This window comes from Oryx dammah, unplaced genomic scaffold (genome assembly GCF_014754425.2).
Source record: "Oryx dammah isolate SB20612 unplaced genomic scaffold, SCBI_Odam_1.1 HiC_scaffold_26, whole genome shotgun sequence".
Taxonomy (NCBI): domain Eukaryota; kingdom Metazoa; phylum Chordata; class Mammalia; order Artiodactyla; family Bovidae; genus Oryx; species Oryx dammah.
This window is the reverse complement of record NW_024070210.1, coordinates 1,452,320-1,573,449: the sequence shown is the minus strand read 5'-3', so window position 1 is coordinate 1,573,449 and position 121,130 is coordinate 1,452,320. Positions and strand designations below refer to the sequence as shown.

Below are 121,130 nucleotides of genomic sequence, written 5' to 3'. Positions count from 1 at the left end.
TGGACACGACTGAGCGACTGAAGTTGGCCAGGACAGAAGGTGAAAGTGTACCTTGTGAGGTGCATGTTTAAGAGAGCACACGTGGGGGAACCCCCGGAGGTCCAGGGGTCAGGACGCGGCGCGTCCACTGCTGCGACCCAGGTTCAATCCCCGGTCGGGAACTGAGATCCCCAAAGCAAGAAAGGCCCAGGAGCACCTTTGGTTAGGTCTGACCAACAGAGCCGCGCCCCTGAGCTCTGACTCCAAGGCCCCCACGCTACACCCAGAGTGCCTCAGGACACATTCAAGCAGCAGACTGTCGCTCTACTGAATTCTCGGGGCTGTAAAACAGAGCTAAAAACAAACACAGACCCTAAAAAACGCATTAATAGCATTGTTTTTGTTAAGTCGTAATAATACAAAGCAAGGTTTCTTAAATCTCCCAGGCGAGCACATGTTGTCATCTCCCATTCCAGTCCACAGCCAGCAGGCTAAGGGTCACTCCCGGGGTGAAGGTGTTATTCCCGGTGTTACAGAGCCAGGCAGCTTCCAGCGGGCGAATCCTGCGGGAGCCAGCGACATCTTTACGGAAGTTCACTACAAATGGGTTCTGCTGTCCATCAAAGATACTCGGTTTGGTGTGTAAGCTTAGAAGATCCAGTAATTTGGGCACACATTTTTGGCACGAATTTTTCAAAAACTAACAGAATAATGTTTATTAAGAAAGCGTGCAGGTTAACCTCCTCGCCTCCCAATTAGTTTCTTACCAGAGTTTTCAGCACCACCAACTGGTTAAAGAGATCAACTACAGTGTCTACCCAGCGCTTGGTTCTCAAGCTGCTCTGTTCATGAAAAGAGGGATCATATATACATAGTTCACGTTTAATTTGTGGTAAAGTAATGTATTCAGTTACTAAATAAAATCAAAAATGCCTTTCCTTGTCAGTCAAATAAAAATAATCCACTTTGGCTTTTTCACTTAAGAAGAAGGCATATTTTACTTAGTAAGTCATTAGGGAAAACTAAATCTACCCACTAAAGCTAATTTGATTTATTTTACCGTAAGCTCACACTCAAAAAGCAATGACTAAAACTACAGTGAAAATCAGAAACTAAGATAGCAAACGAAATGGTATTGAATAGTACGTGAGCCTATAGTGTCTACCCAGGACATTAATTTAAGAAATAAAAACGATTGAGGAGGTAATGTAAATAGCTTGACATTTTAAAAAATTGGGGCTTTTTCTACCAAGATTCCTGACGCAGAGATGAAGGCTGCCATGTGACATGTGAATATCCACTGTCATTCATCTTTGCCTCCTTTGAACCGCATCTAGCGACAGACGGTGTACAGAGAGTACCACTGAAACCTCGGGCTTCGAATCTGATTGCTGAACAATGAATCAGTTTGTGAGAATAAGTATTGCTGAAGAACTAAGTCCAGTTATTTTTTTTACCCCAGAACAACCAATTTGTGGATACAAGTTGTCTATGAAAAGGACATCCAGCCACTTGTTGCCATGACAGATCTGCAACCAGCAGAATGAATGGCCCCACGCTGTAACAAATCGGGTCACTAAAAGTAACTTACCTATTAGACAATGAATGAGAGAGAAAGTTCCATCCAATGTATTAAATTTGACTCTGACAGCAGAGTTCTGTCAAAGGCCTTCTGAGAGTTTAAAACTAGTGCAATAATTTTATGATGATAGCAGTTTAAATCTTCCCACAAACATGTAGTCGGGTTGGTAGTTTTTAAAGCCTCCGACTCTCTGTCTGCAATGCAAGCCCAGTGAAGAAGATGAGGCCGGCACTGCCCTACGCAGCCCGACAGACGCGTCCAGCTCGCTAACTTTCATCTTCACACGACTCCTCTGCTCAGCTATTTACCCATCCACTCGCTCATGAAGCTCTTGAAAATTCTCTCTCCAGCAAACACAGCGAAATTTCTGTAAACAGGGCAACAAGAACAGGACTCTTCCTCTGCGCCCCCTTCTCCCTGGACGAGAGCCTGATTCACGTGCTGTCCCCCGGGCAAAGAGGAGTCCCATTTGAAACCATGAATGGGGTACCAGGAATCTTAACAAGACCGCGACTTAGGTTAAGAAAAGCATTTTGAAACTTTTATTGTTGCTTCTAAATGTGTTCTTTGGCAGATGCAGAGAATGGACGCAGTGGGTTGAGAGGAGGGTGGGACGAACAGGGAGATTAGGGCTGACGTGTGTGCACACCACCACGTGTAAAACAGGTGAGCACAGTGTCGGGAGCTCAACTCCGTGCCCCGCGGCGATCGAGGGGGTGGGGCGGGGGGAGGCCTATGTGGACCCACAGCCTCTGCACGTTGCGGCACAGCAGACGCTTACCCGGCACGGTAGAGCAGATGCACTCTGATAATCAGAGTGTTTTTAAAAGGGACAAGGAGTGAGGAGCGAAACAGCATCTGAACAAGCTATCATAACCACTCAGATATAAAAAATGAACACGTTCTTTAATGCGATCCTTAAATGATAAATGCAAGCATATTTAGACGTTTTAACTGTAAATTCTTTCTACTATTATTGGACAGCAGTATGCTGAAGAAAAAAAAAACAATTTTGAGGTGTAACAAAAACATTAACAAGTACCAGCAACACGACTGCCCTCAATTTAAAAAAAAAAAAATTGATTACGTGTCCATGTCCTGTGACTGTTCTTCTTTAAGCAAAAGACAAAATAATTGAGCAGTCAGTCCAGTTTGGCTTGAGATTAGCAGTAAAGGAGCTCAGCTTTATCTGTAGAATGGATAGGCATAAAGCTGACGCGAGGGATCACTGCAGAGATTCAGTAAGGGAACACTGGCAGGTGTTTAATGAACGGGAATCACCGTCAGGGGCACAAAAGAGGGGTGAGGGAGCGGGCCTCGAGGGGAGAGTCCCCAGGAGGAGGGCTGGACACCCTGGGAGGCTGACAAGAACCGAAACCTGGAAAGGGGGCAGAAGGGCAGCCTGGAGGGACTGTGGTTGGGGGACTGGTTTTCTAGGCGATTCTAATCTAGTAGATTCAGGGAGACTGACCGTATCTGCAGTCAGGGAAAGAAGTTATAAACTAGACAGGGGGTGATTGACGGAGAAAGGTCTTAGAAGAAGGGGAGAGGGTGATACAGGAACAAAGGAGAGGAACTAGAAAAAAGAGGGGAGAAAAAAAGAAAAATTAGAAATAAGAGTTGAAGGAAGATAGAAAACCCTGGAGATGAAGTCGCTCAGTCGTGTCCAACTCTTTGCAACCCCATGGACTGTAGCCTACCAGGCTCCTCCCTCCATGGGATTCTCCAGGCAAGAGTGCTGGAGTGGGGCGCCATTGCCTTCTCCAGGGAATCTTCCCCGCGCAGGGATCGAACCCGGGTCTCCCGCATTCCAGGCGGACGCTTTAACCTCTAAGGCACCAGGGAAGCCCGGGAGGTGAACAGGGAGGCAGAAAGGAAACCCAGAGGCCGTGACCCTGCCCATGAAGCCGGAGGCAAGGTCACCTGCCGCGCACGGCCTCGGGACAGGTTTAGCAGGCAGGGCAGCGAGCAGCTCGCTCTCATGGTGTGTGACGTGCTAACAGACAGGCTCGGGTGTCCCACCAAGAACTCTGCATCTCACCCAAAGAATGACAACGGGCACAGAGACGGGTGGCGGGGGCACACGTGCCAGCTCTCTGCCACCCCTGAACAGGGAGCTGAAGGCAGACGAGCTCAAGCTCTCCCGGGCAGCAACAAGGCACGACGCGCTTGAGTGACAGGCACCCCCAATTTCAGCACAAAGAGGAAACACTTCTGGAATCACGCAGGAGCGGAGCAGGAGAGCTGGGCATAGATGGGTCTGGATGGGCAAGCAGGCACAGCAGCCTCTGCCCGGCCAGGGAGCACCGCTCCATGCTGGGCAGGCCGTCGGAGGGACCATGGCGGGCAGCTGGGGGTCACAGCATGTCCGGGGAGCTGGACACGAGGTTCTGAGGTCACTCGGACACGACGCTTGCTGGGAGAAGGGGAAGGAGGCTACTGAGTGCGGTGTGCGTGTCTGGCGGAGGAGACCAGGGCAGCACAGAGAGGCCGGGGCAGCGCAGAGAGGCCGGGGGCTGGCGGGGGAGGCCGGGGGCTGGCGGGGGAGGCCGGGGCAGCGCAGAGAGGCTGGGGGCTGGCGGAGGAGGCCGGGGGCTGGCGGGGGAGGCCGGGGCAGCGAAGAGAAGACAGCCTGGACTCGCTCCAGCTCTCAGATTGGCCAGGAGCAACTCCGGGGACCGGCGCGCACTCAAGAGCTTGCCGAACAGGACCGGCCCGGGCCAGAACCAGGGGGTGGGGAAGCTCAGCCTAGAGCCTGGGTGCTAAGTGAACACAGGGAGAGGAAGGGGTGCCAGCGCCCGTGGGGCTTCAGTGCGGCTGAAGCGAACAGAGGTGGGGCCGTGGCGGACACAGCGTGGGGGGGGGGGCGGGGGGTGGCGGCGGTGGAGGCGGGGGGCGGTCAGCAGCCACGGTCACCACCAGGAGCCAGTCAGGGGGGCTGAAGTGCCTCCTGACGAAGGCCAAAGAGGAGAGCGAAGACCCCGGCTTCAAGTTCAACACTCAGAAAACGAAGATCAGGGCATCCGGTCCGGTCACTTCATGGCAAACAGTGGAAACGGTGGCAGACTTTAATTACTTGGGCTCCAAAATCACTGCAGACAGTGACTGTAGCCATGAAGGACGTTAAAAGACGTTTGCTCCTTGGATGAAAAACTGTGACAAACCTAGACAGAGTATTAAAATGCAGAGACATCACTTTGCTGAAGTCACATAGTCAAAGCTACGGTTTTTCCAGGAGTCACGTATGGATGTGAGAGTTGAACTATAAAGAAGGCTGGGTGCCAAAGAATTGATGCTTCTCCAACTGTGGTGTTGGAGAAGACTCTTGAGAGTCCCGTGGACTGCAAAGAGATCCAACCAGTCCATCCTGAAGGAAATCAGTCCTGAATATTCATTGGAAGGACTGATGCTGAAGCTCCAATACTCTGGCCACCTGATGTGAAGAGACAGCTCATTTGAAGACGCTGACGCTGGGAAAGATTGAAGGCGGGAGGAGAAGAGGGCAACAGAGGATGAGATGGCTGGATGGCATCACCGACTCAATGGACATGAGTTTGACCAACTCCAAGAGATAGCGCAGGACACGGAAGCCTGGCCTGCTGCAGTCCACAGGGTCGCAAAGAGTCAGACACGACTGAGCGTCTGAGCAGCAACAAAGCTGGTCCTGGGACTGAACCATCCTTCGTCCTGTGGGGAGGAGGGGAAGGTGAGGGACAGGGAGGAAGCGCGGCCAGGAATGGCTAATGGTATCAGCACCTTGCTGCCTCTCCCGGGGTCAGCTCAGGAACACGCAGGGTAAGGAAACGTGCCCTGGGAAGCCTGCAGTGCCTTGAACTCCTAGTTGACCCAGATCTTCTCCAGCAGCAGTTTGCCACCAGGCAGGGAAGATGAGCAGGCAATATGGACAAGTTGGAAATGGGAAGAGATGACGCTAAACGCACAGCAATTGCTCAAAAGCGTCTTGCAAGTGAATCAGTGTGTAATCCTGTCTTATAAAGAGACAAGCAGGAATTCAGTTTAGCACTCCAACCCCAGCTAAGATGATAAAAATTCTGTCATCAGTTTTAAATATTTTTAGCTTTTCCATTTGATTTGGCAAACTCTTTTGCTATTGTGGTGTAATTCCCAAGGCAACATGCAAAACACATGGGTTTCCATCAAAGCAGCCTGGTCTGGAAGGCCAGCAACCACGGCACACGATGAGATGCTGCGTCCGCCCCCTTTTCACACTTTTGTCAACAGTTGTTTTCATTTACGTGCAGATGGGCTTTCCTGGTGGCTCAGTCGGCAAAGAATCTGCCTGCAACGCAGGAGACCAGCTTCAACGCAGGAGACCACCTGCAACGCAGGGGACCAGCTTCAACGCAGGAGACCAGCTTCAACACAGGAGACCGCCTTCAACACAGGAGACCAGCTTCAACGCAGGAGACCAGCTTCAACACAGGAGACCGCCTTCAACGCAGAAGACCAGCTTCAACACAGGAGACCAGCTTCAACGCAGGAGACCAGCTTCAACGCAAGAGACCAGCTTCAACGCAGGAGCCCACCTTCAACTCAGGAGACCAGCTTCAACGCAGGGGACCAGCCTCAACGCAGGAGACCAGCCTTCAACGCAGGAGACCACCTGCAAGGCAGGAGACCACCTGCAAGGCAGGAGACCAGCTTCAACGCAGGAGACCGCCTTCAACACAGGAGACCGCCTTCAACGCAGGAGACCAGCTTCAATGCAGGAGACTGCCTTCAACGCAGCCTTCAACGCAGGAGACCGCCTTCAACACAGGAGACCAGCTTCAACACAGGAGACTGCCTTCAACACAGGAGACCAGCTTCAACGCAGGAGACCACCTTCAACGCAGGAGACCAGCTTCAACGCAGGAGACCGCCTTCAACGCAGGGGACCAGCTTCAACGCAGGGGACTGCCTGCAACGCAGGAGACCAGCTTCAACACAGGAGACCACCTGCAACGCAGGAGACCAGCTTCAACGCAGGAGACGACCTTCAACGCAGGAGACCGCCTTCAACGCAGGAGACCGCCTTCAACGCAGGAGACCGCCTTCAACGCAGGAGACCACCTTCAATGCAGGAGACCAGCTTCAACCCAGGGGACCACCTTCAATGCAGGAGACCAGCTTCAACGCAGGGGACCTGGGTTCGATCCTGGGTCAGGAAGATGCCCTGGAGAAGGAAATGGCACCCCACTCCAGTATTCTTGCCTGGAGAATCCCATGGATGGAGGAGCCTGGCGGGTTACAGTCCATATGGTTGCAAAAGAGTCAGACACGACTTAGTGACTAAACCAGCACCACCAGTCAAATGAAATCTCAGATGTTCCAATCCCAACCAAACCAGTTCATGTGCACAGCGGAAAAGCTATACAATTGCACAACTGGTTTATCAAGAACGCTTCTGGGCAGAGCGAACATGCCTTGCTTTCTCCGGTCTTGGGCAGGCATCACGGGGTTGCAAAGGCAGCCCTGGTCCCTGCTCTCAGGAGGTTTATGCTGTTAGAGGTGAGAAGGGAATAGAACAGTGATTAAGAGCACAAGCAAATCTTGGTTCCCTTACTCACCAGCCATCAGCATCAAGCTCTCCAAGCTATATTTTTCTAATATAGTTTACTTATTTGGCTCTGCTGGGTCCTGGGTGTAGCATGGGAACTCTCAGTTGTGGCACGTGGGACCCAGTGCCCTGACCAGGGATTGAACCAGGGCTCACAGCACTGGGAGGGCAGAGTCTTAGCCTCGGGACCACCAGGAAAGTCTCATCTCCAAGCTTTCAAATGAGGACGGCCAGAGCCTAACTCAGGACGTGCCTCGGAGGATTCCTCCAGTACAGGGTCTGGTACACAGAAAACACTCAACAAACGGCAGCTGCCACTGTGACCTGGTTACTATTACCAGATGCATTACTGGGGCAAGTGTGATAGGAGCTCTAAGGACGAAAACAAAAATCTTGTGGGCTGGGGTGATCGGGGCAGGCTCCACAGAAGAGAGTTCAGCTAAGTCTGTAGGAATGGATGCTGTTCAGACACACAGAGGGGAGGGGAAGATGGAGAGGTCAGAGGAGGAGAGGAGAGAGCAGCAGAGGAGATGAGCCTGGATTGGGATACCATCAGAACCGCGGGACGGAGCCTTTGATTTGGTCACGCCAGGTCTGGGAGGGGGAGGACCCGCATGTCAGGCTGAGGGGTCGGGGGTCACCTGGCAGGTCTGGGAGTGGGAGGACCCGCATGTCAGGCTGAGGGGTCGGGGTGTTACCTGGCAGAGGGTGAAAAGTTACTGAAGTCAGAAGGTAACATTCAACAGTAATGCTAATTTACTCTCATTTCAAAGTGGAATGAGGAGGGTGGACCCAGGATTTTCCAGCATTAACGTGCATATGGATCCCAGAGATCATAGTAAGATAAACACATCTGGCTCAGTGCACCTGGAGTCAGACCTGAGACAGGGCCCTGCCAGCAAGGTGCCTTGCCCTGATGCGGCCGGCCTCTGCGGCTCTGAGTGACAAGGGTGTGTCCCCTCAGGGCGGCCTGGAGGGAGAGGAGGCCTGGGCAGGGTGCGGGTGGACAAGATGGCCAGGCGTCCTCTGTGAGGTCACACGCGCACAGGTCATGCTTACTGTGGCTGAAAACATAGTATTAGAAACCTCTGGTCTTGATTTTTAAGGCTATCTCTAAGGTGGCCTCGGAGAAGGAAGTGGCCGCCCACTCCAGTGCTCTTGCCTGGAGAATCCCAGGGACGGGGGAGCCTGGTGGGCTGCCGTCTCTGGGGTTGCACAGAGTCGGACGCGACTGAAGCGACTCAGCCACAGCAGCTAAGGGGGACAGCTGAAATTCTAATGTGAGACTCTTAATTCTGAGCCTTTTCAGGTGCTGCCATCTTTTTTCACTTATTCACTGGGCTGTGCCGGGTCTCAGCTGCAGCACACGAGATCTTTGAGCGTCACTGTGGCACGTTTGTATTATTTTCTTTAGGGGAGGCATGTGGGATCTAGTTCCCCAACCAGGGATTGAACCCGCCCCCTTGACTGGGAGCACGGAGTGTTAGCCACTGCACCACCAGGGAAGTCCCTTTTGAGGATATCTTAAACAATGTTAATTTAAATATTTCCCGTCAACTGTGGATTTATTAAATACAAGTTCTTGTTATCTTATAAAGGCAACACACAGAATTGTCAAAATTCTCACCCATAAGTTAGCTATTACGAGAGAAAAATGTAAGAGAGGGATTCTTCTTTCTGTGGAGGGAAATAGCGTGGATACATTCACGAGATGCACCTATCACTAACTTCAAGGATGACCGAGAGGGTTAGCAACGTTCAGTCGTAAGAAAGAAACCGTGGCAGCAGTTTTGCGTGTGACAGTTGGATTAAAAGAAAAATAGCCCTCATGCCATTACAGCAAGAACAGTGTATTCAACCATATATGTGGATGAGCAACTGGAAACGTTGACCGTAACACTTGTTACACTGACATCTCAAAAACCAAACCCAGGCTTGGCGAGCTGTCAAGCCCAGTAATTTTCTCTCGAGAGCAGTCTTTGTCACACTGACAGACCCCATCTGTATTCACGCAGTGGTGGACTCTGAATGCTGTCTGGGATATGCAGGGGAAATCAAGGAGATGGCATGCCACCCTCCGTGATGGATAACCCCACTGGCAGGTTCTGGAACGAGAAGAAGAGCTGCCAGGACACTCAGCACAGGCCCCTCCGGGCGGAGACGCAGAGGGAACAGGCCAGAGAGCTTCGGAGACTTGTGGAAGGAGGGGCGAGAGGCAGAGCGGGACGAGACTCGAGTCACCTGCTGCCCTGGCCTGGCACTAACCGCACTTTGCGGTCCGTCCAGGGTCCTGACCCCAGCCCTGGAGCTATCTACAACACGCGGGCTTGATGTAGCGCTAGGGAGGCATTCAGTGCGGAAAACAAAAAAGGCAGAATAAAGAGTGCATTCGCTACATAAACCACTCATTTACATCAAGTCTAGTCACCGGCTTGACGTGCAGGAAACGTGCTCTGCAAGTGTGCGGCTGTGCACCCCACCTGTGCCTGTTCGCATCAAGCTCATTTTCTAAAACTGTGTATAATTGATGCACACAAATACCTATGTGTAAGCATAAAGAAGACATTTATGACAGATCCAGAGTTTCAAGAAGGAGACGCACACGTTAGTGTATTTGTTCTGCTCTGCTCCACTCTGTGTGACAGGCTCTAGGCCCACCCACATCTCTACAAATGACTCAGGTTCACTCCTTTCTATGGCTGAGTAATATCCCACTGTATATCTGTACCACGTCTTCTTTACGCATTCAGCTGTTGATGGACACTTAGGCTATTTGTGCATATTAGCGCATGCGTGTGGAATCGAGAAAGATGGTACAGCTGAAGCTACTTCCTGGGAAGGAATAGAGATGCAGACGTAGAGACACAGGGGTAAGAGGAGGGTGGGATGAACTGGGAGATTAGGTTTGACAGAGATACACTGTGTGTGTGTCAGCCGCTCGGGCGTGTCCGACCCTCTGTGACCCCATGAACTGCAGCAGCCCTCCAGGCCCCTCTGTCCATGAGACTCTTCAGGGAGGAACATTGGATTGAGTTGCCAGTTTCTTCTCCAGGGGATCTTCCCAACCCAGGGATCGAAGCCGGGTCTCCTGTGTTGCAGGCAGACCCTTCACCATGTGAGCCAGGGAAGCAGATGCACGACCTTGTGGAAATCGGATGGCCGAGGAGAACCTGCAGTTTAGCACCTGGAGCTCAGCTTCGCGCTCTGTGAGGACCCAGAGGTACCGGCAGGGTGGGAGGTGCGGTGATGGGGGCAGGTCCGAGCAGGAAGGGATACATGTACAAAGATAACTCAGCTACTTCACTGTGCAGCAGAAAGTAACTCAACGTTATAGAGCTATTATACTCCAATGCAAAAAAGGAGGCCATTTCTTTCCTGGGTTAAGAGGTGATGGGTAGGCCATTGGTGGGGTCAGGCTTCAAGATAGAAATACCTTAACATCTGGGCCTTGAAGGAGGAACAGGATTTGCATCTGGATGGGTTTAACATGAGAGAGGGCTACAAAATCTGGACATCCAGAATGTGAAAGAGATTACATGTTTCTTCCAATGAACCAGTACATCCTTGTAACATGAACCAATTAGCTTAACTGAAGAAACCAAGCCAACACCTTCTACTTGAAAATCTGTGTGATGAAGTCATAGCTCCTTTCTACTGGTTTCCTGGTCCTGTTTCTGGGCATCAATTCCTGCATCACCAGCATCACCAGTTCTCAAAGTTACTGCTAAAAAGAGAGATCTTCAAATGCAAGGGTATAATTTTTGTTCATGAAGCAAAACCAGCCAAGAACCCCCTGGGAAAACTGACATTTTTCTTAAAACAATTAGCATATAAAGACGTCTCTAGCTGGCTTTTGCATTCACTTTAAATTTCATCTATTTATTCTTGGTCGCACTGAGTCTCAGTTTCAGCACAGAGGCTCTTCGCTGCCGTGCACCGGCTCCCAACTGCACAAACTCTGCAGCTTGCGGTTTGCGGACTGAGCTGCACGTGGGGTCTGAGCTCCCTGACCAGGGACGGAGCCCAAAGCCCAGCGTTAGAAGGCAGATTCCTCCCCACCAGGGAAGCCCCCTGGATTTTTAAAGTGCAGTTGTATTTACCGTATTACATGTGAAAGTCCCCAGGGAGAAGAAACTCAGGTCCGTTTGAAAACTTATGCGTATTCATTTCCCCATTCAGTGTCCGAAGACGGAATCTCTGACAGTAAAATTCTGAAACCAAACAAACTGAAAGGAAACCCAAGGCATTATCACCGCAGAGAAGACGCAAAAACTCATGAAATAAAGCCTGGAAATTCAGAAGCCCAGTTATTTGGTCGTCACACTCACACACCAGGGATGGCTGGTGACAGCTGTCTATGTGTAGTTAACGGAGAATGAGCTGCGGTTTCTAGCGCTGTTTACCTTTTCTACACACAAAAGTACGTGGATGCTTCAGATCGACAATCCCATTCATCAAAGCAGGGGATAACTGCTAATACCTGTGATCTTGGGGAAGCCACCTGACCACATTTATAAGTCATGAGAAAACGATACCAACAAGTCAGCTGCCGACAAAAAGGAAGTACAGGAAACGAAAGATCACGGTGAGGGATGATACTTTAGAAGAGGTGCAACGATTTCAAAAAACATATGCAATCTTTTTTTCTCAAATACACGCTATCCTACGTCACTCCCCTCTGAGCTCCTTGGCTCTCTAAGACTCTCCCGTTTGGCCCATTAGCTCACTTCACCCGGCTCAGGAGGCCCCTTTCCCCTCCCACGGCTGTGACCTAAGCCATACACGAGAAGGTACACATCACTCCCTTCGAAAACTGCCTTCTTGGGACTGCCCTGGCACCCAGTGGTTAAGACTTCGCCTTCCAGGGCAGGAGGTGTGGGTTCGACCCCTGGTTGGGGAGTTAAGATCCCACATGCCTTGTGGCCTGTAAGCTAAAATATAACAGAGAGGCATCATTGTAACACAGGCAATAAAGACTCTAAAAACAGCCCACATTTAAAAAAAACAGCTTTAAAAAATAAATAAAAATAAAATGACATTCTTAAGCCCATACTCCACTGACAGACTGCCACTGAAAATACATTATCCAACAGGTCATGATGCTCTTATCCAACCAATGTTTAATACTCCCAAAAGGAGAGCTGGACAGCTATGTTTTTTGACCTTCCCCGCATAGTATGAAGTAAGTCTGAGACCCAGACTACCAGATGCCACTCTAAGGGTCTCCAGCTGTGAGCGCAGAGCACGCTGGTGCCTCGGTATTTCTGCCTGACGTTACTACCTGGCGTCCCCCTGCACTCCAAATCGTGGACGCCGGTGGGCCTTCTGACCAACCACGCTTCACGTCATGGCTGGAAAACAGAAGCTTCCCAGAGCTTTTTGCCAAACGACAGGTGGTGGGAAAGTGCAAATCTCGATGCTTACAGTGAGATGGAGAAGGCTCCTGGGCATGGAGAGGCAGAGATACCCACAGAGAAACACACCAGCCGGAAACACCACAGGCATCGGTGGGGGGTAAAGTCGAGAGAGAACATTAAGCCAGCTCCCTGTTAACAGCTGGGGCTAAATCAGGAACTGAAAATGCCTCTCAAAAAACAGCAGAGAGAGGCCATCCAAGGTTAATTCATAAAAGTCACACGTAGAATGAGAAAAATGGAAGGCAAAGCCATATGTGGTTATAAAGCTCCTGACTACACTTGGAAGGACTCTTTGCTAGATTATAAGAAATAAACCATAAAGAAAATGGCAAGTGAGGATTTTTCTGTTAGTGGATATTTGGAGTAAGTGGCAACAAACCAACAATTATTAAGTAACTAGAAGGCACAAGGCAGGCAACATACTGAGAACAGTGGAAGTTATAGATAAATTTGCAAACCCAAAGAGCTTCACGGAGATAACTGTAAACACTGTATTTTTATCAAGTGATCAAAAAAATTACACAACTGTCTATCAAAATTCAAAGAAAGGAGAGAAGACTATTCAATGTAAACAAAAAAAAAGGCTTTTTCTGGGTGTGTGTATTTACTGAGCAGGACCTTGAAAGACGGGTCTAATTTGGACAGGTGAGAAGTAGAGAAAGGTATTGCCAGCAAGGGCAACAGAATGAAGTATGAACACACATCACACATTGAAAGGAACACGTGTTATGCCAAGAGAAACAGAGGAATTTGGGATGATGGATGAAAGATGAGTTGGGAAAGGGGACCAGATGTTGGAGAGCCAGGTTCAACAGTTTCAACTTTACCCTTTAGAGTCACTAAAGGGCTTTGAATGTGCTTTTATTTTTTTAAAAAAAGCACTACAAAGTTTTCATTAAGGTCTATTAGTATTAAGGAAGAAAGATTTTTTTTTTCTTGTTTTAAACATGCAGTGCTAGAAACAGCCTATTATCTCAGATTCTTTTCACTGGACAAATAGTACTACTCAGTTCATGGCAAATAGATGGGGAAAAGTGGCAAGAGTGGCAGATTTTATTTTGGGGGGCTGCGAACAGTGACTGCAGCCATGAAATTAAAAGACACTTGCTCCTTGGAAGAAAAGCTATGACAAACCTCAACAAAGTCTGTCTAGTCAAAGCTATGGTTTTTTTAGTAATCATGTATGAATGTGAGAGTTGGACCATAAAGGACAGCAAAAAAGACACAGATGTGTATAGCAGACTTTTGGACTCAGTGGGAGAGGGAGAGGGTGAGATGATTTGGGAGAATGGCATTGAAACATGTATAATATCATGTAAGAATCGAATTGCCAGTCTATGTCCGATACAGGATATGGCACGCTTGGGGCTGGTACACGGGGATGACCCAGACAGATGCTGTGGGGAGGGGGGTGGGAGGGGGGTTCATGTTTGGGAACGCATGTACACCCGTGGTGGATTCATGTCAATGTATGCCAAAACCAATACAGAATTGTAAAGTAAAATAAAAAATAAATTTAAAAATAAAAAATAAAAATAAATTTTAAAAAAAGGCTGAGAGTTGAAGAATTGATGCTTTTGAACTGTGGTGTTGGAAAAGACTCCTGAGGGTTCTTTGGACAGCAAGGAGATCAAACCAGTTAATCTTAAGGAAACCAACCCTGAATCTTCATTGGAAGGGCTGATGCTAAAGCTGAAACTCCAATACTTTGGCCACCTGATGTGAAGAACTGACTCCTTAGAAAAGACCCTGATGCTGGGAGGGATTGAGGGCAGGAGGAGAAGGGGATAACAGAGGATGAGACAGTTGGATGGCATCACTGACTCAATGGACATGAGTTTGAGTTAGCCCCCGGAGTTGGTGAAGGACAGGGAGGCCTGGCGTGCTGCAGCCCACGGGTTGCAAAGAGTCAGACACAGCTTACCAACTGAACAACAAGAGGTCTCATGCCCCTTAAACTTGTGCCATTTGTAGTGGGCATGGGGAAAAAACGAGCTCTTCAAGGATAGAATTTCCTAAGAATTTCTTAATAGTAATAATAATGAAATATCACCTATGATATAGCCTTAGCTATTTTAGTACACAGGTATACAAGTCATGATTATCAGCTCTAAGTGAAAAGCAAAGTTGTAAGATTCAAACACTGAAAGGAACCTCAAGCTTTTTTTTTTTCTTTTCTGCACTAGGTCTTAGCTATGGCCGGGGGGATCTTTAGCTACAGCGGGCAAACTCCTAGTTGTAGCATGTGGGATCTAGTTCCCTGACCAGGGATCAAACCCAGGTCCCCTGCACTGGGAGGGTGGAGTCTCAGCCACTGCACCACCAAGCAAGTCCCCTTAAAATTTGAAATCCAAATAGTAAGCATTTCATGATATCTTTAGAGGTAATGTAAAGAAGCACCTTTTGTGTGTATGTGTTTTTACACAAGATATCACCTCTTGGTTTAAGACAGAAATACAACTCAAAATCTTTCCCTTGGTAGAAAACTTCCCTTCTTAATTTATAAGAAAAAAGCTATAATTTAGCAGCCCCCAAGCAATCAACCATTAAAAGTAAAACCTCAAAACTGCTTCCCTCAATAAAAGCCAAAATTCCATAAAACAAGAGATGAAAGCAGATACAGAAAAGCTTAGGAGAGATACTATAAAATAACAAGATATAGCAAAATAACAAAATGAAACGAAACTTCAGCAGGTATATAGCCCAAGAAAGAAGCGTAATGGGAAAATAAAACCCCAACAGAAAAAAAAAAAAAACACAATGGACACAGGACAAAGGAGAAGAGATGCTTGAAAATATGCTGAGATGGGGTAAAGCACGAAGCCAAGGAAAACAGATACTGGCTTCTCTCATGAAGTGAGTGCCATGGGGGCCAGCACTTCTGAGAGAGGCTCCTCCTGGGGAAGCCTCCTGGGAAGAATTTGGCAATCGAAGAGCTGAAGGTTGTGGAATCTTCCTTCGTCCTTCAAACCACAGGCGGCTGGTCTAACCGGAAGCCCCCTCTCAGGCTGCCTCCCTATGGTGGTCTTCAGACATCCGCCCTGCCCTGCCTAACTGGGAACCTGGGCACTCACGTGGGGGCACCCGAGTCAGAGCCGTTCAGGCTTCTCACAGCGTCCAGCCCTAGAAACGTGACGTCTCTCGCACCACGGACACCCCGGCAGCTGCTCTTCTTTTCCCTTCTTTTGAAAACTATTTGCCTCCCTGCAGCAGAGACGTGTGGAAGTCAGCAGCTCTGTTCCTCCAGCCAACTTCAGCTTACACGCCCAGGAAACGTCTCTCTCTCTTTTGCTGTCATGATTTTATTTGATTCTTATCGTGCATCGATTATCCTGCTTCAGGGCTGTGGTGCTATAAGCAACATTACAAACGAGACTTTAGGCGGCTGGGTTCGGTTACCTAGAAGGCCTTGTTCGGTCGTTAACTGCAGTGGGCTCTAAACTCTGACCGTCGTCCTAGGAAGTACAGGATTTGTGGGCATGCGAATACATTTATGCATAGATGACGTGGACATGTGCTACAATATTCATACGTTATGTTCATTATAAAATACAGAAATTTGTAAAAAAAATCGAAGATAAAAATATTTCACGTATTCATGGCAAATGAGTTTTTGCCATCACTCAAAATTACTAAGAACATTTAACAAGAACAATGTGATTTTCACATAATTTATGATTTCTGAACATCTTGGTTGAATTTTTTGTGACTGAGTGATTCCAATTTTTTTTTAATACTTTATTCATTATTTATTCGGCTGTGTTGGGTCTTTTGAGGCACACACCGTCTCTAGTTGCGGCTCAGAGGCTCAGTGGTTGAGGAGCACAGGCTAAGTTGTTCCATGGCATACGGGACGTCAGCTCCCCAGCGAGGGATCAAACCTGTGGCCCCTGCACCGCAAGGCGGATTCTTAACTACGGAACCACCAGGGAAATCCCAAGTTCAACTTGTTTTAATTCTAGGTCTTCTGTAGACAGCTCTAAACAGGAAATGGGCATTGTGACCCTGAATCTCTCAGGTTTTAATTCTATTCTCTGATTATAAAAAAGCTTACGGGGTTTGCTTAACCCCTTAACCACTTATTTTGTTAACCACTTTGTTGGTATTTGAGCTAATTGAGATTCAGCTAATAAATATTCATCTCTCCTGATATCAATTAGTTCGTTGCTCCTAACTTATCAAAGCTATTAAATTTTTACATTGATACTTTAAAAAAATTGTGCTGTCCAATCACAATGCTTCCTTTTTTCTGCAGATTAGAACACTCTGTTCCCGACTTATTGAGCATGCAAATATAAAGGTTTTAGAGGGTGACACATATTTTTAAAGACAGAATCACATTTCCAAACACCCATTCTCAAAAATGTTCTCCCTATAGCACAGGTGTCTTTAGAGAAGCAGTTACTTTCCCACTCACTGTTAAAACACGGCTTCTACCTTGAAAGGCTGTACTTAAGTGGATTTTTCAAAATTACATTTGTGACACAAGGGGACAGCTCCTAAAACCGTTTAACACCCAAAGGTCAGCAAATGTGGACACCTTTCTGTAAAAGTAAAATGAAGTAATTCTTCATTTTTTGTGAAAAGCCACCACCGTGTGGCAGAAATACACTGACTCTCACCCCTCATCCCAGAACACACACAGAGATACCACGGCATCTGAAAGGCCGTGATATTCTGGAGTAAACTCCGTCATACTGTCTTGGGGTACCTTGGCTGCACCTGGCTTGAACTCCTTTGCTCTTCCATACCTTGCTCAATAGTCTGCTTGCAAATGACGCAGCAAGGGAATTTCATATGTCACTATTGATGACAGTGAGTGAAGATTCTTATTTCAAATAACCTGCTTGATAATTACTACTGAGGACTGGCTTCTGGTCAGATTTCATGAAATCACTTTAATCCAAATGGTAAAACCTGCCAGATGGCCATCGATGTCTCTTCTCTCCTTCTTCCTCATAGCAGAAATTCCATTTGAGCACACACGACTGCCCAAAGCAGAGACTACATTTTCCAGACCCACTTCTGCCTTATAGCTACTCAAGGCCTTGGAACTAAGCTTCGGTCACAGGGATGTGTGAAGAAACAATGGATAGCCTTAAAAAGAGGGGCCTATCTTTCTGCCTAACTATTTGGAACTCAGGTGTGATGGCTGGAACTTTGGCAGCCATCTGGAAGCAGGAGGGAGAAGCCAGGTGCTGAGGCAGCCAGAATAAAAGGGCAGGAATCTGCGTTCTTCACAACTGTGCTGCCCTCAGATCAGCCCTGGACTCCCCCGTGTTTGTGGCTCTTTTGCCAGCGTTGTTATTTTGGGTTTTCAGTGCTGGACTGAACCCTAACTAACACCCTTGGCAACAGGGTTGACGAGGAACTCGAGTTAGCAGTCAGAGCAGAGGCGGCCCTGTCATTTCTCACGGCAGCGTGTGCTGACACGGCTCACACTACTTTCCGTCTGCAGTCTCCTGACAGAAACTGCTTTTAACCACCTGCCCATTCTGTCAGGATTAGTTTGCAGAGACAGCGTGAGTGCGGTCTTTACGTCTCCTTTCTCGGGTGTGCGTGAACTGCAGCCTGGGTCTGCCGCTTTGAAAGCAAATGAAGGAGGGGCCACCACCGATTAGCCCAGCTCTGCTCTCCACATGGCGCACACAACCTGCGTCACGCCAGCATCCACGTTAAGATTAACAGCGGGCGGTGTGGCCGACACGTCACCTCACAAAGAAGCTCTACTTTCTCTCTGCTTCTCTCCACCCCTACGAACAAATGATTTTTGCACCTTCCTGGTATGTAAGCACTCCACCCACTTCAGGGCCCACTGTCCAGGCTGTGGATGGGCTAACAGCTAACTATAAAATTCTCCCCTGGACCACGACAATATCCTGCGAGATGAAAACGTCCACTAGTGAAAAATAAGCATCAATGAGTATTCTCTGTAAAACCGAAAACTTGCACAAGCCGATGGTAAAACAAGGGCGTGTATGCATAAGGACTCTGAGGCCTTACCTGAATACCTCGAGGATAATCCTTTCTGATAACTTGGGAGCCACCTGCTTAAATGCTTTCTTGAAATCTTCCAGAGTTAAATATCCACGATCTATTTGAAAGCAGAATACGTCACATTCATGTACTACTAAAAGCCGTGTGAACTGCTATTTCAGCCAGAATATTTGCATGAGACTTTAATATATAACCAGGAGAAAAGCAGTAATCTACAGTTGATTTTACATGTAAGGTAATCTGAGACTGCCTCACTGGATTACTGGATTACTCTAGTCTTACTCTAGTGATACAGTACAGCCCCAGATGCTCCCGAAGCTTTCTTCCAGCCCCGTCCCTTGCCGACTCCCTGAGTCCCAGGGACAGCACCAAGAGGCAACGCCGCAATAACGGCAGCGGGCTCCGCTCGCTATGAATTGCAAAATAATTCATTCTGCAAAACGCAGATTTTTTTCTTCTTGCTTGGTTTTAGGACTACATTCTTATTTAGAGGAAAACTATTTCAGAAGCCAAAATACTGAACCTGGACCCCACGAGTCTTTCGACCCTGCATTCCTTGAGGAGTGGGTCCAAAGCCACTCTTCTTGACCACCCCAGCGTGGGAAAACAATTCCTCCATCACATGTGGCTCCAAGGAGGAGTCAGAGAAAAAGGCCCCGTGGTCTCCCAAGCTTCCGTAAGTCGCTCTGCACCTATATTCCCATGTGGCCAGCCCTTCTGATGTCCCCATTAAAATGTAAGCAAATCGTAAGTACAATCAGATTAGTGCTGATGCTATTTCATCCATTGTAAAAGTCAAGAGTTAAGGCTGTGACGGAGGTAAAAAAAATGAACACCAACATCTACCATAACAGCTAATGAATATAGGAAAGTAGTCTTCCAAGTATATCATTTTATTGGGTTGGCCAAAAAGTTAGTTTGGGTTCTGTAAGATGTTATGGAAAAACTCGAATGAACTTCTTGACCAGCCCAATACATACTGAGTATATGTTCCCATCCACAGTTCCTTAATAACAATTTTTTCTATCCAAACACTTTAAAGATACTTACAGTGCCTGTCAAAAGCTGTGAAGATGTGTCTTACTTCACTGCGATACAGTTGAGCTTCCTTCTTTTTCCTTACGATGTCTAAAAACTCCTTAAGTTGTATCCCTAAAAATTGGAAAAAAACAAGTTTACCAAAAATGACCGTCTTCCTCTTTAAGAAAAAAGTGAAAGTGAAAGCAGCTCAGCCGCGTCCCACTCTTTGTGACCCCATGGAATTCTCCAGGCCAGAATACTGGAGTGCGTGGCCTTTCCCTTCTCCAGGGGATCTTCTCAACCCAGGGATCGAACCAGGTCTCCCGCACTGCAGGCGGACTCTGGGCCAGCTGAGTCACCCGGGAAGCCCAAGAATCCTGGAGTGGGCGGCCCGTCCCTTCTCCAGGGGGATCTTCCCGACCCGGGAATCGAGCCCGGGTCTTCCCACACTGCAGGCAGATTCTCTACCAGCTGAGCTGTAAACTTCAATGGAAAGCGATACTGTCGCCCTCAGACGTTATCTTGATTTTGGTAAGCAGTACTCATACATACAGATCTCTAAAGCTGAAGAGGCACTTTGTTAAAAGCCCAGTCGGCTCCACATTAGCGACCGGCAGCAAACACGGTGGACACTTCAGGAGCTCCCTGAGCTGCTTCTGGGAGCAGAGATGACGGCCGTGAAAAGGCGTGACAGTCTTCCCTCCGATAGATCTGATGGACAGGGCTAAAACCACCTATTACACAAGGTCTCCTAACTCTTCTTCCCACGGCTGTCTGTGATCCCATTTTTCCTAGCCGGATGTCATTACGACAGGTTTTTCTCCAGCTGGGAGAGCGGGCGAAGAAGTAGTTTCTCAAAAGTCAACACCAATCGCACACCGCAGGTAGAGGTGGAGCGAACATTCCATAAACAATAGAGCTGGCAGTGTCCCCAGCCTTAGGGACACCCCATGACTGTTCTGCAGCCTCGGGCTCTGCTTCCTGCGATTCTCATAATAAAAGAGCCCAGCGTGATCACAGGAGATTGGATACTGCGCTCATGATGTCTATTAAAATGAATTCTAATGTGATCTTTGTAGTAGGCTTAAAGAGTGAAGCCAAGAACTTAAACGTTTCAGTGAACTGAGCCCTAACCATATAAAAACAGCAGCTTGTTTTTGTAAGTCAGGACTTCCATTTCAAAATGTGTTGCTCTTTTAAAAATAGCCCCAAATCACACAGTAACCGCACGCTAATTTTCAAGGACTTGCACCCTTTTCCTTTCAGTGAGGGATACTGAGCTATATACAGTTCCCAAAATAGTTTCAATTTTTTTTTTAAGTAGAAAATAGTTTTCTAAATTTTCCATAGTTTTCTTATTTGCAGTTAAAGATGCAGGAATTTGAAAAGGTCTGTCTTGGGGGCTTCCGTGGTGGTCCGACGGTCAGGACTTCACCTTCCAGTGTAAGGGGGGCAGGTTTGATCCCTGGCCATGAGCCAAGACCCCACGTTCCTCGAGGCCAAAAAGCCAACACGTAAAACAGAAGCAAAACTGTAGCAAATTCAATAAAGACTTAAAACATGGTCCATATCAAACTAAAAAAAAAAACCAATCCACGTGTTTAAATGATCCTTTTATAGGACTGACGATACTAGGACTGACTGTGTGCCGGGCACTGTGTTAAGCTCTGGAAATAGAAGGGGAAAGAGAAAAATACAGATTTCCTGAGCCAAGGGAGTCACTGGTCTATTGGGGGAGACAGAGACTGTGCAGGTTCAATTACAAATGTGTAAGTAATTGCAGACCATGACTTGTGCAATGAGGGGAATATCAGGAGGCCGTGGGCACACCACAGAAGCCCTCCTGTCGGGCAGGGTCAAGGCTGGGGACAGGCAGGCTCCAGGGGCAGGGGCCGGAGGCGCACTGGGAGCTGGTTCACTGGCACAGCAGGAGCCAGCTCGACGTTGTGAAGCAGCTTCGCCCCAGTAAAGAGAGAGTGAATCAACACAGGAAAGTCAGTTTCCTCCCTTACCTAAGTGTGTGTGTGTGTGTGTGTGTGTGTGTGTGTGTGTGTGCGTGTCAGCCCCTCAGGCATGTCTGACTCTTTGTGACCCATGGACTGTAGCCTGCCAGACCCCTCTGTCCATGGGATTCTCCAGGCAAGAATACTGGAGTGGGCTGCCATTAAAAGCCTTTAAACTGTATACCCAATGATACAACAGGAACTGAAATAACTAATATCAATAAATTACTATTACCATGAAAACAAACAAACAAAAAGAAATCCTCCTGTAGAGTGGACTCTGGTGAAGAAGAGATCTCTCAGAGGAGGCAACACTGAGGCAAACGAAGCTCCAGCCAGTCCTCTGGCCACCACATGCGAAGAGCTGACTCACTGGAAAAGACCCTGACGCTGGGAGGGACTGGGGGCAGGAGGAGAAGGGGACGACCCAGGATGGGATGGCTGGATGGCATCACGGACTCGATGGACATGAGTCTGAGTGAACTCTGGGAGATGGTGATGGACAGGGAGGCCTGGCGTGCTGCAGTCCATGGCGTCGCAAAGAGTCGGACACGACCGAGGGACTGAACTGAACTGAACTGAATACCTAAATGGTAAGAAGGTACCAACTGGATAAAGCATCAGAAGGGCACTCTGTGTGGTGCAACTAGCACGTGCCGAAGTGGTGGAAAGGAAGAGGGCCCTGCGGCGTGGCAGTGGTGAAGACAGGGCTGGGAACGCAGGGAGGGGCTGGAACAGGAAATAATGTGGTTTTTACTTCGGTTGCAATAGGAAGTCAAGTAAGAAGTCTGGATTGATAAGTGACAAGATCTGATTTAGAAAGATCGTGGAACGATCTCTCTGGCTATTGTTTTGAAAAAGGACCAGGGAGAAAGCGAGACAGAGAAAAGGAGGCTCCTCAGCCTCCTCCTGGCCCGACGGTGGTCAGGAGGGCGCTGGCAGCAGGACCGGGAGCGACGGGAGGCTCCAGACACACTGCAGAGAACACGGAGGGTTAGACGCGGAGCACGCGAAAGAGGAAAGGGCGAGCCCCGGGTTCCGGCTCGAATGGAGGTCTGCGGAGTCATTTAAAGAGACGGGAGAGACAGCGGGAAGCAGGATGGGGGCAGCACAGAGACGCATGGCGATTTGGAAGCGCTAGCGGTTTGATGCTTTGGGGACGACCAAGAGTGAAAGGCCAGAACGAGCGGCAGCCGACGCTTCGGGCAAGCAGGCGTGTCTCCTCGCCCCTGCCAGCGGGCTCGGCCTGTGCGCAGGCAGTACGCACTGTAGGGAACGCGCGTCCGGGCCGCGCTGCTCCACGGCACTCAGCCGCGCGCGACGCAGCTCATTTCATCGGCCCCTGGGAATTACCTGCCGCGCCTCCACCCGAGACTCACTGAGAGAGGCACTGTCGTCAAATTTATCCCCAGTGTTTAGGGAGATATTTTGCTTGTCGAAGCACTCCTCACATGCTGAATAAGTAAATAAAATCATGCGTGCATACTAAGTCTCTTCTGTCATGCCCAACTCTTTGCGACCCCATGGACTATAACTCGCCAGGCTCCTCTGTCCAGGGGATTCTCCAGGCAAGAATACTGGAGTGGGTTGCTATGCCCCCCTCCACGAGATCTTCCCGACCCAGGGATTGAACCCGCATCTCTTTCGTCTACTGCATTGGCAGGTGGGATTTTTTATCACTAGTGCCACCAGAAGACATTTTTTTCTATTCGAATTTTCAGCAAAAAGCATTAAAATGTGTGTTTTAAATGCTCTTATAACTCTGGACACTAATGCCGAAAAGTAGGTCACTATTTAATCACACGGCCAGCAAAATCATCACTTTAGAAACCCCAATTTCTTAATACCTGTGACACAGTAAAAACCAAAATGCAGAGGGAAAGGGAGCACATGCATAATATTTGCTCTTCACTTCGTGCAGCTGACTTGGGGAAATGATGAGAAAAAGCAGCACAACTGCAAAGTTCAATGTGTGACGCAGATTCACAAGGGAAAAAGGTCCGTGAGCGGGAATACCTTTAAAATTACACATTCAGAAGGCTCATCGCTACTTGAAGCTGTATAGTCAGGTCTTTATTTCATAATCTTGGGGATAAAAAGCAAATGTTCTTTACTATTTTCTAGGAGAAAATATATGTGGGTTTCAACTGCAATGCTTATTACCACTTAAAAAGAAGAAACAGGAACCTCTCTGGCAGTTCCGTAGTTAAGACTCCGAGCTTCTAACGCAGGGGGCCTGGGTTGGATCCCTGATCGGGGAACTAAGACCCCACAAGCCTCATGGCATGGCCGAAAAAGAAGAAAGAACCTAAAGATACAAATAACCCCAGATATGTAATCAGTTCATTCATACTATTTTCCCACAGGATCATATACCTTGTGTTTTTAAGTCAACATCAAACCACCTAAACATACCCTATAGCCTCACGCCCACCCCGCCTTTAACCTGTCTTAATCTTCAATGGCAACATGCAAACGTGTTCAACGCCAAAGCAAGTTTCTTTTCCAGAGAGGGTAGGGCAGTTTCCACTCAGCTGAGTGCTGCAGGGGCATGCTCAGTTTCCAAGGCCAACGTATAAAGGCTGGTTACTCCTACAGCTCTGTGATGCAAACACCTTAATGGAAGTTTTAAACGTCTTACTGCTCTTTAAATGGCCTAGAAATACAGTTTCTACGGCGAGCTCCACCTGCTGTCACAGTACTCGAACCTGAGATTGCCACTTCACAAAGGCTCGCCATAACCCTAAATGCATCACCTGTGTCCACCCCTGGAGGGAAAGAGAATGTTCAGAACCTTCTAATTCCAAATACAAGGTTGAGTCTTCGCAGTAGACTTTTCTGATGATAAAAGGTACACACACCCACCTTGTGTAGTTCCATGTTAAGGCCACACCAACAGGGATCAGGTAGGCCTGTGTGTTCTGTGTTTATTACTAATCTCCAGAAGGTGTTCGACAATTGCCTAGGTCAGGTAATCGAGACTCGGAGAACAGACTTAGGGACACAGCGGGGGCAGGAGGGGGTGAGACGAACCGAGAGAGCAGCACTGAGACATACGCGCGACGGTGAGTGGAGCAAGGACGAAGGGGAAGGCTCCGTGCCACACAGGGAGCTCAGCCTGGCGCCCTGAGTACCCAGAGGCGCAGGACCGGGCGGGGCGAGAGAGGAGGGTCAAGACGCAGGGCGCTGTGTGAACCTACGGCTGGTTCATGTTAGTGCACGGGGGAAACCCACACAACACTCCGAAGCAATTATCCTCCGATTAAAAACGAATTTTAAAAAACTGGGCAAATGGACTCTATCAGTGGTTCTCAGACTCTTTTTTTTTTTTTTTTTAGCTGTGGGAAAGGTTCTTCTTTATAAAAATAGGAAATCCCACTGTATAAAGATGAAGGCAAGGCATCCTGGTTGCAAAGAGGTGGGCTCCCCAGGCTTCCCTCTCCAGCAGCCCCTGGAAGTTCCCCAACAGGAAGGACCCAGGATGGCGGATCCTGCCGTAAAGCCCACTGGGGCCAATGATCCTCACGGATCCTTCCAGACTCTGCAGCTCTGTGCATCTTCCACACCACGGAGAGCACTCCTTTCCATCTGATAAACGGCTCTGGGCAAAAGGACCCTTTCTGTTCTATACTGAATATATACATTCCTCTCCAAGCTTCTTTGTACACGTCACAGAGATATATCAGATAGAGAAACACCATCTTTTCTCCTTTTCTCTTTTTAAGCAATTTCCTAGGAGGGTAATCATCTTTCACCACAGGGGTGGATATATTCAAAAAGTACAATAAAACCATATGCATTTTTCCTTGGCAGTTTTTTTTTCTTTTCTTTTCTTTTCTTTTCTTTTCTTTCTTTCTTTTCTTTTTTTTTTTTTTTTTTTTGTGGCTCACAGTTCTAAGTTTCAGGGTCAGCATGCAGAAAGAAACCCTCTTAAAAAAGGATTCATCTCGTTTTTGGCTATCACAGCAAGCTTACACCCAGGAGAGGAAGGAGAGAATGACAGAAATGCCAAGTTACTTAGACTGGAGGTCTGGTCCGAGATTTAGTAGAAAGGGTAGGGCTCCCGTTCATTGGGCCATATATTAATTTTTTCCGGGGAATGAAAATGCCTAAAAATGAGGGCTTAAAAGGATTAAGTGGACTTTTAAAAGGTATAATGCAAGCCTTTTTAGTTTGAGAAATAAAATTCAGATTATGATTTTTGGCGGACGTGCAGGGGGGAAAAAAAGGATAAACTGTGTTCACATAAAAACACTGTAAGGGCAGAAGGGCTTTCGTGGCATCAGCAGCGGCGAGCTGCCACAGTGAGATGGGAGAGGAAATCCATAGGATTAATATTTTCTTCCCTCCACCTGCTTAAGAGTAGGGGAATGAAGAGAAAAGAGTCTATCTTAATGGAAGAAGTCAAGTTTTACTATATCACTGGGAGGAAAACGAAGAGGAAGAGTGAAAACCGCTTACAGCAGAACAGAGAAATCTGAACCAATAAGACCTTATTTCTATCAGACGTGGACAGGAATCACTACGTGTTTTATTAAGTACATCTCCTGCTCATAAACCTTCAAAGGTTCCTCAGCATTAATAGTGCCAAGTCCTGATACCTTATTCTGGAATGTAAAGCTTCATTATTCCTTCCAGGCAAACCGTCCTTACACCTCCCCCTTCCCACCTCCCAGCTTCCACCAGGGTCACCTCACTCTGAACACCATTCATTCACAGGTGCGCACCGTACTCCATGCTGGTGTGGCATGTTAAATGCTTCAAGGAGGGTGGATTCTGTTTCCAGCGGGACTTGATTTCAACAGAATGACAGCCGAGAACGTACTGTTGGTGCTCCTGTTCAGTCGCCAAGTCCTTTCCAACTCTGTGACCCCATGAATCGCAGCACGCCAGGCCTCCCTGTCCATCACCAGCTCCCAGAGTTTACTCAAACTCAGGCCCACTAAGTCAGTGATGCCATCCAGCCATCTCATCCTCTGTCGTCCCCTTCTCCTCCTGCCCCCAATCCCTCCCAGAATCTTTTCCAATCAGTCAGTTCTTCGCATCAGGTAGCCAAAGTACTGGAGTTTCAGTTTTAGCATCAGTCCTTCCAATGAATATTCAGGACTGATTTCCTTTAGAATGGACTGGTTGGATCTCTTCGCAGTCCAAGGGACTCTCAAGAGTCTTCTCCAACACCACAGTTCAAAAGCATCAATTCTTCGGTGTTCAGCTTTATGGCCAAACTCTCACATCTGTACATGACTACTGGAAAAACCATAGCTTTGACTCTACAGACCTTGGGTATGAAACTGGAAAGGAGCGCAGGGAAGAGGGGTGCTGTAAAATGAGGGGCAGGGATCTGAAAGAAGAGGGACACATGGGGTAGGGGGTCTGTGGGAGAAACTCCACAGGGCTAGCAAGCAGAAAGGGCCCCTCCAGAGGAGGGAGTGTGGACCTGGCTTTTCCACTGCTAGCAATGGAGAGTGAGTGACAAAGCCCCGCCTCCCCACCACTAACGAACACCTGGGCACCGGGCAGAGACAAGACAGGCCACGTGGGTGCGGAACGGGCGGTGCAGGCCTCAGTCTATGCTGACCCCGAGGTCTGCACGCAGCTGGCACAGCAGAGCACAGGGCCACCGGGAGCTGGAGGACAAGCTGGACGCCGCCATCTGCCATCGTGCAAGCCACCTGATCTCCATGCTTCTCCACCTTCTCAAACTGCACCAGCCTTCCACATCCAGCTCAGGCCGACTCCTCGGGCAGGAAGCGAGGGCCGCTCTCTTCCAAGAGACCTCGCGAATGACCTCTTGTTCTCTTAGAGGTCTTCTTGTCTGTAGTGCTCATGTGACATCTGGCCGTCACGAAACTGACAGTACTACTTTCATCTTCCCTATGACATATGACTTGGAAGAAAAGCTATGACCATCCTAGACAGCGTATTAGAAAGCAGAGACGTTACTTTGCCAACAAAGCTCCGTCTAGTCATGTATGGATGTGAGAGTTGGACAATAAAGAAGGCTGAGTGCTGAAGAAGTGATGCTTTTGAGCTGCGGTGTTGGAGAAGACTCTTGAGAGTCCCTTGGACCGCAAAGAGATCCAACCAGTCAACTCTAAAGGAAATCAGTCCTAATATTCATTGGAAGGACTGATGCTGAAGCTGAAACTCCAATACTTTGGCCACCTGATGTGAAGAACTCACTCACTGAAAAAGACCCTGGTGCTGGGAAAGACTGAGGCATAAGGAGAAGGGGACGACAAAGGACGAGATGGTTGGATGGCATCACCGATTCAGTGGACATGAACTTGGGCAAACTCTGGGAGATGGTGAGGGACGGGGAAGCCTGAAGTGCTGCAGTCTATGGGGTCGCAAAGAGTCAGACACAACTGAGCGACTTAACAACAACAACCAGTGGTTAGGACCCCACACTTCCAATGCAGGGGGTGTGGGTTCAGTTCCTGATTCAGAAAGGGAGATCCCACATGCCTCGAGGCTAGCCAAAAAGCAAACAAACAACAACAACCAACCGGTCCTAGGATTTCAAGGTAAGTATAATGTCCGTAGCTCCGTCCGTAAAGAATCTGCTGCAATGCAGGAGACCCAGGTTTGAGTCCTAGGTTGGGAAGATCCCTGAAGAAGGAAATGGCAACCCACACCAGTGTTCTGGCCTGGAGAATTCCACAGACAGAGGAGCGTGTCTGGGTCACAAAGAACTGGACACGGCTCAGCGACTAAACCACCACCATAATTCGAACGTGTTTCCTAATGACAGAAAAGAACAGAGTGAATTAAATCCGAAGTCAAACACCAGCTGCATCTGCTATGCTGTGGCCTCAGTTCCTCAGGGAGAAGCCCAAAACAACAAAATATACACAAAACAGACACACAAACGTGCCTTCAACATCATAGAAAAGACTAGAAAATGGACATTTAAATTTAGGAAAAGAATACCTTTCATCGTCAATGATCTTGCTCAAAACAATTCAGGTGAGACAGCAACAAACAAAGGTCATTAGCCTCACCAGACACAAATTATTTTTCGATTAACCTGATCCTGGATAGCACGACTGAGCCAAACAGTCCACAACCACCATCGTGATGAATCGATTTCTTCGATTTTTCCATCACTGACGATTAAAAGTAAGCTCCTAGAAAGCTTTTTTTCCTGTTAAGTATGAAAGTAAAATGTGTTCTTTGTTTTGAAAGGGAAACCATGTAACAAAACAGAAAGAAAGGGGGTGGGTGGGAAAAAAGCACGATCTAATCATCCAGTGGAAACAAAATTCTGATGTTCTTTGTTTTGATTTTCCTCTCCGAGCACAGGTTATGATCTGGGATTAAAAATGCACAGACAGCTGTTTGTGGATTCAGTGGGGGCAACGTGCGCCGGGCAGATTAAGCCGAAGTCTCACAGTCTTGGCTGTTGTTCTTCAGTTAGGATGCTCTACAATCGTCCCACAGTGAAGCCAAACCCCCTGAGATCACCCGTGGCCTTGCCCTTCCCCAAACTGCCCAGACACACGCGGCATTAAACCACTGGCCTACTCTGAAGAGGGGCTTCCCGGGGGGCACTCGTGGTAAAGAACCCGCCTGCCAACGCAGGAGACACAAGGGGCATGGGACGGATCCCTGGGTCGGGAAGATCCCCTGGGGGAGGGCATGGAAACCCACCCCAGTGTTCTCGCCTGGAGAGTCCCTCGAACAGTGGAGCCTGGTGGGCCATTGTCCATAGGGTCGCAAAGAGCTGGACTCAACTGAAGCGGTTGAGCATACGTACAATGAGTTCAGGAAACTTTACACACCTTACTACTGTATCTCGCGAACTGCGTGCAGACATCAGTGTCCGCTCATCAGCCTCTTCTGAGACGTCGTGGGGGACACGCCCTACGCCAGGGAAGACCACGTCTCTCTGGAGAAGTAGCTTCTGTGCTGTGGCTACTGATCGCGGACTTGGCTGTGACTCGCTTTTTGCTCTGGACCCTCAGGAGCAGATCTGACATCAACCTCTAGCGACGGCACCGAACCTCGTGGCCTGTCTTTTGTGTACTGACCCACCCGATGTCGGCTCATTCATTCACTGAGTTCCCAGGACACTGAAGACTGGCCTCAGCTCCATCACATGGCACTATTCACATCACCCCGGCTGTGAGGGTGAGCTCAGAGGTTACACCACTTCGGCCTGCGACGTGCTAGCTAGCTGTACCACCTGCGCAGATTACCTAACCTCTGCAAGCTTCAGGACGGCTTTAACTTATAAAACAAGATAATCCCGATATGAAAGTGCAAGTGGCTCCATCATATCCCACTCTTTGCGACCCCGTGGTCCGTACAGTCTGTGGGATTCTCCAGGCCAGAATACCGGAGTGGGTAGCCTTTTCCTTCTCCAGGGGATCTTCCCAATACAGGGATCAAACCCAGGTCTCCAGCATTGCAGGCGGATTCTTTACCAGCTGCGCCACAAGGGAAGCCCGACATAGAGCTGTGTTAACGTTAACAATCGCTGCGTAACAGTCATCACAGCATCTGCACAGGGTAAGTGTTCAAGGAATCAAGCGATAATTATTACCTGTAACAACAATAAATACTGTAACGCGTGGAAAAGAATTTTATAATCAATAAAGAACCACCAAATGCCAGGATTAAGATTTTTTATTACTCCCTGGAGTTCAGTCTACTCATTTGAAAAAAGGGAACATATGACCATTTTCTAGGCTCTTCTAGATGCAAACTTCTTTCATTTTCTATAGTTAGAGAAGATATGACATGTTCTGTACTCTCAGGGAACAGAAATAAGACCCTCTAAAATGAGGCTGCAATACCAGGTGGCTCAGTGGTAACAGAATCCACCCGCCAATGCAGGAGACACCAGAGTCGCGTGTTTGACGCCTGGGTCAGGAAGACCCCCTGGAGGAGGAAATGGCAACCCTCTCCCCGGTTCTTGCTGGGAGGATCCCACGGACGGAGGAGCCTGGCGAGCTAGTCCACGGGGCCACAAAGAGTCAGACACGACTGAAGTGAGTGAGCACACACGTGCAGTGTGCGCCAGAACCAGCACCAACACTCACCTGTTGCTTCCTTAAACACGTGGTTGATTTTTCCCTCCTGTTACTATTATACAGCTTCTTGTTCCTGGGGCCTAAACAGTTGTTCCTGACACTCACTTGCTTTGTTAGGTTATAAGCATTAAAAACGTCATTAGCGCCTTTTTGCTGTTCATTCTGGCTGCCTGCCCTCAAATCCTCCCAGTGTTACTTTCCTTGAGATAGCCTACTCTTCTAACGGCTTTGTCTAAACTTTTCACTCATCCTAATTTTCACAAGGAGCCTCTACAGAGATGGCCCACCTTTTATAAAACAGAGAGCCAGGGACGCAGAGTTTGGGCGTGAAGGTTTAGGACTGTTGGCAGCATGTACATCGTCAGGGCTCTGCCCGGCTGGGTTCAACCCAGGGCGTGACTCTGGACCTCCCCCAGGAAGCTGGGCAGCAACAGGCCCTTGCGTGGGGTGGCGTGTTGGAGATCTGGCACGGCCTTTTCTAGACGTTAGAAGAGCTACATCTAGTGGGAGAATGCCCAAGTCACAGCTATCCAGAAGGACTTAGCGGGTAGGGAATCCACCGCAATGCAGGAGACACAGCCGTGGGGTCAATCCCCGGGTCAGGAGGATCCCCTGCAGAGGGAATGGCAACCCACTTCAGTATCCTTGCCTGGGGAGATCCCACAGACAGAAGAGCCTGGTGGGCTGTAGTCCACGGGGTCGCAAAGAGTTGGACACAACTTACTAACTAGCAGCAGCAGAGAACAACTTTGGAAAGTTGATTATCTGCATAAATAGCTCCCAGAAAACCAAAGTCAACATTTCAGTTTTTTAAGATCAAAACATTAAGGAGAGAGAGAATAATTTTGGTAAAAGAATCTGTGTATAAGCTTTTCCTGTAAAAAAAGAAGTTAGGGGCCTCCCTGGTGGCCAGTGGCTATGGCGGCATGCTCCCAATGTAGCGTGGCCGTGTTCGACCCCTTGTCAGGGAACCAGACCCCAAGCGCTGCAACCAAAGACCTCAGATGCCGCAACTTAAAAATAGCCTGCGCGTCACAACGAAGATCAGAGATCCTGTATGCCGGGACTAAGATCCAGCATAGTCAAAGAAATATTTTTAAAAAATAAATAACATAAAATGTGACTCAAGTCACTGAAAGGGAGAAAAGAAGGGGTTGATGGTCTGGAATTGGTTCAGGACCGAACAGGTCTCATGAAAAACCGCTGTCAGCAGCACTCAGAGTTCAGCAGTGACTTCTTGCAAGGCTGGCTGTTTTACTTTCGCAAGGATGTCTGTGCTCTGGAGTGTCCCCTTTCAAGGGGACATGAACTGCAGCTGGTTGGAAAGTTAGTATCCTGGCTGTAAGCCTACTCCTCTACTCATGAAGAAAGCGGTGCTTTGAGAAGGTTAATTTGCTGTTGACATCAGAACCTGAGAGGAAGGGGGAGCCAGGAAGCCTGCGGACGAAGGAGAGGCCTCCACAGCGATTCCGGAGCGAGGCACTGAGCACCTACACTCAGACTGAGCTCACTCCTCCAGCCCTGCCTTCCCCTGAATTTCTCCGATGGCTAATTTACTTTGCAACCTTCTGTCCAGTTCAGTTCAGGCGCTCAGTCGTGTCCGACCCTCTGCGACCCCATGGACTGCAGCACACCAGGCCTCCCTGTCCACCACCAACTCCCGGAGTCCACCCAAACCCATGTCCATTGAATCGGTGAAGCCATCCATCCATCTCATCCTCTGTCATCCCCTTCTCCTCCTGCCCTCAATCTTTCCCAGCATCAGGGTCTTTTCTGATGAGTCAGCTCTTCACATCAGGTGGCCACAGTATTGGGAGTTTCAGCTTCAACATCAGTCCTTCCAATGAACACCCAGGACCAATCTCCTTTATTATGGACTGGCTGGATCTCCTTGCAGTCCAAGGGACTCTCAAGAGTCTTCTCCAGCACCTCAGTTCAAAAGTGTCAATTCTTTGGCGCTCAGCTTTCTTTATGGTCCAACTCTCACATCCATACATGACTACTGGAAAAACCATAGCCTTGTAACTTTCTGAAATATATTTAAAAAGTGATTCTTCGGAAAAGATGCTGCAACAGGAAGCATGGTAACGATCTGATGGAGAAGTGGCTGTGAGAGCAGCTGTAATATCCCTGATAATGAACGCGAGGGCCATGCACATGAGACCAGCTCTGGGGGCACATCACCGAAGTCGGGAAGTCCTCACAGGGAAGCCTGCTCTCAGGATGAGAGCCTCTGGTTCTGCAGCAACCCTCAGGCCACTATGGATTTGAGAAAATCTTCCAGAGTAAGGTGCTCTTCATTGTACATAAGCGAACTAGGCTTCAGAGAGGCCATGGGAAGGTAGTACCTGCAGAGAACTCCTGTCCAAACCTTAAAGCTTTAATGTACATCAGACCTAATATCAAAAGGAAGCTCCATGACTGCGAACATGTGAGAACTGTCTCTGCAGGAGGTGCAAAGCCAAGCATTAGAGAACTTGGGTGGGGGGCGGCTTCCCTGGTGGCTCAAACGGTAAAGAATCTTCCTGCAAAGCCGGAGACCTGGGTTCAATTCCTGGGTGCGGAAGAGCCCCTGGAGAGGGCATGGCAACCCACTCCCGTGTCCTTGCCTGGACAATCCCCACGGACAGAGGAGCCTGGCAGGCCAGGACTGTACAACTAAGCACAGAGAACTTGGGGAGGAGAGAAAACGTTCATGAAATTTACAGAGTCTCCAGCCACATGTCAATGCTCTCTCGAACATCAGAAAAAGAGAAAGTACAGCGGAGGAGACTTCTAATAGCATGCCTGGAAGCTCCTCTGCCACAGACCAATCCTCACATCATATCGGAGCACTCACCCTCAAGAGAAGCCTCCAGGGGCCTCCCCGGTGGTCCAGGGGCTAAGACTGCATGGTCACAGTGGGAGAGGCCAGGGTTCGATCCCTGAGGAGGGAACTAGATCCCGTGGGTGGCAACTAAAGATCCCGCAGGCCGCCACCGAAGACTGAAGATCCTCCCTTGCTGCAGCTAAAACCCGGGGCAGCCAAATAAATAGACATTTTTTTAAAAAAGAGAGAAACCTTTAGAACGCAGTAAAGGTGGAAAAATCTTCTGCCAGAATTTACACTTCAAGGTACAGCACATCACCATAGAGAAACCCTGTAACACATGTGCATAAGACGTGTCTCACCAAACGTGAGATGATACACACGGGAGGATGTTAGGATACGGACCGCGGGAGGAGCTTTCAGAGGTCAACCTTTACGTCAGAGAGCTCGCCTCGCCTGGAAAGAACACGGGCCACCTTTCTTCCAGAATAATACCTATTTGTACATCAGATAACTGGTTAACGAAAGAAAACCTCCTTTGTGAGGTCAAATCTCTAATTAGGAATCAAAAGACCCACACGAGGGAGAAGCTGTATGGGAACAGTGATTGTGAGAGTGCCTTTGGCAAGCCGCGTGTATTTATGCAGAAACACTATATAAACAAGAGCAGAGGAAGGCCTGCACCCAGAGAACCACTCACTAACTCCCAGAGGACTCCCAGAGCAGAGAAACCCGAACAATGCAAAAACTGCAAACAATCCTTCTGCCAGAAGACAGAAATCTTTCTAGACTAGAAGGTTCACATAGAAACCCAGAAAAAAATACATGCAGAAGGTCTCACCAAGAACTTACAATCTAAATTGAAGAGCAAAGAAACAATATTTGAATGTTTTGACAGTGTGAAAAATTTTAATAAGAAATTTAAAACCTGGGGAAATTCCATCAAGTTAGGGAGTTAAAAAAAAAAAAAACGAAACAGTGAAGAGTGGGCTATCTCCTCAAAAATATCAATGTTGCAAAAAGGCAAAAACACCTTCTCCTAGAGGCAATATTGTTCACAAAGTCATGTTCAATGTGTGATACCAAAGTGAAAAGTGGAAATGTTATTTGCTCAGTTGTGCCCAACTCTTTGCAATCGCAAGGACTGTAGCCCACCAGGCTCCTCAGTCCACAGGATTCTCCAGGCAAGAACATTGGAGAGGGTTGCCATGCCCTCCCCTAGGGGATCTTCCTGACCCAGGGATTGAACACAAGTCTCCCGCATTTACAGGCAGATTCTTTACTGCCTGAGGCACCAGGGAAGCCCATGGGATAGCAAGCTTGTATCCAAAACTAATCTACCACACTCTTCTGTATATCCAAGATTTATAAACAGAAATATTTTTAAAAAGAAAGAAAAATATAGTCAAAAGGACACAGGAGCCAACTCAAGGAGGCATGCAATGGCCAGTCTCCGACAAGCTGAGCGCTAAAATAATCCAGCATACTTTGCTCAGCCACTCAGTCGTGTCCGACTCTGAGACACCACAGACTGTAGCCCACCAGGCTCCTCTGCGCTCGGGAGTCTGCGGGCAAGAACACTGGAGTGGGTTGCCATCTCCTCCTCCAGGGGATCTTCCCGCCCCAGGGATCAAATCTGCCTCTCTTGTGTCCCCTGGGCTTGGCAGGCAGATTCTTTACCAGTAGCAGCACCTGGAAAGCCCAGTTAAGTATAGGAATTAATTATAAATCATCGAAAGCATACGAATTCATGAGTCCACAGTGATAAAGGAGCTAGACTGATCAATCAGGAAGACGGGAAGTCTCTTGCTTGTAGTAAAAATGCCAGGGGCTAACTGAAAGAAGGCCTGGGATTAGAAAACCATTACTTTGCAACCATATGGCAAAAGCTGGATCAGACAAGAATCATAAATGGATACCAGATCCAGGGGGAGATGATGATGAGAAGTACAATATTTGTAACTTCAAACATGTCTCTCCACAGGCTGCTGATGAGTGGCAAGGGAAGAAAATATCAAGAGAAATAATACAATGGAGAAACCGGACAACATCTTGACCGGTGAGAAAATTAACATCAGCTACAAGAGACAGACAGACAGACATCTGCTGTGTCAAGACGTGGTGCCCTGAGAAGGACAGATCGCCCGAACACGATGCTGTCTGAGGACGCAACAGCTCGACCGAACGACAGAGGAATGCGAGGCAAGCACAGGAGGGCTATTCCTAAGAAGCAAAACAACGAAGAGTGGGCTATTTCCTCAAAAAAATCAATGCTGTAAAAAGGCACCAAAAAAAAAAAAAAGTCTACAGAAATGTCCTGGCTTAAAAGAGGCTAAAGAGACATGGTACCCACAACTAACTCCTGGATGAGATGAGGGAAGACGCTCTGAAGGACATAATTAGAGCAAGTGACAGCCCTGGATTGCAGCCGGTTGCTGTCGTTCGGTCTCCCAGTCACGTCCGACTCCGCTACACAGACTGTAAAGACAGTCGACATGAACTCCCGGCAAGCGTGCCAAGGCTATGCAGGCTCGAGAAGAGGCAGGAAGTGCTGATGAGAGGGGAGACGGCGTGAAGTGCGAACGGCAAGTGAATCTGGGCACACGCCTATGCTTTGCACTATTTTTATTCTGCAACTTTTCGTAAGTCTTAAATTGTAATTGAAAAGCCAACTCCGCGTGCTGTGGACCCGACCGCCGCAAACAACAGGGTCATCTCTTTTCTCCTCTGCCTTTTCCTCTTCACTCAGTCACCCGGCTGAGCTGAGAAACAGCTTCATGTTGCAAACAAAGGCAAATGGTGCAAAGCAAAGGGCTCTTGACCCCCAGCTGCTGGACCTCCTGGAGGCCGGGCCTACCCACACTGGCGCTTTCTCACTTCCTGTTTATCTTCCAACCACTGCGGCCCGGCCTCCGTCCCCGGCACGCGCTGACACGGCCCTTGCTAAAGTCACCCAGCGCCCTCGGGGTGCCAGCTCCACGGGTCCCTTCAGTTCTTTTGCTACTGGACCTTTCAACAGCACTGAAGAGTGCTGACCACACCTCCTCCTTGAAACACCCGCTTCTGCTGGTTTCTGATCACTCTTGATCTTCCTCTGGGCCCTCTGCCCCTCCTAAGCCGCCTTTGCCATCTCTTCATCCCCTACCTGACTTCTGGTGGTTAATCATTCCTATTGGCTCTCAGTCCACACTCTCCCGCAGGGGGTCTCATTCATTACCACGGCTTTAAAACCACCCACTCGCTGAAGACTCCCAAACATCTCTGCAGCCTAGAGCTCTGCTCTGGATTCTAAACTCAAACAGCCCAACTGCCTTGATGTCCTTGAGCAAAACCTTTCAAACTCAAAATTGAACTCTTGCTGTCTCCAAACCTTAAATCTTTTCCCCTAGTCTTGCCATTTCAGTAAGTGCCACTTCTGTTCACTCAGCTGCTCAGAAAACCCAGATCATCCGTGGGATGTTCCAATTAGAAGTACCACTCTGTCTTCAGGCTTTTAAATGGTTGAAAATTCTCTGGTAATAAACATACTTATGAATACATTGATTCATCAAAACTAAAAGAACCAAACCTCTTGTTTTGGGGGTAGTGGAAACAAAGCAAAGATTTGCTTTAACATAACACTTTAGAGTCTCTATATTTGTTTTAGTTTCATGAGTGTCTAAATAAGGTAGGTAGTAAAAATTAACTTTCACATTACCAGAAGTGTTTGGATCTACTGAAGACATCACAGAATCAGCTTCTATCTAGAAAAGAAAAAAAAAATAGAATATACAATTTCATCAAATGTTTTCACAGTATAAGTTCTTAATTCCTGGGATGCAAGAAAGGAATGTATATTATGAGAAACCATCTTTGTTGAATCCAACAGACAAACCACAATCGTTTTACTGTTCTGTCAGTAAGACACCAGAAGCTAATCTACTACAGATGCTAATGGCCCCCAAAGCTTTGATCTATTGATCAAAACAGTTAAATCACATAAAATCGACTTGGCTGCCATATATACAGCATACGCTATAAGGTAACCTTTCTGTCTTACACAAGTACAAGCAACTGTTACAATGGGCTCTTTGGCTTCATTTAAAATATTTTCTTCCTGACTGTAATAGTAACAATGTAGAAAACATAAAAAACATTTTTACATTATGAAGAGAAACAATGAAAAAAACAAGCCATCCAGTGAAAACCACCGTCCATATTTCCGCCGGGTATGCCTTCCTTTTCCCCCTGCGTTTTTTTAAAATTGGAGTACAGCTGTTTCACAGCGTTGTGTTAGTTTATGCCGTGCAGCAAAGTGACCTGGTCACACACATCCATAGGGCCGCTCTGGTTTGGGCTTTCCTTCTAGAGCAAAGTGACCCGGTCACACACATCCATAGGGCTGCTCTGGTTTGGGATTTCCTTCTAGAGCAAAGTGAACCGGTCACACACATCCACACGGCCCCTCTGGTTTGGGCTTTCCTCCTACAGCAAAGTGACCCGGTCACACACATCCATAGGGCCCCTCTGGTTTGGGATTTCCTCCTACAGCAAAGTGACCCGGTCACACACATCCATATGGCTGCCCCATCATCACCTTTGGCTTTCCTTCCCATTCAGGTCACTGCAGGGCACCAGGCAGAGCCCCTGTGCTGTGAGGTCAGCTCCCATCAGCTATCTGCTTTACACACTGCAGTCTGTGTACATCAATCCCAGTCTCAGTCCATCCGACCTCCTCCTTTCCTACCCACACGTTTGCAAACATATTCGAGAACACAGTGTGTATTAAGTTTGTGGACCCGCCTTCACTAAGTATTAAAACACCACCATTTTCCCACATTGCTGCAAGACTTTTACAAACATCATGGAATTAGGATCTTGGCAACATGCGACATAGCTTCTCCACCTTGGATTCCATGCCCTGCACTTTCCTGGTTCTTCCTGACCCTTCCAGAAGACTAGCTCCCGGTAAGCCTTCCTCTTGGGGTCCCCACTGACCTTTAAATGTGCAGACGCCCCCAGGCTCTCCCCTCGGGAGAGCGGACAGTGTGCCGCCCTTCACACTCTGCACACCCTTCCTGGCCGGTGCCACCCACTCGCACACCTGTGAGGAACCCCAAACCTATCTCCGCCCTCCCCTCTCCACCCGATTTCAGATTCCTCATGAGGGAGGCAGCACAGCCTGAGAGCTGCTCGGCAGCACTATCGGCACCTCATCATCCAGCACGGGACTCAAACAGCGAGTGCACACGGCTGCATTTAACATGGAGAAGCAACGAGGACCTGCTGCAGAGCACAGGAAGCGCCGCTCAGCGTCAGGCGGCAGCCGGGATGGCAGGGGCCCTGGGGGAGAATGGGTGCACACGTGTGTACGGCTGAGTCCATTCCCTGTTCTGAAACTGTCTCAACATCACTGCTCAGCTGTATCCCAACACAAAATAGAAAGTGTAAGAAACAAGAAACACAGTGAGTGCACCTAGGGTGCTTGCATCTCCTCGGAATTAACGCACCACTCTGTGAACTCACTGCCCTTCCCCCAAACCCCCTCCTTCGGAACTTCCCTCTTTTCTTATCCTTTCAGTCCTGTGGCCGCATCGCTCCGGTACCGTCACCAGGTCCAATCACTGGGACATAGCTTCTCCCACCACCACGGGGCGCCCCCAGACCCTTCATACCAGTGGAGTCTATCTCCGCTGGTCTAAACAGGCCCAACCTCCTATTACAGTTACCACTAGAATTCCTTGCCTTCTTCTCTTTCTGTTCTTAATCTCTGTCTCAGTATTTATCAGAGTTTATAAGTCTCTCTAAACTGGGAACTGCTTCAAAGCATGTGTGCACTCAGTTGCTCAGCTGTGTCTGTCGCTTTGTGGCCCCACAGGCGATAGCCCGGCAGGCTCCTCTGTCCGTGGAATTTTCCAGGCAAGAATGCTGGAGTGGGTTGCTGTTTCCCATTCCAGGGGATCTTCCTGACCCACGTCTCTTGTGGCTCCAGGACTGGCAGGTGGATTCTTCACCACTGATGCCCCCTGGGAAGCCCTGCTTCAAAGTAGCATCTATGGTTTATTCATCTTTATATTTCTAGCCACTTGGAACTGCTCCTCTTACTATATGAGAATATAATAAATTTCATTCTGTAAACATTTTCATGAATGTAGAGTGATTTATTACATAAAAGTGACTTACAGCTTCATGACCTGCATTCAGGAGTTATTTCATTTGCTCAAAAGCAATATTTAAAAACAAAACCCCAAACCTCAACCTAATATAAGAGTAAAAACCTGTTAGGTTTCAGAGGGAATACATTTTCACTTAAATGTTAATGATGGTTACAAATGATTCTTAAGTGTATAGGTGATTTGTTACATCAGTATTTCACTATTTAGCAGCCTGTAGTCAACAAGCATTTGCTTTGATTAAAAAGTAAACTCCAAAACCTCAACCGAAAGTAACAACCTGTTAAATTTGATGGTGTGTAGTATGTACGTTACCCTATCACTGTACATGTCATTAAATTCTTCACTTATGCCCTAAAATTAAAACTAAGTGAGTAGATCCAAAAGTAATAAAGGCAGAACGAGACCAGATATCTTTCCAGCTGAACCTGGGTTAAACGCAGTGTTTCACAGGCTGGGTCCACGTGGCTGACCTGCTCTGGAATTCCAGCTGAAATGACTGCAGGTTAACAGGAGAGCTGCAGTTTCTAGGAGGTAGCCCTGACTAGCCCTCAGGACTTCTCTGAGCTCCAGAATCAACCTCACAGTAACTAAGCAACCCCCTGGCAGTTGAACCACTCGGAACCTACCCGACCTGCTCATGGGACCCAGCTGAATCAACAGAACACACTAACAGTGAGTTATGATACACTTAAGCATGATGGAGAAGTGGATGCTATGTGGTCCCCAGCTTCGTGGGGTCTGTAATCTGAGACGAGTAGAGCTTGATCATAAGGCAGAGCTGAGCCCAAGTGGCCGCCGAATCCCTTGGTCCAAAGAGGGCAGGAGGGAGGGCATTCCAGAGACAGCCCCGAGTGCTCCCTTGGGTTGATGCCTGCCACGGAATTTCTTACACCTGGCCAAGACCTCGCCTCTGATTTATCCCAATTCGGCAGCTTAGCAAGAGGAACCTGGGACTAGAATGGGAGTAAGAGACAAGGGGAGCACGCAAGGACGCGGAGCCCCAGGCAGCCTGTCCCGCTGAGGCAGGAGGCTCCCTAGGGTTCAGCGCAGCCTCCTTAGCTAGTGCAGCCTTTTCTGGAGAAGCAATGCCCAATAAAATTTCAAGTGTATCTCGCATTTATACTTCTAGGAATTAATTCCACAGAGATGCATTCACAAACAGAGATACAGTTGTAAAAGAATGCTCATTGTAGCAATATTAGCAGGAATGAAAAATAATGGAAGCAACTGAAATGACCAAAACAAGAAAACTAGCTAGAGACGACTAGGCAACTACCTTTTCTTAAATGTAGTGTGTGTGCTTTTATGTTCTTCTACTGTCAAGTGAAAAAAGCAAGTTAAAATAAAATAGGCATACTCTGCACCTTCCTATGCTTTCAATAGCATGCCAGGCGTGTTCGTCATGCATAGGAAATTTGGGATGACACACAAGAAAATGGTTAATAATGGTAACTCCTGAGGAGTAGGGAGGGAAGAGATTTACATCCAACTTCATATTTTTCTGGTCAGTTTTAAAGGTTTGACTATACAAATGCATTATTTTCATAATTTAAATGGGGCAACTTTTTTTTTTTTTAGTTTAAAAAAAAAAAAGAAAATCCTGCACGTCCCTTCCTCTGTGAATTCCTCCTGTTACCGACATCCCCCTCCCAGGCTTCTGTCTTGAAACCATGCTAGTATCTCACATTTAACATAATTATTGCCAGCCTTGTGGTAACTTAGTTTTATAGATTCTAATTCATCCCTAATTTGGGTTAAGAAGAAAGTAAAAGTCAGCACTGGACACATCTCTAAAATTGCTCAAAAGGAAATGGTTTGTTTTATAAACATCCTAAGCTAGCCCTCTGCACTTAGAATCCATCCACTACTGTACTGGGCTTCCCTCGTAGCTCAGTTGGCAAAGAATCTGCCTGGAATGCAGGAGACCCTGGTTCAATCCCTGGGTCGGGAAGATCCCCTGGAGAAGGGAATGGCAACCCACTCCAGGATTCTTGCCTGGAGAATCCCATGGACAGAGGAGCTTGGCAGGCTACAGTCCACGGGGTCACAAGAGTCGGACACAACTTGACAACTAACCCACCACCACCACTGTGTTCTCTGCGCTGTCCCCAAATACAAAAGAAATTTCTACCTTGGATGGCTTGTAACCAAACAGCATTACAACAGCAACTTTAAAGTCCTCTCTGCTTAGATAGCCTTTGTTATCTTCATCACATGCTCTAAATACCTAAAGAACATTAAAAATCTTCAGTTAATAAAACAGAAACCATTTGTTCTACTATTTTTATTACTAACATATATTAAGTTTAGACCTGTCAAATCTAAAACTTAGCTGAAAAGTTGGGCTGGGAAGTGAGTTTCATTATCTTAATTATTCTCAAAACGCCTTAATGATGTGCTAAACTTTACTCCCCACCCCCCACCCCCCCCAAGTGCAAAGGACTTAATCGGTAGGTTAATTCTTTTAAACCATCGGGATAAATTCTACCCAAAATTCATGCTAGAATGAGGAAGGCGAGGCAGCGAGGACGGCTTTGAAAAGCGGGAGGAGAGGTGCAGGTTACAGCTTATTATAAAGAGACTCTGTCGCAGAGAGCAGAAGGGGGTTGGAAGTAGGCAGAACACTGGACGGGGATCCAGAAGCTTGGAAGCCCCAGGCTGGGTCATTAGCCATCACACCTCGGGGCTGAACGAGACCGGGCCAGGGGATGGCGTGAGAGCCCCGGGTCAAACCGAAGTCCGAGACCCAGCCCTCTGGACACCTACTTCCACCCACTTCTTGTGCTCTGGGGGACTAGCCTCCCACGTTCGAGGCCGGGCGCCGGCCTGGGAGGAGAACATCGCGATCGCCCCACGCGAGTCCAGACCGCAGAACCCGCGAGCTCTGCGGCCAAAGCCCCCGGGACCGCCAGCCCCGCTCGGCGCAGTCCCGGAAGCTGAACTTCGCCAGGCACCTTCAACGTCTCCTCTCATTGGACCACCTGCGAGCCACTGGCGTTGATCCCGCAGCTCTATTGGCCAGAGACTTTGTTTGGCTACGTTTCCTTGGAACAGCCTATGGCAGAGAGGCCCTCAGGCCCGCCCCCAGCCCTGGCTCCGCCCCTCTAGTTTTATTAACTCTTGGCACAGCCTACGGCAGAGAAGCCCTTCAGGCCCGCCCCCAACTTTGGCTCCGCCCCCTAGCTTTATTAACTCTTGGAACAGCCTATGGCAGAGAGGCCCTCAGGCCTGCCCCAAGTCCTGGCTCCGCCCCTCTAGTTTCTCCCCCTGGGCTGGGACACGTGCTCGCCCAGGCAGTTTCACTGTGTACTGCGTGATTGTTCTCATTTTCTGTTCCCACACCTTGCAGTATTTACTTTTGATAATTTCGATCAATGACACTATGCTAGGCATAGGCATCATAAGAGACACAAAAAGAGCGTGAACAAAGCATAAAAGGAACCAATCAAGCCCAGGACTCACGTCGGGGTCAGCAGGTCCCAGGTAATTACTGTGTCTGTCCCATCCTCCCGATAAGCCTAGCACTGAGCCCGGTGCCTAGTACAAATCAGACGTTCAATAAACAAACCAAGTGAGCCCTTAGAACGTTTCCATCAAGTTATTTAATCCAGCTTTCTGGGAGGGGTGGAAATTCCAAGAACGGTATCAAGAGCACTGAGTCCAAACTCCATGGCAAACATCCTTACTAAATGCAAGGAATAGGGCAAGGGTTCCATTTGGCAAGAGTTTATCTCAGACCCGTCTCCTGGCAAATCAGTAAGATTCAAAAGGCAACACATACACAGAGGCACACGCACCTACTTTAACTAAGAAACCAATATTCGAGGTTGAGTCTGAGGGAGCTTATTTAACCTTTGGTCTTAGAACAAGGCTTACAGTCTGCGCCCCAGGAGAACCCGGAACACGTCTCAGACTTCAGCTTCCTCTAACCTCTCAGCTGACCCTCTCCCTCTTTGAAAAGAACCCCACCCCGCTGCCTCGAGCTCCGGGAGCCTGAAATTAGGTGATCCCCCGCAAAGAGGATGCGTTTTGCTGATCAGCTAGGAGGAAAGAGGGAAACTTCTCTTCCTCTCTCCCGCTTTTGGCAGCCGTGGCCAGGCGGCGAGAGGACAGCTAAAGGCGGCCGGGACTCTGCGCCGCCCCTCTGTGGAGGGGTCCGCGGCGGTCCCCGGTGCGCTGGCGGGCTTTAGGACCCAGCGGCGCGCGCCCCGGGAGGGGCGGGGGCGGGGCCACGCAGCGCGCGCCGGGCCGGCGGGTTTGAATCGCGCGCATGCGCGAGCGCGGGGGGCGGGGCGGGGTCCCGGGCGGCCGCACGCTCGGGGGTTTCGAGCCCTAAGCGCGTGGAGGCCGCGGAGGCAACGCTGAGTCTCTCCTCGTCCCGGCCCGGTGCTCGGGAAGCCCGGGTCCGGCGCGTCCCCACGGGCCAGCGGGCTCGGGGGCGGGTCCGGAGGGCGGCGGAGCGCCCATAGGGCCCTCCTGGGCCTCGGCGGCCTGCCCTGAGGGGACCGGTGCCCGCCAGGCGCTCTCCGCCGCGGGTTCGTGCTCCGGCCTCTCGGTGGGCGGGCGGCCTCGAGAATCCGCGAGCTCGCCGGGCGCTCACTCGGTGCTGTTCCCGGTCCGAGGGAGCCGTCGTGCTGCTTCCAGCGGTGAGACTTGCGAGCGTGAGGTGAGGGGGCGCGCGGCAGAGCTGTGCCCGGCCCGAGGCAAACGCCGGGGAAAGTTAGCGGCCGTTCTTTCTTCTTCCGTGTACCTGCGCCTCAGCGCCCTTCGCTGCCTCCCCTCCGCCTTCTCCAGCCCCCGGGGTCCCCGCAGGAGCCGCCGCCTTCCCCGCCTGTCTCCCTCCAGACCATTCTCCGGACAGAGCTGCTGTGCTTCAGCCTCTCGGTCGCGTCCATCTCTTTGAGATCCATGGCCAGCAGCAGCCGGGCTTCCCCGTCCTTCACCATCTCCCAGAGTTTGCTCAAATCAGGTCCATTGAGTCGGTGATGCCATCCAACCATCTCATCCTCTGTCGTCCCCTTCTCCTACCAGAGGATGTTGGGATGCAGAGTTGTAGGGAGCCGAATATTTTAGAAGTAAACCGGACAAGGTTCTCCCCTGCTTATTAAAAGGTACTCCCTCTCAGTGTAGCCCTGCTGTTCTTAGACTCCAGGAGCGTAGCCCTGCTTTTCTTAAAGTCCAGGATCTATAACTTGACTCCTTACTCTTGCCATCCCCCTTCATCTTGGACCACCTCCCTGTCTTCCTTCCCCAGGTCCGGGTCTGTTTTCTGGAGTTAACTGCAGCCTTCTTCTGGCCTGGCCTTTGCAGCTTGGGTTCTTTCACTTGGAATACTCTTCTTTCCCGCCTCCACTTTATTTGGCTGTTTCCTTTCTTCTTTCGGCGCTCAGTTAAATGTTAAGTTCAGGATATTATAAGGTAAAGGCATCTGTGTTACTTTCTCATACCTATGATATAAGAAAAATATAATGAATATTTGTAAAGATATCTTGGTCTTCTTGGCTGTTTTTGTTCCTGTCAGTCTCTTTCTCCCTGAAGTATAAGCTTTCCTAAGGCGGAAGCTGTTTCTATGCTATTAATTTCTTATTCCCAGAGCTTGACACATAGAAACTGCTCAATAAATATTTTCTGGACAGACAAACTCTGGGAGGTAGATCTGATACCCATTTTCAGAGGAGAAAAGTGAGGCTGAGCAGTTAGGTAACCTGCCCAAGTGCATATTTACCACCTAGTAATGACCGGATTTGATATTGGAGTCCAGACCTGCCCACTACTGGCCACACCTGGCCTCAAGTGAGATTGATTCCCATGCCCTCCTGATGGTTTGCAGGCTCTATGAGAAGCAGCTGGAAGTGTAAAACAAGTAGCCCAGCTGGGGCTGGGATGGTAGGGGGAGAGGAGGAGCTAGCAGCTTTAAGAGGAGTATACCTTTGCATTCACAATTTTTTTTTAGTATCTAATAGACACTGAGGTTCCCTGGTGGCTCAGACGGTAAAGCGTCTGGTCTACAATGCAGGAGACCTGGGTTTGATCCCTGGGTCAGGAAGATCCGCTGGAGAAGGAAATGGCAATCCACTCCAGTACTGTTGCCTGGAAAATCCCATGGACAGATGAGCCTGATAAGTTACAGTCCACGGGGTCGCAAAGAGTCGGACACGACTGAGCGACTTCACTTCACAATAGACACTGATGCAAGCTGGCATTTGGTGGTAGAGTTTCTTTAGGTTTCTGCCCTCCTTGGCACAGTAGCTTAATGCAGTGTTTGCCAAATTTCATTAATGTGGTTGGTTACTTCCCCAGTTTTGTCTTACTCTCAACAGCTATACTACTATTTGCTTAAATGTTTTTATTTGAACCCACTTTTACAGAAACACTGTCTTTAAGAAGTAAACTTTAGTTACTGTAAATGTCATGGAGCCATTAGATACCTCCTGCTCACGTTAAACCAAAGTGTTACTGGTGCCTGCAGAAGAGCCCAAAGCCTGTTGTGTTTTCAAAAGCAAGATTAAAGACATTTCTACAAACAGCCTCCTCGATTAAGCTGAGGGATTGGATAGGAATGGAGAAGAGAGGCAGTTTCATAATGAGAGGTTAATGTAAGGCCCAGTCATCTCCACTTTGGGAAACGCTGTACTTTGATGACCCAAATGATGTCAGATCTTAGAGTCAGTGCACGTGGGTTGCAGTTCTGATCCTAGTACCTTCAGTTACCCAGAGAGTGATGTTAGACCTGCGCTGTGCCAGACACCACCCAGGCGTTTAAGATCAAGATCCAGGTGGAGAGACGGAAGGAGAGAAGAAGGTGAGCGGGGTCTCCGCTCTCCCCTTACTTGCCAGGTTCTCGTGGCAGGTTCTGCTCGTGTGCCCTGAACACCCACCCAGCAGCTGATGTTAGTGCAAACAGCTCAGCTTGTGGTACGTGTCGGTGTGCTGTACGCGTGTCCTAAAAGCTCCGGACACGGAATTTGAGAGCAAGAGAGTGAGTGTGCCAGGGTCTGTGCGACCCTATGGGCTGGGGCCTGCCAGTCTCCTCTGTCCGTGGAACCCTCCAGGGGAGAATACTGCAGAGCGTTGCCCTGCCCTCCAGGGGGTCTTCCCGACCCAGGGATCCAGTCCCACTTTTTTCTCTCATGTCTCCTGCGTTGGCAGGCGTGTCCTTTACCATTAGCGCCACCTGGGAACTGGTGAATGGGAAATGACAAGATTTCTGCCTTTCTTTTCCAGAAGCGTGATGTCCCAGGAAGGCAGTTATGGGAAGTGGACGATATCCAGTAGTGATGAAAGTGAGGAGGAGAAGCCGCAGCTGGACAAGCCACCTGCCTCTCCCCTCCCCGACGCCGGGCAGGGGGCTGCCGGGCAGCCGAGGTACACCTGCTCCGAGGCTCGGAAAGCCGCCCACAGGAGGAAGCTGGAGCCCATGAAATTCAGCAGCACAGACTCAGCTTCAGAAGCTTCACCTTGCAAAAGACAGAAGAGCGGGTCCCAGGAGGACCTGGGCTGGTGTCTGTCCAGCAGTGAGGACGAGCTGCCTCGAGAGCGGCAGCAGGAGCAGGCAGAGGACTCGCGGGTCAAAGAGGAGAAAGGCCCCCCTTCTCCCAGGGACCGCTCGGCTCGGGGAGCTGGGCCTCACGGCCGCCCCGCCAGCTGTGGGCTTCCGGAGGAGGAGGGTGAGCAGGAAGTGTCAGGGGAAGGCCAGGACGTCTGGGACTTGCTGGATAAAGGGAACCCCTTCCAGTTCTACCTCACGAGAGTCTCCGGGATTAAGCCCAAGTATAACACGGGAGCCCTCCACATCAAGGGTGAGTGAAGCTGGGGAACGGGAGCCCTCACACCGCGTTTAGGGGGCTCCCCCATGGTCAAACAGGAGGACCGCCTAGGAAGGACCTCCAAGAACACTTCCGAACCACTCTTAGGGGAATATAGCCATTTTGACGGGCAGATGGATTTGTTTGACAGCAAACTGTTTCCTTAGGTCAGGAAACCAGTGGCTGCTTCCCACAGCTCAGTAGATGAGGGGTCCCCAGCCTCCAGGGTCTAGTGGCTGATGATCTGAGGTGGAGCTGATGTCGTGACAGTAGAGACGAAGTGCGCGGTGGATGCCGTGCGCCTGGCTCGTCTGGAAACTCTCCCCCACTCCAGTCTGTGGAAAGATTGTCTTCCGCAGACTCAGTCCCTGATGCCAAGAGGGTTAGGGACCACAGCTGTGCACCACCCTAGTGGAAGCCTTCAGACAGCGCTTAGGGTTGCTTCACTTGTAATGTAAAGGTTAAACTTGATCCAGTAACACTTTATCAAGAAAGTAGCCAGTAATTGACAGCAGTAGTTCCCTTGGACCAGAGCGTCAGCATCCCCTGGAGCTTAAAGTGCCAGTTCTCAGCCTCCCCTCCAGATCCCTTGTATCAGACTCTGGGAGCCCGGCCCTGCAATCTGCTTTCACGAGCCCTTCGGGGGATTCTGTTGCCTGAGCAAGTTTGAGGACCACTGTGTGAAAGCCTGGGTTTGGTTCTGGGTGAAAACGAGAGTGCCCTGGTCTTTGGTTTCTGTCTCCAGGGAACATCTGTGTGATATTGTGATATATATAGACATTTGGTCTTCCCACTGGTTATAGTTGGGTGTTTTTTTTCCCCCCGCCCCAGGTTCCTGAAATAGCTCCAAAGTAATTACAGGTGAAAGGAGTATATTTTGTTATTCATAAGGAGCCCCTTTCAACCACACCTGTTTATTTTAGTGCAGAGACTTTTGGAATGCCCCTAGGAATGGTGGAGGGTAAGGGGCTGGTTGCCTGGGGAACCAACCTTGTGGTTAAAGCTGGAACTTTCAGCCCCAACCCCCACCTCTGGGGAGAGGTCCAGTCAATCACTAGTGGCCAGTGATTGAGTTAGTCTTGGCTGTGCAGTGAAGCCTCCATCAAAAAAAAACAAAAAGCAAACCCCAAACCTCCCTTTAGAGGTCCGCAGAGCTTCCAGGTTAGCGTATACAGGAGGCGCTGAGCCTGGTGCTCCTGGAAGGGGCGTGGCGAGCCCCTCCCCCATGCCTTGCCCTGCGCACGTCTTCCTCTGGCTGTTCCCAAGTTGCATCCTTTTATAAAAAACTGGTGATCTGGTGAATAAAGGGCCTTCCTGAGTTCTGTGAGACACTGCACAAATGATCAAACCCAAGGGGAGGGGTGGTGGGTGAGGCTTAGCCGTGCAGGGATCTGGCCTTGTGAGTGGCCTCTGAGCCTGAGATGGGGGCAGCCCTTCACCTGTGGGGTCTGATGCCAGCTCCAGGTGGATGCTGTCAGAGCTGAGTTGAGTTGTAGGACAGGCAGCTGGCGTCTGGAGCACGGGTCTGTGAGGGAATGCCCCACGCTGCCTGCTGCGCTTGTGGCCACAGGTACTGGCTGCAGAGAGGAAACAAGGCTTGGCTTTGAGAGACCAGCAGGAGCTCCAGAATCCTGGACACACGGCTGGAACCCGGCCCCAGCTTCTGCCTGCTGTGTGGGTGACTGACCAAGGAGCTTTGCTGCTGTTCTGACCCTCTGCGACCCCATGGACTGCAGCACCCCAGGCCTCCCTGTCCATCACCAATCCCAGAATGCACTCAGACTCATGTCCATTGAGTTGGTGATGCCATCCAGCCATCTCATCCTTGGTCGTCCCCTTCTCCTCCTGCCCCCAATCCCTCCCAGCATCAGGGTCTTTCCCAATAAGTCGGTTCTTCAAGTCATGTGGCCAAAATATTGGAGCTTCAGCAAACAAAGGACCTAATATTCTTCAAAATTTTAGTTTACTCATCTTTAAACTGGGGATTCAGAAAAAAGAAATGAAAATGGGGTCGGGGGGAAACACACGAAGAGCCCAGCGCAGCGTATTCACAAGGCCACACAGCAGGCACCCAGAGGAGACACGGCACCCGTGCTGCCCAGTGCCTGCCTCGCCCACAGGCAAGAGCAGGTTGTGTTCACTGTGAACAGTATTGTAATCATATATCAAACGTGTAACTGACCAAAAATTCCCTTCAGGGTTTTCTGTAACACCCTGTGGAATCCCTGAACAAACTTTTTGGCCAAGCCAATACATCTTGTGTGTGATGTATAAATGTTGGTGTATTTAATTCCATACTGTAAGGAGTTTGATTGTACAAGGTGTTTATTTTTCCTTTTTGCAAATGTCTACCTGCTCTGAGGAAATGGAAGATAGATGTCAGTATCATACTGAGAGAGATTGAAACAGGAACTAGAGAGCTATGCAAGACTTTGCTATATATAATAAACTAATGACACTAGCTGTTAGCACCAAGATACGAAGGAAGGGGAGGTAACATTTATGATAGGAACTTTTATGTGGGTTATGTAGGTGATCTCCTTTAATTCTCATAGCGGTCTTGTGAATAGATGTTAACAGTTGTCCTCCTTGAATCTGTGACTGGTCTGCAGAGAAGTTGAATAAACCTGCCCAAGGTCACAGGAATATGGTTTAACTGGGATTTGAATGCAGGCATTCTGGCATCACGGCTACCCTTGTGGGTCAGCTGGTAAAGAATACACCTGCAAAGTGGGAGACCGGGGTTCTATCCCTGGGTTGGGAATATTCCCTGGAGAAGGGTGGGTGCTGCCCTCCCCAGTATTCTGGCCTAGAGAATTCTGGCCTGGGTTGCAAAGAGTTGGACACAACTGAGTGACTTGCGCTTTCATTCTGGCATGAAATGCATGCTCCTATGGTATCCCACACCAGCAAAGGCCATAATTTAGGTTGTTTAGAAGATCTCGTGGAGGAAGAGGAACTTCAGATAATTCAGAAAGGTAGAAAGAGGGGCTGCAGTGGGCGAAAGTGGGGAATCGACATATCGTGATTTCTTTTGATTGTTCAGCTCTCCATAAGACAGGAGCTTCCAGAGCTTCCCTTCGCTGCTGGTCCAGTGGTTAAGACCCTCTGCCTCCACTGCAGGGGCAAGGCTTCAGTCCCTGGTCAGGGAACTAAGATTCCACAAGTCACATGCAGCCCAAAAATAGAAGAAGAAAAGTTGTTTTAATTAATGAGAGATTTGGAGAAAGGAAGGATGTGTATCGTTATCGTTCTCATGGACAGTTTCTAAAATTGACTAGTCATCCAGTTCTAATGTTGTAGATCTTGATTTTTTCCCATTATGTTCAGTTAAATAATAGTGATTCCTAATAAATATTATCAGCCCGGGGAAATTTTCTCTTGAATTTTCTGGAACATTAAAGTCTAGCCTCATAGTAACTCTTCAGCGCACCTTTTTCTAAGCCAAATTCTGCTCATCAGTGACTGTTTAATAAGTCAGTTGTGATCATTATTAGGTAATTTTTAGCAAAAATATGAATTTGATTTTTGTCTCCTCAGATATTTTATCTCCTCTCTTTGGGACACTTGTTTCTTCAGCTCAGGTGAGTTTCCAGTTTGGTCTTTGAATGGGAGGGGGACACAGAAACCACTCTGGAGGAAAATGAGCAGGGGGCCCCGTGGGTCAGCCGCGTGCAGGGTCCCTGAGATGGCACCTTCTTGGAGGCCAGCGCCGAGCACCATGGGTGTGGGATCCCTCAGCCTGGAACGTGGATGCACACTCACCAGGGCTTCCAACTCTCGGTTTGCTGACTGGCCAGGAGGTCATCCTGGAAATTCCACCGCGGGGGACTTCTCTCTGACACACTGACAATATCACAGGACTCTGGTGCAGCTCCTCGGGAGGTGTGGGTAGAGAGGTGAGGGCCACATCAAGTTTGATTTGAGTTAGAGAAATAAACGAGAAGTTTCCTAAACCCTTCAAAGAGAAGCGAGGACAAGTAATGGATGTAGGTGTGTCTGCATGTTTCATTGTGCCTTCCTGACAGGCCTGGCCCCTTCGTGTTGATGAGTCACCTTACGGTGCCAGGCCCTCCAGCAGATGAGCAAAGCCTTGGCCCTAAAGAAGCAGGGCATCCTGTGTGCTTCACATTCTCCTCGGCAGCAGAAATCCTGGTCTCTAGCTGGAACATGGGGTGAATTTGTGTGTGTTCTCCCGGCTAGGATGAGTCGTTAGGTTCAGGAGAGGGGCCAGGGATTACCCAGGCATGGGGAGGACACCCACAGGTAAGTCTGGTCCAGAACTTGTAGTCTGATGTATGTCGTAAGCCTGTAGTGAATGTCCACTTCCAGACACTTGTTTACAAACCTAACTCAATAGATTGCACACATTGCAACTGAGAGATTGCCCTTCTCCAGGGGATCTTCTCAGCCCAGGGTCTCTGGCATTGCAGGCAGATTCTTTACTGTCTGAGCCACTAGTGAAGCCCCTTCATTACATTATGGAAAAACCAAAAGTAACTTTTTGACCAGCCAGATACAAATGCTGCCAAAGTGCAGAGAGAATCTTGTGTTTCTCAGGCACTCCCCCGCTGACTCAGAACCTCTAAGGCATGCATTCCCCTCCACATGTATTTTAGGCTTGTGAGTATTGCAGCACAATGGTCCAGGTTTACACATAACACTGTGTGTGGTTCCTGGTTAAACCAGCTGAGAGTCTCTTCCAGTCAGTAACTAGGCGGTTCTCCTTAGGAGCTGCTTTTCTGAGTTGCCCATGGTGTCTCTTCTTTCCTTCCATCTAGTTTAACTACTGCTTTGATGTGAACTGGCTCGTGAGACAGTATCCACCAGAGTTCAGGTGAGTTCTGCAGAACGATGGATGATGTCAAAACTCTAATTAATGGAGCTTGAAAACACAAGATCTGTGTTTCTCAGGCACCTGCTGTCCATCTTTCTTTGAATATTTCTATTGAAACTATTGAAATCTTTATGACATTATTATAATGGGAAAGCAGCCTCTTTTTTTGTTAATCTATTCTAAACTAATCACAAGCCTTAATACAGATTTTAGCATGTCCCTCTGTTCTGTCCAGAAGTAGGGTAGGACAGATTTCAACCTGAATAAAAGACTTTTAGGTCCAGTGCTCAGAGGAAGGAAAAGGTTATTGCCACCTGTGTTCTTGACCAGTGAGCCTGCACTTCACCTAGCCCTTTGATGCTGGGGTGTTTTTTTGTATTTTTGTTTGAGTCTTCCTCGTTTCACAGGTGATTGTTCCTGTAGCTCAGAAGTTAATGCAGGAGTCATAGGGCCTTCCATGATGCAGATATGGAGGTGGTAGGCAGTGCAAACCAAATAATCCCATTGCATGGTGACGTGCCCCGTGTCCCATTTCCAGTACATCCACTTGGCAGAATCCCGCAGCAGCAAGTAAAGTGGAGGGATACACACGCAGGAGAATGGTCGTCAGGATCACATCGGACTGTGTGAACTTTCATTGTTAATTGTGTGTGTGTGTGTGTCACTCAGTCGTGTCCGACCCTGTGTGACCCCATGGGCTGTAGCCCACCAGGCTCCTCTGCTCATGTTATTCTCCAGGCAAGAACAGTGGAGTGGGTTATGCAGTGTGTGTCTGTGTGTGTGTGTGTCTCCAGGCAAGAACAGTGGAGTGGGTTATGCAATGTGTGTCTGTGTGTGTGTGTGTCTCCAGGCAAGAACAGTGGAGTGGGTTATGCAGTGTGTGTCTCTGTGTGTGTGTGTCTCCAGGCAAGAACAGTGGAGTGGGTTATGCAGTGTGTGTCTCTGTGTGTGTGTGTGTCTCCAGGCAAGAACAGTGGAGTGGGTTATGCAGTGTGTGTGTGTGTGTGTGTCCAGGCAAGAACAGTGGAGTGGGTTATCATGCACTTCTCCAGGGGATCCCCACCCAGGGACTGAACCCTGGTCTCCTGCGTTACAGACAGATTCTTCACCATCTGAGCCACCGGGGAAGATCTGTAGACAGAAATGCAGGAATTTCCCAAGCAGCTTTGACACTCAAAGCGGTAAAATGTAAGATGAGTTGTAGCTGCATGTAACGGAAAACCAAAAATGAGTGACTTGGACCGGGGCTTCCCAGGTGGCTCAGTGGTAGCGGATCCACCTGCAGGGCAGGAGACTCGGGGTCAATCCTTGGTCAGGAAGAGGCCCTGGAGAAGGAAGTGGCTACCGACTGCAGTATTCTTGCCTGGAAAATTCCATGGACAGAGGAGCCTGGCGGGCTGCAGTCCACGAGGTTGCAAAGAGTTGGACACAACCGAGCATACGTGCCCACAGATCTGAGAGAAAATCTCTCCAGCCTGCTCAGAGGACGGGATGACGCCTGTTCACACTAGGGAGGGTGGCCTGCTTTTCCTGAGCCACCAGGTCAAAGGCGCATCGTATCCAGAGACGCCCTTGCAGACACACCCAGAAATAATGTTTTATCTGGGCACCCTTTGCCCCGTGAAGTTGGCACGCAAAATTAACCATCATGCAGCTTTTTTTGTGACAGTTTTTGAAACACTAATAGATTTGAAGTGAGGCTTCCCTGGTGGTTCAGTGAAAGAATCTGCCTGCCAATGCAGGGGAAGCCAGTTCAATCCCTGGGTCAGGAAGGTCCCCTGGAGGAGGAAATGGCAACCCACTCCAGTATTCTTGCCTGGAGAATCCCATCGACAGAGGTTCCTGGCAGGCTACAGTCCATGGGGTCGCAAAGAGTCAGACTCAACTGAGCACGCACATGCCAATTTGAAATAATTAATGAAGACTACCATTTTTGTCAGTAATGTTTAATCTTTTTTAAAAAAAAAAAAACAAACTGATCTGATAACACAGTTTCTGGACGGTAGAGGCATGATTATCTATTCCATTATTCTCTGTACTCTCTTTCCCGTTGCAGAACAGAAAATTTGTTCCAGATAGAAAGCACCTGAGAAGATGTGTTTCTTTGTTTTCCTGAACGTGCCGGCATGAAGCTGTTGGGGTTAGGTTTAGTCCCAGACGAGTGCTTCCTGTCACGTTCTGTTTAGTTGAGCGTGGTCCCTTCGTGCATGACAGAGCATCATTCTGCTCATAACTGATGACTGTGGAAGTTGCTCATCTTACTTGCTTGCTTGTTGGAAAAAAATCCAATTTTTGTTTTGTTGGGCGAGCTTTTAAAAATATATTGAAGGATTATCTCACTTCAAATTAACCAGAGTAGATCATGGTTGTCTTAAAAGCCTTGTTAATCTATTACTGCAGGTTTTTTTTTTTTCAAACTTTAAACTTCTTTTGTATTGGGGTATAGCCAACTAATAATGTCGTGGTGGTTTCAGGTGAGCAGTGAAGGGACTCAGCCAGACATATACCTGTATCCGTTCTCCCCCAAACCGGCGTCCCAGCCAGGCTGACACATAGCGTTGCTATACAGTCGGTCCTTGTTGTCCGTGTTGGATATTGCAGTGTGCTCATGACCTTGCCAAACTCCCTAACGGTCCCTTCCCTGCCTCCGGCAACTGTTAGTTCCTTCTCTAAGTCTGAGAGTCTCTTTCTGTCTTGTGAGTGAGTCCCTCTGTGTCATTTCCTTTTGGAGTCCACATATAAGGATGTCGTACTCTGTTCCTTCTCTGACTCTCTCACTCAGCGTGACTCTCTAGGTCCATCCGTGTTGCTGCCAGTGACACTATTTCGCCCTTTTTCATGGCTGAGTAATATTCCACTGTCTACGTGTACCACACCTCCTTTATCCATTCCTCTATCGATGGACATGTAGGTTGCTCCCACATCTCGGCTACTGTAAACAGTACTCCTGCAGAATATTTTTATATTGTCCTTTTGAATGGAAAAAACAGGGCACTTTTGATTCACATTGGGCTCTGTTTCACTGAAATATAACTACCTCCTAGTGAATCTGCGTGCGTGGACCTGGGCCCTTTCACTCCCGTATCCTGTGGGTGTGGTGCAGGCCTCACTCACAGTAGGTGTTCAATGAAGGGATGGCTAGTGAGGAAGTGACCTATTGTTTGGTCCAAAACAAGAGAAAGAAAAGAGCATCACGCTTAACAACACTAGGTGTGTATCTCTTAATCTAATAACAGTCGATGATGCGTCCTTTTGTACCAAAGAAGATAATTACTCAAGGACCTAGGATAGTCCCAGCCCCCCTGGGTCACTGCAGAGATTCAGGATCAGGCCACGGGGCCCCCTTATGAAGGTAGCCACTTAGCAAAGGTTAACTGATCACTTGCCTTGTGCTGGCCCTGTATTCCGTCACCACACAGGCCGGACACCCGTGTCGGTGGCCGGCGTTCCTTCACGGGGCACCAGACCAGCTTCGTGAATGAGGGATTTCAAATACCTGTGATCTCCTTTCAGGAAGAAACCAGTCCTGCTTGTGCATGGCGACAAACGGGAAGCAAAGGCTCACCTCCTGGCCGAGGCGAAGCCTTACGGGAATGTCACCCTCTGCCAGGTAAGCTGCTTATTGCCATTTGAGATCACCCTTGGGCTGAGAGCTGGGAGGAAGTTGGACCTTCAGTGTGTCCACCCTCCTCATGCAGGAATCCTCTCTCCAGCATCACCAACAGACGTCTGTCCAGCTTTGGCTTAAATACTTCCTGAGGTCGCCTGTCCTATTCGTGCGTAGCCCTTACGGTTGAAAGCTTTTTCTCTGTGTCGACCCAGTTTCTCTGTAATTAGGGTCTCCAGAGAAACAGAACCCGTTAGGTTGCACGTGTGTGTGTGTGAATTCGTAGAGACGCTGACTTTAGAAGAGCTGGCTCATGTGACTGTGCGGGCTGGCAAGTCCAGCACTGGCCACCTCGAGAGGCGTTGATGTTACGGTTTGGGTCCAAAGACTGACTGGAGACTGATTCCCTCTTCCTTGTGGGAACCAGTCTTTTAATTTTTTTTTTTCTCAACAACTTCAACCGACTAAGGCTCACAAACATTCTGGAGGGTAATCCCCTTTCCTTACTGTGTACTCATTTAAATGCTGTTGTTCAGTCGCTAAGTTGTGTCTGACTTTTCGTGGCCCGTGGACTGTAGCGTGCCAGGCTCCTCTGTCTTCTACTGTGTCCTGGAATCTGCTCAAATTCATCGATTTAAATGTTAATCTCCTCAAAAAAAAAAAAAAAAATGCCTTCACACAACATGTCACCAGGCATCTGGGCACTGTGGCCTGGCCGCGGTGACACGACCTTCCTGCCTGCCTTCCGCCTTGGTCCTTGCTTTCCCCTCTGGAGTCACACAACCCCCTGTTGGTGGCAGTGGTTCTCGTGTTTGAAGTTGTCTGTTTCGTCTTCTAGTTTTCTCAGCCAGGTTCCAGCGTTTGCTTTCGTCACTGCACCTGGTGCGTCAAGGGTCCCCCTCTTTCCCCAAGTTGCCAGTCCGCTGGTTGGAATCTGTTTTGTCCATGGCCTTCTGGAAGCGGGGGTTTCAACGAGGAGCAGGTTCTCTGGAGTCAGTTCAGTGGCAGTTTCTGTGAGGGAAGCTTCACAGTGGTAGTTTTTAGTGTGACCACCTACCTGACTTACATTAACAGCCATTGACATTTTACCCACAGCCCTGAGATCCTTTTTAAAGACTTTTTTTTTTTTTTTAGTATGGACCATTTTTGAAGTCTTTTATTGAGTTTATTACAATATCGCTTCTGTTGTTGATGTTCTGTGTTTTTAGGCAGCGAAGCTTGATGAGATCTTAGCTCTCCAAACAGGGATCAAACCCATACCCCCTTCTTTGGAAGGCAAAGTCAAGCACTGGACCACCTGGATGTCCTGCCCTTGGTTCTTTTTCACAAGAATCACTTAATACCAGAGGGACGTAGATTGAAGTCCAGCCTTAGAAACCACCTTGCGGGTTGCACAGTGCATGTGGTCCCAGTCCCATGAGGGGCAGTCACTGGTCTCATAGCAGGCTCGGTTTCCTGGGACCCGAGCAGAAAGGAGACAGAGAGAAGGCTGCTGCCCAGCTTCTTTCCGGTTGTCGTCTTTACTGAGTCGCTCAGTCAGGTCCAGCTCTTTGCCACCCCGTGGACTGCAGCACGCCAGGCTTCCCTGTCCTTCACTGTTTCCCAGAGTCAGCTCAGACCTGATGCCAGCCAACCATCTCGTCTTCTGTCACCCCCTTCTCCTGACCTCAATTTTGTCCTGATACTTTCAAGTCAGTACATGGAAATACAGTGTGACCGATGAGTGAGTCTTGGAGTTTCCTTCAGACTCACTGGTTTAGACTCCGTGTCTGAAGGGGTGCTTTTGTATGTGGCATTCGGTGTAAGAAGCAGGGGTAGCAAGGAATTAAGCGATGTTGATGATTTCCTTCCTGTGGTGGTTCTGAAGTGGCTGGTGGGTGTGTACCTTTTCCTGTTTGAGCAGGCAGGCCAGTCCATTCCTGAGCAGCTTGACGAATGAATCTTTCATGGCCCTTTTCTCTCCTGGGCAATAGCTTAGTGCAGTTGACTCAGGATTTCTGCCCTTGGAGTACAGACAGAGACAAGGGTGAATTACATTGAACCTGATTCTTTTTCTTTTCCATTTACTTTCTAATGTCCTTTTTCTTCCATTCATACAAGATTAAAGACTTCCAGCTCCCAGGTGTTTTATCATTCTTCAGTTCAGTAACTCAGTCGTGTCTGACTCTTTGCAACCCCATGAGCCGCAGCACGCCAGGCCTCCCTGTCCATCACCAACTTCCAGAGTCCACCCAAACCCATGTCCATCGAGTCGGTGATGCCATCCAGCCATCTTATCCTCTGTTGTCCCCTTCTCCTCCTGCCCTCAATCTTTCCCAGCATCAGGGTCTTTTCAAATCAGCTCTTCACATGAGGTGGCCAAAGTATTGGAGTTTCAGCTTCAACATCAGTCCTTCCAATGAACACCCAGGACTGATCTCCTTTAGGATGGACTGGTTGGATCTCCTTGCAGGCCAAGGGACTCTCAAGAGTCTTCTCCAACACCTCAGTTCAGAAGCGTCAGTCATTCTTCAGCTGTAGAATACTGTGTGTGTATGTGTATTATTTTAAAGATAAAAACAGTGAGAAATTTCAAGCTGATCAATTTTAAACCCATCTCACAACATTTTTCCTGTGATTTAACTCACTGTACTTGATGTCGTTGGAGTTTTAAATCATTCCATCTCTCTAACCCTTCTGTTTTCACCTGCACAAGATCCTCCTTTGATTAGCAGTTGCCTAAACCCTGTTTTGTGTTTGTTTCCAAAGACAGCAGAGGTTAAACTAAAGTAGGATAGCACTTACAATGGGCAGAAAATGACTGACACAGGAATCCTGACAACCACCAATAAAATCGATGGGAAGACAAAGTGTTTTTTCACAGGTACTGACGTTTAGGAGACTTGGTAGCATGCTTCAAGGAAGCCACTAGAGGGTGAAACAAGCCCTGTCTTCCAAACCTGTGTTCAGTTCAGTCGCTCAGTTGTGTCTGACTCTTTGTGACCCCATGGACTGCACCACACCAGGCCTCCCTGTCCATCACAGATTCCTGAAGCTTACTCAGACTCATGTCCATTGAGTCGGTAATGCCATCCAACCATCTCATCCTCTATCATCCCCTTCTCCCGCCTTCAATCTTTCCCAGCATCAGGGTCTTTTCCAGTGAGTCAGTTCTTTGCATCAGGTGGCCAGAGTATTGGAGCTTCAGCATCAGTCCTTCCAATGAATATTCAGGACTGATTTCCTTTAGGATGGACTGGTTTGATCTCCTTGCAGTTCAAGGGACCCTCAAGAGCCTTCTCCAACAGCACAGCTCAAAAGCATCAGTTCTTTGGCACCCAGTCTTCTTTATGGTCCAGCTCTCACATCCATGCATGACCACTGGGACTACTGTATACAAAATAGATGGCCAACAAGGGCCCACTGTCCAGCACAGGGAGCTGTCCTTGGTATTTTATAGTAATAACCTATGGGGGGAAAAGGCTGAGGAAGAGTGTGTATCTATACACACACATACATACTGTGCACGTATATATACACAAAAGAGCAAATAGACACACACGTGTGTGTATGCGTAGAACTGGGCCGCTTTGCTGCGCTCCTGACACTAACACAAGATTGCAGGTCATCTCTTCTTTGATTAACAACAAGAAGCACATGAATTACGCCTTCCTGCCCACTCTTCTGTAGCCAGGTCGGCACGCTGCCCTGTGAGACCCCAAACCCTGAGATTGTGCAGGTGGTGAACGCAGCCACCTGTCTGTGACCATCGCCAAGACAGGCTGTGTCGTTCTCGCTTGTGTACTCCAGCTGCCCATCGATGCCCCGGCAGACAGGGCTGTCTGAAGAGAGCGGGCGGGGTGCACTCCGACTTCAATAGCACTTGCCTCCGTTTGTAGAGCGCTTACTCCATGCGGCTCCTTTTCCTAACCATTTTAAGTGTACTCTTCTGGTTTGTTCCGAACAACTCCCGGAGTCTCTTAGCAATACTCTGATATCAAAGAGGAGAAAGACAGGTTTAGTGAGTCAAGTATTTTTCCAAAGTTATACAAAGCTGTGAAGAAAGGACTTGTCTATACACCGAATTCGCTGTCTGTACAGCAAATTCCTTTTCCAGTGGTCATCTATGGATGTGAGAGTTGGACTGTGAAGAAAGCTAAGCACTGAAGAACTGATGCTTTTGAACTGTGGTGTTGGAGAAGACTCTTGAGAGTCCCTTGGACTGCAAAGAGATCCAACCATTCCATTCTAAAGGAGATCAGCCCTGGGATTTCTTTGGAGGGAATGATGCTAAAGCTGAAACTCCAGTACTTTGGCCACTTCATGCCAAGAGTTGACTCATTGGAAAAGACTCTGATGCCGGGAGGGATTGGGGGCAGGAGGAGAAGGGGACGACAGAGGATGAGATGGCTGGATGGCATCACCAACTTGATGGACGTGAGTTTGAGTGAACTCCAGGAGTTGGTGAGGGACAGGGAGGCCTGGTGTGCTGCGATTCATGGGGTCGCAAAGAGTCGGACACGACTGAGCGACTGAACTGAACTGAAGCCATTTTTGACATCTCTATTTAACTTTTTCATCTTGAGGCATATTCTGCTTAATTAGGGTCTTGCAATACCAGAGGTTAGATACAATGCTTTACTCCCGCCTCCCCCAAGTTTGTCTGTGAAATTATCGTTTTGTAACATGGCAATGCATGTAGCCTATTATCTTTGCTTTGAACACTTGTTGTGTTAAAAATACAGGAAGACTTTTGTTTTGGCATCAGCGTGTCTCCATATCACCCCCACTCTGTCTTTTTAAAATATGCTTGGAAAACTTATTGGATGTACTTGTATGAGCCAAATGTCTAATTTTAAAACTTTGCATAGAATCTCATTTGTTTTTACTAGTTTTCTGACAACTAAAGAAATTGTGCTTCTCGCTTCTAGTTACTGTAATTAAAAACGCAGTATGTACTGAATCATTCTGGGTAACTTAAAAAGTTTTTAAATAAGCCTCACTGGATGCTGTTATTGTAAAGGCTGCCTTGGTGATCAAGGGCTTGCCCACTAGAGGGCAGTAAAAACTTAAAAAAAAATTGACCTGAATCTTTTCTAATTTTGTTTTAAATAAATACGGGTATTGTTGAGGTTTGTTTGTTTGTTTGTTTGTTTTTAATGACTTGACCTCTTTTTTTATCCTAGGCAAAGTTGGATATTGCATTTGGAACACACCACACGTAAGCAATTTTTATGAAATGGGGGAGAATATGAGTTTAAAAGATCGAATGATGCTCTTCGGAAATCACTCTCAAAAGGGACTCACATGTGACGATTTTGTTGAGGGGAAAACTATAAGTTAGGAAGTAGAGGAAATGGAGTTTTTCCTAACAGTCTTAAGACCAAGTACCAGGAGCTGAAAGTCTGGATCTGTGGAACTGGCCTGGGCCTGGCAGTTGCATCTGTGATGTGGTTTTCCATTCTCTGCTCAGGACTTTCCTTACAGCCCCCCGGGGGAGCACAGGCAGGGATAGGATGTGGTCCGTGGTCCTGAGTGACTGTAGACGTGGTCATCACGTGCCTGAAGATTCCACTGGTTTAAAGAAAGCTTGTGATTTTTGTAAGATTCTAAGTTGCAGCAAATAGAATATTGTTAGGTCAGCTCTGTGCTGTGAATAAAAGAAAAACTATTTTGCAAGAAGTTGTCAGCCTAAGAGACTGGTACCTGTCCCTGCTTTTAAGACATCTCAGAAAATTCTTTTATGGCTGTGTCTGAGACAGTGCAAGCTGTAGGCGGGAGAAACTTCTCTCTTCCTACGGGACATGTACCAGCCTGACCCCCGTTCTGGTTGTGTCTTCAAACTTTCATGGAGCTCTTGTACATAACTGGTTCTCTAGCTGAGAAAATAAGACATGGTTGCCTTCATTTCAGTGTTTTTGTAAATCAAATTTATCTGAAATATGTCACATTCTTCTGAGGATGACAGCCTCGTCTTGCTTCTGGACCAGCAGTAGAAACAGGTCGTCTGCTGCTTCAGGCTTGTCCCTTTCGGCACTTGTTCCTCCTGTTCCTAAGGCAACAAGGAAGCTCGTAGGTGGAAGTGTTGGCCCAAGTCTTGTAGTGACCACTGTTTTCCTGATATTATGCCAAAAATGAGGGCACGCGTTCATCATTTGCTTTGTAAGCTTAAAGCTATATTTTGCCAGTCTGATTGCAGAAAGGAGCCAGAGCGGAAAGCCGCGAGCAGCTTTGTGAAAGGGTGCCTGTCCCCCACATCATCGGGGTTAGATGCTGTTGTGTAAACGTTGCCACATTTACCGACCGCGCCTAATTGGTAGCCTTACTGTAATGGAGGGGTTGAGGGTTGTTGAGAGGGATCTCTGGCACCTATGTCGCTGGGGAATCAATTGTTCTTTACATGGCGTAGAGCTCACAGAAGGCTGATCTCAGCCCAGGGTACAAACAGCACTGAATAGACTGGACAGGCGTCTTGGGCTTCTGCGGCTTCTCCACAGGAGACGCTGGAGGGCGGCAGCAGTCAGCTGTCCTGGGTCAACACTCTGCCCGGAAAGGGTCCCACTGGATGGACCCTAGTCCCCCACCCTTAGCTGGAATTCAGCCTAAATACCTTCCTGATTCGGAAATACATTCAGCAAGCCCTGTCAGTCGTGTGGATCCTGGTTCGCTAGGCCTGCAGTGCTGGGCTCCTTCGTGGGACACACGTTCCAAGCCGGCAGCCAGCTTTTCTCGGGCACATTCACACTGCACACTTAACTGTTTACCAAGTAGCCTTGGGAGAGCCTGGGGCCGGGAGGGACTGAGTGCTGGGCTGGCCTCGGTCTGACACAGTAACACACGAGGCAGTAGGGCTCTCCTTTTCTCTTTCTTCCAAAGAATTGCTTGGTCCTTTGTCTTCATCTTATAGGTTAGAGCCCCCAAGTCAGCAGGCAGTTGTTCTCCAGTTAGTGCTGGAGACAGGACTAGACCTGTTCATTTTTACTTAGGTTCTTAGTTTAATTTGTTTTTTATTTTTTTTACTTTGTTTTTTGAAGTTTTTTATTTTATCTTTTTTTAGTTTAAATCTTTTTTATCGTGGTTGCATGGCCTGCAGGACCCGTGTCCCCTGTGGTGGGCGTGCATCCTGACCACTGGGCCGCCAGGGAGTCCCCCTAATTCACTTTGTTGCTTCCTCACTGCTAAAGCTAAGTCTGTTTCCTGTGGCCCTCCCCCCAGCCACACACACACACCCCATCCCAGAGACGCACACACACACCCCCATCCCAGGGCCACACACACCCCCCATCCCAGAGACGCACACACCCCCCCCATCCCAGGGCCACACACACATCCCCCCCACCCCAGGGCCACACACACACACACCCCATCCCAGGGCCACACACACACACCCCCCATCCCAGAGACGCACACTCTGAAAGCCCGCTCCTCCTTTCCCGCCACCATAGGCGTGTTGCGGGTTAAGCCCAGGAGGGCTCCTCGTGCCGAGTGGCAAGTGCCGGGGAAGCGACGGCGGCAGAGCCACCCCTCACCCATAGTGTGCACAGTTTCTTGTAGGAGATTGAGCTCATGTCTGGAGATTACTTCCTCTTGCTCACTTTAAAATGTGCTAAAACTTATTCATTAAATATCTAGTATGCTCTTGAAGCCCAGCTCGAGGGAATATGAAGCGTTTGAGATGGGCGGACTTCTGTCCTTGCAGCTTTCAGCCTTTGGGTGAGAGAGGCAGACAGACATGAACTAGGAATGGCAGAAGGGCTTCCAGCTCCTAGAAATGTGTGGGGCCCCCCCCAACAGAGTGGGGCCGCTGTGGTGACTCCGCGGGGTCTCTGGGGTCACACGGTCTTACCCACACCTGTGTCACGGAGGATCTGGAAGTGACCAGATGCAGCCACGACCATGCAGCTCATGGTCGTCTAGGCGACAGAGAATGCGCTCTGTCTGTGTTTCCCAGATGCCCTGCCATCCTGGAACATAGCTCATCGGGCTTTCTGGTAGCCCCCAGAGCTGGGAGTGAAGGCACCTCTCAGGCCCCTGAGAATCCACAGAGGGGAAAAGCATCAGATACAGCCGGTAGCAGGGCGCAGAGCCCAGGCTGGGCCTCCTGCCCCGCCAGGCTGTAGCAAGGCCTCCTCCTTCCCCTCGGGATGCAGTCCCCTCTCTCACCTGGGCTGCCCTGACCCAGCCTCGCCCGCCCCTGCCCAGAAACGTGAAGTAGCTGCAGCCCACCCCCCACTGGGGAAGCTATGCCCAAGGAGCGCTGCATGAAGACGTGTGATCCCAGTACGTGCTGCTTCTGGTTCACGTGGGACCCCGGGTGGTGTGCGTGGCCTCTCCCAGCCACGGCGTCTGCACTTGCTTAGGAAGTGGGAATGGTAGTGCCTCTGGGTTAGGTGGGGTTAGCGTGCTGGCATTAGGTGCCTGGCACATAAATTGCTGTTGTTCGGTCACTAAGTTGTGTCTGACTCTTTGTAACCTTATGGACTGCAGCACGCCAGGCTCCTCTGTCCTCCACTATCTCCTGGAGTTTGCTCAAATTCATGTCTGTTGAGTCGGTGATGCCATCCCACCTTCTTATCCTCTGTCGTCCCCTTCTCCTCCCACCTTCGATCTTTTCCAGCATCAGGGTCTTTTCCAGTAAGTCAGCTCTTCGCATCAGGTGGCCAAAGTATTGGAGTTTCAGCTTCAGCATCAGTCCTTCCAATGAATATTCAGGACTGATCTCCTTTAGGATGGACTGGTTGGATCTCCTTGCAGTCCAAGGGACTCTCAAGAGTCTTCTCCAACACCACAGTTCAAAGCATCAGTTCTTCAGCACTCAGCCTTCTTTATGGTCCAGCTCTCATATCCATACATGACTACTGGAAAAACCATAGCTTTGACTATGGACCTTTGCTGGCAAAGTAACATCTCTGCTTTTTAATATGCTGTCGAGGTTTGTCATAGTTTTCCTTCCAAGGAGCAAGTGTCTTTTAATAAATGCACCACAGATATTAACTTGCTTTCTCCTGTTAGGGAACAGCTTCAAATGTGAGAAACATTGCTTTTGCTCCCTACACAGCTTCCTAGATAATATGCAGGTCAGCATTCCTCCAGAGAGACCTCATTTTGTGCGTTTTTATCCTTTTTTAACTCTGACCTTCTTGGCGCACGCCACTTGGTCTATGAAAAGATTAACGTGGCTCCCCTTAGAGCAGTTCTCGGTGCAGATTAATAGGATTCACTGACATTAGTGTGTGATTTTCCCTGTAAATGATGCCTTGACTAATGGAAATATTTGTAAAACTTACATCGTGAATTCATAACTGGCTTACTGTTAATTACAACTAGCTACTAATTTGGTGGCTGTGTATGTAAATTTGTCAAGGTTTCAGGGAGCACATCTCATAAGTGGGAAGAAGATTGTCTCAACAGCTGTCTTTCTCCAGCTTTGCATTAATTTACTGTTTGCCAGCTTAGATTAAATTCTTTTTTTTTTTTTTGGCAAGAGCTAAATCTTATTCTCTGTTTTTATATGCTTTTGTATGTTTTTAATGCTAACTCCACTCAATCTCAATAGTATTCGGGTGGTGGTTTTTCGAGTGGTTCATTTTTTTTCCCCAGGTGTAAACTGACTTACATCAGTAAACATTAAGTAGCATTTTGGCCTCAGTGGAAATAAAGCAGAGTTACTGCCTTGAGTAAATGTCTAGCTGGGTGTGGAGGAGAGAATTTAGGTTCCTGAAATAATTAGAAAACCATCAAGAGGCCAAGAATTATCTCGTAGCAGGTGATGAAGTAAAGCAGGGCATTGAAGCATAGAGGGAACGCACACACGGAACGCTTTGCTGCTGCTGCTGCTGCTAAGTCGCTTCAGTCGTGTCCGACTCTGTGCCACTCCATAGACGGCAGCCCACCAGGCTCCTCCGTCCCTGGGATCCTCCAGGCAAGAACACTGGAGTGGGGTGCCATTGCCTTCTCCACGCGCAATGCTTTAAGCAAAATGCGTGTTACGTTTCATTATCGCAGCAGGCCTGTAAAGTGAACGGAGGATTGATCCTGCATGTTGCGCGTGAGGAACTGAGGCTGAGGGACACAGAGCGGCTCGTGGGGTCAGACGGCCCCCAAGCGATGGGCAGAGGCGCTTAGGCCTTCCAGCCTCAGGGGGAGCCTCTTAGGTGTGTGCTGTTCCCTCTGCCCTCACTGAAATCCAACTAAGAGAAGTAGTCGGATGACTGGGGAAGCCCCGTCTGAAAGAAATGAATCTCAAGAGCTGATTTGAGTCAAGGGAGGATGAAAGGCAAGACTCACCTCCAGCCCAGGTTCAGGCTCGTGACAAGTCTGGTGTCTGGAATGTAAAGAAAGATCAGTGGTTACTTGTAACTCCTCTCTGCCGTAGCAGGGGCCCCAATAAAGCCTTGCCTGAAGGAAAAAAAAAGATCAGTCTCTTGAAAATGAAGCATCTGTCAAACTTAAGCTGCAACCCACAGCAGGAAATGCATTTATTTCAGTCTGCTGCACACATCCACACTGATAAGTGCTGAAACCAGTTTCATGAACTAGCACTTACCTATATGCAGTGTCCTCCTGAGTTTCTCATTTGTTGTGTTGCCACCTTTTGTTTGGTTTTGCTCTAACGCTAGGTAGCCACAGCTCAGCACAAGGGTGTGCCCAGACCCTGAAAACAGAGTGAGCAGGTTGCTCTTGTCCCTCATAGTGACGGGCGATGCAGAGTAGATGGTAAGGGGCCAGACTGGGGCGGGAGGGGTTTTCAGTGCCAGGACTGGCCACGTGGGCGGGATGGAGCAAAGGTTCGTTTCAGCCATCCAGCGCGCCGAGCATTTTGGAAGGTGGCTCTCTGTCTGTCACCTGAGCAGACTTTGAGAGTGTGTAGAGGAAACGGAGAGTGTAACTTTTGCAGGCTGGGTCATGTGAGAGTTCTCTTACCTGTTGCGTTTGTGCCGGAAAGGTGTTTTGAGAGTGCTCTTAACGCTGCTTGTTCCTTTTTCTGTTTTTAAAGGAAAATGATGCTTCTGCTGTACGAGGAAGGCCTCCGGGTTGTCATACACACCTCCAACCTCATCCGCGAGGACTGGCACCAGAAAACACAGGGGTTTGTGGGGCTTTGCTTGTCTCATGGTGGTCGCTCCGCGTGCTGAGAAACATCCAGAATAAGAACATTCAGTGTATTTTTCTCCAGTTTTTTTCACTGTGGGAAGAAAAAACCAGAATTATGGCATAGAAACAAGGTGCATGCAAGAAAGTGATGCTGCCTCCCTTGTGGCAACTGGTGCTAACCGTTTAGCCCATGATCATCCACACCTGTCTCTTTATACCTGTGAACGTTGTTGTTCAGTCACTAAGTAACGTCCGACTCTTTGTGACTCCCTGGACTGCAGCACACCAGGCCCCATTTCTCCTTCACTATCTTCCTGAGTTTGCTTAAACTCATGTCCGTTGAGTTGATAATGCCATCCAACGATCTCGTCCGCTATTGCCCCTTCTCCTGGCCTCAGTCTTTCCCAGCATCAGGGTCTTTTACAATAAGTTTACTCTTTGCATCAGGTGGCCAAAGTATTGGAGTTTCAGCTCCAGCATAAGTCCTTCCACTAACATTCAGGGCTGATTTCTTTTAGGATGGACTGGTTGGATCTCCTTGCAGTCCAAGGGACTCTCAAGAGCCTTCTCCAGCACCTCAGCTCCAAAGCGCCAGTTCTCTGGCACTCAGCCTTCCTTACGGTCACATCCATACATGGCTGGAAACACCATAGCTTTGACTATATGGACCTTTGTTGGCAAAGTGATATCTCTGCTGTTTAATATGCTGTCTAGATTTGTCATATCTTTTCTCCAGAGAGCGTCTTTTAATTTCATGGCTGCAGTCACTGTTCACAGTGATTTATGAGCCCAAGAAAATAAAAGTCTGTCACTGCTTCCATTTTTTCCTGTAAACATACCAATACATAAAATTTATATGCTGTAGTTTTTTTTCCTAATTTTTTACAAAAATGGCATCATATTCTTCTGCCGAGTAGGTCTAAGGATCTGAGGCAGGAAAGAGGATTAAAAAATGGAAGGGCCAAACGTATCATTTTCCCAATAAGACCCTCCTGATAACTTTTTGGCCCTCACCCCCACACCCACCTGTACCTGAGCCTGCCACCTAGGCATCAAAGGGAAACTCGGGTTGATTGTATGCTAAAAATATCCCTTTATGGAGAAGGCAGTGGCAGCCCACTCCAGTGTTCTTGCCTGGAAAGTCCATGGACAGAGGAGCCTGGTGGGCAGCAGTCCGTGGGGACACGTGACTAAGCACGTATGCATGAGAGTGGAGGGAGACAGGTTGGCAGCAATGAGCTGACAGAACTAAAAAATATGTACATATCCCTTTACCTCCAATCAGTTTGGCTTCCCATAAAACATTGTAAACTGCTGTCTTTTCCGAGCCTGTAATATGGTCACAAATTTCTGAAAGGATTGAACGCAAAGGTTTTTCATGCTTTTTTTAAATTACTAACCCTTGTTCTTGGTGTGTGTTTACTAGATCTGGTTTTTGATCTCTTGAAGTTAGCGTTTATCCTTAGGCATTTTAGGGACTTGTTCGAGTCACATCGCACCCTTCATTCTCCTTCCTAGGAAGCCCTCATTACAGCCAGCCTTGGTCTCCGTTCCCTTGATTGGAGGAGCCATTCTGCGTGTCTCTGCCTGCTGTGTCTCTGCCTGCCTGTGTTAGAAGAAGCACCCTTTCAGGGTTCACGCATTTCCCCCTGCGTCCCCCTCTGTGTTCTCTCGCCCGTGTCGTCACCCAGCCTGGGCTAGAGCCCTCATCCAGGGCTCTCACGGAGCCCGCGTTGCTCGCTGAGTTGAGCCGAGACGGGGCCTCCCAGCTGCCGTCCTCCCGGCCTGCTGAGCCTGGGTGGGCCACCCAGCCCCAGAGTCGCCTCTGCTGTCACACAGCCCTTCTGAACGTGAAAGGCAGTCTCTTGCGCACGCCAGGGGTCTTGTCCCTCTTCACTCTGCTTCCCCACCAGAGCGGGTGTCCGAGCCCGTGCCCCCCCTGCCTGGCAGTTTTCCTACAGACACGCTCCCGTGTCCCGGTCAAGATGCACTTGCAGACCGCCCTGTGCTGGCAGGAGCGGGGGCGGACGGTCCCTAAGAGCCCTGGCTGCTGGGCTCCTGATCCACTGAGTTTGCGATTGGCAAGCTCTTTTGCTGCCCTCAAGCTTCTAAGCTGCCAGTTGAGTTTTGGGACCCGTGACTCATCTGTAACCCCATCTGAAAAGGAAATGAAATTGACATAGCTTGTCCTTAGAGGAACAATAACTAAAAGGATTTGTCAAGTTGACTCTGAGTCTCCTGTGGCTCAAAGAATCCCACCCACGGCTCTCCGGCTCCTTCTGGAGTGTAGAGGCAGCCCTGCTTCCGTAGGCGCCTTCGACTTGGCTGCTGTGGGGAAGGGATTAAAGGTAAAGGGCTTAGGTGTTCATTTTTTTCCTTTATTTAAAAACACTTAATTTTTTCAAAACGTATTGACTAGGTGTAACTTCACACGGTTCGAAACTCAAAGTACAAGTGGTATAAAATTTCCCTCCCAACTTCCCTCTGCTGCCCACCCCCCCAGAAAAGAGGATACTGTTGTCTACATTCTACTCTGTCTGATAGTTTAGTTTCATGTCATGAGTTGTAATTTTTTTTTAATATTTTTAAAAGTTATTTTGTGTAGTCTTATTTCACGGTCTGCCCATCATGGCCCTGTGGACTCTTTGCTCTCCTAACGGTCTTCCATCCGTCCTTTTCACCTGCTTCTCGATCCACCTGTTCATGTCTTAATTTTAAAATTATCTGGCCCAGGGTTTCTTTATTTTGTCAGATGGTAAAGACGTCTCACATATTGATGTCCTGTTGGAAAGGCGTTGTCTGTCATGCTCCTCCTCCAGGACCGTTCTTGTGAGTGACCCTCCGATCCAGGAGGAGCCCCCCTCATCCTGCAGCCCCGAGTTGCTGTGGGGAGGAGAGACTGCCCCCATCCACCCCGCCCAACATGGCCACGGTACACGCAAGAGCCGAGGGAGGCACAGGGGGCCACCGAGCTTGCCCAGAGTGACACGGCCAGGTGGCCAGAGTGACACGGCCAGGTGGCAGCAGATCCCGGTGCAGAACCTGGGCTCCACTCCTGGTCTCACGTTACCCATTGTGCAGGGTGTTGACGTTTAAAAAAATGCACACTGTGAGAGCTGTGAGGCAAGTTTTATTTGTGGCAAAATGAGGACTATAGTCCAGGAGATGGCGTTTCAGATAGCTTTTCAGAAGCTGCTCCAGAGAGGCGGGGAGAAGAGTCAGTGTCTGGGTGATTTTGGTGACTATGTGCACGCCATCAAGCACATGTTTCACAGAAGGTTTACGCTAGTTTCATGAAGGTCACTGCTACTCAGGAGAAGCAGGTGTCACCGTGAAGGGTTTTAGGACTTCTCTGGGTTCGAGGAGATACAAGAATTAGATATTGTCAGGCCCCAATCATAAGAGCCTAAGTCTCTGAAGGCCTGTTCTGCCGGTTTCCCCCAGCACATGGTGCCTCATTTCTGCTCTCCACCCTGACCTTCTTTCAGGGGGTGTTGAAAGGCAGCCGCACATGATTTAGTGCTCGTAGATGTCAAGGGCAGGTGCCAATCTGTGGTTGACAGAGGGGTCTCCTTGAGGTGGGGAAGGAAGGTGTGACAGCCCAGCCTGCTGAGAACGCGTTCAGAGCTCCGGAGACGCCCAGCCAGGATTCCCGAGGTTCTGACGGCCTTCCTCTCCCTCTCCTCTGAGGGCCGCTGGCGAGAGAGCAACGGGCAGTTTCTGTCGTGCCTCCCGGGGCAGGGCTGTGGCAGGAGGAGCCAGAGCAGGGACGGCCGCAGACGCAGCTCCTGCCTGCTGAGGCTGCTTTCTGTTGGGCCCTGTTCGTTACCTCGTGGGCATCTGTGGGGTAGGACTGCCAGCCTGGTTTTGCAGCTGAAGGAGCTGCACTGGCGCTCTGAAGCCATGTTTCTCTGTAATCCACAAGGGACCAGTTCGCAGAAGGACTGGGCTTAGATGTGGTCGTTTGCCGTTCGTGGGTATGACGTAGAGGTTTTGGCAAAGTACACTGACAGAGAGTCGATGAAGTTAGAGATGTCATTAAAGTTGTGTTACCGATTTATCTGAAAGCCCGAGGTTAGTGTGAATGTAATATAACTAAACATAGACTATACCTCATTCCAGACACCAGATATGGGATATAGATAGATAGATATGAAAATGAGTTTGTTTATTGAAAACATATTTGCACATACATTTCTTTCTTAATATAGATAACTTTTATTTTCTGCTTGGCTAAAGAGCTGCACTGACGTACGTCTGGGCAGAAGCTTGCTGGGGTTACCGCTGTGTGGAGTTGCTGTAAGCGATCAGGAGTAAAGCTGTTGTCATCACTGTGAAAGCAGTGCAGTGCCTTACCTGGTGGTCTAGCGGCTGTAACTCCACCCTCCCAGTGCAGGGGGCCCGATTCCTGGTCAGGGAACTAGATCCCACGTGCTGCAGCTGGGAGTTGGCATGTTGCAACTGAGACCCAGTGTGGCCAAATAAATATTGGAAAAAAAAAAGGCAGTGTAGAGCTGAGAAGGTAAGAGGGGGAATAAGCAGGGCGGGGTGAGTGAATGGGAGAGCGTGGAAGGGTCGAGTTGGGAGAGGCAGGCAGAGGCCAGGCCTTCCTGGGTCTAAAATTCACGGTGAGCTTTTCAAAACTAATTCTGGACATGAGAACCATGGGGGTGGCACAGTCACCTTTGCTCTGTATCCCGTAAGGCTGACCTGGGCCTCCCGGGTGGTGCTCGTGGTAAAGGTGAAGGGCACCTAAGAAACACGGGTTCAGTCCCCGGCTTGGGAAAGTCCCCTGGAGAAGGGCATGCTAACCCACTGCCTGGAGAGCCCCGTGGACAGAGGAGTCTGGCGGGCTACAGTCCGCGGGGGCCCGGAGTCGGGAATGACTGAAGCGACTTAGCACTCACACACCCAAGGGTGGCCTTACCAGCAGGTGGAGAGAGGTAGTGAGAATTCACCCTGAGGTGCGGGCCTGATTACAGAGATAGCACTGTGATCAGCTCTGCTCCTGACTGTTCAAGGTGGTTTTCTTTTCCCATTCCAGAATATGGTTGAGCCCCTTGTACCCCCGAATCGTCCACGGGACCCACAGATCTGGAGAGTCGGCCACACACTTCAAAGCTGACCTCATCAGCTACCTGGCAGCTTATGACGCCGCCCCTCTCAAGGAGTGGATAGACACCATCCAGGAGCACGACCTCTCAGAAACAAAGTAGGATAAACATGGCCTCTTAGCAACTCGGGGGCTCACCCTGAGGACCACGTAAGGCCCGGGGTGCAGAGGCCTGGTGGGTGGCGGAGGGGCACTGGGCTGTCCTTCAGGAAGTGGCAGAGCGGGGCCTGTCCCTGTCGGCACCTTCTGGCCCTCAGGCGCTGGAGTGGAGGCTCGGGGCTCTCCCCACTCGCCTCAGTCCCCACGGGAGTGCCTGCTCTGAAAGTCACCAAGTTCTTTGACTTCCCCGCTGCGGGGGTCCCACCGGGTGCTTGAAAATGGTTTAAGTGTCAGTTAACTCCTCAGAGGAGGCATCTCAAGACAGCGGGTTGGCTCTTGGAATATATCATGCTTAGTACTAGTGTTTGTGTATATTTTGAGGTCCACACATCACTATGTTCTCTAACTTGTATTTTGTATCGTTTTAGTGTTTACCTTATTGCCTCAACCCCGGGACGCTTTCAAGGAAATCAGAAAGATAATTGGGGACATTTCAGGCTTAGGAAGGTAGTAAAATTTTTACTGTTTAAAAAAATTTTATTGTATGTTCACTTCTATTTCATTTATAATTGGTCTGTTTTGAAAGCAGCTTTATAATATCTCTAGCACAACTCTAGGCAAGCATTAGGCACTTGAAATTGATTATCTAATTATAGTTTCCATTAAGTACTTGCATTTTAACATTTTGCCTCTTATAGGTGCAGAGTTAACAGATCTCAATGGCAGAAGCATATGGACGATTTTTAGTTTTTTAATTTCTTGTAATAAAGATAATTAGAGACTTTGTATTTATACAAGTAGTTTTTGCTCAGCATGTGAAGGATTTTTTTATTTTATGTCAAGGATTTTTCACACGGATTCAACAAAGAACAGAAAATAGTGTTGAGCAAAGACCACAACTGAGCTATGATGTGTTTTGCTTGCTAAACCAATGCCCTAGAAATTGTAATTATGAGAATGACATTTGCTGCTGGTATGAAAATAAGCCAAGAAAGATCTTTAACAAAACAAGCAGGAGGTTAAAGTTCAAGTTTCCTCTCTCTCTCTAGGAGTCAGTTTACCTTAGTAAATTCCCAACACGATTTCTTTAAAAAACCCTCTTTTTCCATAGATTATTGATGCTGTGTGAGAATTCCCCTTGGCCGATGACAATTTTTAATTTCCTATTTTTAAGTGAGACCACAGCTGAAAGCAGGCAGGGTCTCAACACCACCATCTTTCTGTCTTGAACCCGGGAGCAGGGGAGTCCCACAGGCTGAATAGTTCAAGTCTCTCAGTCGTGCCCGACTCTTTACAACCCCACAGACTATGCAGTCCATGGAATTCTCCAGGCCAGAATCCTGGAGCGAGTAGCCGTTTCCTTCTCCAGGGATCTTCCTAACCCAGGGATCCAACCCAGGTCCCCCGTATTGCAGGTGGATTCTTCACCAGCTGAGCCACCAGGGAAGCCCAAGGGCAGCCCATCCCGTCTCCAGCAGATCTTCCCGACCCAGGAATCGAACCCGGGTCTCCCGCATTGCTGGTGGATTCTTCACCAGCTGAGCCACCAGGAAAGCTCACATCCTGGATAAGTGCACAGCTTTGTGAGCCAAATCCTGGCCCAGTCACAAGCCGTGTGGCTGACTTGCTCCCATCCTCTTGACATCTGTGAAATGGGCATAATAGCAGTACTTCCCTCACAGAGTCGTGTAGAGATTGAATGAGGAGAGGAGGGCAAAGTGCGTATTGACTGCTCAGGAAGCACTTGCAGGCTTTAGCTTGGGGACTGCTGGCTCAGAAAGGCCGGGTGATCACACACACTTGTGCAGGATCCCTGTCTTACTGAAAGCGGAGTAGCCTCTTATCTGAGTTTGCGACCCCTTTGCTTGTGTTGCATCGCAGCTGTCTTCCAGTAAAGACGGGGCGCTCAGAAGTCTGCCCCCTGCTGGGGAAGAGACGCCCAGGACCTGGGCCACGGTCCTGAGGCTGATCCAGGGCTGAGCCCAAAATAGTAGCCGAGTCTTGTGATTGTTGGCCCAGTCCTGCTTCCTGCCCCAGGCTGCACCCAGGGCTGGAGTTGAGAATGGTTTGGGCCCTTTGGGGAAGTGTGTTTAAGTTTTAGTGCCTACTCAGTGGTGAGGATAACAGATATACCCCGAACCACGCATCAGTCAGACTGTGAGCTCGCCTGGAACAGGAACTGTGGCTTATTTCTATTGCTGTCTCCAGCCTCTAGGAAGGCGCTTGGCACAGGTTTAAAGAGAGAAAATTCTCAAGTGTTTTCTGACTTGTTTCTGCAGCTTTGCATAAATATCGAACAGAGCAGGAAACGCAGGTCAGTCTTCCCCAGGGCCTAAGGTGGTGTGTATCCATATGTGAGTACATTCTCTCTCATTTATGGGGTGTCACAGCTGCCCAGAGCCCAAGCCTTTTCAAACGATAGGAGTCAAAATAGATAATAGTTTGACCTTCTAGGTTTTATTTCAGTGTATTAAACCTTTGGAATTTCAAGGCAGAAGGCTAATCTTATATGGCAGGTTGCTAGTTTGTCTGACATTGCTACTAAAATGGGTCATTTTTTAAAAAATATGTTTAAGTACAAATCAAAGAATTTTGGAAGAGAAATAGCTTTTGTCCACTTAGGCCATTAAAATAAATTTTTTTCAGTATTTAAAAATATTTCCCAGAGGATTAACATATACACACTACTATATATAAAATAGATAACTAATAAGGACCCTACTGTATAGCACGGGGAACTCTACTCAGTACTCTGTAATGACCTCTATGGGGAAAAAAGTCTGAAAAAGAGTGGATGTATGTATAACTGAGTCACTTCGCTGTGCACCTAAACTAACACAGCATGTATGTCAACTTCACACCAATAAAAATTTAAAAAACAAAGTAAAATTTTTCCCAAAGAAGAAAAGCTGTACGTGGGTATGAAACTGAGCGTTAACCATTTTCAGCACTTCCTTGTGAGGTGGGCAATCCGAGGACAGAAAACGGTGCTCTGAGCCGTCACGGCTTTTCTCCCCACGTGATCGGGCTGACTGCAGCATCCGTTTTTGTTCTCTCACAGCTTCTGAAAGAGCACGCCGCACCCATCCCTAAAGCAGAATCTTGGCCGGTCATAGGTCAGTTCTCCAGCATTGGCTCCTTGGGGGCAGATGAATCAAAATGGTTGTGTTCTGAGTTTAAAGAGACCCTGGTGACCCTGGGCAAGGAGAGCAGGACCCTAGGAAGTGCTGTTCCTCTCCATCTGGTGAGTGCCCCTCCTCCCTGAGGTCACTGTTCTTAGCCTCTAGTCCAGGAGAAGAGTCAGATCTGTCCTTCTTGCTACAGAAAGGGGTTTCATTCCATGGATCGGGGGTGGAAGACGTTGAACGCAGGGTGGCAGCACTGCCGTTTGTAATCAAGTTTGACAGCATCCGGTGCCGGGAGCTTGCCGGTGGCTCAGCCACAGACTAGCCTGAGATTCCCCATGCCTTCCTTGAGGTTGTCAAGCCAAGAAAAAAATTTTTGATAGAACATTGCCAGCAGAGTTACAGGCATTATTAATTAATTAGAGACATTTGAAGTAAGAATTTTACATTCAGTTCAGTCTTTCTTGGTGTTTCAGAGGAAAAAATACTCATTGAAATGTAATTTTCTTTCATTGACTGTAAATGCTTTCTGTAGTTTAATTACTAGTAGTTCAATAGTTTTCAATAAGATGGAAACTTTTTAAAGCACATTTTCTAAGTCTTGAAGTATTATTTCTAATAGAGATTTTCATCTTGGTAAAAACTAAACTTTTAACACACACAGATAGTTTCTTCAACGTGGTACATTCTAAGTGTTGTTTTTATTTTTAGATCTATCCTTCAGTGGAAAATGTACGGACCAGCTTAGAAGGATATCCAGGTAATTAATTGGGAAGACTGTCCCGATGAGTTTGTGTGTGTACATTTCATAAATACCCTGGTAAACTTTTTTTTAAAAGTAATAAGAATGCCTTCCTCCTTGAGGTCAGAAAGGTATTGATGAGAAATTTGGAGATTATTCTCTCTTAACTGGATGAGGATCTTTAAAGTAGGTAATATTGAGTGGTGCTGTGTTCTAAAGATGATGCCACACAGTTGAGCAATTTGAGTGCTGTTTAATCCTCACAGTAGCCCTGAGTGTTTGATACTTTTACCAAAAAGATTGTTCTCTCCTCTGCCACCAGTGTTTGTCCAGATAAGACATCCAGATAAAGCCAGCTTCCGCCACAGCCCTGTGCTATGCCTTTTCCTAACACCTCTCCCTCTCCCCCGATGTACCCCCAGCCTAAAGTACTATGTGGTTCTTCCAGAGTTGAATCCCCGATACAGATCATATTGAGGGTCCGGAGCTGAGGCCTAATACTGAGATGAAATCTCTGGCATGATGTCGTTTGGTTGATATAGCTCGTCTCTCGGGGCTTCACCTGTGAACCCCGGGACTGCTTTGTAGACATCTCTCAGTCTTGTCCTCTAGTTCCCTCGTGTCAGTGCTGGGCACTTAGCTTGCTTGGAATTCAGCAGTCCCCACGTAGTGTATTCAGAAGGCGTTAACCAAAATCCCAAAGAGGGTGTACCTGTATGCTACGTCGCTTCAGTCATGTCCAACTCTCTGTGACCCCATGGACTGTGGCCCACCAGGCTCCTCTGTCCATGGGATTCTCCAGGCAAGAGCACTGGCTTCTAATTGTGTCTCCACTGGGAGCTGCATCTTTATTCTTTCAGATTCCTTTTTTAAAACATAGTGGGTTACTGAGCATTTTAGGGATCCTTGGTTACTGCATTTGTAAGAATCTGTGTAGCTAGGATCTTTGGAAATATCAACGTAAAAGGTGAAGGAGGCAGGACAACCAGGCTTTCATCCCAGTCTCCCCTCTCCCAAGTGTCCTGGTCTTGGGCCCAAAAAAGACGCGTGAGCCCTCACCTTGCAAAGCGTGTCTCAGGGCATCCCACCTGCGCGAGGGCAGCAAGGTGGGCCGGGCTCATCTCTGGCCTCTCTAGACGTTGAAGTACCACCACCACCCCTCCAATGGTTAAATACCATTTCCTATTGCGATAGAAAACATTTGACTACTTGATATGCACCCCGAGAAGGAAATGGCAACCCAATCCAGTATTCTTGCCTGAAGAATCCCGTGGACAGAGGAGCCTGGTGGGCAAGAGTTGGACAGGACTAAGCAGCTCACACTTCTTGCACGTCTAAGAAAGGAAACCCCTTTGAGAGAACACACCTAAAGCAGGGATAGATGTTTCCTTTCCAGGAGCTCTTCCGTGAGATGAAATTACTAGTGGCTTCTTTAACCACTGTATATAGATTTTCTTAATGAGGATCCTCAAATTATAGTCAATAATTTTTATTTGTTTACTTTATTTCTCTTATTTTAAAAGCTGGGGGCTCTCTTCCCTATAGCATCCAGACGGCAGAGAAACAGAATTGGCTTCATTCCTATTTTCAGTAAGTAATCTGGTTAGAATGCTGCTGCTGCTGCTTTCAAGTAAAATAAGAATGTTGTCTGTTTTCTTAAAAAAAAAAAGAGCTTTACATAATATGCCTGTATTTTTAATCTATTTATGTTAGTGATAGAAATCCCTTAAAGTTCTAGACATTTCTTGGAATTGGTTTTTAATACCAGAGTCTAATTTATCTCTGCGAGGTTCCTGTTTAAATATTGACATCCAAAGAAAAAAGATTAGTGAAAGAACATGTTGGGAAATTTAGAATTTACATAAGCAGCGTTTTAGTTCATATTTCCAAAATATGCCATCCTCTGTGTACACATTCATGTGCTGGGAAGCTGCAGGCTTTCTGAGGGGAGAATCCACGCCCCTTCCCCGGGGCACACGGCAGCCTTTGGCTCGCTGCACGGCCCAGCCAGCGGCCGAATGTTCAGGCTGAAGGGATGCTCTGCGTCCTTTCCGCCGCCCACCCTGCAGTCTCACCCTGGCTTCAACAGACATATACTTGAGCTGGAACCAGAAACGAAGGCAGATGACCTTTCAGTAGCTTTAGTCTGGGAATTCCCTGCTGCTGCAGTGGTTAGAACTCCTTGCATTCACGCCAAGGGCCTGGGCTCAGTCCCTGGTCAGGGAACTAAGGTCCTGCAGGCCGCCCACGGCATGGCCGAAAGAGAGAAAGAGAGCTCTCAGTGTGATTCAGGATGCCATCCTGGAGCCTTTCTGTAAGGCTTTCTGTGGAGGTGTTTGATTTTTTATTTTGCAGAGGACGTTTCGTCAAATTGAGTCCCTTTGAGTACTGTGTTCTTACAAGCAAATTTTGTTTGTTTGTTTTTAACTTGTATTCATTTATTCATCGGCCGCCCTGGGTCTCTGTTGCCACAAGCAGGCTCCCTCTCTCGTTGCGGAGAGGGGGCTGCCCTCTAACCGCAGGGCACAGGCTTCTCGTGGTGGCGGCTCCTCGCGTTGCGAAACACAGCTCTGGGGCGTGTCAGCAGTTGCAGCTTGAGGGCTCGGCGGTCGTGGCTCACAGGCGCGATGGTTTGGCGCGCGAGCTCAGTTGCCTCATGGCGTGTGGGATCTTCCCACAGCAGGGATCGAACCTGCGTCCCTGCCCTGGCGGGTGGATTGTTAACCGCTGGACCACCAGGGAAGCCCCACAAGTGATTTAATAATCCGATAATGACTCTGCCAAATCCCAGTTTTACTCTTTCAAACAGTCTGTGCTCTTGAGGGACTGTCCTCTTATATTCATAAGTGAGGATTCTTACCTCGTGATACAGGTCTTTTTTTTCCCCGTGAAACCTTAGTCCCAAAAATGTTGGAAACTTAGAAACCAAGCTTAGACACATGAATATCTGCATTTGACTGGCATATTTCTGAATGATCCCCCTGCTTTTCGGCATTCCATTTTGATGTTCATACTGTCTGTATTTTTCCATCCTGTGTTTTGTTCATTAAGCAAGCATTTGGTGAGCCTTTCCCACTCAGCACTGTGCTCTGGGAACACAGTTCCTGCCTTTAAAGAGGGTGCGCTTACACGCAGTGAGAAGCATGATACAAACAGTGTGTGTGCACATGTACGTGTGTGTTTCTAACAAGAGGCGAGGGCCGTGCGCCTGCAGTTCACAGTGCTTTTTGTAGGTGGCATTTTCTACGCACCCACATTCTAAAATAAACATGTGTTATTCTGTTAGCTCAACAGGATTTAGGACGTTAGCTCATATCACAGAGAACAATGTACTCACTGTTTTTTACACGTCAGGATTTTGCTTTTCATACAGTTTTCTCATATTAGGACCGTGATGACCCATTTGTGTTTTCTGACTAGTGATTTGTGCCTTTCCATCACTAGCAAGTGGTCAGCTGACACGTCAGGCCGCACCAACGCCATGCCACATATTAAGACTTACCTGAGATCCTCTCCAGACTTCAGTCAGATCGCTTGGTTCCTTGTCACGAGGTACGAGTTCTTATATTCTTGATGGGAAAAATTGTTAAAATGTATTTGCAACTCCTGGGAAGAGGGCTGAATGGACTTCCAAAAAGTGGTTCTGTGAACCATCCTTCGTTTTCTCTTAAACATGTATGTATGTTTGTGTCTTTGTGATTTGTTGTTTAGCCGCTAAGTTGTGTCCAACTCTTGGGAAAGTGGTGGCTGCCTCTGGTGTCCTCGTGAGAGGTACATGACAGAGCCCAGTGCTGCCACAGTCACGCCGGTTCCAGCCCCGCCCTCGAGGCTATGGAGGATGCCAGGGGCACTGGCGCCCTTCTCCCTGCTGTGTGCCTTTAAAAAGAGAAACTTCTGCCTCTGACGAGGAGGGTGCCTGGGTATGAGGTGTGCCCTGTAGATGTCCTGGGTGGAGAAGTCATTGTCTGGGGCAGGAGGTGCCAAGGCGAGCAGAGGTGTAGAGGGCTTGTGGCCCCTCTGTGGGCGTGGAGCTCAAGCCCTAACTGCTGCTGTGAGTGCAGAATTGTTCATTGCTCCCATGATTTCACTGTAAATAAAACACCCTTGCAAAAGCTAGGTTACAGCCAGTGTCCCTAGAGTTAACGTGATGAGAAACCCAGGCACAGTGCTGCCCGGTCTCCCACAAAATCAGCCAACAGGAACATGAATTCAGGCGTCGCGCAGGCCCTTGAGCACTCTCCAGAGGGGCCCACGCTTCCATGCCAGCCACTGGTGTGCGCAGGAACTGCCTGATGTGAAATGTTAAACCAAGCGACTAAGCTGAGGGAGAAAGACCTGGCTGTTGATTCCGGTCCTGTCACATCCGAGGCTGTGTATGACCCTCACTTCCTGTGCACTCTGATGGTCAGTCAGTAGGGCCAGATGGAATAATCCATCTGCTTCTGATTCTGAAACACCACCCTCAGAAGCGGTGCTGAGAGCCGGGCCGTCGTACACCCCAAGGGCCACTTTATTACACAGCTCGTTATTTTGCTCTGTGTTGAGGCCCTAAAATGACGTGACGTTTCCTTCAATCAGATCTGACAGATTCTCTACCAGTTTGGGTACTAGGACTCTACCCATCGTGTTACTTTTTTATGCTCATCAAGGCTCTTATTGGAATCATGCCACTTTGCAGGAATGTTGAATTTGAAGGCTGTTCTTCCAACTTTGGTGAAAATCCTCTTAACTTAGAATGCTTTTTCTCAAAATAGGGTCAAAACAAATAGAGAAACATGTCAGTTATTGGGTAAAAGTGGTCTCGTCTAGCACCATGGGTTTTTTGCTGGGGTAAACAGGTGCCCAGAGAAATTAAGCCTTCCAAAGCGTGCCGCTCACAGAAGGCCGGGATGTAGGCTGTGCCAGTGGAAGCCTGCCTGGACTCAGCACATAACTGACTGTGGGAGCTGCTTCAAAGATGAGTCCTGGCTTTGGGGTGTGGCCAGCAGGGAGGTGGGAGGTGGTCACCTTCTAGAGAAGTCAAGAAACAAAACTGGTTTTGGTGGGAGAATGGTCAGCTGGATTAGATCGACCTCTTGTGGTGGGAAGGCTAAGTGGAATTGTCTGTTGGCGATGCTGGAGCCAGAAGGTCAGCGTATGCGTAGTATGTTTTGGAGTTCTCTTTAGAACTGATTGTTGACACCTTGAGCCTGTGTGTGGACTCTTGGGGAGAGTGGAGCCGAGGCCTGGGAGGGGAAGAACAGACCAGGTCTAAGCATCACACCTCCTGGGTTCCCAAGCCACACGGGCGGGTTGGGCCCAAGCCTTCCCTCCCGAGTTACAGAACAGCTGGTCGCCATCCTCCAGAAACACTCTTCCTTCTACTTAAACAATGTTCTGCGTTGTATCTTTGACATCGTAAAGTTTAACCATTTCAACCTGTGTCTACTGAGCACCTACTATGTGGCAGGCATTTCTCTAGGTTCAGGGAGTGCCATGATAGCACACAGTCCTGACTCCGTGGTAGTGAGAATTGCATAGAAACCAAGTTTATTTGTATATATCAAATGATGATAGTTGCTACAGAGAAAAAGTAGAAGAATAATTTAGGTGCACAGTCCTTTATTCAAAATCCTTGAGCCGAGATATAGTTCAGTATTTGGAGCTTCACGTGAGTACACATAACATCTGTTTAATATCCGTAGCGTTGTTACAAGTGGCCTCACATTATTCTAGGTCAGCTTTTGTCACCTGATGAGCTCACAGAAAGAAGCTTTGCCAGTGAGCACAGTGAGTTAGGTAATAGCTTAATGTCCAAGTTGGTTTCAGTTGTTTTTAGATGTTCAAAGCTAACATGTGCTTAGTGTTAAATTGCTTCAGTCACGTCCAACTCTTTGTGATCCCAATGGACTGTAGCCCGCCAGGCTCCTCTGTCCATGGGTTTCTTCGGGCAAGAATCTTGGAGTGGGTTGCCGTTTCCTTCTTCAGGGGATCTTCCCGACCAGAGCTCGCATCCACGTCTCTTATGCCTCCTGCATTGGCGGGCGGGTTCTTTACCACTGGCGCCACCTGGGAAGCCCAGTGCTTATGCTGAGTTTCAGGCATTCTTCTAAAAAAGCAGCGTCTACACACACACACACACTCATGTAATCCTGATAACACTCCTGCAGGTGAGCTGCGTTCGTCCCCTTTACTGATGGGAGAACTGAAGCACAGCGAGGGTCAGCAAGCGTCCAGGAACCCAGGCGTGTGCCATCCCTGTGTCAGGAAGGGAGTCTGCTCCTTAAATAGGATGATCAGGGAGGTCCTGACTGACACGGTGACATTTAAGCCAAGACCTGAAAGAAGGAAGGGAGCCATGTGGATGGAGAGCTGGGAGAAGCGTTCCTGGAGAGAGGCACAGTTGGGAATATTCTGGTTTGTGTTTGAGAAACAGTATGGGTGCTGCTGGAATGCGTGGGGTAGGAGGGCAGGGCAGTCCCTGGGGGTTTAGTCAAGATGACACTTTGTGCAGGACTGTCCTGTTCTCTCTAGGGTGTTGAGTAGCCTGGTCCCCACGCACTAACCACCACGCAGATGCCTGTGCCTCTCTAAGTACCCCCTAGGCCGTCTCTCCTGCTGGCGATGCTGTCCCCTTGGAGAATAAGTTCAGAACTCTGTGAACAGCTGATTTATGAGTGCTACTGTTCTTTCCTTCCCTGCATTTTCCTGTTTTAGAGTGATGAGGCGGGGTTGCACAGAGAACCATGGATTCTAGTCCAGATGAAGGGATAATGCCAGCAAATCCAGCAGTCCATCCACAAGGGGCAGATATATCATGTCTTAAGACTGGGATTGTAGTGAAAGATAAATACATCAAAGCTGCATATATTTGACTCCTCCCCCAAATTTTTTTTCTTGACACTTTACTACTTTGATCTATTGTTAAAACTCTCTGTTAATGTTGATGCTTGGGATGAATAAGTGCTTTTTATTAAAACAGTATTCTCAGAAAAAAATTATAAATCAATATGGATGATAAGCCATATGAATTTTGACTCTAATAATATGACCTTTAATAAGCCAGATTTGCACATCCAAAGAAGTGTTGCCCTTTAAAATGGTCACCTTGAGAAACTAGGTATTTTATGAAAAATGCTGCCACCGCTCTCACCCTTTTGCCGCTCTTCAGAATTTCCTTCAAAGTGAGTTTCTGTGGCACATTAATAAGTATTATTTCTTAACAGACATGCTTCTGTTCTGCGCCTTGTGACTAAGTGGCTAAAGACAACTGCAGATTTATTATCTGGCAGTTCCTGTGGGTCAGGAGTCTGGACATGGGTTGGCTGGTCCTCTGCACAGAATCACAGTGTTGATCAAGGCTACGAGCTCCTCTAAGGCTCAAGGTCTTCTTCTAAAGTCGCTGGTTGTTGGCAGAATTCTGCTGCTGTGGCTGTAGGACTGAGGTTTCTGCTCTCTGGGTGACTGAGCTGTGGGCCATTCTCAGCTCTGAGAGCTGCTTCTAGTGCCCTCCACGTGACCTTCTCCATGAGTAATTCACAGCGTAGCTCACTGCTTTTTCAAAATCAACAGGAGGAAAACAGAAAAAGCAAAATCAGCAGGAGAATCTCAGTCCCCAGGAAGGGCCCAGTCCATCCTTCCAGGCTTCACTTAATTAGTTCAGGCCCAGGATCATCCCAAACCTTCTGATTAACTCAGAGGTCCAGGGATTAGTGACCTGATCATGGGAATGAAATCCCATTATATTCACACTGTTTACTCACACTCCAGGGGAGGGGATAAACTGGAAATGTACACCAGGGCCAAGGCTGAATCTTGGAGGCCATCTTCCAATTCTGCCCTCCTCTGGCCTCATTCATTACTCAGCTGGGTTCATCCATCTGCTTCTCCAGCCTTGACTTGAAATAATTTCTTCCTGTTTTGAAAATTGAGGTTTGTTTTCCATAGTCAAGGGAAAGTCTCCTTGAGCATACTCACAAGACTCACAAGACTGGCTGTCAGGCTCCCCCAGAGGCTGCTTGAGAAGTGCAGCCCCAGCGTTATTTGGAGCCAAAGGAGGCAGCTTGGTTGGAGGGAGGTTCTAACCCTGCAGCACGATGGCTTTGGGACCCACACTCGGTAAGTCTTATAAGAGAAGCAGAATCCTACAAGACGCAACTCCGCCCGCACCGCTCCCCCGCCGACCCAAGAAGGAAAGCCTCGTCACTTCAGCCACGCACCTCACGTATTCCTGTGGACTGTGAATAGTGGCCACGGGCCATTTCTCAGCCCATCCTAAGTAGAGGGTGCTGGCTTCCTGGTCACAGAGATTGGTTTTACCCAACTGACATTTCACTGGCTTGAAATCAGGGACTGCTAGCTTTCATATAGTTTTCATCTTCTACTTTATCCTTTGATATTTGCAAATATCACATTTTCTCCCTCCCTCTCTTTCATGCTGTCTTGTGACTGGGCTTCTCACTGCGTGTATAGAGCCTAGGCTGTTTTGGTATTAGATAGCTGCCGCATCACCAGAATCTCCCCTGAAACCATTTTTAGTAAAGTCTCTTTGTGAATGGACCTGTCTTCATTAGTCTCTGTCCTGCTCTAAGAGAAAAGGAGTTCGTAAGTCCCATACTGTTTTTCCTACTGGAATGCTCTTCCTGACGCTTGGTAATTTTGTGAAATACGTGTGGTTTCTCGCAGACCAGTAAACATGGTGCCTGTACGGTACTCGCTCTGCAGTGGCCCAGGAAATTGTGAGTGGATGGGCGGCGTCCCTCTTCCTCTAGCTACCACTCATTTTCTGAGCTTCTCAGATTTTAAGTGTGTTTTCCTTTCTGTACTATCCAGCACTCTTAAGCTTATTTTTAAGGATTTTCTCAAACCTTCCCCTTTGAAACTTCTAGCTCAGCAGACATGAGTCATTATTTTTCCTTTGTGTTTTTGTAAGGCTTTCAGGTGGTTCAGTGGTAGAGAATCCACCTGCCAGTGCAGGAGACTCAGGTGCAATCCCTGGGTCGGGAAGATGCCCTGGAGGAGGAGATGGCAGCCTACTCCAGTGTGCTTGCCTGGGAAATCCCGTGGATACAGGCGCCCGGTGGGCTGCAGTCCACGGGGTCACGAAGAGCCAAACCCAACTGGGCGCACGCGCAGCACTCCTTGCCTGGCCCTTTTATGTCCTCCTTGTTGGCTCTGAGGACATTCATTGGCCTCAGTTTATTCTGAGCTGCTTGGGAGCCCGTGCCAGGGGCTTGCTTACCTCTATTCTCAGCACATAACGTGTCTGACACTGTGCCCAGTTAGTTTGGGGACCAGTGCATACTTGAATCAGAGCCCTTCACAAAATACTTCTGTTCGAATAGATCATATCTGCAGACCACAGATCAGGGGTGTACAGAGTGAATCTGTCTTCTCCTCCTTGTTCCCCAGCCATCCTGCTCATCCTCAAACCACCACTGCTGGTTTCTTTGCTTTAACCCCATCAACCCTTTCAAACTCAGGTACCTCGGATGATGATCATATCCCATCAGCCATGGAGGAAATACAGTACTATGGAGGAAACAGCCCTGAGGTAGAGTCCAAAGATCCATGTCCTAAGTTAAGATTGCCATATACTAGCCTTGCCACTCAAATCTTGGAAAAATCATTTCTTATCTGGGCCTTTATCTGACTTATGGAGTGTCCCTTATCAGAGGACAATGATAGGAAGTAAATGTGGCCGTTACCCATTAAAGTGTATGAGGTGTTAAGTGTTAGTTAACCGCTTAATTGTTACTGGCTGTTGACAACCACGTGTTATTATTAACATCATATTCATTAGACCTCTAGGAAGTCAAGAAAGCTTATCAAGACTTTATCTGGTTTATATGAAAAAAGGATGTGTAATATGTGACCTAAAGACTTTTGATAAATAAAGCCTTTTCTGAATTCAGTGTGGTTAAGTTTAAGACTAGTCATAATTATTCTATAAAAGCAACACAAGTATATTCAGCCAGAAGAATGTGTTCAAAGAAACTTAAAATTAGCACTTTGGGTTGAACTTATTAGAATGTTATATTGGCGGGCTTTTGTCTGGTTTCTTTTATGGAAAGCTATTTATAGTTCTCAATGCTACTGTGAAATCATCTCATGTTTGATGGGCAGCCTGTTACGGAAATTACCAGAACATAATGACAAAGACAGTGTGCACGTTTTGCCACAGGACCAAGCAGGCAAGAAGATGAGCTTGGAGAAGCAGCCTTGGCTGAGAAGATAGTGCCTGGGAGTGTTTGGCAAACCCCAGTGAGAACAGTTATGAAAGCTGTGCATTGTGGGTGGGCAGAACCGGGTCGCTGTCACAGTTGCCTAGCAACCGACAGGACGAGTCGGAATGTTGGTGCTGCCACTTCAGGGGAAAACAAGACGAGTGCTTGACTACAAAACCACTGCGGCTTTTTTGAGGAAACATTAAGGGCACTCGCCTCCTCTGCCTTTTCCCACAGTAGTGAGGGGCTTCCTTAACGTCTGCTCCTTTGATTCTGAAACAAATAGTCTGTTTCCTCCTTTGAGCTTTAAAAAAAAAAACCAATCACATTGGACCTCACAGGAAAATGATTCCTAGATGCCACTGGAGTGGGCTCGGCTCCCTGGCACTGCGGCTCCAAGGCACTTCGTTACGGATGCCTGTTAGGAGCGCGAACGTCTGCGAGCGACTTCTTTGTGCGTATGAGGTGATCGCAGGCCCCTTGCCTTCTCGCGCTCTGGTGCGAGCAGACCGAGGCCAGTGCGTGCCCCGTTCCATGCTCTTGGGAGCAAGTCTCTCAAAGCGTTAGCCCTGCCGGGAAGAAGCTTGGGGTCTCTAGACCCTCGAACTTCAGCACTGCTGGTGACGAGCGGTACCTGTGGCTGGAGGTGAGGCGCTGTCTGGGAGGCCTGCAGCAGGAACCAGCCTCCAGAGAACACGCCTCACAGATGACGGCAGGTGTGTGTGTGTGCTGACTGTATGCTCACTCCCTGAATCCTCCCAGTTAGTAGCGAGGTACTCGGATCCTCATTTTAGAGCTAGGAAAGCTAAAGCAGAGAGGCCTTAAGTAACATTCCCGAGGAGGCCCAGCTGGCAGGGTGATAGAGGTAGGATTCATGCCCTGAGAGTCCAGCGTGACGTCCGTGCCTATGTGCTGGACGCTGCTCTAGGCTTTGGTGCCAGGTGATGAACAGGGCATGGTCCCTGCCCTCAAGGAGCTTGTATTCTAGCTGTTGAGGCCCTGGTGCCTTCTTCTTTGGCATTGGCCCTGCTGGCTGAGGCTTGGGAGAACACGCAGCTCAAAAGCTCACGGCAGCCTCGTTCCCTGAAGACTGCCATGCCAGACCTTGCCTCCTTCTGGTTAGCAGCCTCCCCCTCTGCTAAGCCAGGCATCTCCCCCCAGCTCTTCTCTCCCAGTGTTTAGCCCAGAATGCTCTGACTTCCTGCCATTGCTTTGCCAGAGCCTTGCCTCCCTCCTCCTGCAGTGAGGTTTCAGTTTCTGCCGTGGCTGTCCACTGTGGCCCCTGCTGCGCACTCAGATGACAGCGTGGCTGCTGTGAGGGGCCTGAGGCTGCTCTTCCCTAGCCTTGTGCATCCTCCTCTACTAGTCCAGCCACCGACCATCCCTTCTGTGCCTGATTTGACACGGTCCAGTGCTTAAATCTTCAGGGCTCTTTTTTTTTTTCTTCTGGCTGCACCAGAGACAACATTCGGAATCTTAAATAGTTCCCTGACCAGGGATCAAACCCATGCCCTCTACAGTGGCAGCTTGGAGTCTAGCCCACTGGAGCATCCCTTCAGGGCTCTCTTGAAACGCTTCATCCTGGTTATCAGTTCCCACTTCCTAGTTGGCATCCGGGACCGGAGCTGGGGCCTCACTCCTCCAGCTTCTGCCCAGCTACTCTGTCCGCACCAGACCCAACCACATGGCGCAGAGCTTCATGCCCGCGAGCCTGGGTCTCGTGGGTGTCTCTGCCGTCCCACTGTGAGCCCCTTTCATCTGCTCTGCCTTTGTAGATCCACACTCTGCCCCTGTTCTCAGCACCAGGCTGGGCCCGTGGGCCTGCCCATGTCCCGAGCTTGGGTTAGTGATGGCTCGGTCTGCCAGTCTGCCGAGCACTTCATCAGCGCAGAGTTAGAGTCGTGTGTGTGTTCATGGGAATTCACAGTTCCCTCTGTGGCAGTTAAGGGTATCCAGGGTGGCAAAAACCGGGGAAGGGATGGTTCAGAGGAGAGAGAGACCAGTTCTGCGTAAAGTAACCACGCTTTGGGACATGGTCCGTTTTGTGTGTGACAGACCGAGGGGACACACCAGGTGGAAGAAGCCGTGTCCTTGAAACCCTGAGGCAGAGCGTGCTGCAGGAGGGCAGGCAGGCGGCGCTGTGCGGGGGCGGCCGGCCGGTGGGCGGGGCCGGGCTCGCGGCCCGGGTGACGTCAGAGGACTGGGGGCTTTCAGGTGCGGGCGCTCGGGGCCTGCGAACTGGTGTTACTGATGATGTCTATCACTGTTGAAGGCTTTGATGTGCAGTTTTCATGGTGATGCCACCCTGTGCTCTCTGGATCTAAGGAGAGCAGATATTTCATGAACATAGAAACGGCGCGGAGCCAAGGCTGCTCCTCGAGGACATGGTCGAACCAGAGCTTGAACAGTTCCTTCTTCCAAGTCATGTACTCTTTCTGGAATTGGTTTATGGGATAGAAAAGAGAAACTAAAGCATGAGGGCACAAAAAACTACCAAGAAGCTGGTGCAAAGTTCCAGACGAAGGTGGCTGCAGAAGGGCAGAGCAGAAAGACCTGGAGGACACAGGAGCGGGCTGGCGAGAGCAGGCCGGGGCAGCTGGAGGAACCACATCGCCCACAGGGCTGCGGACAGAACTGTCCAGGAGAATTGCCAGCACGGCAGGGCTTGCGGGGCCGTCGCTCACCCCAGGGAGGCTTCCCACGCGTCCTGTGAGATTTTAATGGAAACCACTCATGGGCTCCACAGCTTCAGTGCAGAGGCTGTGCCACCGGGGGCCTGGGGAAGCAGAGGCCAGAGGCTTGCCCTCACAGACTTTGCTGGGGGCCCAGGGGAGGGCTCTTCTTCAGAAAGCCTTTAAAGGGCCCTTGGGTTACTTGACCAGATATGGGCTATTCATCAGACCTTTCGGTGTTACTTGGATGTGCAAATGGTCCACTGCCTGCAGCCACACCTCTGCTGCCTGACAGCTCCTTCCATTCTCTAAGCTGCTTCCCCACGTGGGGAGTCAGCGACTGGGCTACTAAGGGCTTCGTGCTGTGTCCAAGGAGCCCTTGGGGTTCTGGAAACCACTCCCAGAGCCCACTGTCCTGCTCTGAATAGAGGACTCCCTAGGTTTAAGAACAGAGAAGGAAATGGCAACCCACTCCAGTATTCTTGCCTGGAGAATCCCATGGACGGAGGAGCTTTGTGGCCTACAGTCCACGGGTCGCAAAGAGTTGGACACGACTGAGCGACTTCACTTCACTTAGGTTTAAAAAAAGGGCTTCCCTGGTGGCTCAGCTGGTAAAGAATCTGCCTGCAATGCAGGAGACCTGGGTTCAGTTCCTGGATTGGGAAGATCCCCCTGGAGAAGGGAGCGCCTTGCCACTGCAGTGTTCTGGCCTGGAGAAGTCCGCGGGGTCCCAAAGAGTCAGACACGACTGAGCAACTTTCACTTCACTTCATGTTTAAGAAAAAGTTACTATTACAATAGATAACCTCCCAAAGCCGCCTAACACCATTTCACAGATCTGTTAAAAACACCTATACGTTCCAGGACTTCCCTGGTGGTACAGCGGCTGGGACTCCATGCTTCCCACGCAGGGGGCCTGGGTTCGATCCCTGGTCAGGGATCGAGATCTAACATAGTGCAACTGAGGCCTGGCACAGCTTAATAAACAAATCCTTTTTTTAAAAAAGTATTCATGCTTTCCAGATGTTCCCTTCATGCCGTGCTTCACAGTTTCCTAAGCACATTCACCTCATTGTTGATTGTTGTTTTATTTATCCCTCATTATAACCCAGTGAAGTGAACATATGGTGCTAAACCCATATTACAGGCAAAGAAATTGATGCCAAAGGATGTTAAGCCCAAGGTAACAACTGGCCAAAACCAGAACTCAAACCTGCACCTGTGGGTGCTTCCTGTCCATGTATGGCAAAAACCACCACAATATTGTAAATAAATTATTCTCCAATGAAAATTAATTAGTTTTAAAAATCTTACGAATCTGTTGCTCTTTTCAAGTCCTTGTTTTGCCCATCAACCACAGGAGACGGAGCAAAATAACGGAACGTTTCAGTCAAAAATGAAATAGCCAGCAATTGTGGCTCATTGGTTACTATTAAGTACACGCTGAAATTCTTTGACATGATATTCTAAATACCAATTTTGACTTGAGATTTGAAAAGCAACTTTTGATCCCACAGCACAGTATTCTTTGCCATTTTGGATTCTGGATGCTAACCTGATGGCTTCTAAAGCCCTTGTTAATTTGATTTGTGGGATCAAAGAGAGAAGGATCCTTCTACAGTGCAGATTGGCCTTTAGGCTGGCCTGTGCCATGGAATGGGAGCTTGGCTTCTGAGTCCAGATTAGGAAGCGGGCCATGGCTGTGACTGAGAAGCAGAGTGAGGCTGCGTGTGGACTCCTCGTCTGTTTGGTGACCAGAGTCGGTCAGGAGCACTGCTCGCAAACCCCACTCCCAAGGATCTCTTCTAACGCTTCACCTCGCTTATCAGTGGGAAAGCAAGGTCATAGTCATTTTCATTTTTCTTTCCCTGCTGATGTTGCTTTGTTAATATATTGTATCTGTAAGTCAGATATCAGCCCCCAAAACACAGCTGATACAATGTGTCCTTTGTGGTAATTAACCTCACGAGACATCTGCTTTAATTTTAACTATGCTTTTAAATTCCTGGCACTGTATCTCTCATATCTGTAGTGAAATTTGGGGGACATGTATCTGTATCCAGGAGACCAAATCATTCTTTACAAAATAAAATAGAAGGTCACTCTGTCTCTGCCTCAGACCCTTGTGGTGGGATTGCTAAATCAGTGAAGCAGTCTGATGAGTAATTTTTGAACCCATCTACCACTATAACCTTCTAGGGTTAGGAGACCTGAAGGACCTGCCTTCTGGAGAAGGGCAGGGCTTGGTGAGCCCCACCAGAGAAGAACCAGAGTCACCCTCCCATAAATTTAGCCGAGTATCATGATGGTAATAGATAGCCTGGGATTCTACACACTTTTTTTTTTCTTTTTAATATTTATTTGGCTGTGCAGGGTCCTAGTTGTAGCATGCAGGGCCTTTAGTTGCAGTTTGTGGGATCTAGTCCGATCCCTGGAGCCTCAGCCACTGGTCCAGCAGGGAGGTGCCTGCACATCAGCTTTATGAGGCAGGTGTGTCGCCCTTCTCTGTAGGTGCAGGACTTGAAGATGAGCGGGGTCGGCCCTCATTAGGATTGAAGTGTGTGCACACTCAGGTTCTGCTCTCACCCATTGCTCCACTGTGCCTCTCCTGCTTCCTGGTCAACAGTTAGACCTTTCCTCTACATTTTTGTGGTTAATTCTCTTAGCTGCAGTGAACAAAAGTCTTGATACATCTTCTAAGCCTTTGTGTGTCAGGCTCTTTTCTTGAATTAATAACAGTTTCTCGCCCGCCTAACATCTGCAGGATTCAGGGCCAGCATACATCTGTGGGCTAGAATAGCCACCAACAGCTTCTTCACAGAGCTGGAATCTGTGGAGGAGGAAAGGGCTGTCATCCCACGAGCGGCAGGGTGGGAGACGTCGTGGTGGAGGAAATGATGTTTGCAAAGATGTGGAGGCAGTCAGTATATCAATTAAGTTAACAGTATCACTTCATGGGAAATAGATGAGGAAACAGTGGAAACAGCATCAGACTTTATTTTGGGGGCTCCAAAATCACTGCAGATGGTGACTGCAACCATGAAATTAAAAGACGCTTACTCCTTGGAAGGAAAGTTATGACCAACCTAGATAGCATATTCAAAAGCAGAGACATTACTTTGCCGACTAAGGTCCGTCTAGTCAAGGCAATGGTTTTTCCTGTGGTCATGTATGGATGTGAGAGTTGGACTGTGAAGAAGGCTGAGCGCCGAAGAATTGATGCTTTTGAACTGTGGTGTTGGAGAAGACTCTTGAGAGTCCCTTGGACTGCAAGGAGATCCAACCAGTCCATCCTGAAGGAGATCAGCCCTGGGTGTTCTTTGGAAAGAATGATGCTAAAGCTGACACTCCAGTACTTTGGCCACCTGATGTGAAGAGTTGACTCATTAGAAAAGACTCTGATGCCGGGAGGGATTGGGGGCAGGAGGAGAAGGGCATGACCAAGGATGAGATGGCTAGATGGCATCACTGACTCGATGGACGTGAGTCTGAGTGAACTCTGGGAGATGGTGATGGACAGGGAGGCCTGGCATGCTGTGATTCATGGGGTCGCAAAGAGTCGGACACGACTGAGCGACTGAACTGAACTGAGAGGAATCCTGAAAGGGCAGATGCAAGATAAATTTGAAGAGCATAGATTTGGTCAGACTGTGGCGGTTCCTAAGCTTTGATATATGCTTCAGGAGAAAGGCTGCACTGGCACTTAGAGAGCCCCAGGGGGAGACAAGCAGAGACAGGGTGGTGCACGTGGAGTAGGAGGGGCTGAACTGGGGAGATCTCTTGGAAACAGAGGATGTTATGACTTCCATGGTGGTCCATGGTTGGGAATCCGCCTGCCAGTGCAGGGGACATGAGTTCGAATCCTGGTCCGAAGAGATCCCACATGCCTTGGGGCGGCTAAGCCCACATGCTCTAGAGCCCGTGTTCCACAAGGGAGACCCCCTCAGTGAGAAGCTTGTGCACCACACCTGCAGAAAGCCTGCATGCAGCAACAAAAACCCAACACAGCCACACACACACACAAAAGATGTTACAAGGGGCAGAAGAAAAAAACCTGGATGCCTGCCTCTATATAGTTGCTACATGAGCCAGCAAGTCCAAACGACTGCAACTTCTGAGCCTGCCTGAGACTGGGCAGAAGCAAATTCAGGAGGAGGCTGGTTTTCAGAAGGGAAGGCATGCTGATGAGTTTCGATTTTTAGAAAGTTGGGTTTGGAATGACCATGCGGTTTCCCCATTGAGAAATCCAGCTTGTGATTGGAGATGCCCATTTGGAAATTTGGTGAGCCGCCCAAGCTGGCCGAGTCTGAGCGTCATTTTGTTCAAGTGACAGTTGCCGCCGGTGAGTGGGAAGGTCCCAGGGAAGAGACAAGAGGAGAGGTGCGAGGACAGAGCATCCGTCTAGGGGGCACGGTCGTTCAGTCGTTCAGTCGTTCAGTCGCTCAGTCGCGTCCGACTCTGCGACCCCATGGACCGCAGCACGCCAGGCCTCCCTGTCCTCCACCACCTCCTGGAGTTTGCTCAAACTCCTGAGGGTACGGAACCGCTTGGAAAGAGCAGCAGACACGAGAGAAGCTGAGTCCGAGAGCTGGGAGAGACCAGGGCAGGCACGTGGAGAGGGAGCCACAGAGGCCAGGGGCGGAGGAGGAACGCCGCCCTGCAGCAGAGCGGTCTGCAGCGGGCGCTCAGCCGTGGCACCCCGGCGTCCGGGGCATCCCGTGCACTGTTGCGTGTCCAGCAGCATTGCTGACCTCTAGAGAATGTCCCCAGACACTGCTGAATGCCCCCTCAGGGCAAAATCACCCCCAGTGAGAACCACTGGTCTAGAAGAATAAGGAGTGTAGAAAGCCCATGGGGTCTGGCAGTTTAGAGTATTATTTGAGTAGAAGGCTGGCAGCAGAGGTTTTGAGAGAAAGATAGGAAAGCTGCCGACACCTTGTTTCCGCACAGCAGGCCCCATCCAGGCTCATCTCCAGAGTGTAAGATCAAAGGTTGGCAGTGTTTTAAGCCAGTGAATCTGTGGCAGTTTGTTACAGAGCAGCAACAGGAAACTAAAGCTCACTGTATGTTAATCAAAAAGACTGATGGCGTAACTTACAAGTAGAAAAGTCACAGAATCAAACAGGTTTAGAAATGCAAGAGAATCCATCAGAATTAAAGACTCTGTCTTTGCGTATACTTAGATACAATTCACATCTTTTGCAGTGAAAGTATCTGTCCATATTCCTCACAAAAAATGTTTTTCAGTACATGCCAAGAAACAGAGCTCAGGTTCAGCACAGGGCAGTCTGCAGCAAATGCAAAGGGGAATGCCATGCGCTGCGTCATTGTGTGTGTGTGAGAGGGAGAGAGAGAGGCAGGCAGGCAGCTGTGGGGCTTGGGGACAGCGGGACCTCAGCCCGAGCCCAAGCTCGTCCCTCCCACCCTCGTCACCCAGCTGCTCCGTCCCCATTCCCCCTCAAGTCGCTGTCCAGCTGTCCACCCTCTGTCTGTGGCGTCTGCTGCCCACCCCCTCCACCAGGAGGCGTGGCTAAAAGCCCAGTCTGTTGGGCATCTCTGCGCTGGGGCAGCGGACCAGGGATGAAAGATCAAGGATCAATGACAAAAGCGACGTTGTATCAGAGGACACAGTCCCCAGAACAGCAGGCATCCTCCGGGATTCACACCCCTTCCAGCAGAATCTTCAGCTCCATCAGCTGCGCCAGGGCTCAGGCCAGGTGGGAGGTGGTGGACTCTGCTGACGCTGCTGTTACCAGATTCTTGGCCTTCAGAGGCACACGGCAGAGTTGGCCCAGAGATCACCTCCCTGCTCCTTTCTCGCATGGCTGTTTTCCCAGCAGGATAGCGTGGATTTTGTCTTTGTGGTCAGAGTATGTAGGTGAAGGGATTGATCTCGTTAGAGGTGAGCACGGATGCCTCTAGTCATTGTAGACTGCTGTCCAGAAAAGGATGTTTGGGCTCATCGGCTGAAACCCCGCCTTCTGGAGGTCAGAAGCTGAGGCCCAGGAGGAAGACGAGTGCTCTCAGGTGTCACTGAGGGCAGTGTCCTCTCCTGGGCTTGGGGCACAGGGCCCTGCTCTCAACACTGGCCTGCCTTCCTTCTCCGTGTCCTTTCCACGGCCTTCCTGTGCTTTGCCGAGGTTTATTTTAGGAACTGTCCATTATATGTTATTAGTTTAAATGTAGCCTTCAAGCTTTAAGCCATGGGACAGAATTCCCATATTGTGGGCTGAGATCAGATCTCTTAACAGCCATGCTCTGTGGGCCATGGCAGAAACTGGACCACAGCTGAGCTCCTGGTCATTCAGTCCAGTCCAGTCTCTCAGTCGTGTCCAACTCTCTGCGACCCCATGAACTGCAGCATGCCAGGCCTCCCTGTCCATCACCAACTCCCAGAGTTTACTCAACCTTATGTTCATTGAGTCGATGATGCCATCCAGCCATCTCATCCTCTGTCGTCCCCTTCTCCTCCTGCCCTCAGTCTTTCCCAGCATCAGGGTCTTTTCCAGTGAGTCAGCTCTTCTCATCAGGTGGCCAAAGTATTGGAGTTTAGCTTCAACATCAGTCCTTCAATGAACACCCAGGACTGATCTCCTTTAGGATCGACTGGTTGGATCTCCTTGCAGTCCCAGGGACTCTCAGGAGTCTTTTCCAACACCACAGTTCAAAAGCATCAATTCTTCGGTGCTCAGCTTTCTTTATAGTTCAACTCTCAGATCCATACACGACCACTGGAAAAACCATAACCTTGACTAAAAGGACCTTTGTTGGCAAAGCAATGCTTTTTAATGTGCTGTCTAGGTTGGTCATAACTTTCCTTCCAAGGAGTAAGGGTCTTTTTAATTTCATGGCTGCAGTCACCATCTGCAGTGATCAGGGCTCCATAAACTGCCCAGTTGAATAACTGACTGTTGGTCTGCTTAGCTGGGGGCTCGGGGGAAGTCCTCCCGCCCCACGGAGGCTTCGTGACACGTCCGCTTGCCTGGGCTGAGCCAGGTCTGTTTCGCGGAGTCCATTCTCTTGCACGTTTCTGGTCAGGGCAGCCCCGAAGGCGCCGTGGCTCTAGCTTGTGTGTGGCGTTTCCGCTGTTGCTGTGGTTCCAGCTTGTTGTCCTCCGCTGTGTGTGCATCCTCGCTGGCCCCTGCCCACCCTGCAGACTTCAGGCTGCGGAATCAGGGCAAAGTCAGCAACGTTACGCAGACTGCTTTACTGACTCCTAGAGCTCTGATGTCAAATCCCTGTAAATTATATATGTTGTATATAATACAGTACACACACCGCCCCCCAAAGTGCTTCTGCTCTCTGGCTGAACCCTAACTAACGTGCATCTCCACCCCCTGAAGCCCCTGTTTTATTCTCTGTTACTTTCCCAGTGATGACTTACAGTCAGCCCACCATATGTAGCTCCTTCATATCTGTAGTTAGATATCTGTGATTTAACCCAGCCGCCTGACTTTCGTAGCGGCTTACTTCTGGTAGGCGGTACAACACAGCACATCCAGAGTCCCGCCCTCCGAAGTTTGATACCCCCAGCGAACACAAAGTCAGTTCCAACCCAGCCCTCTCTGGTGATGAAGCACAGACAGCACCCAGAAAGCGCAGCCCTGGGGGAGGACCGCAGCTCGGGCCGGCGGGAGGCAGAGGAGGCACGGAGAGCGAGCCCGCGGGCCGCGGTGGCCAGAGCGGAAAGCCCGGACAGGCAGGGGACGTGGGCGCGGGCCGGAGACGACTGGAAGCTAAGGCTGCTCTGGCGTCTCAGGGACCAAAGAGCGTGCTGTCAGGAGGCTTGTGGTGCCACTGTGCCTCTGCCAGACACTGGCAGGCACCCACCCTCACCGTCCACACACACGCAGGCAGGTCAGAGTCTGCACATGTACACCCCGTGTCCGGACTGTGGCCGTCCAGGGTGCCAGTGGTCCAAAGTGTATTCGGAGTGTAAAGAATTTTTAAGGGTGCTATTTCAAGGAACAAAAGTTTTATCACCTAGAAAGTCTGGAAAAGACTTCTTAGTCTCATTACTCAGGATAGACTTTAAGGTTCTAGGTGCTTAGAATTCTCTTAGAAGCCAAATACAGAGGAGGACTGGAAGAGACCATCTGAAGAGGTTCCTCATGGTCTCCATTGATGTTCATCTTGGAATAAGCCCTCCGATCTTGGGATGTTGAAGAAAATGAAACTAGTGAGGGAAAAGTGGAAATTAGCCTTCCAGAAAGTGCCTTTAACCTGCGGTGCTATGCTGACACCTGGAGAGAGTTACCAGGCGGTGATAATCTAGAAGCTGGGAAAAAATTCACAGGAAGACGGCTTCCACCTCATACTGGTTGATTTTGCCATTAAAACCTGTGTCTCTGCCTGGGAGGTCACTTCACATTACTAACAAGCAAGAGAAATAAAAGCATGCTGTCATCTTGGACTTCTAAGAAGCCAGTTTTTTTTCCTAGAGTCATAATATCACTGTATTGCCAGCTTCCCGCTTCCTCTCCTTTTTACGTTTTCGTGACACATCACAGATGGTGAGGTTCATGACTGTCTCCTGCACATCAAAGGAAGTCCCCTGGTCCCTTCAGGAGGCGGGAGGTCTGTGGATACACTGCTGGGTTTCCCTCATCTGTTCAGGAGGGCGGGGGGTCTGCGGATACGTTTCTGTGTTCTGACGCTCTGGCTTACTTCCGTTAAGAGCTCCCTCAGCTCTGGTCTCCAGCACCTGACGAGAACCAGTCCTGTTCACCTTGCTGCTACCTGTCTCTCCTTGACTCGGATTCCCACAGCAGCAGTTCCAGCCCACAGCTCAGGAAAATAGTCGATGCCTCAGCGGATGAATCTTTTAATATTCTGTTACCCAGTAAAGTCAGGCTTTAAGGGTCTAAAAAGCTGAGGTTTTCTCTCCATTCTAAAAATGAAATAGAATTTGGGTGAACCTAATTGAAAAAATGTTTCCAGCGAGTCATCAACTTTTGGATGAGAGGTTCTGGCCCAACTTGCTGCAGGAGAGTTTCCAAAGATGCCTCAGAGCCTTTCCATCTCCACTCCTGGTGACTTGCTTGCCCTGGCGCCTCCCCTCTGATCGGGCCCCAGCCTCCTTCCTTCCACCGCAATTCCAGCCATGTCCACAGCTCTTAATCTACATAAAACACAATGCTGTTTTCTTTTGACTGAAAGTAAAATTAGCAGGAAAGGTAATATGTTTATCAATATCATCTTACTCTGTAAAATGATATTGACATAGTTTGTTTTTTAAGTACAATTGAGTCGTCATGTTATTTTCAGGTATAATATAGTGATTCAGTATTTTTATAGATTATACTCGATCTATAGTTTTTTATAAGATAATGTCTCTAGACCTCCCTGGTAGTCCAGTGGTTAAGAATCTGCCTTCCAATGCAGCAGACATGAGTTCATCCCCAGGTCTGGAAAGATTCCACCAGGCTCCTCTGTCCATGGGATTCTCCAGGCAAGAATACTGGAGCGAGTTGCCGTTTCCTCCTCCAGGGGGTCGTCTCAGACAAGGGGTCAACCCTGAGTCTCCTGCGTTGGCGGGCGGCTTCTTCACGACGCCCAAGCGTGTGTGCTTGCAGCCTGGTTACTCTGGGCGCAGGAGCCCGCGCCTCTTCACCCCTCCCCCAGCCTGGCCCCTCCCCGCGGTGACCTCCGGTTTGTTCTCTGTATCTGTCAGGCTGTTTCTGTTTCAGCATATTTAGTTGTTTCCTATGTTTAGATTCCTTACATCAGTCGTAACATACAGTGTTTTCCTCTGTCTGACTTCATAAGCATAATACCCTCTGTGTCCATCCACGGTGGTGCAAATGGCAACAAAGTTTCACTTTTTCACTACTGAGTAACATTCCATTCTGTATTTACATAGCACACCACATCTTTATCTGTTCATCTGCAGTGGGCCTTGGGCTGCTTCCCTATCTTGACTATTATAAATAATGTTACTGTGAACATGGGGTACGTGTATCTTTCCAACTTATTGCTTGTTTTGTTCCTTAGAATATATACCCAGGGGTGCGATGGCTGGGTCTTATAGCAGTTCTTTCTGTTTCTAGTTTTTTCAGGAACCTCCATACTGTGTCCATAGTGACTGCATCAGTTTACATTCCCACCAACACTGCACCAGGGTTCCCTTTTCCTCACATCCTCACCAACATTCATTTGTTATTTGTAGTCTTTTTGACCATAGCCATTGACAGAGCTTCCCAGGTGTAATGGAGGCTTCCCAGGCGGTGCTAGTGGTAAAGAACCCGCCTGCAAATGCAGGAGACATAAGAGACGCAGGTTCAGTCCCTGGGTCGGGAAGATCCCCTGGAGAAGGAAGTGGCAACCCACTCCAGCGTTCTTGCCTGGAGAATCCCTTGGACAGAGGAGTCTGGCGGGCTACAGCCCACGGGATGACACTGAGTCGAACACGACTGAAGAGACTTAGCACCCACGCATTGCCGGGCACGGGGTGCTCATTGTGGTTTTGATTTCCATATCCTTGACTTGGTTTTTTCTTAAGTGCAGCTTTTATGTACAACAACATCAGACATCCCGGCTAGGGCTACAGCAGGGTCGTGAACAGGAAGGGTTTTTCATAGGAAGAGGGAGGAATCTTTCTAAGGAAGGATAATTATTTTAATAGCCCTCCCTCAAGGGAAAACGCAGATGAGGGTGAAGCTGTCTCGAGCAGTTGGATAAACCTTGAAGAACACAGCAGGATTTACATTCCTGGAAAATCCCATGGACGGAGGAGCTTGGTAGCTACAGTCCATGGGGTCACAAAGAGTTGGACATGACTGAATGACTTCACTTTCACTTCACTTTCGCTTTCCCCAAATGCAGGACTGTGCCGGAAGCTGAATGGATGTGAATGGGGCTCTGGGTGCTGACCGCTGCTCTCGCCGCTGGGGGCAGTTGACCCACGCCGAGACGCCTCACTGAGTCCCGCTCTGTTCTTGTCCCCACAGCGCCAACCTGTCCAAGGCCGCCTGGGGCGCGCTGGAGAAGGGCGGCACCCAGCTAATGATCCGCTCCTACGAGCTCGGCGTCCTCTTTCTGCCCTCAGTGTTTGTAAGTCCACGCGGCTGCCTCACCCGCCGTGAGCGGGAGGGAGGGGGGTGCCTGACCTGCGTGAACGGGAGGGAGGGGGGTGCGTGCTCCCATCCTTGGGCTTCCCAGGTGGCGCTGGTGGTGAAGAACCCACCTGCCAACACAGGAGACATAAGGATGCTGGTTTGATCCCTGGGTGGGGAAGATTCCCTGGAGGAGGGCACGGCAACCCGCTCCAGTATTCTTGCCTGGAGACTCCCATGGACAGGGGCGCCTGGTGGGCTTATAGTCCATGGGTCGCAAAGAGTCGGACGCAACTGAGTGACTCACACGCGTGCACGCAGGTTCTCTTCTTCAGTCTCATGACTGGCCCAAGGTCAGGAGGTCACACAGCTGTGAATTGTTTCCCCATCACTGTTCTGGGTGCCATGTGGTCACTGTTCTCAAGGAGTATATCCAGCAGGTGATGGAAGATCCTGCTTTGGGTAAAGTTAATAACAGTCTTTAAATAAAGATTGTGAACCAGAATGTGAAAGTTACTACAAGATCAGCAAAGGGAGGAGTGAGCCAAGTGTGAGACTTGTTCTGGGGTGTGATGGCCGGAGACCACCTTCCGGAGCAGAACGTCTTGAGGAGAGGGCAGCGAAGGGTCCCGAGGATTCTCGGTCAGCGGAGAGGAACAGGAGAGGCTGGCTATGGAGGAACTGGCCTGAGCACCACCCTGGAGGCAGGGAGGCTCACGCGTCTGCTGGAGCAGAGGACCACGACAGAGTTAGCAGCAGTCGGAATCGCCACTTCTGTCCTTCATCAGTGGACCATCCTGACGTCTGCGTTCCTGAACGCGGACTTGGGGCCAGCATTGCACATGGTCAGGTGTTGTGCTCAGCGTGGGGGCAGCCTCAAGCGCGGCAGGTGCCACCCGCAGGAAGCCAGCGGCTCTCCTCTCCGTGGCCATCTTAGGGGCCGGTCATTCCGGAAGCGTGGGAGCAGACGCTGCGTGGCCTACAGACTGCAGCGGGTGGAGAGCCGGCACTCCGCAGTCATGATGGTGGTGCCATTTGAAAGTTCTGGGATTGATCTGAAAGCCGACAAGTTCCAGGTAGCCAAACGCTGATGTGTTCCCATTTTTTTCTGTTTTTTTTTTTTTCCCCTCTGGCTATACCAGGCCTTAGCTGCAGTATGCAGGATCTTTAGTTATGGCATGTGGGACTTCGTCCCCTGACCAGGGATCAAACCAGGGCCCCTGCACTGGGAGTGTGGAGTCTGGACCACAGGGAAGCCCATTCTGCTGCTTTTAAATCCATGGCTCAGTGAACACATCGTTTTGAGATTAACCTAACTCGCCATGGAGCGTGGAGTCAGCAGCTTTCTCTTTGATCGGGAACACTTTCAAGACCTTTGGGGATTAATGTCGAGACACATTTGACTGTGCTCCCCCTGGCTGTTGTTACTCACAGTAGGTGCTCAACCAGTGTTTGTTCAGTGAAGACCTTATTCCTTCACAGTCTGACTTCACCCTTCCACTTTTATACTGTTTTTTGAGTTGTCCCTTTTATCGTGGCAGTCTGAATGCAGGTTGGGAAAGAATTTCCAGACGCAGAGCATTTCAGAAGGGAGTGAGTTTATTAAGAACGAAGAGCAGAGATAAAGCGGGCACTGCAAGTGCAGCGAGCGGGCTGCTGCCTCCTGACAGGCCGGGGAGAGTTGGCATTTTTTGTGAGTTAGTAGCCAACTTTTATGCCTCAAGACAAAGACAATTCCTGCTGGCAGATCACCATTAGGGGTTGGTTAGGTCCCTGTACGGTGACTCCCGGGGTGAGCATTTCTGCCTAATGCGGGGTCAGGAGGCCTGCTGGTGATACCAGAGGAGCTTTTGGCTGTGGTTATACAGGAGCTCAGTCGGCTTCAGGGACGACCTTGGTCCAGTCTCTGCCTTTGTGGCCATGGTGTAAGGCCCTGCACCTGTGGCCTTGGGGCAGGACTCCACACCTGTAATTGAGGCGTATTTAACTTTTAGGCTAGACGGAGTCATCTAGGTTCAGAGAAATCTCATATAGGAAAGATCACCTCGTGATTTGGAAGAGCAGCAGCTGTGTTCTAGCTGTTGGGCGTCTGCGAGTGCTTCAGGGAGACACAGTCTTCCCTCTGTGCACCTGTGCACTTCGTTGTGTGCTGAGCACGAACATAGACACTGACAAGGCTGCCCAGCGCTCTGTCCAGAACCCCTCCCACCTCTGGGAATAACGCACAGACCGTCTCAGAACGGTGCCCCGATGTCCCGAGCCTCCCTGCCCTTGTCCTAGGCTGAGGGCCGGCCCAGCCCCTTGCTCAGCCCCAGGCTCACGTGCTCCTGAGACGGTGGCTTCTCTTTCCTGTGATCAGAGGCAAAGGTGCTGCAAACAGATGCCCGCCAGCTTTCAGTCTGCATGGCTTTGCTTTCGCTTTTCTCCATTCTGGTTAAACATTTTTCATTTCTGTTGCCAAGCGTGGCTCTGGCCGGAAGAACTAATAAAATTTACAAGTGCCTCCACCTTAACCGTCCCCTTGTTCTCCCTACACCAGCTCTGCCACCCTGCCTGGGGCCCGGCCACGGCTCAGGCACTCAGAGTTCCCCAGGAGGCCACGGCTGAGCACCGGGTTTCAGGTGATGTTTCTTTGTAACCCCTTGTGTTCTTCTGCTCAACTGACAGGACCACGTCCTGGCCCCGCCGCTCAGTGGTCCACGTCCAGTCCCCACGTCCTGTCCCGTCTGCTGGGCACAGCCTCCACTGCCCCTGCTGGTCCTGGTCTCTGCTGCCCGGGACCCTTCCCATCTGCCCCCACTCAACTCCGGCCTCCTCCTGAAGCAGTTTCTGCCGCCCGTCAGGGTCTGTCTCTCTCTGCCTTGAAGGCTTCCGAGGCCCAAGAGACAGCGCTCTGTGTCCTCGGGCAGCACGGTGGATAGGGGCAGCGTGCCTCCCGCCGCCTTGCCCCTGCCTTCTGCCCCCACCTCCAGGCCCCACCACGCACCAGTGCCGTCGGCCACCAGTGCGGCAGCGATGGCTGTCTCCTGGCTGTGACCCCCCGGGCCTCCTTTGTGCTCAGTTAGAAGTAGCTCAGAGAGACAGCACAGAATTGGAGAGAGTCCAGGGACCAAGAAGGAGCCCTCCCCGAGCACAGGGTCTGAAGGCTCAGGGACTCGAGGTCTGTAGGAGCCTGAGTGACGGGGATGCAGCCCCGCACGAGTGGTGAGACTCAGCCCGCTCACTTCTCTGGGCTTCCTTCTTTTCCTTATGCTTCAGGAAAAGCGAGAGAGCCACCTTCCTGTAACTTGCTTCCTTGCCAGTCAGCACATCTGTGATGAAAGGTGCTCCTTCCAGAAGGTTCATCTGCTGCTAGGGTTCACCCAGGAACATTTGATACCTTGCCTAGGGTTTTACTGCTTGAGGATGCTACTCGGTTAGATGCAACTGGAAACATAAATTACATCTCAAACTGAAATGTGAGCCTGCTTCTTGTTGTCTGTGACTGAGCTAAGCTGCTAAGCCTAATCCGTCACAGTGAGGACCAGCTCTTTCCCTCCCGGAACTGATGGGGGAGCCAGTAGCTCCTCATGCATGTCCACGGCCACCCTCTCACCTGGTGCTTGATCACTATATTGTCATAACAGCTGTCTTCAAAGTGACCCGTGCCTGGGACGGTGCCGTCCTCTGTTTTGTAAAATGCCAGCTGGTACCACTGTGACATATAAATGTTGATGATTAGACAGCCTCGAATTATTCGACATCCAGATTGAAGGGGAAAGTGGCACTCTTTATAAATGTATGATGCCCTAGAATTGGGGTCAGAAATAGCAGTCTAGGGGGAAAGCGCATTGCTTCCTGTCAGGCATGGACAGCTCAAAACTCCTGGTGTGTGAATCGGCCACCACAGAATGGCACAGAGAGGCTTGTGATCTGGGTCTGAGCCATAAAGATTCATCATCCCTCACCATGCGCATTTGAGAAGTAACGCAAGTAAGCCAGGAGCTAAAGAAGAGGAAAGTCGTTTTTTGTCTGAAACTCCATAAAGTTTTTGATAATCATTGAATAGGCATCACTTCCCAACCTCTGGTCTCTTTTTTCTTTTAAGATGTCAAGGGCCAGGGTTTCCAGAATTCGGCTCATCCTGTCTTGTTCAGTTGCTGAGTCGTGTCTGACTGTGAGCCCATGGACTGTAGCCCGCCGGCCCCTCTGTCCATGGGATTTCCCAGGCAGAGATACTGGAGTGGGCTGCTGTGTCCGCCTTTACGGTGGAACTTACTTGCTCAGAAAACCTTTTGCAACTCCTCACTGTACATCACAGTAAAGGCCACTCTCTCACCAGGGTCCTGTGACACCCCGAGTTGTAAGTGAAGCAAGCTGAAACTTGCTTCAGGCGGGGCTGAATCCAGAGGTCTGGGCGGTGTCATCGGGGTTCCTTTCTTCTAACGCCGGTTTCCTTTGAAGGACTGGAGATCTGTCTGCAGCTTGGGGCTCACGTGAACCTTGCCGAACTGTTACAAGTTGTTACCTTCCATGGCCCTGAGGGAGGGCTCTTGTCTAACACTCAGAAATGAACTGTCTGAGGAGACTTGTGCTGGCCAAGCAAGAGACCTTATTGGGAAGGGGTGCTCTGGAGCAGAGCAGGCGGGAGAGGGAGCCCAGGAGGACCGCTCTGCCATGTGTCTCACCGTCCCAGCCTTTATGGGGACTGGGTTAGTTTCCAGGTTGCGTCTGGCCAGTCCGAATGGATTCCAGCACAGAGGATTCTGGGAGGTTGCTAGACGCTTGGGCTGGAGTCTCCTCTCCCCTTTTGGCCTTTCCCAGACGCTTCCAGTTCGGGTAGCTTGTTCTGCGTTTCTTGCAGGGACCCCTTGTAATAAGATAACTCATGCAGGGTATGACTGTCGTTCCCGAACAGGGTGGGCAGTTTCAGTCCGTGGTTGCTGTAGCGAGACGAGCTCCCCAGAGAAGGGTGGTCTCTTCCCCACATCCCTGACTCAGGCCACGTGCCATCACTGTGGCCAGAAGCCGGCCCGATTCAACAGGGAGAGGCCGCAGGTGTCCACGCTGCTTCCCCTTCGCCGCCCTCTGCAGCCTGCCGCTGCGTTCCCTCTCCAGCGCTCCCCCGCCTCGCCTCGCCTCCCTCACCGTACCCCTGCAGGGCCTGCCCTCAGGCTGGCCTCCCCCGATGCTGCTCCCTGCCAACTCTCTGTTCATCAGAATTATATCAACTTTTCAAGGTCCAGCAAAAATATTTTCTGTGGAGCCTTTTCTTAAGTGACCACCATTACGAGGTCCTTTCTTCCTTTTCTGCGCAGACTCTGCCTGTCTCACGCGTTGCCTTTCGCAGCTTTACTCACCCGCGTCTGGGGCGGGCGTCCCCCCCGCCTGCAGTGCTTCCACGCACGTGGCTGCGTTTGCTTCCGTGCAGATGCCCAGAAAGTAAGCGGGGCAGGTCCTTTAACCCCGTTTTCGCGACTCGGCGTTTCTTGACCAGCTGTGCGTCGAGGCCTGTGCTGGATGTTGAAGTGAGATGTATCAGTGCAACGACTTCTGGAAGCTTGGGGCGCCCCAGGAGTTGGAAGTGGTGAAGAACCCGCCTGTCAGTGCGGGAGATGCAGGGTCGACCCCTGGTGGGGAAGATCCCCTGGAGCAGAACATGGAGACACATTTCAGTAGTCTTGCCTGGGAATCCCCTGGACTGAGGAATGTGGCAGAGTCAGACATGACTGAGTTCCCATTTACAAGGGAGGAAGCTGAGGCCTGGTGAATACGTGGCCCAGTATCCCCCCTGGCCGCCTTGCTTAGTTCCTCTCGCACACAAGTTCTCGGTGCCTCTGGGCCACTAGGGACCCTGTGCCCCCCACCTGGACCCACCCTCACCTGACCAAATACAAGTCACCTTTCAAAGTGTGATTAAAATGTCACCTTAGGGGGGCTTCCGCTGAGCACCCATCCCCGACAAATCTAAAGCAGGCCTCCTACTTTCTAGGGCTCCTCTGTTGTTCATAGCACCTGTCACAAATTGTAATTAGTTATTTTACTTCCATAAATGTGTTTGTTTAACGTGTCCACACTAGACTGTACATCCCGTGAGAACAGGGATTGTGGCAGTTGTGGCGACTCCTGTACATTGAGTACAGGCCGGCACAGAAGAGAGACCCAAGGAGTCGTGAGTGGGGTGAATGAGCGCAGCCTGAGCCTCTCACAGCACCCTTAGCACCCGCACAGACGCAGCCCGGGCTGCCCAAAGGCCAGGTCCACACAGCGCTGACGCTTACCATGCCCTCCCCGTGCCCAGGAAGGAGCAGCCTCTTCTACCCAAGTCTTAAGTTGTGTGCTCACCAAGATAGGGACTGTAGGGCTGGCCATTTGTATGGGTTCTGGAGACAGAGCCCCGTTTGATCTGGGCGTCTAGGATGAGAAGAAGTGATATGAGTGTGAACAGGTGGCCAGAGGAATGAGGCAGAAACAGTGGGGTCATCCGGGAAGGGGCCGGGGGATGGTCAGTGGTGTGGGGAGTGCCCAGCTTACCTCCAGGGCGCCCACGTGGCGGGCGGGCCCCGTGTGAGGAGGCGGGAGCAGTGTGAACACCAGCCAGGTTCGGCACCTGGCCTTGCATCCCAATGAGGATCCGAAGTTAGTATGAGCCTCTTCTGGAGTTCTTGGACTCAGCCTTCATTTGGTGGGTCTTGTTGAGTTCTCGCGTTACATTCGTATCCTGTTATCTTGGACACTTTCATTATACATGAAAGCAACTTTTATACTTCACCAGAGTGAGCAGCCCATTACTACAGCAATACTGAAAGTATTCGAAGTATTTGATAGTATCTTCTGCATACTCCCTGCTGCTGTACACAGAGATTGGTAGAAATGGGCTGTAACAGCCAAAAATTTTTTTTGTCATATATCTTTATATACTTTATTAAACTTTTGCAAGCTTTGCTATAATTTATTTTCTGAAACTTGGACATCTCATCTTTAGGAAAGAGTAATTTGCAGAGTGTCATAAATATATTTGACCTAACCAATATCAGAAAAAGCTCGAAACAGTCACAAAAATAGCTCTGAATTCTGTTGTGAGCATCATAAAAATATAATTGCATCTTGGGACCTTCTTCCAGAAAATGAGATGCAATTATAGATTCTGTGTGTCTGCAGGACCTGGACAGTTTCAAAGTGAAACAGAAATTCTTCTCCGGGAGCAGCCAGGAGCCCACAGCCTCCTTCCCTGTGCCGTACGACCTGCCTCCAGAACTGTACGGAAACAGAGGTGAGACCCGGGGGACAGAGACGCTCGGGTGTGAGTGCCAGCGCAGAGACAACGGCGCTCAGGGAGAGCCATGGGTGGGCTCTTGGCGGGAGCCTGGCCAGTGGGCTGCTCTGGGAGCACAGGTTCGCGGCCCTGGAGACACGGCTCTCAAGCTCCTGGGTCTCAGAACCCCCTGTGCCCTTACTCATCAAGGACCACAGACAGCTTTCCTTTACATGGGTTTCTATACCTGTTGACATTTGTCATAAATTAAAGCCAATAAATTTTAAAGTGCTTATTGACTTATTTATAATAAGCCCATTGATATATTTAAAAATATCTAAAGTGGCTATTCGCCAACTCAGGTTGGTTTGGAAGGCGGCCTTGTCCCCTGCTCTGCAGGCGCACCTGCTGTCTGGGCCGATGGCTGGGTTCTCACCGCTGCTCCGCGCTGCCACCCACGTCGGGCGGCCTCTGTACACCCAGGCGGCAGTGACGACTTAATGTTAGGATGGCCATCGTTTTGACTTGACGGGTGTATGCCCACCCCCGTGAAAGGTAGGTCCCCAAGTCGCCCTCTGAAAGCTGCAGCGCTAGGCGAGGACTTTAAGGTCAGAGACCAGGTATATTTCGCAGAGGAAGTCAGAGGCGTCTTGGCACGGGTTCCCAGTGCTCTGGAGGGAGACTGGCCCGGGTGGGCGGCCCCACCTCCGCGCCTGATCTGACGCGGCCCCTCCGCCCCAGAGCGCTTCTCTCAGCCCCGGGAGGTCTGGCTTTGAGGCGAGTTCATGCTTCACCAGGCTCACGCAGGGGGAGATCCTGCTGTATTTTCCCCTGTAGGGTAGACGTCTACTGGGGTAGCCCAGTATACTCCACGGTTTTTGAGCAAATGCTAAATGTGAACAGGGCAAGTTTGAGTTTTGATTGGAAAGTGTTAAGGGTGTCATCCCATTAATACTGCAAAACCTCGGACTCCCTAATGGGGTTGGCCTTGCCTGGCGGGTCCCTTCCTTCCCTGATCAAGGCTGGTTGGGGTCTCGCCGCCTCCCACCCTCACTCACTGGCTTTCGTGGTGAGCCGAGCCTGCCCTTCTGATGGCTCTTTTCTCAGATTATCTGCGCTCGTCTGACAAAGCCCTCCTGCCTCACACAGCTGGCTTCCTCTCTCTGGTCACATGGGCAGCTTCCAAAGGCCTTCTTGCTCCCTTCCTCCCAAGCCATGTGTATTTCTCTGAGTCCTCTAAGTATGTTGTAAATTCACCATATTTGTTTTTCACTAGCGAGAGGTTCTGTCAGAATTTCAAGGAATCCGTGACGACTTCTCCCCACCTCCAGCTCACAGATGGAAAACACTGCTTTAGATCCTGGTGCTTTTGCACCAGCCTGACAGCTTATCGCGTGACCTTGGGTGGTGGTTTGCCTTCTCTAGGCCTTAGTGTCTCCATTTGCAAAATGAGAAAATGAGAGTGCACAGCCCATTGCTGAAAAGTGACTGAGATGAGGTCTTGAAAGCATCTAACCCGGTGTCCAGCTCAGAAGTAGCATCCAGTTGCTGTTAGCCACTGTTTCTTGTACTTAAAATGTCTGATGCAGTTATAACAGGGAGTGGGCGGCCATTCCCTCCCCCACCCCGATGAACTGGCAGAGAGCCTGGGACTCCTGCAGGACAGTCCCTGACCCAGGACATGACCTGATGGCCTCGTTCCCCTTCTGGCTTCGGGCTATGCCTTTGTCTCTTTTCCTCTCTCTTGTTTTTCCGTTCTGTTCCCTCCTTCCTGCCCGCCAGCCTCCCAGCTCTCCTGGATAAACGTGCTGGTGGTGGGGAATACCCAGTGTGATGACGGCCTTAGGCTGAGCCTCCTGGGCTGTGTGCTGAGCTTTGGGCCTTGGGCCCTGTCTTGACAAAGGGGCGCATTGCCAGGCCCGGCCCAGACCTACTGAGACGAGCTCTCCAGCGGTGGGTCCCAGAAAAACATGCCGGCAGTTCCCAGCCAGCCCGGACAGGGAAGCGTGGTGCGGACGCAGTGAGGGTCAGCATCCCAGCGGCAGGGCGCTCCCCGGCCTGCCTCCCCTCGGGCTGTAACCTGGAGAGGCCCTCGGCTTTGTCGAGCAGGGTGGTGGTGGTTAGTCGCTCAGTCGTGTCAGACTCTCTTCCAACCCTGTGGACTATAGCCTACCGGGCTCCTCTGTCCATGGGACTTCCCAGGCAAGAACACTGGGGTGGGCTGCCAGTCCCTTCTCCAGGGGATCTTCCCGACCCTGGGATTGAACCACATCTCCTTTATTGATAGGCAGGTTGTTTACCACTCGGCCACCTGGGAAGCCCGCCGGGCAGAGCAGAGCACCTAACCAGCACTGACACGCATTTCATGTGCACACACGACTCTCACGGGGCACACTCTCTCACGGGGCAGCCGAGGAGGCGTGCCTGAAACAGGGCTTCGTCCCAGCCAGTGAGTGGCAATGCTGACTTCACAACCCCCCACCCGCTCCCTGTTGGCATATTTTTCTGTGTGGCCTTCCCCCAAGGTTGTGGAGGGCCTTCCAGCCAGCATGGGAAAGGATCTGCCCAAGAAATACAGACATTTGGTTATTTCTAAAACAGAGCATGGCATTTGCCAGGTGGGTGGTTTCCAGGTCCTCACTGGCTTATCTTGAAGGGAGGGAATACAGTCACCGTTGGTGTCCGCAGGAGGTGGCTCCAGGACCCCCCCGGATACAAAATCTTCAGATGCTCGAGTCCCGTGACAAGCGCTCTATGTCCCCGATTCCACATCCCCTGATTCGACCAACCCCTGATCATGTAGTATGTGTTTATTGAAAAAAAAAACCGGCACAAAAGTGGACCTGCACATTTCAATCCCAGGTTGTTGGAGGGTCTTTTAAGTTAGTAGGAAATGTCTGTGTACCACAGATCCTGCCCTGGTGAGACTCTCTTGACGAGCTGTTGAAACAGCAAGGGTCAGAGTGTGTCCTGCCCGGGGATGAAGTACAGCTGCCATTACCCCACAGAGCAGTTTGCAGGGGAAGAGGAGAAAGTGCAGGGACACGCAGACGCAGAAGATGGTGTTTCTCGGGCAAGAGAGCGGCCAGTGAGCACCCAGAGAGTCGGGTCTCCAGCCCTGCCAGCCCCCTGCCTCTCAGGCAGATTAACAGAAAGTGTGGTTTACTGCTTTCGAGCCATCCGGAGGCCAAAGGCTAGAGAGCAGGGTTCTGATAACATGTTTCCACCTTGGGCATTCTGTGGCTGCTCCTGCTGCTGGGAGCTGCTGTTTGCTCGGTCACTCTATGACTATTCAACACAAATGGCGAGGCTGGGCGGCGTGAGTGGCAGATACCATTGTTAGGCAGGCCAGCCTCCTGGCTGCCATCTGCCTCTGCTCAGGAAGAGGCCCGCCTTCCCCCGGGGCGGGGCTGGTCCATCCCAGCCGACCTGCTGAGTGAGCACTCTCGCCCTTCGGACTTGTTCCGTCACTCAGAACAGTAGTGTTGCTCAGAACAGTAGTGTTGCTCGGAACAGTGGGGGGGGTTATTTCTAATCCTTGCAATGTATTTACACCCTCCCCAAGGCAACCTACTCCAGTGTTCTTGCCTGGAGATTCCATGGACAGGAGCCTGGTGGGCTATAGTGCATGGGGTCACAGTCAGACATGACTGAGCAACTTACACTTTCACATTATTTTGGCTCTTTGGGAAGAAAAAGTTCACAGTTACTGAGCACCTGCAATATGCTGGGAACGAGCTCCCGAGTCATTCTCACTTTCCTACTTCACAGTAACCCTGGGAGGTTGCGAGTGTAATTAGTTTCCATCTCACAGACGAGGAACCCGAGACCAAGATCCACAAGCCTTCCCCAGGCCGCAGACAAAGACGAAGGCAGAATTTGAACCTGGGTCTTCTTTCCGTTCTATCAGTACCATTCCAGGGCCTGTTGCTTTCCTTGATGTGGGTCTACAGTCATTACACAGAGGTCTTCACGGCTCACCAATCACTGGCCTTAAGTTACAGAACAAAACCGTTTCAGGGACATGACTCTGGGCCCCGTGGTTCTGTGTGACCGTGACCAGCTGAGAGAGAGAAGTGGCCTTGCTGTCCCCATGGTCACTGCTGGTTTCTCCCAAAAGAAGAAAACGAGAGCCGCCCTCCTTTTCAGGTTCTCTCTGCGGATGGAACAGGCATCTGGCACAGCTCATCCATTTATCTCATTCAATGGGCTTCCCTGGTGGCTCAGTGGTAAAGAATTGCCTGCCAATGCAGGAACGTGGGTTTGTTTCCTCTGTTGGGAAGATCCCCTGGAGAAGAAAATGGCAACCCACTCCAGGATTCTTGCCTGGGAAATCCCATGGACAGAGGCGCCTGGTGGGCTGCAGTCCCTGGGGCTGCGAAAGAGCAGGACACGGCTGAGTGACTCAACAGCAGCAGTATCTCCTTTAATCCTCCTGCCAGCTCCACGTCTTAGGTGCAGATGAGGAAACTGAGGTCCAGAGGTGAAGGGACTTGTGAACCTTAGTGGCAAGCCAGCATTTACCCTGGGGTTCATGCTCCCGTGTCTTAACATGAACCTTTACTGCAAGCTCCTACCCAAAAGGGCTCAGTTCAGAAAAGGGCTCTCGTGATATGTTGACTCCAGCCTGTGAGTGACTTGATCCTATCAGGCGAGTGGATTTTCAGATACGTATTACACTCATATAATCTTTTTTCCCCCAGATCGACCATGGATTTGGAACATCCCTTATGTCAAAGCACCTGATACACACGGGAACATGTGGGTTCCCTCCTGAGAGCAGGAAAGCTCTGTGAAGTTGACATGTAAGGCCTGAGCCCTGAACACTGGATGTCCTTGTTTGTAATGGGTGTTCACTTCCCTTAATGTTTTATCTGCCCCCCAACAAAACTCTGCAAAGGTCAGTCTTTCAGACATGAACGTTGGTTATCCTTTCAGTGGTCACTGTTGACATTCTTACTTGAAAAAAAATTGTATATTTTCTTAACTCTTTTCTGTGCCTTGGAATAAAAGCTATCAAACTTCCCCACATTAAAAGAATGTGGATAAATAGACGCAAAATGATCTTCCACCGTGAGCGCGGACACTCACGGTGGTGTCAGCGCTTCTGATCGGAAGGTTGACATTGTGAGCTGTGCTCCACTGGGAAGGGTGCCCCTGATTCAGCTGAAACTTTCCAGAGCAGGAGTGTGACCCGTCACCCCTCCCTCAGCTTTCTGGGTGTGTGGCGGAGTTGCTGGAAGGGCCTGCTGTGTGTCACTGAGGCCCACGAAGCTCCCCAGACGCCATGCGCCGACTGACGGTAGTCATCCAGCAGCTTCCCACGACACTTCATCCTCCCCACTCACGGACCAGCCCCCCGCTGCCCGGTCCTCAGCCCTCCCCACAAACGCACAGAAAAGACAGCTCACAGGCGCCTAGCAGAGCACACAAGTGTTCACTCGCAGGAGCCCCTGCAGGGGAGCTGGCAGGGAGGGGCGAGGCCCAGAAAGGGTCACGACGCCCGCGGGACTCCAGCCGCCCCGGTCAGCGCAGCGGGCGTTGCCGTGCTTCTCGTCCAAGCACCCTTCATGGGTGGGAACCACGCTCTCCTCCAACGACCCAGAGTCCCCTGGATTCCTCTGTGTGTGTCTCCTTTCCAGTGGTCCTCAGCCTCTTCATCCTGTAACTTAGAATGCAGTTGACTGTTAATTCTGAAAGATTCTTTTTTTAAGATGCTCGTTTTTCAGAGTGTTCCTCAGAGGCCGGCAATGTTCACATCAGAAGGGGGGTTGGGGGTAGGTACTGTGGCAGGAGGCAGCTGGGCAGGCAGGGATGGGGTCTCCTGCCTCCTCCTTCCTGGCAGAGAAGGCCTCCTTCACTCTCATGTTTTGGGTTCTGTAAAGGGTATCATCTGGGTGGTTTTGTTTTATTTTGCATTCTGCTTAAAAACGTAAAGTTGAAAAGCCACTGAATTCATTTAACCAGTTCCTTCCACTGGTAAGAAAAGTAAGGCTTAAGCCTTCTTGGAACCTGCTTTCTGCTTTAATGACATTGAAACCCTTATCAGATTTGAACCCAGCAGCAGCCCTGGGCTTACAGTAAAGGCGGATGCCACGATGAGACCAGCCCAGAATGGGAACCCAGCCATCTGAGTGGGCATCCAGAGGACTATGGTTGACCGCTCAGGATGCCCACTAGCACGGTCCACCCCGGGTGGGGGTGGGCTCAGTACAAGGCTCCAGGCAGCACTGGACAAGCCACCCAGCCAGAGAGCATCACAGCTGCAGGCCAGCCATCCCAGAGCAAAGGAGACCCCTCTTTCCCAGCGGTGCCGGCGAAGCCCCTTGCGGCCTCTGATTGGCCAGGCTGAGTCACGTGTTCATTAGACTTGCCCAGCCACAGCTCTCTGCTCCCTACACCCTGTGAGACCTTAGGCGAGTCACATGATGCCTCTTGAGTCTTCACTTTCTCATCTGTTAAGTGGGGCTCATAGCCCTCCTTCGTGTCTGGTGGGATTGCTCTAAGAATCACAGGACATGGTGTTCCTGAGTGCGGGCAGGAGCTCTATCAGTGTAAATCGGGATGATTCTTGATGAGTACCACGCTGGCAGTCTCTCCCTGGGGCATTTGGAGAGAGAATGGAAACTCGAGGGTCAAAACCCATGCCTTCTGAAAAATTAGCTACTTCCTGCAAATACTGCTCCCTCCCACACTACCACAGGTGGGTTTTTCTGAAAGATGGGGGAGATTGAAGAGTCCTGGCTGCAGCCAGGTGGCAACGAGGCCTCTGGATTCCAGGTGAAGGGGGCTCTGTTTACAGAGGAAACTGTGTCCCAGGACCCCTTTGTCCCAGAGCCCAGGCTCTCAACTCTGAACAGAGTTAACAGCTCTGCAGACCGCATACTTCCTGCCCTGAAAGCACGGATCCACATTGCCTGCCGCCTCCGGAAAGAGGGGGTCCTCATGGAGGCCGCTGGGACTGAGGTTGGGGTCAGGGAGTCCACGTTCAAGTGACCCCATGGGTGAGCTGACGCTTGAGTCCTGGGAGGAAGTCCGTTTCACAAACGAAGAAACTGAGGCTCAGATCTGTGAACTGCCTGAAGCCGCTGCCTTGAAGACAGAGAGCCTCTCGCTTCCTGAACGCCTCATACCGTAACAGGTTCAAGAAGTGGGCACCTTTGTGCTTCCATTGGCAGAATCTTCCTTAAGAGACAGGAACGAACCTCGTGATTCCACGAGCCACTTCCCGCCTCTAGAAACAGCCTGGGCCCTATGAGGAGCCCGCCTGAGCCCCGACTCCACTCTTCCGGTCTCCCTGGCATCTCAGGGCACGCTTGGCGGCGAGCGCCCTCTCCTCTGCCTCTCCAGCTCCTGCTCCTGCTCTGGCTGCCTGGCTGCTGCCCACATTGCACTGGGTGCCCTTAAGGATAAGTGCAGGTGTGGGAGGGGTTGGCGGCATGAGGGAAACTCGGGCAGTGATGGAAGGGTTTCTGTCTTGACTGTGGCTTTGGTTACACTTTATGAAACCCCTTGAATTATGCACCAAGTTGGTTATTTTATTGTACATAAATTATAACCCAGTAAAGCTGCTTTTTAAGAACTCGAATGCACAAGTTCAGATATGTGCACTGTGTGAAAATTCTACATCAAAAAAAAGTTGTTAAACTCTATATATAAACTCTAAAGTACTTGAGGGCAAGTGTATTGATTGCAGTTTATTTTGAAATGCTTTAAAATAAGATGTATTAAAGGATGAATAGATATATGATAAAATATAGGAAAATTTGTACAATTTAGATTGCTGCTCTAAAATTCTTTAAACCTTGGTACATGTTTGAAGTTTCATTATCAGATGTTGTGAAGGGAGACCAGATAAGTTCAGGTTTCTGGTAGGATGAAATAGCTCCTACTGAACCCACTCTTTCAGAAATAAAAATAGAAGTTGTGGTGTGGAGCTTACACCATCCAGCTACTGAAAGTGACCAACCGCAGGCAAAAGAAGGCGGTCAACAACTGCAAAAACAGCGCTCTACAGGGCGAACTTCCTCTCTTCCCACCACTTCTGGCCTGAGGTCAGGTCGTAGCCTGCACCACGCAAGGCAGGTAAACCTCCCGTGGAAAACGTACAGTCTTTGTGGCTTGGAGATCCAGAGCACCGACTAACGGAAGAGCCAGAGTGGGGACCCCCAGCTTCTCTGTGTAAACTCAGGCCCAGGGCTGGCCCCTGAACCATACATTCACCACTAAGGCTGGAAGAACGAAGCTAGAATTTCCCTCGTGCTGTAGGGGAGGTGATTTTGCAGTTGAGTTCACCTAAGTTAACTGCCTGTTTAAAAATTATTATTTTTAGAGAAAGGTAGTTAGAATCCAGAATTTCTACATCAAGACTCTTGAGACTCCCTTGGACAGCAATGAGATCAAACCAGTCAATCCTAAAGGAAACCAACCCTGAATACTCACTGATGCTCAGGTTGAAGCTCCAATACTTTGGCCACCTGATACGAAGAGCTGACTCACTGGAAAAGACTCTGAAGCTGGCAAAGATTGAAGGCAGGAGGAGAAGGGGGGCAGCAGAGGATGAGATGGTTGGATGGCATCACCGACTCAATGGACATGAATCTGAGCAAACTCCCAAGAGATAGTGGAAGACAGAGGAGCCTGGCATGCTGCAGTCCATGGGGTCACAAAGAGTCGGACACGACTTAGTGACTGAACAGCAAGCACCAAATTATACACAGCAGCCACTAGTCACACGTGACACTTGAATTTGTTGTTGACTTTAAAGTCAAACATTCTGGGGGGTGGGGTGGGAAGTTCGTTCCCCACTTGCAAGTCTGGTAGCGCCACGACAGGCTTCAGAAGAGCGCAGGTACAGGGTATTCCTGTCGCCACAGAAGTGATGGGCGGTGTTTATCTGATCAGTTAAAACATGGAGGCTGTCAGAGCTGACCAGAAAAACGAAAAAAAAACGCTGCTGTACGCTGTCCACAGCAAACACACCTGGAATATATAAAGACACAGATAGATTGGAAAGTAAATGGAAAAGACACTACGAATGTTAAGTAAATGAAGCCTGTGGTAACTAGATTAATATCAGACAAAATAAACTTCAAGGCAAAGGGTATTACCAGAGATAAAGAGAGATCTCATAAAAATGGTCCCTGCATCAGGAGGATATGATAATTATAAATGCTTATATTCAGGCAGGAGACAGACAGGCCCCAGGCTGAACAGTTTCTCCCCTGTGGACAGAAACCCCTTAACAGCAGAAACTCCATAAAGCAGATTGATGAAGGAGGCTGGGCCTTGCCCAGATAAGAGAGAAAAGACCACACACTCCATTCTCAGAGTTAAGACCTCCCAGACTACCCGTGCCCAGAAAGGCTCCGCAGAGGTCAGCAGAAAGGAAGCATCGCCTCAGAGTCAAATGGTGCAGCTACCCAGAGGCGGCTTCTCTGGAATCCATCTGGGCTAAAAGATGCACACACGTGCGGGAGGATCCTGAGATAAGCCAAACACAGACTCGGAACCCGGCAAAGCAAGACGATTGCTCAAAGGAACCCTGGAAGAAATGCCCCATAAAGTGATCCAAACTGCTGCAAGGGTGGGACTCTCAGCCCTCCTGTGTGTCTGTCCACACACACTGTACTCTCAGCCTAATAAATGCTCACTTGGCTGTTTTTTGGTAATCAAAGGAATAGGGAGGAGCAGAGAAAGGCTTTGTGCCCAGGAGCCCCCCAGGGCCCTGCTTGGTATCAGTGCAGATGGCCAACAAGCACATCAGTCAACTCAGGTGCTCAGTCCTGTCCGACTCTGCAACCCCATGGACCGTAGGACCAACAGGCTCCTCCGTCCGTGGGATTTCCCAGGCAAGAACACCGCACTGGATTGCCATTTGCTCCTCTAGGGAATCTTCCCGACCCAGGGATCGAACCCTCATTTCCTGCATTGCAGGCGGATTCTTTACTGCTGAGTCGTCAGGGAAATGCAAATTAAACTGCAGTGAGATATCCGTACACATCCACCAATGTATTTAAAATTAAGATGACTGATACTGCCAAATGTTCACACGGATATCGGACATCCAGAACTTGTACCTTGTCAATTGGTACAACTACTTTGGATAAACGTTAGTTTCTTATGAAATTAAACACCGCCACTAGGGTCCAAAGAGTCGGACACGACTGAGTGACCGAACTGAACTGAACTATGACCCAGCAATTCCACTCCTGGGTGTTTACCAAGAGACACGAAAACATACATCCATGAACACTTGTGCAAGAATGCGCCTAACAGTTTTAGTTATGATGACATTTTCTTTTTGGTAGTCCACCGGTTTTTAATTGCATGTAGGGATAATTCAACAAATCAACAAATGTTGTGACCCCGTGGACTATACAGTATCCATGGAATTCTTCAGGCCAGAATACCGGAGTGGTTTGCCCTTCCCTTCTCCAGGGGATCTTCCCAACCCAGGTCTCCTGATTTGCAGGCGAATTCTTTACCAGCTGAGCCACCAAGGAAGCCCAGCAATACTGGAGTGGTTTGCCCTTCCCTTCTCCCGCAGATCTTCCCAACCCAGGAATCAAACCGGGGTCTCCTGGCATTGCAGGCAGATTTTTTACCAGCTGAGCTACCAGGAAAGCCAAATAGATAACAGATAGTGGCAGTATTACGGGAAAAGATACAGCAAAGCAGGAGGAGAGAATTCCCTGGCCAGTCTTGGTGCACTTTCTTTCTAATGTAATCAGAGAAGACTCACTAATATGGCGGCACTGAAGAGAGTCCTGAGGAGGTGAGGTGTGGTATTTGAGGGAAACTCGGCAAGTAGAGAGGACGCATGTGCAAAGACCCTGAGGTGATGTGTTCAGGGAACATCAGGAACTCAGAGGAAGGGGAGTGAAATAGATAAATTGAGGTCAGGTCACTAGGTATTTGTGTAAATTAGCAGGATCTTAGAAAACATCAGAAGAATTTCAGCGGACGAGAGTCATACCCTGGTGGATGCCAAGCACCTTTAATAGTCCTGATTTCTCCCTGGTGGCTCAGAGGAAAAAGCGTCTGCCTGCAATGCAGGAGACCCAGGTTCGATCCCTGGGTTGGGAAGATCCCCTGGAGAAGGAAATCGCAACCCACTCCAGTCTTCTTGCCTGGAGAATCCTATGGACGGAGGAGCCTGAGCGGGCTACAGTCCACAGGGTCGTAAAGAGTCGGACACGCCTGAGTGACTTCACTTCACTTCTATCAGTAAGGAGAATATTCAACCAATAAAAAGGGAAGGACTAGTAAGATATGTAACATGGCTAGATCTTAGAAATACAGGGCTTTACACGAATACATAACTATGAATCCATTTATATGAAGATGTAGAACAAGCAAAACTAATTTCTACAAAGGGAAAAGCTGATGGCAGAAAAATTCAGAACGCTGATTGCCTCTGTAGGAATGTGGTTGGGAACTTGTTGGGAAGGGGCCTGGGATATTTGGTGGATAGGTTGGATAGATTTGTGTTTAATTTGCAAGACTGAATGCATTTGCCAGAACTCATTTAATGGTACACTTAAGATTTGTGCATTTCATAGTATGTAAATTTTATTCCCAAAGAACACAATCTGTAAGTAAGTAGGGTTGTATTGATCTCTACCGGCTTCCCAAGTGGCTCAGTGGTAAAGAATCTGCCTGCAATGCAGGGGTTCGATCCCTGGGTCAGGAAGATCCTCTGGAGAAGAAAACGGCAACCCACTCCAGTATCCTTGCCATGGACGGAGGAGCCTGGCGGGTTACCGCCCGCGGGGTCTCAACAAGTCAGACACGACTTGGTGACTAGGCCACAACACTGAACTGCAGGAAGGACAATGCAGGCGGGGGCGGGGGCGGGGGCGGGGAGGAGCAGGGCCCTGACGCCTGCAGCTCAAATGGGTCCAAACGAGCTGAGCTGATGGATGGAAAGAGGGACGGACAGATACGTGAGAAAGCAAGAAGAGTAAAATGTTCGTTGAGTACACGGCAATTCACCGAAACATTCTTTCGACGCGGCGGTGGGGGGCTCATCACAGGACTCGCCCTGGGTGGACACACGTGTTCCTCCTATAAGCGTTGTTCTCTAAAGCCCTTGCTCCCAAGAGGCGAGATAAAAGCAGGGCATCCGGGAGTGGAGAGGAGAGAAACGAGAGAGCGACACTGGCGGCATCGTCGGGAGGACTCATGTTGAAGCTGAAGCGCCAATCCTTTGGCCACCTGATGCGAAGAGCTGACTCACTGGAAAAGACCCTGATGCTGGGAAAGATTGAGGACAGGAGGAGAAGGGGACGACAGAGGATGAGATGGCTGGATGGCATCACGGACTCGATGGGCATGATTGTGAGTGAACCGCGGGAGTTGGGGATGGCCAGGGAGGCCTGGCGTGCTGCAGTCCACGGGGTCGCGGAGTCGGACACGCCTGAGTGACTGAACTGGCAGGATCAGGACTTCTGGTGGCAGGCGGACAGGCACCTGGGTGTTTGTGTCTTAATTCTCTGCTCCTGGGGGCCACACTCTCAGGAGGCGAGGAGATTCTCGTTCATTGGAAGATGCCCAGGCATCTTTTCCTCCCGGGTCCGCCTTCACCCCGCAGGCCAGGGCCGGTGATTCCGGAGGGGCCGAGGGGGCCGGGAGCGCGGGTGGGGGCGAGTCGCGTCTGCAGGGGACTGAGAGCCCCCTCCCGGCCCCGGAGGGCCCGCGCGGGCCAGTGAGGCTGCCCCCTCCTCCAGCTCCTCTCTCCGGTCCGCGTCCGGAGGCGCAGCCCCGGCGCCCCCGCCGCGGGACCGGATTCAGCAGGTGGGCGCTGGCGCTGCGGCGGCTCGGCGCGGCTGGGGGCGGAGGACCGGGGGAGTCGGCCCCGCGGCCCCACCTGTGGCAGCGCGGAGTGCGCGGGCCGGCCGGGCGGGGCGCGCCGAGGACCCGGAGGGCGGTCTGGCCGGAGGGGGCACGGCTCGGGAGGCGGGACGCGCGCGCGGCGCCAGCGCCCCCGCACAGCGGGCTCGCGGGGCGGGGTCCGGGAGGTTCGCGGGCGCGCCTGTGGCCGGTCGGCCTCGGGAGGGGATGGCGCTCCCTGAGCCGGGCCCTGTCGGGTCTCTCGAGCCCGCCGAGGCGGCCAAGCCCGGGCCCGGGAGCTGGAACTCTGCCGGGTCATTGTCTCGCGGCCGCGCGCCCCTCCAGACCCCGGTCCTCCGCAGACTCTCCAGGAGCCGGGGCTGGCGCGCGGCGTTCGCTCGCAGCGGGCGGGCCCGACACGTGGGCGCCCCCGGGCCGCGTCTGGAGCCAAGGGCGCCGGGTGCGGGCACGTTGAGGGGGGCTTCCTGCGGGAAGGGCCCCTAGCTTCCTCGCCCCAGCCTCCCTTTCTGGTCTCCTCCTCCAGCCAACCCGGCCGCCGGCTGCCGCGCGCCGCGCGGAGGTCGCAGGCGGAGAAGCGCGCTTGGCACGACCGCTGTGTGCGTGCGCTCCCCGGGGACCGGCTCCACCCAGCCCCTGAGCCCCAGCCGCCGGCCCGGCGACCCCAGAGGCCCGAGGCCCCGCGCGACACCCAGGCTGGGGCGCGGCCACACCTCGGACCCAGCGGGGAGGCACTAGCTGCTCCAGCGGACCGAGGCCCCGCGTGCCAGCCGTCGGCGGCCCGAGAAGCGACTGTCGAGGCGCCGGGGACCGCGGGACCCCGCTCCCCGTCAGCCCGCAGACCCCGTCTCTGGGGGCGGGCCCAGGGCTTGCCCTGAGGACGCCCCACGGCCCCCCGCACCCTGAGCGGGGCCGGCGCCAGGGGGCACGGCGGCGCACCCTCGGGCCCCGCAGCAGCGGGCTCAGCCCCGGGAGGGCGGGGGCGGCGGCGGACCAAAAAGCGGATTTGAAACCGCGCATCAGGGCGGACGTGGCAGCTAGCGCGGTCCACGCGGCGGCCCCGGGAGCCGCGCGGCCGGAGGCGATGGGCGAGGCGGCGGCCGCGCGGCCCGGGGCGGGCTGAGCGCGCGGCCGCGCCCCTACCTCCCGGGG

At 49.8% G+C, this 121,130-nt stretch overlaps 2 protein-coding genes and 1 non-coding gene across 10 annotated transcripts in view; 2 read left to right on the top strand and 1 right to left on the bottom strand.

Moving 5' to 3' along the window:
• Positions 1–42,514, bottom strand: part of EFCAB11 (EF-hand calcium binding domain 11) — a 174,545-nt gene extending 132,031 nt beyond the window's left edge. The window contains exons 1-6 of one of the 5 annotated variants that reach the window (XM_040227488.1): positions 42,327–42,509; positions 41,692–41,787; positions 37,103–37,148; positions 19,586–19,687; positions 18,542–18,632; positions 17,118–17,302 (exon numbers count right to left, since the gene is read on the bottom strand). In XM_040227488.1, coding sequence (XP_040083422.1) covers positions 17,164–17,302; positions 18,542–18,632; positions 19,586–19,687; positions 37,103–37,148; positions 41,692–41,787; positions 42,327–42,401 — 549 coding nt within the window. In that variant the 5' untranslated portion in view covers positions 42,402–42,509 and the 3' untranslated portion in view covers positions 17,118–17,163. Of the gene's footprint in view, positions 1–17,117; positions 17,303–18,541; positions 18,633–19,585; positions 19,688–37,102; positions 37,149–41,691; positions 41,788–42,239; positions 42,296–42,326 lie in introns of those variants that run through there. The other 4 variants (XM_040227490.1, XM_040227491.1, XR_005718801.1 and 1 more) reach the window with 4 other exon arrangements.
• A 1,320-nt stretch (positions 42,515–43,834) lies between these two features.
• On the top strand, positions 43,835–114,711 carry TDP1 (tyrosyl-DNA phosphodiesterase 1). 4 transcript variants are annotated; one of them, XM_040227478.1, is made up of 16 exons: positions 43,835–44,206; positions 46,785–47,359; positions 50,906–50,949; positions 52,147–52,202; positions 55,716–55,812; positions 60,975–61,009; positions 66,785–66,877; positions 71,927–72,094; positions 72,523–72,601; positions 75,156–75,338; positions 75,931–75,979; positions 77,485–77,551; positions 79,406–79,513; positions 99,788–99,890; positions 107,033–107,144; positions 111,830–114,711. In XM_040227478.1, exons 2-16 carry the CDS (start codon positions 46,792–46,794, stop codon positions 111,901–111,903), a joined length of 1,836 nt encoding a protein of 611 aa, XP_040083412.1. In that variant the 5' UTR covers positions 43,835–44,206; positions 46,785–46,791; the 3' UTR covers positions 111,904–114,711. The 4 variants fall into 4 exon arrangements, with proteins under 4 accessions (XP_040083412.1, XP_040083414.1, XP_040083411.1 ...); XM_040227477.1 differs by having other exon boundaries at positions 43,897–44,226; XM_040227479.1 differs by lacking the exon at positions 66,785–66,877 and having other exon boundaries at positions 43,897–44,226.
• Positions 114,712–118,142: 3,431 nt separating this feature from the next.
• TRNAC-GCA lies at positions 118,143–118,214 on the top strand. The gene has a single exon. It is a non-coding gene; the product is annotated as a tRNA-Cys (tRNA).
• Positions 118,215–121,130: the final 2,916 nt, after the last annotated feature.

Coding starts and splice junctions, on each gene's coding strand:
- TDP1 (XM_040227478.1), top strand. CDS start 46,792: ATGTCCCAGGAAGGCAGTTATGGGAAGTGGACGATATCCAGTAGTGAT. Junction 52,203..55,715: donor CAGTATCCACCAGAGTTCAG/GTGAGTTCTGCA, acceptor ATCTCCTTTCAG/GAAGAAACCAGTCCTGCTTG. Junction 75,980..77,484: donor CAGCTTAGAAGGATATCCAG/GTAATTAATTGG, acceptor TTATTTTAAAAG/CTGGGGGCTCTCTTCCCTAT.